The sequence below is a fragment of the Euleptes europaea genome, chromosome 15, assembly GCF_029931775.1.
Source record: "Euleptes europaea isolate rEulEur1 chromosome 15, rEulEur1.hap1, whole genome shotgun sequence".
NCBI lineage: Eukaryota > Metazoa > Chordata > Lepidosauria > Squamata > Sphaerodactylidae > Euleptes > Euleptes europaea.
The window spans coordinates 49842015-49986193 of NC_079326.1; the positions used below are offsets into that span (position 1 = coordinate 49842015).

Consider the following 144179-nt stretch of genomic DNA (forward strand, 5'->3'; position numbering starts at 1 on the left):
AGCTTTCCTTTCCCTCCATTCTTCCTTACCCTCTTTCCTTTGTAGGGTTGCCAAACGCCAGGTACTAGCTGGAGATCTCCTGCTATTATAACTGAACTCCAGCCAATAGAGATCAGTTCGCCTGGAGAAAATGGCTGCTTTGGCAATTGGACTCTATGGCATTGAAGTCCCTCCCCTTCCAAAACCCCATCCTCCCCAGGCTCTGGTCCAAATACCACCCACCGGTGGTGAAGAAGGACCTGGCAACCCTAGTCAGGATGGGCCATGCCTCGCCAGCCCAGCTCAGGACTGGAAGGGGTGGCTGCCTCAGCTGGTTTGCGAGCCAGATAAGAGCTCTCAAGAGGCCAGATCCAGCCTGCAATTGATCCCACCCAACAGAGGAGCGTGTTATTATACAGCCCGAGTTGGCAGCTGAAGAAGACCACCCCCCTAGTGGTCAAAACAGGGAATATCTGGCACCCTGTATTATATATACGTGATCTACTATTGCCACTCGTTCTACTTAGGAGTCAATATACTCCGAACAGCAGCAACAGAAGATACCTGCTATTTCCACTACCAAGTCTGGACATTATTGAGAGTATATCCATGTCTCCTTGGTGCAAGTTTGGCGAGATATTTGCATAAAGACTCTTTGAATGGAATTCAGACATTTGTAATTACAAGTTGTTTATGATTTATCCTGCATAATATTACACAGGCAATGATTATATAATTGTATGTTAACTATATGCCTAAATTGAACAAAGACATACTTTGCATTTATTGAATGCTTGTTTTTCTGCTATTTTGTATTTGCTAACTAACTGTATAGCAGGCTAACCTTTATTTACCTAAACCTCCAGGTGGTAGCTGGAGATCTCCTACCATTACAACTGATCTCGAAGTGACAGAGATCAATTCCCCTGGAGAAAATGGCCGCTTTGGCAATTGGAGTCTATGGCATTGAAGTCTCTCCCCTCTTCAAAGCCCGCCCTCCTCATTCTCCACCCCCCAAATCTCCAGGTATTTCCCAACCTGGAGCTGGCAACCCTACATGTAGAAGCTAGGCAAAAGCTATCAGATCATCTTCCAGGTCTAGATATTCTCCAGTGAAAATAAAGAGCTTGCTGTTCTGTTTTGTTAAATCAAGCACTCTAAATAAAAAGCATCCATATTTCAGCCTTACCAGATAATCTATTATCCCTTTCCTTGTAGAACCATCCACTTTAAAAGCTTACAGTTTAAAATGGATAGATTCCCAGAAAAGTCTAGTTATGCACACCTATTGGTTTCTTACGGGGCGTTGCTCGTTCATTCCTCCCTCGCCAATGCCCTGTCTCTTTCTCAAATTTCTCTACATGTACAGATTGCACATTTCTCTGCTGCCATCCTCTTCTCTAAACCACCCGTACAATTTGCTTGTCGAAGTTTCCATCAAACCTTGGGACGAAACTAGACATTATACATCACACATGTATCTCACTTCCCCGCGTTGATTTCATTTAACTCTTCTAGCTGTTCCTCTGCTCAAAATTGCAGGCTTTTTCTCCTGCGGGTGGAAAGATGCTGGTTTCTGCTACGCAAGCAGAAAAGCAGGGTTTAGGAAAGCGGTTTGAGCAGTAAAGACACTTTCCTCCATCATTCCTCTGCCACAATTCCTTTTGTTTAGAAAAAAAAAATAGACAGAAAGTAATGCGCAGGTGATTTACCATGCCTGGTTCTCCCTTACGGTTCATCAATACAGTTCATCATCAAGCACATGAAGGGCCGTCGTATAGAGGATGGTGCCGAGTTGTTTTCTGTTGCCCCAGAAGGTCGGACAAGAACCAACAGGTTGAAATTAAATCAAAAGAGTTTCCATCTAGACATTAGGAAGAATTTCCTAACAGTTAGAGCGGTTCCTCAGTGGAACAGGCTTCCTCGGGAGGTGGTAAGCACTCCTTCCCTGGAGGTTTTTAAGCATAGGCTAGATGGCCATCTGTCAGCAATGCTTATTCTATGACCTTAGGCAGATCATGAGAGGGAGGGCATCTTGGCCATCTTCTGGGCGTGGAGTAGGGTTCACTGGGGGTGTGGGGGGGAGGTAGTTGTGAATTTCCCGCATTGTGCAGGGGGTTGGACTAGATGACCCTGGTGGTCCCTTCCAACTCTATGATCCTATGTTTCTATTCTATGATATTTAGCTGTCTTACAAGCCTCCCTCCTCTGTTCCTATACTTCTTCATTATCTTTGATTACGAGTAATCTGCGCTGAAATTGCATGTTGATGCATTGTTCCAAAGAAAAATAAAACAACAAAAGCTGAAAGCTTTTTACTTACCAGTCTTATTTTTAATTTTTTGCAGTGTACTCCTAAACAGAGTTAAACCCTTGTAAACTCCTTGACTTTGATTTGCTTAGAAGGTGTAACTCTGTTTAAGGTTGCACAATTCAAATCTTACTTGGTCAGTTTTCACACAAGGTTTTTGTGTGTGGTGGTGGTGGTGGGGGGGAATTAAACATACAAGTTACTTTGTTTGCCTGTTGCTGTCTCCTGACTAGCACTCAGATGAGCGACCTCTTCATGTTCTTTAATTTCCCTTGAGATACAGATGAACCATTCAATAACATGCACACCAAAGGCTTCCTTTCTGAAAGATGGCAACTGTTTTCTTTCTTCTTTTCATCCATGCCTCTTTGCAAAATTCCCTTTGTTCATTCAGGAACTAGGAAATGTGAATAAGGAATTAAACTGGGAACGAACTGGGAACCAACTTCAGGGTCCTTTCTTGACAATTGTTCCCATAAAATTCTCTGTAGCTGGCTTTCCCATTCATCCCAGCTTCTCTCTAATTACATTTCTAAATGTGCTTGTTTCAAGAGTCTGGTCTTTTATTTCACACTCACCTGTTAATTTTCTACTTCCAGAGAAGATTAGCATTTCCTTAATTTTTTAAAAAATCCCTCCTTTGTCATTCTTTCTGTGGCACTGCCTTGGACCCAAACAGTAACTGAGCCATGGAAGAGGATACCATTGCCATGAATAGAGACCCCAGTGCGAACTTGTCTTCCACGCGGTGCTTTTTGTCGCTGTTTATGTTCCTAACTGATCTGGTTTTCCCCACACTTCCTCACCGCACCATCGGCCAATCGCTGCACTCCTGCATTTTGATCTTTTCCTGTTTCTTTGATTGATTTCTCAAACCACCTTTGCACCGAAGTTTTTATCAGGAACACGCTTTTCATAACGTTCTCCCCACCCCACCCTAGGGTTGCCAGGTCCCTCTTCGCCACCAACGGGAGGTTTTTGGGGCAGAGGCTGGGGAGGGCGGGGTTTGAGGAAGGGAGGGACTTCAATGCCATAGAGTCCAATGGCCAAAGCAGGCATTTTCTCCAGGGGAACTGATTTCTGTCGGCTGGAGATCGATTGTAATAGCAGGAGATCTCCAGCTAGTACCTGGCAGTCATTTTGTGGTTGGCTCCACCTCCTGCAACAGCCATTTTGTAGTTGTGCCCACCAACCCGTGGTTAATACCAAAGGCACCTGCAGGCTGAAAAGAGTTTGGGGACACCTGCTAGAAACATCACAACCCACTGGTTACTGGAAAAAGAAAGTAAAAGAACTGTGGATGCACCGACTAATTCTTCAGTTAGTTAATGCTTTCCATACCTTTTACTACAATCACTTTCAATTCCCCGTACCTTTCTTTCCCTTTAGACACCCACCCACCCACACCCACCCACAAATAAATCACAATCAATCTGTAATTTTAACCTGAAACTAGAGCTCTGTATTAAAGCTGCTCGTTTCCCATAGCTGTCCTGACATTCCCCTAGGGTTTTCAGGTCCCTCTTTGTCACCGGCATGAGGTTTTTGGGGTGGAGCCTGAGGAGGGAGGGGTTTAGGGAGGGGAGGGACTTCAATGCCATAGAGTCCAATTGCCAAAGCGGCCGTTTTCTCCAAGGGAGCTGATCTCTGTCAGCTGGAGATCAGTTGTAAAAGCAGGAATAATGCCATAGAGTCCACCCTCCAAAGCATCCCTTTCCTTCAGGGGAATTGATCTCTGCAGTCTGGAGATGAGCTGTAATTCCGAGAATGAGTTATTTTTAAAGGACCTGAGTGAGAGAGAATACAATTCCCTCGGAAGAGAATGCCTGATCTTATTCGTTCTTTGGAGAAGCATTTCCTCTGGAGCGGTGCTGGGCAAATCCTGATTGCTTTCATTAGCCTTGTGATGGAGGGAACATTACTAGGTGTGCCTCACAGGGCAGGAGTGGAAATTATTGCCATGGCTAAAGGAAGCGAGGCTGGGGGGATGTAGGGTTGCCAAGTTCCAGGTACTAGGTGGAGCCCACAAACAAAACAACTGCAGCAGCACTGCCTGCCTGTGTTCCAAAGCACCTAATATATTAGGCATGTTCCTCTGATCCTGGAGAGAATAGGTATGCATCATGACCAGTATCCATTTTGACTAGTAGCCATGAACATGTTCACCCCTCTCTTAAAGCCTTCCAAGTTGGCAGCCATCAGCACATCCTGTGGCAGAGAGTTCCAGAATTTAACCATGTTATTGGTTCTTGTAGGTTATCCGGGCCGTGTAACCGTGGTCTTGGTATTTTCTTTCCTGACGTTTCGCCAGCAGCTGTGGCCGGCATCTTCAGAGGAGTAACACTGAAGGACAGTGTCTCTCAGTGTCAAGTGTGTAGGAAGAGTAATATATAGTCAGAAAAGGGGTAGGGTTTGAGCTGAATCATTGTCCTGCAAAAAGTAACAAAGGTAATGTGCTAACCATTGTCCTGTAAGTATCAAGATAATGTAGTCTAGACAATAGCCATGCAGATTAGCTTTGGATTTCACACATTAACAGATCACTTCAGGATACAACGGTTCCATATTAACATACCACACCCTCATTAGCACATTATCTTGATACTTACAGGACAATGGTTAGCACATTACCTTTTATACTTTTTGCTGGACAATGATTCAGCTCAACCCAACCCCTTTCTGACTATATATTACTCTTCCTACACACTTGACACTGAGAGACACTGTCCTTCAGTGTTACTCCTCTGAAGATGCCGGCCACAGCTTCTGGCGAAACGTCAGGAAAGAAAATACCAAGACCACGGTTACACGGCCCGGATAACCTACAAGAACCAATGAACTCTTGACAGTGAAAGCCTTCGACAATATTTTTAACCATGTTAATTTAAAATGAGGACTGTGGATATGCTCAGGCAAAGTGGGAAATTAATTTATTTACTGAGATATGTACACGAGGCACTCCCCCACTTAGCTGTGCATTAAAAAAGATAGAACAAGATTTGTCTCTCTTTATTTCCTTCCTTACAGTAAATGTGTTTTCATGCAGTTGAGGGCATCAGCCACACAGGGGAACTATTGATCTGCATGTTTCCCTCTTAGCAGGCGCCTGAATTCATCTGCCGCTCCACGTAATATTTTTTTATTCTGGCCAACCAAGATAACACAACATATTGGTCCTAATAAAAACGTATTGCATAGATTTGTTTTCTTGTTCTGGATCTGGTGTGGGTCAACACCACAGTTAACAGATTTTTTCCCCATCTACCATTGCTAAGTGGAAGGCGAAGTAGAAGGTGAATGTTTGTATTAAAAAGCTTTGCTAAAAGAACCAGAAAAATATTGTTTAATCATCTCACTCTTTTCATTCATAAATGAAGATGAACTAACAGGTGACCATGACTGATGCTAAAAAAAAAATAATCTTTTTTTTAAGGCTTGTTTAAAGTCTTTGAATGTTCAAAGAGTGAGGAAACCCTAAATGGAAGTTGGAATATCAATCAATATCAATATCAACCTTTAATGGCATAGAAAGTACAGTTACAGTCATTAAAAATAGTTATATCCAGATAAAATACAGTTTGTATGTATAAATCAATCACGATAACAATCCTCATAGCAGCTAGAAGAAGAAGAGTCGTTTTTTATATGCCGACTTCCTCTACCACTTAAGGAAGAATCAAACCGGCTTACAATCCCTTCCCCTCCCCACAACAGACACCTTGTGGGGTTGGTGGGGCTGAGAGAGCTGTGACTAGCCCAAGGTCACCCAGCTGGCTTCCTGTGTAGGAGAGGGGAAACCAACCCGGTTCACCAGATTAGCCTCCGCCGCTCATGTGGAGGAGTGGGGAATCGAGCCCGGTTCTCCAGATCAGACTCCACTGCTCCACACCACCGCGGGATCGCCAGCCCAGATCAGGAGTAGGGGGGTGGCTGCTTCAGTTGGCTCGTGGGCCAGATAAGAGCTCTCAAGGGGGCAGATCCCGTTCTGAATCTTACTGAGGATCAGCTAGGATGACGTGTAGAGCAAAGTGGGTATTGTCAGCTAAGGCTTCCTGGCTTTCGGCCTCCGTCCATCCCCCCCCCCCCCCGGCATCTACATCTCAATGGAGACCTGCCCGGCTAATCGTTACTGAGTTACCAGGTCCCGCGGAACAATGCCTGGGAGCCCTGGCAATCACCTAGCTATTTCACACATTAGTTTCATGTATGGTTTTTCCTGTGAATAGTTACCGGCTGTTACCTTCTGTAATTGTTTCCTTATACCTAAACCATCAAGGCAACTCTGTCTCAACTCGGCCCTTTTGTATTGTGTCCTGAAACTAATCAATCCTATTGTATGAATCCTTTAAATGTACTGGTGTTTCCCCATGTCTGCATTCTAGCCTTATGTCTCAACGGACCCACTGAACTCGCTGGCTTTCTTAAATAAAACTTTTAAACTCGCGGTTATGTCTGGAGTAAAGTTCCTTATGAGAGAAGCGCAACGAGGTGCTGGAGTCTTACAGGTATTTACCTGCCATTAGAGTGAAAGTGTATTTAGTGAGAATGAGGCAGACATTCCTACTTCAGATTTTACTTCAGTCACGAACTCTATAAATGGTGCTACAGAAGCCATTTCATTACCTCAGCCCCCAACCACCTGCAATAGGGGGAAGAGAATCATAGAATCTTCCAATAGAACAACTGAAAGCTGCAAGGAATATTACTCGGAAAGCAAGCTGTAAACAATTACAAAATAAGATCTTAAATGAGGATTGGCCCTTAGTGTTTAAGGACGCAAATCGTAAATGTTCACCTCGCTTCTTCCAGATACCCTTCAACAAAACTTTCTCCTTGCCAGACTATTTCCGCTGGTTTGAAATGCATAAGTTCAGACGAGCTTTCCTATTGGCGAGATGTAATGCCCTAGACTCAGCCGAGACACAAGGGCGATACAATAAAATTACTGCAGAAGAACATAAATGCCCTCTTTGTCTGGATCAAATCGACTCCCTAGCCCACAATGTTTTAACATGTCCACAAAATAATATTGCACGAAGTAAATATAAATATAAACAGCTAAAGACACTTTCTGAGAAGCAGATACTGCATTATCTGTTGTCAAATAGATCGGTCAGTTACATGAGAGATGTGGCAACTTTTCTCTTTATAGTGTCAAGGAAAAAATAAATTTCATTTCCCCTTTTTATAGCGTGAAGTGGTTGGTGGATAGCCAGTGGCTGTTAAAACTAAGGAAAAAGGAATCATACTAGCCTACTTTGCAGGATGGCTGTGAAGAGAACTGAGACACTGATATAATGAGTATCCAACATTCTCAAGCACTATATACGTCTTACATTTTCTCCCACTTCTCAGCATGCAGTGGGATGCTGAACTCCAGAAGTCCTGTTTTGGATGGCTGTACACTGCAGGTTTCCGCTCCTTTTCTCATGGCCATCTTCTCTGTGTTGTAATACTAAATCATCACTGGCATCTGCATCCTCACGTATCCTAGACCACAAGCAAAATTCAAAATCTCTGTCATGAGACTGTGAAATAGGGACTTTTTTGATATTTACAAGCTCTAAAAACAATTTATGTACTCCCAAATCCTCTGTACTCCTTTTAAAAGGCATACACTTCTTTGCATCACTTGAAGACAAAAGATTTGGATGTACTAGGCTTGGGAGAAATGTGGTAGTAAAGTTACACAAGCCTGTATATTTTTCTGTTCTCTTGGCATTCTTTAATAGTTGAGGAGCTAGATTCTTCTGTCCCTGCATTCTGGTGATTCTCCTATGCTAGTATTATGTGACGTTTATGTTTCTTTAACTGTGTATTTTAAGACTTTTAAAATATATTAAAATACATTCCTGTAAATGAAGTGTTTAAAAACAATCCTTTTTTACTTCCTAAACTTGTGTGCTTGATTATTTTTGGGTTCCCTCACTGTAGCAAACTAGTCAAAAACAATATTTCCTTTGTAAATCAACCAAGTTTAGAATGATCTTTCTTCTAGTCTAGGTATTCTTGGGTATTATTACAAATTAAGTCTCTTTCCACTGAGAATGACTGAGTCTTTCATGTCATTCTTTTCTTTTTCATTTAGAAATCCACCTGCTTCTTTTTATGCACCAAAGGCTTTTAGTCAACATGATCTGATTAACTTTGTTTTAATCAGCAGTTACAGTGTTGCTCCTTCTTTGCGCATGTGCATCCACGCACACAAATGGGCATCTCCCCTTCAGATGTAGGAGTCACTTCCTCCAAGCTCCCATGGATATTGAACAAACTTACCGGAAGCTGTCTCTGAACCATTAGCACCAACTGAGAAATCATCAGCCTTTAATCTAACAAAGGTGTGATACACCAACATTCAAAACAATACTATTGCTGCTCACAGTAGGATCCCCTAAAGGAGCACAACCAGCCGAGAGCCATAATAACATCCCAAGTCACGAAAGAAACGAAGACAGTGGATAATTTTTTTAAGGTAACAAAAAAGGAAAACAGACAATGGAAAAACAGATCAATTAAAATATGATAAAAATTACAAGAGAAATATACTTCCGCTCAAAATGTCTACAGCAATTAAAGAAGTACCTGGAGGTTATGCAACAAAAATAAACCAGCACTAGACTAAGCCTCTCAACATGTATTGTATATCTTCAATTACAATGTGCTCAGGAGTTGGACTGCTATATTGTCAGCAAAAGAATTGATGAGTTACCTTTGCAACCCTGAAAAAATGCTAGTTGTTCAAGTTTATTGAAACAGAGGATCTGTATGGACATATTTCTTTTGTTTTATATTGTTGTAAGAGTAGGTTTTCTTATGTGTATAGTATGTTTATAGGTTGTATGTTGTAAGTGTTTGCACATTGTAATTGAAGATATACAATACATGTTGAGAGGTTTAGTCTAGCGCTGGTTTATTTTTGTTGCATAGCCTACATACAGCACTGGTGAATTATTCTTTTGAAGTACCTGGAGGTTGGCAACCCTACATATGAAACACTGTGGTTGAGTTGAGTAGACAAATCTAATAATTTATTTTTCATCTGTGACACCTCGCATCTATGGGGATGTCCCACAGTTCAGCTGAGGAACGTGTTCTTTGTATGCTGACGTTTCCAGACTGAATATTTCCACTGCAAAGATCTCAGGCTGCAATGCTAGAAAAGAGCAGGCCTGAGGCTTTGGACAGCTAATGTCAGCCGAAATAAACATTTTTGGGTTTGACGTACCACTGATTTGACAGTATAAAACAGCATGATAGTCTCTGGAGAGGCAACATATATGCATTCCTAAATAAATGTATTGTAGGTTTCATCAGTGGCAGCACGAGAAATTAATCATTCTGCCAAAACGTGACCACAATGAAAAGTCATAGCATACTAATACGTACAGAGTGACTGGCCAGGGTCACCCCGTGAGCTTCTATGGCAGAACGGGGAATTCGAACCTCAGTCTTTCAGACCCTTGTCCGACACCTTAACCACCACACCACCCTGGCTTTCTGTTTGAAGACTCAAAGCAATGTGATGAAATCAAAGGACATATCAGTTCACCGAAAGCCTGCTCTGAAACCAGCCTTCTCCGCTGAGAAGTGATAAGAACAGTTTTCTCATGCAAAACAAGCAGTCAGCAGTTACAAAAGCGTCTGATGGTTTCCAGAGTGCCATTTACCAGAAATATTTTATAGCATAGTTTTGCTTTCCATTCTTGCTGAAGTGCTTCTAAAATATCGTATGCCGAATGCGAAATAATTGTGGATTGGTTTTCATCTGTTTCCAAAATAACCTGCACGTTTTGCACGGCGTATTTCAGGAACCCCTAATCAGATGCTTTTTAAGCTTCTTATTTTTTAAAAATCCTCCAGTTGTCATTTATAGTACACTCCATTCCCAGAACTGGGAGAGGAGGGCAGGGAGCAATCCTTTGAAAGGAACATCTCTCAAACGCTGAGTCGCCCTGAGTTTGACTGATTCCAAGTTAACATTTATGTCGTAATTTTTGCTTGTGGCGTTAGAATAGGACTCCCATGATAAGCGGCATAGAGGCACTTGGGTTCCCACCAAAATTCAGCAACCCTGAACTCTGTCAGTTGACCGACAGTTAAACTGCCCAATTCCTTTTTTCCTTTTCAACATTCAAGGCCACTATTTGAAAGTGATTGGCTGAGGCTAGGGTTGGCAGGTCCCCCCTTGCCATTGGTGGGAGCTTTGGTGAAGGGCAGCCCATTTGCATGCGCGGTGCATGCCCGCAATAATGACCCTGCCAGGGTAAGCCTGGAAGTGACAGGGATGCTCTGGCACGTCCCTAAAAAACTCTATGGAAACCATAGAGTTTTTGGAGCAATGTGCTAGAGTGTCTGTGTCAAACCCAGAAGTGACAGGGACAATCTCGTATATTCCTCCAAAAACTATGGTTTACATAGAGGTTTTTTTTTTGAGGGACATGCTAATTTAGTGCCTAAATGAGAGTAAAGAAGGTACTAGGTGAGCTTCAAGGAGTGATGGCATTTCAGAGGCAAGGTGCCACCACTGAAAAAGCCTTGTCTTGCATTGCCCCCTGCCTCAGCTCGGCAGGGAGGGTTGCTGCCAGGTCACTCTTTGCCACCAGTGGGAGGTTTTTAAGGCGGAGCCTGAGGAGGGCGGGGTTGGGGGAGGGGAGGGACTTCTATGCCATAGAGTCCAATTGTCTAAGCGGCCATTTTCTCCAGGAGAACTGATCTCTATCGGCTGTAGTATCAGTTGTAATAGCAGGAGATCTCCAGCTAGTACCTGGAGGTTGGCAACCCTATCTGCAGGTGGGACCACAAAGTGCAGGGCTTGAGAAGAAGACCTTAACTGGTGATCTGGATAGCCTGGGAAGCAGTGGCCCCTTGTGGTGTTCACTAAATTGTTCGGCATCCTCACTAGCGCACACCAGTATGTTGTCTGTTCCTTGGGAAATCAGCGTCACTAATGAATTGCAAAGAAGAGGAGAAGCCATGCTGCCGTCTGCTTTTTACAACGTAGCATTTGGAAAATCCCTTGTAATGGCCTGTGGCTAGAACAGCAGAAGACTATCATATCATCCATTAAACCTAAATCTCCAGCAGTGCTCAAGCATCCTCTCAGCAATAGCCTAATAGGACTCCTGCCGTGTGACCTTTCTCGCCTGTGGAGCTGTTGCTATTGGCTCAGAGATGCATTGCCGTTAACTACCGCCATGACATTACTCTGGCATAATGCCAAGAAAGAGAAAAAGGACCAGAGTCCAGAGAATAGCAGCTTCTTCCATACCAAGTGGGGCAGATGGCTTCTTTTCAGGTGCAGGAAGGGCTCAGTTCCCAAGATTCACATGCAGCAGTACCTCCTCATCTGTAGTAGGCTGCTGAGTAGTAGTAATAATAGTGGGCCTGTAGTAGGTAGGGTTGCCAAGCTTTTTGGCTCCTGAGGACTTTCGTCCACCGAAGTCAGGAATGGGCTGTTGGTGTGTCCCAGTCTATGAGCAGTCTATGAGCAGTGTAGAGACTATAATTATATGGGCTTTTAATCACAAGTTTAAACACATATACAGAAGAGAACACTTGAGATACTGTATGTTTATTTATTTATAAATAAATTATTTTATTTATAATTCATTCTTTGAAAACAGAATGGTCGAGGGGGATGAGGACAAGCAAGTGTGAAGAGCATGGATGCTAGAGAAGGTGGTAGAGAAGAATTAGACTAGAGCTTGCCCTGACCTGGATGGCCTAGGCCAGCCTGATCTTGTCAGTTCTTGGTTTCTAAGCAGGGTCAGCCCTGGTTAGTACTTGGATGGGAGACCACCAAGGGAAGTCCAGGGCTGCTAAGCAGGGGCGGGCAATGGCAAATCACTTGCCTTGAAAACCCTATGGGGTTGCCATGAGTTGGTTGTGACTAGACAACGCTTTCCACCACCACCACCACCGGGGAAAGCTTGACTACCACAGCTTAGGGTGCTAGCAAGAGACGCCCTTAGGAACAAAAAAGTGAAAAAATATACTCCCTGTCTCTGTATTGCTGGCATGCCCAACTAGCACTGAGTCAAAATGAGGGTCCCTCAATCAAAATGTTCATGTCCCCAAAATGACATAATCACATAGCCAACTCTAATTGGGTAGATGCTATTGTAAGGCTGTCTGTTCTGAGTGAGAACAATTTTTCTTTTCCTGCTCTGAATGGTCATTATAGCCTCGTTCTACTGGCAGCAGGAAATCTGTACATTGCCTACATGATCACCAATTGGCTGGATTCTCCATTTGAAGGAGCCTATTTTGAGCTTTTTGTTTTGCTTTTCGTAAGAAAAAAGCACTGAAATTGCAGATCAGAGACAGAGGCAGCCACAAACAGCTCCAGTAAAGGAAACAAGGAGAGGTTACCTTTCTTTACCCATTTTCCATGATTGACTATTAGCTTACACATCTTTTTAAAAAAAAAAAACCAAAAAACAGCACAGACATTGGTTCTTGTAGGTTATCCGGGCTGTGTAACCGTGGTCTTGGTATTTTCTTTCCTGACGTTTCGCCAGTAGCTGTGGCAGGCATCTTCAGAGGAGTAACACTGAAGGACACCTTCAGTGTTACTCCTCTGAAGATGCCTGCCACAGCTGCTGGCGAAACATCAGGAAAGAAAATACCAAGACCACGGTTACACAGCCCGGATAACCTACAAGAACCAATGAACTCTGACCATGAAAGCCTTCGACAATATTTTAGCACAGACATTCTCTGAAACAAGAATGTCTCTCCGACCGTAAAGTATTCCATAGTGACTGGGTAACTTTACATAGCCAGCTGATGCAAATAGTAAAGCTTTTCCTGGATTATAACAGACTACTACATCAGGGGAAGGGTTTAGACTACATTTCTGTGTGCAGGGATTTTTTATTTAACAGGGTGCATTAAAACAAGGAATAATCACCCCCAAGCACAACTGCAGCCTGGCTTGGTAAAGTCTAGCATCTTCGTATTGTATTAACTGGCCCTAAGTACCATTTCATTATGGGAGTACTTTACAAAGGAAAATGCTGTTAGGGTACAATGTGTGGAATTATGTGGGCAGACAACAAAGAAGTCAAAAACACGATAGCTTTGTAGAATAAAGCTCATATTTACATTAATGCATTGCTTGCCCATTCATTTGGATCTAAAGTACAGCTTCCATTTGTTAGGAAATCTCTTTTTCCCCTTATATTAGACACTTCATCATATCAATTAGCATAGTATTCTTTTTTCTCTTTCGGTGCAGGAAGAAGAGCATCGTTCTTTGTTGTTTCCAATTACATTGGTGCAATTTTCACATAGGTGCCAGGGGTAAAATACGCTCTCTTTAGTACCTGTTTTTTTAAAAGGAAGGAAGGAAGGAAAGAAGGAAAGAAGGAAAGAAGAGAAGGAAAGAAGGAAAGAAGGAAAGAAGGAAAAAAAGAAAGAAAGAAATTACATTAAACTTGAGACTGCAGCAACAAGAAATACATGTTGCCATGTACGTACTGAGCATGCTGCCATATATGTTCGTAGATACATAGTCCCCTTCTGAGTTCCATACAGACATACAAAGATGATCTACTATGCTAATCTCTGCTGAACATACTACACTCACAGATCTTATTCAGATCCCGGATATCTTGCTATATTCCCATTCCAACCTGCATTAAACTTCTCCCTGCTAGACAAACCTTTCCAAAAATGTCTACACTCAAAATATGCTTCTGTTTATCTCTAACATGATAGAATCTATGAGCGCATGTTCCCCTGGTAATGCCTTTTTTTTTATCTAGGGGATAATGTCCGTTCCAATTCCAAATCCCAGTCTCCCCGTATTAGGGCTATGCATTCGGTAAAACCCAAACCGAGAAAAACCAGGAAAAGCCATTTTGGTAAATTTCGGGTTCGGGTTTTCTGAGTCCGCAAAACCGGGGAGGATGGCAAAGCCAAATTTGCAAAACCCAAAAAAGCCGGATAAATATCCTACATTGTATCTCTGTCGAGGAGCGGGGCCAACGGAGAGATATGGCTCGTTAATTCTGGTGATGGACAAAAATCAGGTATCGCCTAGAGGCAGCTGGTTGGCCCCTGTGTGAACAGACTGCTGGACTTGATGGGCCTTGGTCTGATCCAGCAGGGCTTTTCTTACGTTCTAAACTTTCCTTGCCTCTCTCTGTTCCCGCCCCCCCCCCATCTCTGTGCACATGCTAAATGGCCCATGGGGCAACCTCTGAAATACGATGGCTATTAGCAGTTGAGCAGCATTCCTTCAAGCATGGGTGAAATGTGCCATTGAGATAAGGTGGATAAACCACATAGAGAGCATTACTGTGATTTAGTAGAGTTCACTAAAATTACTCCTGGCTACTATTCCAGTACCCTGACCTGGATGGCCCAGACTAGCTCCATCTCGTCAGACCTTGGAAGCTAAGCAGGGTCAGCCCGAGTTAGTATTTGGATGGGAGACCACCAAGCAAGACCTGGGTCTCTATACACAGGCAGGCAATGGCGAAGCACCTCTGTTCCCATCTTACCAACTCTGGGGTCGCCACAAATCAGCAGCCACCTGACAGCACTTTCTACCACCCCCATGCCAACCAAGGTTAAAAGAGGACCTATTGATGCTCTTTGTGTTCCAGCAAGACATAAGAACCAAAGCTGCCTGTCAAGCTATACTTAAGAAATTAATGACTTTTCTAAGTTTACTCCCAAATTCTTCTGTAGCGTGTGATTGCTATGGTACTTACTGCCTTACTCAAAAGGAAAACTGTGATTAAAATGCTGTAAACAAGCAATCCAGAAGCTACCGCTGCTGCGATCCAAAGGTAAAGGTGGAGGTCTACACAGGGTGTCGGCTCTAAAATGAAAAACTTTTTTTAAACAAATGACCACAAGACGGAACACATTTTACACATTTTCCCTGATTTTCCAAGTAATGACAGCATCACGTTCTCAGCAGCAGCAGCAGAAAATATATTTTACAGTGCAATCCTGTTTAATCAGAAGTCAATCCCACCTCGTTCAACTGGCCTTACTCCCTAGTAAGTGTTCATCTTCAGGAAATTAAATAAAGGTAAGGGAGAATGTCTGAAGGTAGGATTAGGAAAATGGTATTGTATAACGGGACAGGTAATTGGCTTTTTTTTTTAAAAAAAATACATTTTACAATGTTTCATAACTTTACAACGTTTCATAAGGAAAAAGCTAAAACCAGTTGATAACTCCTAATGAGCCTGTTTGGGGGTTCTAGCAGGGGAGCGCAGCTAGGGTTGCCAGGTCCCCCCTCTCCATCTGCGGGAGGATTTTGGGGGCAGGGCAGAGCTGGGGCGATTGGATCACTGCGTCCTCTTTAGCACTCAAACCCCCCTGGAAGTGATGCAATCGCACCGCGCGCAGCTGCGCGTGCACACAATCCCTCTCCGAAGCAGCCCGGTGGATTGGCGGGCAAATGCCTGCCAAAACCACCCTCCTGGCAACTCTAAGTGCAGCTATTGTATACCCTTGACTGAAGACTGGTACACTCCTTCTAACTGGGATGGTCACCTCTGCCATCAAGCGTGCAGCTTCAGGAGGGATGCCCATGGAGCAGTGAAGGAAGCAGAGGTGGAATTGGCCATCACTAGGGTTTTCCAACCTCCAGATGGTGGCTGGAGATCTCCTGGGATTACAACTGGTCTCCAGCGGACAGAGATCAGTTCACCTGGAATGTGGACTGTATGGCATTATACCCCAAACCCCGCCCTCCTCAGGCTCTGTCCCCAAAATCTCTAGGTATTTCCCAACCCAGAGCTGGCAACCTTACCCCCCACAAAGGTTGGTGACCCATCTGAAACCAGCCTGGCACCTTTTGTAACTAGGGTTGCCAACTTCCAGGTACTAGCTGGAGATCTCCTGCTATTACAACTGATCTCCAGCCGATAGAGATCAGTTTACCTGGAGAAAATGGCCCCAAAAAGAGGGACCTGGCAACCCTATTTGTAATGCGTTTGAAACCAGTCTGACACCAAACAATGCTCACCAATGACATACAGCTGGGTCCCCTTTCCCATGACTGAGTAATAGGGTGGAGGATATATCCGCTCCATCTTGCAAAAATAAAGTCCGGCATCAGCTGGCCCCAGTCCCCAAAGAGTGAGATTAACTCTGCTGTGACTAGGATGGATGTGACAGTGGACGGGCTCCTTCCTGCTCGACGGCTCGTACTCGGTCGTGAAGGACGAGGCGCAGATCTGGACGGACTGATTGCCTGTCTGCTTATGTAAAGCTATTTGGAATTGCTTTGCATCCCCAGCATAGCTGTAATCGCAGATAAAGTGGGCGGCCTCTTGTCTTTTCACAATTAGGAAGGCTGGCTGAATCACTTCCATGACTGTAATGAAGAAACGCAGAACGTCAAGACATAAGAACATAAAAACATAAGAGCATAAGCAAAGCCACACTGTATCAAACCAAGGCTCATCACGTCCAGCAGTCTGTTCACACAGTGGCCAACCAGGTGCCTCTGGGAAGCTCACAAACAAGACGACTGCAGCGGCATTGTCCTGCCTGTGTTCCAAAGTCCCTAATATAACAGGCATGCTCCTCTGATACTGGAGAGAATAGGTATGCATTAGGACTAGTATCAATTTTGACTAGTAGCCATTGATAGCCCTTTCCACCATAATAACAAGGAAAGCCACGCTGGATCAGACCAAGGCCCATCAAGTCCAGCAGTCTGTTCACACAGTGGCCAACCAGGTGCCTCTAGGAAGCCCACAAACAAGACGACTGCAGCAGCAGCAGCATCCTGCCTGTGTTCCACTGTTCCACAGCACCTAATATAATAGGTGACAAATAAATGACAAATAAGCATCTTCAAGAGAAATTACTTAAACATAAGGGGGGAATGCAAGAATCTGCAGTGTCTTGAGGTTCTTAAAATAAAATGGGACATGCATTCAACGTGAGTGCATTAGATCCATCAGAAATCCTATGTTTCGTGCAGGGAAATTACTTTAATTTAATATTTTCTTTTATTTAGGGCACTTTCACACTTCCTGAATAATGCGCTTTCAATCCACTTTCAATGCACCGTAACAATTGTTTGCAAGTGGGTTTTGCCGCTTCACAGAGAAAAATCCAGCTGCAAAGTGCATTGAAAGAGGATTGAAAGTGCATTATTCAGGTTGTGTGAAAGCACCCTTATTGTATTTATCAGGTCACTAACTGTACTCCAGATGGTCAGTTAAATTAACTTTTTTTTAAAATGATAGCCAAAATTTTACATAAGACTAACTCACCCACATATGTGCAATTATTATCTGGACATCTACAGAAATGTGTGTATATTTTAGAAACTGGTTTGGAGAGATTTTTGCTGTGACAACTCTCAGCGAAGTTCTCAAATACAGCTGATTCTAAGATATTCACATCGTTTTCATATGAGCCCCAGTTGCCAATGTATTTCTTGCCTCTCTTCTTGGCCATCAATCTACACAGAAGGAAAATGCCAAGCCCTGCCATCAGACTCACCTTTGGTGATGGCCACAGTCGTGCTGGAGAAGACAATTACAATAAAAAGTAAAATCATCTCGATGACAGCTGCGGGATTGCTGGAGCTGCCCAAAGATCTCTGAATTCAACAAAGGGCAGATGCAAACCAGATTTCTCCTCAGAACTCCAGGGGAACAGGCAGCTGTTCTCAGGATACAGGTCTGTGGGATGCGCGAGTCCAGATCGGATGTGTACATGTGCGTGCAAGAGAAAGAGGGAGAGGTCTAAATAATACCAGAAACAATAATCAAGCTTTTGTTATGGTTTTATGAGAAAGGAAGTTGTGGGCAGGATCCAGGCGTGTGCAATTAACCCGAAAGAGCAGTGAGCAAAGCGAAGCATTCATTAAGTGAAGAAAAATTAGTCAATTTGAAACCTGTCTTCAGCTTTAAGTCTGCTGAATGGGAAAAGAGATATTGTCCGATAGCATAAATTCATTTTCATCAAGTCCCTTAGGCAAAGAGGTAGTAGGTATGTGTGAGAGAGGGGGCAGGTATTTTCTTGTCCTTTCAATTTAATTTTAGTCACACAGTTCTGTATTTTTTTAATATTCTGATTTTTTTTTTCCACCGCACCTATCAGTTCATGTGAACCCTTAACCACAAAATCTGAATAGTTCCACATGCTCACGTGTTTTCTGTGCAAAAAGGTAATGGTAAAGGATACCACAAGAACATTTTTTAAAAATTAAATACCTAAATGACAAAGCCACCTACCCGCTGACATAATTTGAATGCCTAAAACCACAGTCTTAGATGCACAGCTCACACAGGTTGGCAATTTTGTACACAATCTGAGGACCAAAAATGAAGTTAGTTTAGGCTGAAACCTTCAGTCCATCAAGGACTACTTTATTCCTGATGAATGTATCACTCGTACATGCCTTTACATTGGAAAGTACTATGCACATCAGTTTCAGCATTGGCGCAACCATGTGAGGGTGCTTCAAGCAGTATTCACCCATGTATGCCTATGGCTCCATGTATACATCATGAAGATGACTTCAGCAATTGGGAATTTTGTGCCTCCCAGATGCTCACCTAGGGCACTTGTGCATGGGAGTTTTACCTGGGGTTCAATGCTCGCTCGACCAACACTTTTCTGTTGCGAATCCAAAAAACACTATGCACCAAATTTGTTATGGCACCCGAACAGGCCCTAAGCAATCCTGGGACACCCCGCACGGTGTACAGGACTGGAGCTAGAGTGCAAAGGATGGAACAGTGCTGTGTAGCCAGAGACAAAAAACGGTCTCCTGGCATCCATCTTGTTTGTGCCAAGGCTGAAGCAAGCTGACAGGGCTAATCTAGCAAAGTTGTGCCATCCCCTCCGCTGAAAGGAATGTTGCTGCTTTCCATGAAGACAAAAGAAGACCAAGATAAGCCGTTTAAATTTCCATAGCCTCCCTGTAGTAGAACCCAAGCATCTTGCCATACCTTTTCACCCTATTCAGATGTACCCATAATCCATCCTGTTGCCAGCCAAGCCCTCTTGCTGACTCACCTTTCAGACCCCACCTTAATTCCCAAGTCTATCACTCGATGCTTGGACACTGAATCCCAAGTATCCCAGCCATCATCTTCTGATGGTCTTATTTCTTTGCACCCAAATAATCCTACCTTGAGCAATCAAGCCTTTGTCACTGGCAATGTTCAACCATTCCCAGACATTGCCAGGCAGACCCTCCAGTTACATTTAGGGGTATAAATATAGCCCCATTGGCCACAGTAAGTTTGCTGCCATTTCCCCTAGGTGGTCCCTTCCAACTCTATGATTCGATGGGTCAGTAATGACCCGGTGCTTGCACAGGGGACTACCTTTATCTTTTACCTTTAATCCATGCCTTAGTTACATCTAGACTGGACTATTGCAATGTGCTTTACTTGGGGCTATCCTTGAAAAGTGTTCAGAAGCTGCTTCTAGTGCAAAATGCTGCGGCTAGACTGCTGGTCGGGGACAGCTATAGGGAGCTTGTGTCCCCAATATGACAGCAATTACACTGGCTACCAATTTGCTCCCAAGTCCAATTTAAGGTGTACATTTTGTCCTTTAAAGACCTGCATGGCTTAGGACTGGAGTGTCTGAAGGACGGTCTTCTCCCGAGTGTACCACCCATCAAAGAAGCCCGTATGTAGGGCGCACAAGAGAGGGACTTTTTGGTGGCAGCCCCATGGCTATGGAACAATCTTCGGCAAGAAAGTGCACCTGGCCCCCTCACTTTTGACCTTCAGGGGGCAGTTAAAGACAATTTTAGTTAGGACTGATTTGACAGATATAGTTTTTATTTATTGGCACTCCTAACTGAAATTTTAAACTGTGGTCTTTTATGTATTTTTAAAATTATTGTTTTGTTTACATTGTAAGCTGCCTTGAGTGCCACCAGGTAGAAAGGCAGCTAATAAGTGTTTTGAATAAATACATAAATAAATAAACCAAATACCAATAGTAATCACACTATCAGTTTCAGGAGGGTAGCTGTGTTGGTCTGCAGTAGAAGAGCTAAGTTCGAGTCCAGTAGCATCCTAGTGACCAACAGGTTTTTGGGGGGATTAAGCTTTTGACGGTCATCTGACGAAAGGAGCTTTGACTCACGAATTCCTACACCCCTAAAAATCTCTAAGGTGCTACCAGACTCAAACTTAGCTCATAATAATGCCAGTGATCAAATAGCACAACACAGATAATATTTAAATGGCTTTTCGTAGTTTTAGGATAGCATCCTTACATCCCGTTTTCCAAGATTTCCGAGGGCAAGAAACTTCATTTGACTAGAAACTCCATTTTCTTAGGGGGAGAAGAAGAAGAAGAAGAAGAAGGAGAAGAAGAAGAAGAAGAAGAAGAAGAAGAAGAAGAAGAAGAAGAAGAAGAAGAAGAAGAAGAAGAAGAAGAAGAAGAAGAGTTGAAGAGTTGGTTTTTATATGCCAACTTTCTCTACCACTTAAGGAAGAATCAAACTGGCTTACAATCACCTTCCCCTCCTCACAGCAGACACCCTGTGAGGTAGAGGGGGCTGAGAGAGTGTGACTAGCCCAAGGTCACCCAGCTGGCTTCATGGGTAGGAGTGGGGAAACAAATCCAGTTCACCAGATTAGCCTCTGCCGCTCATGTGTGGGATGTGTAAAATTTTAATTAATTTAATTCTAGCATATTGGAAAAATGTTATTTTTCTATTATATTTGTAAGCTGTGGTTATTTATATAAGTCAGTAGAAAATAGTCCTGTCTAACTTAAACTGAACAAAGCAGGTGATTTTTCGTATCTGGTACAGAATATCACCAAATAACAGATGAGATCATATACATGTGACCACAAAATGAGATCAGAGTTAGGGTGGATTAGAGAGGAGGAGATATTCAAATCCTCTTAGAACAAAGAACTCTGAAAAAGTATAAATATGAGAACTAGGCGGAGTCTGTTAAGAGACTTTCACTTTTGAACCCGAAAAGGGCTGAAATGTCTTCCTCTTTTGCCTGGCAAAATAAAAAAAGCTTTTTTTTCTCCCTTTGCTTCTTAAACCTGGTGTCGTCTCTACTTTGTGATAATAAATCTGGTCACAGAGGAGAGTGTATATTTACATCCAACAGATTTATGGCACCCCAATGGGACATCTGGTTGTCAACTGCTCACAGATGACGGGTGTCGAAGTTTTGTAGGACAGGTGCACCCGGCGATTTCGCTGGTCCTCAAGCTTGGCAGACACAGCATCTGGGGGTGAGTGCAATTGCAGAGTCCCACTTTTAAACCGACCCAGGAGAAGCAACGGGCTGGAGGTAAGGAACCGCGGAAAGGAATTACGGGACCTTAATGGTGGGGCAGATCTTAGAGGTAAGCCCTTCTAAGAGGAGAAGGCAGAAGCAACGCCACCATGGATAAGGGGCTCAGTGGGACGCCACTGAGTTGGAATGGTAACGGGGGCTGTAACAGAGGGTTCAGCCAATGGTATTTTATTGTCAGTGTGAAAAGCAAGAGCAGGGATTGTGAAATCCTGTGCTGATCCGGAATTTTTCCAGTTGCCTCCAGGGCACTGGAAGAGGTAAATGCCTAGAAAAGGGAATGTAGCTTTGTCTTTTGTCTTGTCCAGCGTGATTTGTCCTCTCTTATATGTCCTCTCTTTCTGTGAAGTATTTTATAAAGGGTTATGTAATTATTTGACAAATGTTAACGTGTTTATTTTTTTATGGGGCCAGCCTGGGATACTGGACGGCGTCAGCCAAAAGGAATTTCCCTCCTCCCTTCAAACTGTGTTGCCAAAAGGAAATCAAATTGTTTGAGTAGTCTGGTTTTGTTGTGTGTGTTGTTGTTGTTTTCTGTTGAAAATCTGTTCTTTGCTGGGAGAAAAGTAATCTGGTTGTCTTCTTTCTGAAGAAGAGACTGAAAGAGAAAAAATCCCCCATGCCCCTCCTTTCTCCGCTTCAAAGTGTTTCTGTTCTTTCTCTCTCAGACTGGTCGTAAATCAAGGCAGCAATACTGTTTTGTTAACAGAAGATCCTTTCTTTCTCTGAAGTTTAAAATGTGAAACAAAATTTAAAAAAAATGGAATTTTAAGTTAACTCTGACTGAACCAGCCCTCTTGCTGAACGCAGGAGGAGGGGTCAAGTCAAAAGTGTTTGGAATTTGGAAAGCAGAGTCTTGTGAACTGTATAAAACTTTATAAGAAAAAAAACAGACTGGAAATGCTTACAAAGTGAAAAGGCAATGTGTATTAATATGAGGGAATAAGTAAGTTATGAGAAAGTTAAAGCATGTTTTGAGTGTGTTGTGAAGGGGCAAGTGTTGTGGCTTAAGAGGGCTGAGGAAAGGTGTTATGTATGGTTGGAAAAGACTTTAAGAGAGGAAAGCAAAAGGGTTTATAAAGAGAAAGGATAGTTATGGTTATTCAATGAAATAGATATTGGTGATGCTAGGTGCCTGTTTTCTCCAGGGACGGAGAAATCATGTTAATATATTAAGTGTTTTAAAACACAGTCAAATTAAAGCCAGGGTATTATTGAAGGCTTTCACGGTCAAAGTTCATTGGTTCTCATAGGTTATCAGGGCTGTGTAACCGTGGTCTTAAAATTTTCTTTCCTGACGTTTCGCCAGCGGCTGTGGCCGGCATCTTCAGAGGAGTAACACTGAAGGACAGTGTCTTTTTATTTTATGTTTTTCTGTTTTTATGTTGTTATAACATAAAAGTGGCATCATTAATTAAAAAAAAAAAGGTATATATATTATTTGTAAACGAATGCTGTAAGTGCAAGATGACAATGCAGGCCAGTTGAACATTTCACCCATACAGGTAACCTTTGACTGGGAGCGTAAATGCCAGTTAAAATTACCAGTAGTACAGCAGTTGCTGACAAATGGGAGACAACATCCCTATTCTGGCATTGCCAAAGCCAGGTAAAAAAGGAAAGAGAAGAGGATGGAGATTAGTTGAGGATTTAAAGGAAATTAATGAGATTGTTCAACATGGGCATCCAATGGTGTCAGATCCTCACACTTTCCTGTACACCCCATCAGAACACCATGTATGGTTTAGTGTGACAAATTTAAAAAATGCTTTTTTAGCATTCCACTGGATGCCAACTCTAAGAACCTGTTTCTCCTGAGGTAAAAGAATCCAGATAATCTCTGCAAAAACAAAAAAGCTGGTGTTAGAGGGAGCGATCTAATTGCTAAATTTCTTAAAACAGAAAGAATATAGGGTCTCAAAAAAAAAACTCCAAGTAGCCCAAAGGAAAGTAATTTATTTGGGACACAAAATAACACAGGGAAGACTATTTATCGCATGCCACTCCCTCAAACTAAAAAACAGCTAAGGTCCTTCTTGAAAATATTGAAATTTTGTCATGAGTAAATAAAAAAATATAGTAAACTAACCAGAGACTTTATAAAAATATGCCATGATGAGGAACCAAAAGTATTGTAGTGGGAACCTAAAAATGCACATAAGTAAAAAGAGCTGAAGCAAGCTTTGATGACAGCACCAGCTCTGGGTATCCCTGACCTGCAAAAAAAGGGTTGCATGGCGGGCGTCCTCACACAAACTTGTGGGCTAACTGAAAGACCTGTAGCTTATTTATCAAAACAGCTGGATCCAGTGGCACAAGAGTGGCCTCCATGCTTGAGGGCAGTAGCTGCAACTGCCCTAGCTGTGAAGGAAGCAAAGGAATTGACTATTGAACATCCAATCAAAGTGTTTTGCCCTCATGCAGTGACTATTTTGTTACAACGGAAAGGAGCCAAGTGGCTTACAAAAATCCTGCTAGTCTGCTGCCTGTAACAACTAACTGTCTACAAACTGTAAATATGTGCACCATGGCACGGGTAGATAAGCCTATCCACAACGCAGATCTCGAAATTTGGATTGATGGATCTTCTCAAGTGGTGAGTGGAAAAAGGCAGAGTGGATACAGCCTGGTAACTGAGTGCAAAGTGCTTGAAGCAAAGCCATTACCAGAGTCATTTTCAGCACAAGCAGCCAAATTATATGCATTGAACCAAGCCTTACTTAAAGCAGCAGGTAAGACTGTGAACATTTATACTGACAGCAAAGATGCTTTTGAAGTTGTACAAGCATATAAATACATCTAAAAAGAACAAAAAGTCCTGACAGCTAGTGGGGAGCTGTAAAGCATAGAAATTTAATTTTACAGGTTTTGGACAATATTTAGTTACAGGTGACAATAACATCAAACTGGACATACCAAGGAGGCCAAAGGAAATTGCAGAGCTGATGAAATGGCAAAAGTGACTACAGCAAAATCAACATCCTGTAATATGGTAATGACTTTAACCCCAGTTTTTACACTACCACCTACAGGGCCCTGCACTGAAGAAAAAAAGGAACTGGATGGCAAAAGTAAGGACTACAAAAACAAGAGGGGGGTGGTTGGAAAAAAAAAGCCTAAGGGTACACATCACACACATCCTCACACAATTACACTAAAATAGTCATCTGGGGAACAGGGTTAACAGAAATATTCTTGCAATCATATAATGGAAAGGACATTTATCAAAAAACAAAACACATAGCAAAAGCATGTAACATATCAAAGGGTATATGTAAACAGAGGGGGTTATTTGTTAGGGAAGTTATAAAACAGTTTAAAAAAATGAAAATAAAATATAGTTTTTACATGGCTTGGCTACCCCAGTTATCAGGGACAGTAAAAAAAAAAAAAAATGAATCAGACCCTAAAAAGAAATGTTAATTAAAATTTGTGTAAAAAAACTAATTTAAAATGGTCAGATGTATTGCCTATCACACTGACACGCATCCGTATATTAGCCCGGGGGCCACACAAGTTGTTGCCCTTTAAGGCTCTGTATGAATGTCTCTTTTAGCATTTTTAAAATCAGGAACACCCAATAAAAAGGTTGGAAACAGATATATGAAAAACTATACAAAAACTTTAAGTGCAGCTTTAAAGGAAACCCAAAAACTGGCTTGTGTTGTACAACCTCTCCCCCTAAACTCTGTTGTCCATTCTTTTTTAATAGGAGATTGAGTGTTTGTAAAATCTTAAAAGCATACTACTCTCCAGCTCAGGTAAACGGGTCCGTTCCAAATTCTTTTCACCACAAATGTCGCAGTGAAGGTAAATGAAAAGAAAGGCTGGGTCCATTAATCCAAATGCAAAAAAGTGCTACCACCGTGTAAGGCCGAAATCAGAAGGGCAGTAAATGACGTCGTGGCAGCCAAAGCCACTGCAACTGGAAAGAAAGCTCAAGTGCAAAAGGCTCAAAGTGGTTGGTCAAACCTGCAGGCGAACTTAATTTTTATTCAAAAATCAACAAGACTTATGATTAAAAACTTGAAAACCAAAGCACAATTGTTAGCTAAAGAACAAAAGTAGATGTTTGAAACTCTTTTAAAAAGCCATTTTAATGTATTATTTGGTCCTTTGGGTTAAGAAAAAGTGGCTAGGGAAACATTGTGTCTACATTATTGTTTTAAAATTGCAAGTTAATATAATAGAATGATCAAGATTCAAAATAATTTTAATTTTGATCATGAGGGGGGACTGTGGGATGTGTAAAATTTTAATTAATTTAATTCTAGCATATTGGAAAAATGTTATTTTTCTATTATATTTGTAAGCTGTGGTTATTTATATAAGTCAGTAGAAAATAGTCCTGTCTAACTTAAACTGAACAAAGCAGGTGATTTTTCGTATCTGGTACAAAATATCACCAAATAACAGATGAGATCATATACATGTGACCACAAAATGAGATCAGAGTTAGGGTGGATTAGAAAGGAGGAGATATTCAAATCCTCTTAAAACAAAGAACTCTGAAAAAGTATAAATATGAGAACTAGGCGGAGTCTGTTAAGAGACTTTCACTTTTGAACCCGAAAAGGGCTAAAATGTCTTCCTCTTTTGCCTGGCAAAATAAAAAAAGCTTTTTTTTCTCCCTTTGCTTCTTAAACCTGGTGTCGTCTCTACTTTATGATAATAAATCTGGTCACAGAGGAGAGTGTATATTTACATCCAACAATGTGGAGGAGTGGGGAATTAAACCCTGTTCTCCAGATCAGAGTCCACCACACCAAACCAGCACTCTTAACCACTACACCAAGCTGGCTGGAGAGGAAGAGCCCAGCATATCCATACTGTAGGGTTGCCAACCTTCATGTACTAGCTGCAGATCTCCTGCTATTACAACTGATCTCCAGCCAATAGAGATCAGTTCACTTGGAGAAAATGGCTGCTTTGGCAACTGGACTCTATGGCATCGAATTCCCTCCCCTCCCCAAACCCTGCCCTTCTCAGGCTCTACCCTAAAAACCTCCCGCCGGTGGCAAAGAAGGATCTGGTAACCCTACCATACCAGGACCTGTCTGATATGTGTTAGACGACTGGTCCATCTTGATTTACCATGCAGTCCTAAACAAGAGTTAGACTCTTCTAAGCCCATCGATTTCTATGGACTTAGAAGGGTTTCACTCTGCTTTGGATTGTACTGTCTGCTGTGGCAACTCCTCCAAACTCCAGTCTCTGTTTTCTAGCCCCACTATATGCAATCCTTTAAGCTGGAAATGGAGCCTGAAAGCTGAGTTATATATTCCATTGCTGAGCTAAAGACCTTGCCCAGGCAAAATATCTTTGACAGCCCCACTTAGGAATAGGATATCTTTAATAAAATCAAAGAACATGACTAAATATATATATTAGCACGAGGTATGTTGATAGAAGGTTATTGAGAGCCAGTGTGGCATAATGGTTAAGAGCGGCGGACTCTAATCTGGAGAACCAGGTTTGGTTCCCCACTCCTCCATCCTGCTGGGTGACCTTGGACTAGTCACAGCTCTCTCAGCCCCAACCTACCTCACAAGGTGTCTGTTGTAGGGGGGGGAGGGAAGGTGATTGTAAACCGCTTTGAAGGTAGAGAAAAGATAGAGAAAAGTGGGGTATAAAAACCAACTCTTCTTGGTTTTTGGAACTGAACAGTCATCACAAACGTGATCCAAGCATCCCCCTTAAACAACACAGAACATTTTACCAGAGGCGATTCAGGTGATTCTCCACCGCTGTACTTCTACAATAAACCACATTAATTTGTTCTGCATGCCTGATGAGCTGCCCTGGTTCATATCGCTATCACGCTTTTCTAGGAACGCTCCATTTTTTACAACAGTTTCTTTTCCTTCGTGATCTCCATCAGCAATAATCACCACTTCACCCTTTTCCTCAGAAATAATCGGCTCCTAAATATAGAGCTGCGTAATGACCTCCAAATCATACTGAAACTTCTCGACATGTGTGCATTGTTAGAATTACCGTCACTGCTTTCGCAAGGATTTATCTTTCGATTACCCCATCAGCATAAAGACTGATGAAGCAGCATCCTCTCTGAAAGAAAGAGAGCTGAATATTCAGGTCAAGCCTCAAAGAGACTTCAGCCTGTAGAGGCAGACAATGAGAGTTGCCAGCTTTAGGGTTGCCAACCTCCAGCTACTAGCTGGAGTTTTAAAAAAAATTAAAAAGCCTTTAAAAGGCTTTTTTTTTTAGTTTTCGTCACTGGGGAAATGGGTTAGGAGGTGCCGCAGCGGCGTATCCTCCCAGCCATTCCCCCATGCCGAAAGCTCAGGAATGCTATGTCAGAACATAAGATTCTACATATCTCATTATATTTTAAAATTTTGTGCACATGTCATTTAATGTTTTAGCATTTTGTGTACATGATATTCATTCAACCAGTGGAATAGTACTGCATTCATTATTGGGAACACATCTGCATATTTTTCTCTCCCCCCCCCCAATGGTTTTGTATCATCTAAAGTTTAAGGGAAAACCTCTGAAATCCAACATCAGCTATATTTATTTTTTCTAGGAGATCTCTGTTCTGCCTCACCAGAGTCCAGCTTGTGGCAGCTTAAAAAAGAAACCCCTTATTTAAAAGCCTGGATAAAAAAAGAAATGTTTTTGCCCTGCTGCCTAAACAAGAGCAGTGTAGGTGCCAGGCTAGCCTCAAGGGGGAGGGCATTCCACAGGTGAGATGCCACCACTGAAAGAGCCCTGTCTCTGGTTGCTACCTGCCTCACCTCTGAAGTTGGGGGCACAGAGAGCAGGGCTTGAGACAGGGATCTTAATTAGAAGGCTGGACAATATGTGAAGAGTAACCTGGCCCCACACCATTTAAGACTTTAAAGGTAAGAACCAGTACTTTGAATTATGCCCGGATAGGTATCCTATGATCTTCAGAAGCTTGATAAACCACTTTGTTAAACCCTCTCAGGTAGGATTGCCAGGTCCCTCTTCGCCACCAGTGGGATGTTTTTGAGGCGGAGCTTGAGGAGGGTGGGGTTTGGGGAGGGGAGGGACTTCAATGCCATAGAGTCCAATTGCCAAAGCAGCCATTTTCTCCAGGTGAACTGATCTCTGTTGGCTGGAGATCGATTGTAATAACAGGAGATCGCCAGGTGCCACCTGGAGGTTGGCAACCCTACTCTCAGAAGTTGGGAAAAGATGATATAGGTCTGTTAGGACCAGGCAGGCAATAATATACTTTTGGTGATGTACACTCACTCACCTTAGTGGGTGATGCAATCCAAGGCAGCAACTAGGAAATTAGACTTCAATCACTTATTTCAATCATCTGCAGGCTGAAGGGCAATGAATAAGAAAGAAACTAACCAGAATTGAGAAATGGAAAACTTGATTGAAATCATTCTGTTGGTGATTTAACTCATTTCCATGTCATTCTGTTCACCCGACCTAACCCCATAGAGGCAGAGGCCCAGCGCAATCAGCAGCTTTCACCCAGGGGACTACCCTCTGCAATACCCATGTATTGCATTGGCATGTACTGCCTTGGCACGGCTGTCAGCAGCAGCCATGAATAGAGCCCATAATGAAGAAGACGCAGTTGCCATTGGGTTGAGTCGATTTCAACAGTCCATTGAACTGTAGGAAATAAACAGGCTCATCCTACAGCACAGCGAAGGCTATTTTAAGACCGCTGAAGCTCAGCCAATGATGGTATTGTAAGGGAAGCAACTTCAAAACAAGCTCCCCTACACACAGACACACACACACACACACACACACACATATATACACACCACTAGGGTTGCCAACCTCCAGGTGGGACCTGGAGATCTCCAAACTATCAAGATCTGTATCCCCTGGAGAAAATGGCTGCTTTGGAGGGTGGACTCTATGGCATTATTCCCTGCTGAGGTCCCTCCCCTCTAGGGTTGCCAACCTCCTGGTGGTGGCTGGAGAACTCCCGCTTTTACAACTGATCTCCGGGCGACAAAGATCAGTTCCCCTGGAGAAACTGGCCGTATGGGCAATTGGACTCTATGGCATTGAAGTCCCTCCCATCCCCAAACCCCACCCTCCTCAGACTCCACCTCCAAAATCTCCAGGTATTTGCCACCCTGCACACCCCACAGCAAGGCTACTCTCGCTTCCATTAGATCTGCACAGTCACCACTGCTGGATCAAGGATAAAGACAACAGTGGTTTCTGGGAAATAACCCACATACGCAACCACAGCTTCATATTCCATGTCACAGGAGACAATTGCTTTGCATTGAATCCATCCCTATAAGAAATGGACAGGCCACAACAGACAGCCACCTGCCTGTGGTTAAAGGCAGGGATACAGCCAGCAGATGATATGAATCATGAGTTTACTGCAAGTCCCCTGATGGGGAATTGTGTCACTACAATACTGATCTGGGTCAGATCAAAAAATATCATTCCAGGATTAAGGGCAATGGTCCATTTAATCCTGCATCTGATTCACATGGTAGCCAACCACATGCACAAGAAGGATGGGGAAGCGAAGCCATTGCCAATACCCGCCCCTACAACTTGCATTCAATGGTATATTGTTAACCCTGAAGATGGAAGTTCCATTTATTCACTTTGGCCTGTAGCCCAATACATCCTTCCCTGTCTTTCTTACATGGCTTGTATCCTGGGATAGCCACATCCCACTGATTTCCTCCATCCCATCAGGTTTCTGAGATGCCCCCTACATCAATGTTCTCACTAAGCATTCCAGCTCTCATTATCTTAGCCCAGAGCCTTCAGACTGGCAAAGAAAAAGAAGAAGAAGAATAGTTGTTTTTTTATCCCGGTTTTCTCTAGCTTTAAGGAGTCTCAAACCAGCTTACAATCTCCTTCCCTTCCTCTCCCCACAACAGAGACCTTGTGAGATAGGAGAGGCTGAGAGAGCTCTAAGAGAACTGTGACTGTGGCTTCATGTGTAGGAGTGGGGAATCAAACCCGATTCTCCAGATTAGAGTCCACTGCTCTTAACCACTATGCCACGCTGGCTCCTTCACTTAGTTTTGTTCTCCAAGAGCCCGAGATATGTGCACGTCCCCTGATGGCCCCTTGGTCTCCTTTAAGGGCAGAGATTTCCTGATTCATCCTCACTGTCATGTTCAAGCCCATCCCCATATAGATTACTCCAAACGTTGAACTCATTGTCCTTTAGGGATGAGTGATCAGAAATGGATGTTCTCCAGTTCCTGTTGGCGTTCCTCCAGGAATTAGTTTTAAAAGCTGCTTGATGACCTTTTTCAATGCCAGAAGACTTGTCTCATTTTGGTTCACTTCCCCACCCCCCAAGCAGAGGAAAGTGAGGACAATTCTGCTAGCTTTCTGGCAGCAAGCTAGCACCTGCTGAGTTTCCTTTAAGCTGACTGTGTTTCTCTCCTCTTCCTGAAGGTATTTGGTCTGGATGGAACAGAAGCACGAACCCTTGGACATGAACCTAAAGGCTCTTGGCCTGTGACTTGCAGCCTTGGAACAGATAATCTGCTTGGTGGACTTCAACCAGCCCAGAGTATTCTTTGTTTATGATTTTATAACTTAGTACTTCCCCCCGTTTTTGTAAGCCACTTAGAGTCCCTCCTGGGAGTCGGAGAAATCAATCAATAAACATAGTGGAGCTCATCTCTTGTACATGATCAATTTGTCCCAAAATGTCCCCCAGTGCCTAACAAATCCAAACCCTTCCCCCCAGCCGCACCATCTCATCTAGGTACTGAGGCCCCTTGATCTACACCAGCGGAGCAGTCCCCGTGTGCGGGATGTCGCATCAACATTTTATCTTCATCATCATGCTTTTATCTCATTAGGCAGCTGGCCTTTGACCATCTTCATAAAGTAGTTGACGCAGCTGGCCTTTATGAAGGCTCCACGAACAAAGCAAACCTTCAAGAAGACTCCCCAGCTGCCTTGGCGTGCATCTGTGCAAAGGCCTGTAATACAGACAGCTTTGCTAGCCAAGCAGTTTGCGGTCTGTGCTTGCGAGGATTACTTACTCCTGGCTTCCAGTCCTCTCGTTGGCCTTTTATGCAGGGATGTTTTCCCGCTGTCACCCCCGTCGACTGCTTCAGGGCTTCCTTTTGATTATGCATGCCTTTTCCGCCCGCCAGAGGTCACCTCGCTCTCCCTGCATGTTTTGCCCGTGTTTTCCAGATGCTGTTTTAGCCAGAATCTGGAAAATGTGGGCGAAATGTGCAGGGAGAGCGAGGCGACCTCCAATGGGCAGAAAAGGCATGCATAATCAAAAGGAAGCCCCGAAGCAGTTGGCGGGGAGACCGCTGGGAAATGACCCTGCATAAAAGGCCATCGATACATCTATGTACTGCACTTGTTCAGATACAGAAAAAAATAATCCCTGACCTGGATGGCCCAGGCTAGCCTGATCTTGTCAGTTCTCAGAAGCTAAACAGGGTCAGCCCTGGTTAGTACTTGGATGGGATACCACCAAGGAAGTCCAGGGTTGCTATGCAGAGGCAAGCTATGACCAACCACCTCTGTTTGTCCCTTGCCTTGAAAATCCTACGGGGTTGCCCTAAGTTGGCTGGGCCTTGACAGCACTTTCCACTACAAGAAATCGATGGTACCTAAAGATTATATAATCGTAGAATCATGGAAGGGACTACCAGGGTCATCTAGTCCAACCGCCTGTACAATGCAGGATATTCACTACTCCATGCCCAGAAGATGGCCAAGATGCCCTCCCTCTTATGATCTGCCTAGTCATAGAATCTATATAAAGAGAAAAAATACCATTATACACCTGAATGTAAGGAATTATATAATTTTCCAAAAAGGTGATTTATAATTTTAAATATCAGCTTATAATTTCCAAAATACTTCTGTCAACACAAAACAAACTATACAAGGTTTTGCGATTTATCCTTGTATAGTTTGTTTTGTGTTGACAGAAGTGTTTTGGAAATTATAAGTTGATATTTAAAATTATAAATCACCTACCAGTATTTGGAAAATTATATAATTCATTACATTCAGGTGTATAGTGGTATTTTTTCTCTTTATATCTATGTGCTTTGGGTACCACTCCCCTATTGATATTTTGCATTAAAGTCATAGAATCAGCATTGCTGGCAGATGGCCATCTAGCCTCTGCTTAAAAACCTCCAGGGAAGGAGAGCTCACCACCTCCCAAGGAAGCCTGTTCTACCGAGGAACTGCTCTTAACTGTCAGAAAATTCTTCCTAATGCCTAGACAGAAACTCTTTTGGTTTAATTTCAATCCGTTGGTTCTGGTCCGACCTTCTGGGGCAAGAGAAAACAACTCAGCACCCTCCTCTATATGACAGCCCTTCAAGTACTCGGAAATGGTTATCATGTCCCCTCTCAGTCTTCTCTGCAGGCTAAACAGTGGCTGTTACCGCACTAGGTATTCCCAGCGATGTATTAAGAGTGTGAAAATGTTATAAAAAATACTGTTCGCACTTTCTATGTATTCCCACCGATGTATTAAGAGTTTGAAACTGTTATAAAAAATACTGTTCGCGCTTTGTTTGGCCCCTTTAGCTGTGAAGACGTCTTCCAACCATTTTTTAGCCGTGGCATCCAAAAACCCTTTTAAAGAGATGTTTTTATAACATTTCCAAACTCTTGATACATTGCTGGGAATACCTAGTGTGGTAACAGCCAGTGACTCTTGGGTGCTTTCACTGCAACCGATTAAACGTGGTTACCTCTTGTGGAACTTGCTTCCAAATAGAAAGAAATTCAAACGCATGCAAACCAGACAGCCCCAGTCTTTAAAGAAATACATAGACAATAGCAGCCAGGGAGGCTTACTGCTAGAATGACACCTTTTGAATTTATTTCGTTTTGGGTTTCTGTTAGTTTCTGTTGGCTTGTGTATATATTATGTCTATTGAACATATGATATTGAAGACTATGCATTCGATGAGGAAGCTGCTAAGCTGAGCAAACTGTGTCACTTCCAGAGGTAAATGAATGGAATCAGTCTTTAGGCTTTCCTGTCGAGTATCTCAGGGCTTTAACCTGTGGACTCAAAGCAATTCCAGTAGTGCTAAAGCATCGGGAGGATGCCACATGTACTTCCAGAGCCGAGCCATCAAGAGAGGGCCAATTTGGTGTGGCAGCAGAGCACATGTTTGCGCAGAGACTGCGAATTTAGAAACAATTTGCTAAAGCTGACCACTTGCCAGAACGGGAAGTCTGAATCTCACTTCCAGTGTATTTCAGTTGTCAAGCTCTGGAGATTGCTTCCAAAAAAAATTGATGCTTAATGGCATCAGCCACCTGTGACAGAACTATATGCACTGTTACATTTAAAGGCAACCTTTCCCTGTTGTTGCTTTTGATCACAAAACAGAGCCACCGTTACATTCAGCATCCCACATCTTACAGCTGCTATTCTTAGGGCTTTCTTTTCAAAATCCCCTCTTACCAAAAAAGGATATGCCTTGCAAATGAAATATGTAAGAGGCTATTTGGCTGTGCAAATATGTATATATTCAGGGCTTTTTGTTGTTTCTCTTCTAGTGCTCAGTAGTACCTTTGGTGGGAGAGCTGTCCCAAATCCTAAAGGGGGGGATTAATGGAAATAGGCACAACCTTATATATGAGGACAGGCACTTTAAAAAAAAGCAATGTATATATATATTTAGACCAAGATATATGAAGCATGACATCAGATTGTTTTAATTATTTCAAGCAATATTGTTTAGTTGAAGGCTAAGTAAAAAGAATTTAGCAGAAGGAAGAAGAAGAAGAAGAAGAAGAAGAGTTGGCTTTGATATCCCAATTTTCTCTACCTTTAAGGAATCTCAAACCAGCTTACAATCACCATTCCCTTCCTCTCCCCACAACAGACACCTTGTGAGTTAGGTGGGACTGAGAGAGTTCGGAGAGAACTGTAACTGGCTCAAGGTCACCCAGCTGGCTTCATATGGTGGAGTGGGGAAACCAACCCGGTTCCCTATATTAGAGTCCATTGCTCTTAACCACTATGCCATGCTGGCTCCTTCACTTAGTTTCGATCTCCAAGAGACCAAGATATGTGTGCTTCTCCTGATGGCCCCTTGGTCTCCTTAAAGGGCAGAGATTTCCTGATTCATCCTCACTGTCAAGTTCAGTTATGCGCTGCACGCAGATTTAATAAATCAAATATAGCTGCTTGCATTTCCACTTTTTGAAATGTAGCGCACAACCATCTCCAGCAGATGGGGCACATTGGCTGTCCAATAAATTTGCTCTAGCTGTCTGGGAAGGAAGAGTTAAGTGGTGCATAGCTATAATCCACAGAGTTGAAATCTTGCCTTTCCCTGATTTAACACAGGCTCTCGATATGCTGACGGGAATTTAAAAATGGATACAGCAGGGCTTCCCATCTAAAAATTTCACAGAACATTTTGAAATGCCGATGAATGACAACGTTCAGCTCCTTTGGTGTAGAGATGTCAGCTTCATTTTTTGCAGAGCCTCTTTGAACAAGCAAGGTTAAGCAAGGTTAAAGGACTAGCCCAGGGCCAGCATCAGCATACCCTCAGGTGGGGCAGGTGCTGAGGCCCAGGCTTGCCAACCTCCAGGTTGTAGCTGGAGATCTCCCACTATTACAACTGATTTCCGGCGATAATCAGTTCCCCTGTAGAAAATGGATGCTTTGTAGGGTTGCCAGGTCCCTCTTCACCACTGGTGGGAAGTTTTGGGGGCGGATCCTGAGGAGGGTGGGATTTGGGGAGGGGAGGGACTTCAGTGTCACAGAGTTCAGTTGTCAAAGCGGCCATTTTCTCCAGGTGAATTGATCTCTATCGGCTGGAGATCAGTTGTAATAGCAGGAGCTCTCCAGCTAGTACCTGGAGGTTGACAACCCTAACGTTTTGGCAATTTGACTCTATGGCATTGAAGTCCTTCCCCTCCCCAAACCCCGCCCTCCTCAGGCTTTTCCCCAAAAACTTCCCACCAGAGGCGAAGAGGGACCTGGCAACCCTAATTACAACTGATCTCCACGCAATATAAATCAGTTCCCCTGGAGAAAAGGGCCACTTTTGGCAATTGGACTCTATGGCATTGAAGTACCTCTCCTCTCCAAACCCCACCTTCCTCAGACTGCACCCCCAGAATCTCCAGGTATTTCCCAACCTGGAGCTGGCAACCCTAGTGAGTGAGTGGGAAGTGGCCCCCAGGAACTCTGCCCGCCCACCCAAAGTGTGGAACCAGCCCAGCTGCAGACAAGGGCGCTGTCAAAGCCAAAGATACCATAATGGTGCAGAGCTCCTGCTTCAAGGAATGCAAAGAGTTAGGATTACGTGACCTGAGTGAATCCCACAACGCTGATGAAACTGGCACCTTCTTCATACCCACAGTCATTCCCAACTAAAGAAGTATGAAGTATGAACATGTGAGAGTTTCATACACGTTATGAGTCCCGTTTTGCAAATGACTAATTTCAGTCACCACCACGAGATGCTATAAGCCGGCACGTTTTTATCTTGTAATTTAATATTCACCTAATAATATACTGAGGAATGTCAACGCCAACGTTTTCCTGACATCCGGGTTTTTTTATATACATCACTGAAGATATGTTTGAAAATGTTACCGCTTCGAGCGCATGTAGTCATTTCCATTTGATTTCCAGAATTTTAAAAGCCTGACAGGACAGGGTAAAGCCTTCAAACATCAATGGAAAATCAGAGAAAAACTTTATTTATACCATGCACAGTGACCTGCAATTATTGGAGTGGCTGGGGGCACTTGAGCACACAGCAACTAATTTGAGATAATGACAGGTTTGGTTTCATCCTGAGGAGAAACTGAACTCTTGAAAAGGGCATTGGTCGTGGAACGTGCCATTGAATCATAGCCGCCTTAGGATGACCCCCATAGGGTTTTCAAGGCAAGAGCTGAACAGAGGTGGTTTGCCATACCCTGCCTCTGCATGGCGACCCTGGCCTTCCGTGGTGGGCTCCAAACCAATTACTAACCAGGGCTGACCCTACTTAGCTTCTGAGATCTGGTGAGTTCAGGCCAGCCTGGGCCATCCAGGTCAGGGTGAAAAGGGCATTTGAGATTTATTAAAAATTCACCCAGGTACTTGGATTATTTCCCCCATATTTTGTCTTTGTTTTAACTGAATGTTATTATAAGCAGCCTTCACATCAGGTGAAACACCTTATAGACATACTGCCTAAATGGCCATTACAAAACTTCATGTATTTCCTTGGAGGGGCTCCAGAGATTCAAGAACAGAACAGCATGGAAGGCTTCCATCTCGATGCTCTACTGGATGAGTTTAGCCTAGACCATCACTTCTCACCTGTTTGCACTGAACTTCATTAGCCATGCTGTTGTTCACTTATCCAAGCTGGAGAGATGCTCTTGGGAGTGAGCGTGGTGTAGTGGTTAAGAGTGGTGGTTTGGAGCGATGGAGTCTGATCTGGAGAACCGGGTTTGATGCCCCACTCCTCCACATGAGCGGCGGATGCCAATCTGGTAAATTGGATTTGTTTCCCTACTCCTCCACACAAAGCCAGCTGAGATCTCCAGCTAGTACCTGGAGCTTGGCAACCCTAATTGTACCCCACTGAGGTCCCTGTCCTCCCAAGGCTCCATCCCCAAATCTCCAAGAGTTTTCCAGCCTATATCTGGCAATCCTACTCACCTGTGATGAGAAAGGTTAGAGTGTTGGGAGATGTTCTGTGCAAGTCCAGAAATGGCACACCTTGGCTCTTTGACAGGAAACAGGGAGCAGGTAGAACCTCAAGTGGATTTCTTTCTGTGCAGTTGCTTCAGTTTCATAGGATGTCAAAGGATTTATGATAACCACAGCAAGCAATGTCTGTAAAATACTAGTACTTTCAAGTGATTAAGCAGTGAATGCTGGGAATTAATATGCCCCACGAGACATCTTCTTCCTTCATGATTTGATATATTTGGATATTTGCGTGGTTCTGATTCTGTGTTAAGCATACACAACGTTGGCTGACAGACAGAGGTTAGAGCTGTATTGTGAATAAATACACGCATTATGATTTAACAGAGCAGATGTGCTACTATGGTTACCAGACAATTGGGATTTCTGTTCTAAACTATTCAGAGGACTGCATAGTGGGACCAATTTCAAAATATCTTTAGGTTTTTTTCTTGGGAAACTTACCCAATCAAGTACAATATTTCTTCAGTTTTAACAGGAAATAATGTTCTTTAAAATATCTTTATTGTTTTATGCTGGAATTTTAAACTTCACAGACTGTCTCCTGTAAGCTAAGCAGAGTCAGCTCTGGTTAGAACTTGGATGGGAGACCACCAAGGAAGTCAAGGGTTGTTACACAGAGGCAGGCAAAGGGAAACCACCTCTCCCTTTCTTGTAAGCCCCATCAGGTCATCATAAATTGGCTGCATAACTCAACAGCATCATATTATGAGTATTATTGTTATTATTTCCTCCACTCTAGCTTACAGTACTGTCTGGGATCAAACAAAAAGTTTGCCAGAAGTAGAATTGCCAGCCTCCAGGTAAGGCTTAAAGATCGCCTGCTATTACAATTGATCTCAAGGCAATAGAGATCAGTTCCCCTGGAGAAAATGGCTGCTTTGGATGGTGGACAGTATGGTGTTGTAGCCTGCTGAAGTCCCTCCCCTCCACAAACCACACCCTCCCCAGGCTCTGCCCCCCAAAACTCCAGGTATTTCCCCACCCAGAGCTGTCAACCCGAGCAGGCAGTGTCTGCTTCCATTCCCAGTAGGGTTGCCAGGTACCCCCTTGCCTAGGGTTGCCAACCTCCAGGTACTAGCTGGAGTAGGGTTGCCAGCTCCAGGATGGGAAATACCTGGAGATTTGGGGGTGGAGCCTGAGGAAGGCTGGGTTTGAGGAGGGGATGGACTTCAATGTCATAGAGTCCAATTGCCAAAGAAGCCATTTTCTCCAGGTGAACTGATCTCTATCAGCTGGAGATCAGTTGTAATAGCAGCAGATCTCCAGCTAGTACCTGGAAGTTAACCAACCAAAAGATCACCTATATATATATAGTACTGATATTTTTTGCTGATGCATACTTTACAGTATTGGTGATCTTTTTGGTTGGTTAACTTCATTGCTTAGGCTTGCTCAGTCTCATTGGAACTCAGAAGCTAAGCAGGATCAACCCTGGTTAGTCCTTGGATGGGAGGGTTGCTACACAGAGGCAGGCAATGGCAAACCACCTCTGCTTGTCTTTTCCTTGAAAACCCTATGCGGTCGCCATAAGTCGCCTGTGAGTTGACGGCACTTTACACACACATACTATAAGCCAGACAGCAAGGCACCAGAGTAACACAGAACATTACAGATGGTGAAATAAATTCTCGGTGTGGATGAATGATAAAAACTTTATTAAAATGAGACATTTCTTTTAGTTCAGGATTTGATTAGATAACATTTGAATGCACATTATTTATCACTACAAAATCTGTATTAGAATTTTTCTATAACCAAGTATGAGGGAACACACACGCACATCTGCAAAGTGCTGCTTCAGAAGGAGAGAAAGATCTCAACTCTTTCCCCTTCGGCAGTGTGTTTGCAACTGGAAACTATGTGTTTAAGGTGACTCATTAGATTGAGGTGTGACTTCAGCACCACAAGCACAAGTCAGAGAAGGGCGAGCAGTATTACACCAGAGTCTTACTCTTCTCCACACTCAGTGAGCAGAAATTATTTGAAACAATATTCAGCAGTTCGGAAGACGCACCTAGAACCTGATGGACTAATGATGAAAGGAAGGAAACATTTGTAGCCTCATTTGTAAAAGCAAATTACTCACAATTAGCCGCTTTTGTTCACTTCCCACATTCTACTCTGTTATGCTCGTTCCAACTGCAAGCAGACGCATAAATTTATCTGTTGCCAATTTGGCAAAGGGATAGTTAGATGCTGCCAGTGTCATTCAAACCAACTATTTGACAAACTGGAAATAAATATTCTAATGGTGTCAGACTCAGTGGTTCATTCCACATACATATTGTCAGTTCAGATCGAGATTACTACTTTTCTGTGCATGACAGACCTGCAAAAATGAATAAATACTATATTTTTGTTTGTTTGCTTTCCTCCCCATTTCATTCCTTTCTTTCTCCCCCTACTTCCTTTTCTCTTTCTTTCTTTCTTTCTTTCTCCTCATTTGTGCTAGCAAAATCAGAATATCTGACTTTACCAAGCAGATAATTCCATTACCAACGATATAACTGCAATCTTCTCTTATAGAAGGTTTGATAAGCAGAATCTCACTCTGTACAAGCTTTTCATTTACAACACAACTATAACATCTACCTACCAGGCATTAGGGGGTGAATTTCTAGGTTGGAATAAGGGTAGCCAACCTCCAGGTGGGGCCTGGAGATCTCCCAGAATTACAACTGCTCTCCAGAGGACAGAGATCAGTTTCCCTGAAGAGAATGGCTACTTTGGAAGGTGGAGTTCATGGCATTAAACCCACTGAGGTCCCTCCCCTTCACAAAACCCACCCTCCTGGCTCTACTTCCAAATCTCTATGAATTTCCCATCGTAGAGTTGGCAACCTGGATTGGTTTCCCCACTCTTCCACATGAAGCAAGCTGGGTGACCTTGGGCTAGTCACAGCTCTTGCAGAACTCTCTCAGGCCCACAGGATTTTCAAGAGAGCCAGCGTGGTGTGGGAGAGCCAGCATGGTGTAGTGGTTAAGAGTGGTGGATTAGACTGGTAAACTCTGATCTGGAGAACCAGGTTTGATTCCTCACTCCTCCACATGAGCGGTGGACTCTAATCTGGTGAACCGGGTTGGTTTCCCCACACATGAAGCCAGCTGGGTGACCTTGTGTCAGGTTCGTGCTGCCTACTGGATTACAGGCTCAAGACGTATGCAGGCCAGGGGCTGGCTTCCGTTCAAGGCCAGAGCCTGGCTTCTTCTCAAGGTCTGATTCTCATGCTCATTATTCCTGTGTACAGTTTCGGTTCCTCTGACTATCTCAGATGTATGATGTTATGGCTTCTCTCCCTGGGAATCACTATCTCGAAGTAACTTCACTGTTTTGCTTTCCCTGCCTAGAATGCTTTTAACCTGCACCTCGCATATCGAAAGTCATTAGCAGCCTCACCTGTGTGTGAGGCAGTCAGCTTCTTTTAATCTGTCTTTTTGCTCCTAATAAAGTAGCATTGCTTAGGATTACCTGCCTGGGCATGTGCTTTTGGGGGATGCTAGGGACAGACACCTGAGCCTGACATTAGGCTGCTAATCGGGGGGGGGGGGCAGGTGACTGTAAGCCGGTTTGATTCTGCCTTAAGTGGTAATTAAAGTCGGCATATAAAAAACAACTCTTCTTCTTCTTCACCTACCTCACAAGGTGTCTGTTGTGGGGAGAGGAAGGGAAGGAGACTGTGAGCCGGTTTGATTTTCCTTAAAAGGTAGAGGAAATCGGCATATAAAAACCAACTCTTCTTCTTCTTCCCCCACCCCTTGGAAGTGTGATCTCTCCACTGACCAAGGAAAAAGGCATAACAGATACAGCATAATGTGAGTTGGGGTCTCTCTCTCTCTCTCTCTCTCTCTCTCTCTCTCTCTCTCTCTCTGTGTGTGTGTGTGTGTGTGTGCGTGTGCGTGTGTGTGTTTCTTTCCTGGCTCTGCCACACTGGATCCTTGGACCAGTCTAAAATAGGTAGCTATGGAAACTGCTTTTGAAACAGACTAATTTCAAGGGCCTGGCTTTTAACTGCATAGACTGGAGAGTAGATGGATTAGGAGGCGGAAAGCTAGGCACAAAATTGAATTCTATTATTAGGTAGCCATTTTCACCGCTGCTTTTGGAATTAATTTACAGTGCATTTTATCTGTTTTCTACACTGTGTTTTCTTCGAGCTTTTCAGGCTCTGTTCTCTTTAATATCTATGCAGCAAGAAGCTCTGGGCTTCACTGCAGGTATCACCCGGTTTTCCTAATTCCCCAGGCCAAGTGTTTTTATTATTACCCTCAAAAAAACTTTATCTTGGATCCTGACTAAATTTTCCATCAGCACAACAGAGGTTTCCTGCTTTGAACACATGAAGCTGCTGTTACTAGGTGGGCAGCCTGACCTCCCGCCCTGGTCATGGCAACCACACCAGAGACTCACTATACTGCCTAAGCGGCAATGCCCGTCGCTTTGGCAAGAGTTCCTTTGCTTCGTGCAAGCTGTCCAGGACAAGAGACCGGGTCACCGCTAAACAAGCCAGAGGGAAGCTATGATCCTGATTGTCTCCTGATCCAAAGAGAAGACATGGAGCCGAGGTGAGAGCACCACGTAGCCTTCTCCTGCATTTTCCCCCTCCCAACAGTTCAATCAGCAAAACATCCGTTGCAATCTACATTAGCAGCTGGAGACGATTCCCACAGCTGCCACATCATGGAAAGCCGAGATTCGCACCTTCATGAGACATCGCCACAAATCTCCAAGAGATAAGAATCAGATTCCAGCCAGTCCCACGGATGTACAAATCACTAGTGTCAGGATAGCATATAATATTGCCACATCACAAGAAGTCTTTGATCCCCATTGTTTTGAGAAGGAGCCATCAGGGGTAATCTCTACCCCACCCCTGGAAGCCCCTCACCACCCCGCCCCCAGAGTAAGGTATAATTGAATCCCCCAAAAGTCCTTAGCTCTCTCTCTTCCTCTCTCTCTGATACTGACTGTCACTCGGCCAGAGTGAACAGCCATGCTGGAACATACAGGGGACTCCCCCTGCCTCCTTTTTATTCCTCTCTGCCATGGAACTCGGACATCTTTTGGATTTGGTAATGTATTACCCACCAACGACCTTAGAACCGTCTCTGTATATACCACCTTTTTCTTTCTTAGGAATTTCTGTATGTGTGTATGCATCATTGAACATTTGCTTATATAAACTCTCTTAATCCAAAAGCCATTTGCCTCTGTGTTTATTCAGGGGTTACTGAAAACAACTCTGGTATACATTGGGTGTGATTCCGCTATATAAATAAATATTCTGTGATTTCCAACTGCTGCTATAATTCCCCAAGTTAAGAGCAGTTTGGGTAACACTGCCTTATACTGAATCAGACCTTTGGTCCATCAAAGTCATAAGAACATAAGAAAGGTCATGCTGGACCAGACCAAGGTCCATCGAGTCCAGCAGTCTGTTCACACAGTGGCCCAACCAGGTGCCTCGAGGAAGCCCACAAACAAGACGACTGCAGCAGCACCGTCCTGCCTGTGTTCCACCGCACCTAATATAATGGGCATGCTCCTCGGATCCTGGAGAGAATAGGCATGCATCATGACTAGTATCCATTTTAACTAGTAGCCATGAATACCCCTTTCCTCCCTGTACATGGCCACTCCCCTCTTAAAGCCTTCTAAGTTGGCAGCCATCACCACATTAAAGCCTTCTAAGTTGGCAGCCATCATTCACAGTTTAACTATGCATTGGGTGAAAAAAATACTTCCTTTTATCTGTTTTGAATCTCTCACCCTCCAGCTTCAGCAAATGACCCTGTGTTCTAGTCAGTATTTTCTACTCAGACCAGCAGTGGCACTCTAGGGTCTCGGGCAGAGGTCTTTCACATCACCTACTTGCCTAGTCCTTTTAAATGGAGATGCCGGGGATTGAACCTGGGACCTTCTGCATGCCAAGTAGATGCTCTACCACTGAGCCACAGCCCCTCCCCTGTTCCCTCCTTCTGCTGCAGCCCACTAATCTCCACACAATCCTGCTCCTGGAGCATAGGGGTCCCAGAAGAATAACATGAAGGGGGTTTGCAGCGGGAAAGGAAAATTGATGGAAACTGCTAGTTGAGTCTGTATCCAACTCTTTGTTTCTGTTTGCGCCCTCTGGATTCTCAGTATTCCTTCCATGGTGCGTAGAGGGGCTTCTTCACTTTGTCAAAAAACCCTTACTTTAGTTATGTGGGTCAGTGTCCAGATTGTGTGACCTGGATGTAGAACCTCAGCCAGCAGCTCCTAATAATAAGCCGAGGAAGGAAGGTGTAGTGGTGTAGTGGTTAAGAGCTGTGGACTGGAGCAGTGGACTCTGATCTGGAGAACCGGAGTTGATTCCCCACTCCTTCACAAGAGCGGCGGATGCTAATCTGGTTAACTGGATTTGTTTCCCCGCTCCTACACATGAAGCCAGCTGGGTGACCTTGGGCAAGTCACAGCTGTCTCTGAACTCTCTCAGCCCCACCTACCTCACAAGATGTCTGTTGTGGGGAGGGGAAGGGTAGGTGATTGTAAGCCAGTTTGATTCTTCCTTAAGTTGTAGGGAAAGTCAGCATATAAAAACCAACTCTTCTTCTTCTTCTTTTGCAAACTTAAGGCTTGACTACTGTAATAATAAGATCTGCATTAGACTGCCCTTGAAGTTTCCTTGGAGTTCACAGCTGTTCAAAAACACAGCAGTCCTCTATTGGACGGGCTTGGGTCATCGAGAGTCCTTCGTTTGCTTTGGCTGTTTTTTGTGTCTTTTTAAGCCCTTCAGTCACAACCAAATCTGCTGGGCCTAAGCAATACATTCCTGACTTCAACCCTCAAGCTTATAGAAGCCGTCCCCCTCTCTGTCTTCTCTCCTCTTCCCTAAGACTGACTCTGAGGGCCTTTTCTTGTGTTTATTTTTAGTGTCTGTTACAAGATAGATGGATGAATTGATGTCTTGAGATGACACCGGATGTCAGTGGCGTGAGTTGACTCCCATGGAATGGAATGTGAATTATTTTCCCCCGGTTTCTCTCAACCTATACTAGCCAAGCCAAATTACAGGCATACTCAAGAAAGAGAAGCTCTTTCCTCTCTGCAACCAATTAACTGAAGTGTAAAAAAACCCAAAACCATTCCGTCCAGTGGGTCATTCAGAGATATTTGCTAGGAGCTGGAACAACGGGTCAACGTACTGGAACACAAGGATCTAATTCACTGGTTTCCTGTCTTCAGTGAATTCTGAATCGGGATGCATGAACCCCCACCGATTCAGTCCGCATCCTGTTCACTGGTTGCAAACATGGACCTGCTTTTCGATAGTTTGTTTATCTGTTGTCTGTGTTCAACAGGTTGCTTTGTTGTATCCCTTCCTAATCATGCAGAGCGGTGCTATTGGCTTTTTGCACACGTGAGTCCTCAGATCTCCAATGGCCAATTGGAAGTCCTGCTAGGCAAAGGCCCCACCTGGCCCTGCCCACTTTCTAAAAACACTTGGTGGGATGGGATCAAGGGATGTCAAGCCAACAGCTGTCAAGGCTGGGAGTTTCTGGGGCAGGGTGATGGATGTAAATGCGGTAGTCATAGTGGTGGTGGTAGTTTATTATGGTCTTAGACCAGCAGTAAAAGGGTGGAAATGACATCCAGCCTTGTATGACATCACATCTGCCCAAAAACTCTTATGTCACCAAGATGCTTACATCACATCCAGGTTTTCGGAGGATGTGACGTCACGTGTCATGTTCAGCCCTTTTATCCTGCCATTCAGAAGAGCAAGGGCGGGCAGGAGGGCCAAACCATTTGATGGCCAGTAAATTTCCACTAACAGAAGGGGGGAACAATTTTCACAGCTTCCTCCTTCCACTGCAGACCCCCCCCCCAATTCACTCCTCATATTGTCCTTGAGGATCCTCTGTCTCCCAGGAGTAGCACTTTGGGGACTATTTTGGGCCGCAGCAGACAAGGGAGGTCAGAAAGTTCAGTTCCATCAGCAGAAAAATTACCCAACACTTTCAGCACAAGGAATCATAATCCCTGTGTAGGCTTTATGTGACACAATTGAGTTTCTGTTCCACCGTTCACCAGAATACAGGTGTTTTAAGAGGTTCACTCTGGGGTCTCTGTTGGACTGACCAGGAACCTTCAGACGTTCGCCTGCTGGCTCTTTAGAATTTGTCTTCTTTGTCCATTTCATCTTTTTTTTCTGCCAAGTGTTTCTGCAAACACAGCACTGATAGAATCACGTGGAAGCACCCTGAACGACTCCTCTGACTAATTCACACACACACACACAGCAGATATGTCGTTTCCAGTAAATTAAATGTCTCGCTCCAAAACATGTTGGCACCTTTGAACTTAAAAATAAATAAAGATTTATATGAAGTATAGTTGTATTTACTCGCTCTTTGCAGTTGTGTACATTTAGGATTTTTCACTTCCTCTCTCCCTGCCACAGGGCGTGGTGATGGCTGCTAACTTGGAAGGCTTTAAGAGGGGAGTGGACATGTTCATGGAGGAGAGGGCTATCCATGGCTACTAGTCAAAATGGATACTAGTCATGATGCCCACCTATTCTCCCCAGGATCAGAGGAGCATGCCTATGATATTAGGTGCTTTGGAACACAGGCAGGATGGTGCTGCTGCAGTCGTCTTGTTTGGGGGCTTCCTAGAGGCACCTGGTTGGCCACTGTGCGAACAGACTGCTGGACTGAATGGGCCTTTGGTCTGATCCAGCATGGCCTTTCTTATGTTCTTAAAGATGTCATTATCTTTATGCCTACTCTGTGCATCAGATTTGTTCAGTTCATACGCTTGTGGCTTCTTTCTTTGTACTAAGCGGGTCTACATTATGGGCTACAACATGACCTGATATTTTGACCCGAGTCCTAGACTGTAATCGCTCCCGCTGGTTTAAATAGCAATCCGGCCTGTAAACGCCCACACACTGTAAGCGAAGCAGACAGAAACACCCGTGAGCTCGGTGCAAAGAGTCCGCCGGTTATGTAAACAGGAGCTGTGGTGGAAATGTCAGCTAGATACGAGCCGGGCAAACAGCTTTGTTTCCTATTGTTGTGGCTTTACCCAGTGAAGATGACATGCGGAGATTATTCGTGCAGCAGGTTCGGTCTCCAAAGTTATCTCCCACAATATCTCCAGTAGAAATGGAGGGAAACACGTGGGTGTTACCTGCAACAAGGTAACAAAGAAGCAAAATTGCTCGGATCATGATAATCAGGTAAAGCAAAATGTGGGGGGAGGGGAGAACCCAGAGGTTTGAATTCCTGTATGCTGCGTTTTCTTATCTACACTGGTTTGCATTTCTGAAGAAGTGAAGCACCTGCTTCGTATGTAGAGAGGCACAAGTTCGGTTCTGGTTTCCTCTAGGTACAAGATTACAGTAGGGTTGCCTACCTCCAGGTACTAACTGGAAATCTCCTGCTATTACAACTGATCTCTAGCCGATAGAGATCAGTTCACCTGGAGAAAATGGTCAATTTGGCAATTGGACTCTATGGCATTGAAGTCTTCCCCCCTCCCCAAACCCTGCCCTCCTCAGGCTCCACCCAAAAAACCTCCCACCAGTGGCAAAGAGGGACCTGGCAACCCTAGATCACAGACATCTAGAATTACCATTCTTCAGGTGGGGCCTAGAGTTGTTCTTCAAGCATTATTACTGATTCCCCAGACTACAGAGATTGGCTCTCCTGGAGGCAATGGAAGCTTTGGAGGGTGAACTCTATGGTAGACCATAGAGTCTAGGAGAAATGGAAGTCCTAGATTGATATCACATTGTGCTAAGCTTCCTACCTTCTGCAAGCTCCGCCTTCCCCAACTCTCCAGTAACTTCCCAAGCCTGTGTTGGCAAGCTTACAGGTATCAGGTGTCGGGGAGGGAAATCTGTTCTGAGATCCACTTTAAGAGGACACGTGTGGGGTGGGGGATCTGCCCAGCTGTGTTCACTCCTGATCTCAGAAATTCTTTTTTAACTGAGCCCAGTAGCATTTTAACAAAAAAAGTAGGGAATCACACCCAGGACTAGGGTTGCCAACCTCCAGGTACTAGCTGGAGATCTCTTGCTATTACAACTGATTCCCAGCCAATAGGGATCGGTTCACCTGGAGAAAATGGCCGCTTTGGTCATTGGACTCTATGGCATTGAAGTCCATCCCCTTGCCAAACCCTGCCCTCCTCAGGCTCCACCCCCAAAACCTCCTGCCAATGGCGAAGAGAGACCTGGCAACCCTACCCAGGACACAATCCTGTTAATTTTTTTTTGTCCACCATATTCACTTTATTGATAAAACAATGAATCTATAAATAGAATGAAGACATGAGCAGCCAAGGAGGAAACCCAGCGCTCCCTCCTCCTCCCCATTGGGGTATCTTGGGGCTTAATTGCCTTAATTTGGGGGGGGGGAACGCTGTGTATTTCCTTCAGCTGCTCTTGTCTTCATTTCTATTTATGTCACAAATGACATGACACTCCCCACCAGAAAACATTGCATTTAGGGCACTGGTTCCCAACCAGGGGTCCATGGACCCCCAGGGGTCCACGAGAACTAAATTAAGGTCCGCGAAACAAAGTTATAAACCCATAATAAATTAATATTTTCAATTAAAAGTTCTCTATTATAAAATATATATATTCAAATATAATTCTAAGTTTAATGTTTAACTAACAGTTATGATTAAAGTTTATTTTCAAATTCCCGGAATTTTTATTTTGAACCTTGGGGTCCCTGCACCGAACAAAAAAGTCCTAGTGGTCCCTGGTCAAAAAAAGGTTGGGAACCACTGATTCAGGGGAAAGTGCGAACAAGATAACATTAATCTATGAGAACAGAAAACAATGTTGCAAAGGGAGGCATGTGGACAAAATTCGCAGAATGCAGATCCAAGCCTCGCAGATCGACCATGTGGTATATCTGGGGTAAACGATGCATGTGGAAAAGGCCATAGAAGAGTATTTACGTCAGCCAGATTAAATGCAATACTTTCTCAGGTAATGGATGGTCGCTATAGGAAGCTTCCTTACTCGAATAGATTATGCTTGTGTCAGTCGGGGCGAATTGATACATTGCAGCATCGTCTTATGGAATGTGTATTTTACTCCGGTATAAGAGAATTATGGATTTTGCTGCTTCTCCAAGGGAGAACATGTATGCCTACTGGAGAGAAACGGAGAGTGCTCCTAGCAGGAGGAATACCTCCTCCTAGCAGGAGCACTAGGCCGCTTGGGAACACAAGACCACTTGAGCAGTTGCAAAGTTTTTTCCCCCCTCAGGTTATAGCAAGATATAATAAGATGAATAAATAAAGGAGTCTGAGTCCAGAGTCGGGCTATTAGGATTATTTTTAACTTTATCAACGTGATACTGCTCGAGGCTATTAGGTCGAATTAGTAGTTTCATTTAAGTATTTTTAGATGACTCTCTTCCCCCACTGTCTTCTTATCTGAAGAAAGTTGGATGCTTTATAGCTGAGGCTCTGTTGTAAGGGGACGTGATTTAAAATATAAGTCTTCTGAAACTACTGTCTGTGCTCCGATTTCCTCTTTGGTGGGCGCTTTTGTTTACCACTTTAAAAGCCTTTCGCCATAACTGCTTCAACCTCAATACTGTCTGTTGTCGGTTCATTGTCAAAAGTTGCCTACAATTGTCAAAAGTTGCAGCAATGTTGACAGTGGAAGGCTACCCTATCATCTCTCTCTCTCTCTCTCTCTCTCTCTCTCTCTCTCTCTCTCTCTCTCTCTCTCTCTCTCTCTCTCTCTCTCTGCTCACCCCAGAAACCACCTGTGAATTCCTCCTTCTCATACAGTTATTCAGCAGGATGCTCAGAAACGTGAGCAACGCTTACGCAAACCTTTGCGGCGTAGGAGAATTACCGTTATGACAGTCTCTGGGGCTCAGATCACGTCACAGCATCTTAACAACATAGGAAAGGCCCTGCTGGATCAGACCAAGGTCCATCAAGTCCAGCAGTCTGTTCACACAGTGGCCCAACCAGGGGCCTCTAGGAAGCCCACAAACAAGACAACTGCAGCAGCATTATCCTGCCTGTGTTCCACCACACCCAATATATTCGGCATGCTCCTCTGATCCTGGAGAGAATAGGTGTGCATCATGACTAGTATCCATTTTGACTAGTAGCCATGGATAGCCCTCTCCTCCATGAACATGTCCACTCCCCTCTTCAAGCCTTCCAAGTTGGCAGCCATCACCACAGCCTGGGGCAGGGAGTTCCACAATTTAACTATGCATTGTGTGAAGAAATACTTCCTTTTATCTGCTTTGAGTCTCTCGTCGTCCAGCTTCAGCAGAGGACCCCCCCCCCCCCGTTCTAGTATTATGAGAGAGGGAGAAAAGAAAAAAAAGATCTTTGGGGAAAGTAAAATGGGACTATTTATTGGTACCAGTACCATAAACACCTTTAATAGACACACCTCTGATTTTTCTTTATTAAGGACAAGTTTTACGAGCCTTTTACCCTTTTTTTATACCTATCTTTTGTGTCTCTTTGGGAACCCTTTAACTAGAAAGCAGAGGATGGGCAAAACGATACACCACGAATGGGCTCCGGTTTTGATTGCTTCGGGAAACCTTCCCCGAAATTTGGGCTCATGTTCACAAGAACAGATGATGCCATGCCAATCTCTTGCAAACTTCCACCCATTGGTATAAGCTGTACATCCAAGATGGTGTTGATGGTTATACATTCTTTGGCATCACCATTTTGGAAATGCAGGAATTTCACACAATACTCCAGTCATAGCTTGATCCAATACGGTGGGGACTGGGCCATTAGGAAAAATGGAATAATGCAATAATGCTCAACCGACTTAGGCTGCCCGTATCCCCTCCTGCCTGCCTCCTTAATAGGATTGCCCACCTCCAGATGGTGGGTGAGATCTCCTGCTATTACTAAGGTTGCCAACCTCCAGGTACTTGGTGGAGATCTCCTGCCATCACAACTGATCTCCAGCCGGTAGAGATCAGTTCACTGGGAGAAAACGGCCGCTTTGGCAATTGGACTCCACGGCATTGAAGTCCCTCCAAACCCCGCCCTCCTCAGGCTCCACCCCAAAAACCTCCCGCTGGTTGCGAAGAGGGACCTGGCAACCCTACGCTATGATCACTGACCTCCAGGCAACAGAGATCAGTTCACCTGGAGAAAATGGCTGCTTGGGCAATTGGGCTCTATGGCACTGAAGTTCCTCCCCTCTTCAAACCCCGCACTCCTCAGACTCCACCCCCAAAATTTCCAGGTATTTCTCAGCCCAGAGCCGGCAACCCTACTCCTTACTGTCCTCACAAAATAGGGATACCAACCTCCAGGTGGGGCCTGGAGGTCTCCTGTTATTACCACTGATCTTCAGACTGCAGAGAGCTCTTCCCCTGGAGAAAATGGCTGCTTTGGAGGAGGAACTCTATGGCATTATACCTGGCTGAGGCCATGCCCCTCCCCAAAACTCCACTATCCCCAGGCTCCACCCCTAAATCTCCAAGAATTTTTCCAACCCAGAGTTGGTAACACTAAGTAGAGGTGGCAACCAGTCACTCTTGGTCTTCTCTTAGTTTCATTCAGCTCTGGTAGCAAACAAGTCTCTCCCTGCAGAATTATAGGACTTTTCCCTTTCCACCCCAAGGTTGCCAACCTCCAGGTAGTAGCTGGAGATCTCCTGCTATTACAACTGATCTCCAGCCGATAGAGATCAGTTCCCCTGGAGAGAATGGCCGCTTTGGCCATTGGACTCTATGGCATTGAAGTCCCTCCCCTTCCCAAACCCCGCCCTCTTCAGGCCCCCAATAACCTCCCGCCAGTAGCGATGAGGGACCTGGCAACCCTAAGTACATATTACATTCAACAACTGAATTCACTGAAGAAGGTACCTTCTACAACTCTTCTTCTTCAACTTCTAACGTTCTTGCCCTCTAAAAATGTGCTGCTTAAAAAAACAACCAAAGGCAGCCCTTTTAGCTAACCAAGATGAAACAATTTATTTACTGATTGCCGTTCTGATTTTCAACATAACTGAAAGCAAGTAGCAGAGCTGAGCCTTATGCACCTAGGTTTTTCATACTCAGCTCAGGGGAAAAAGCACCCAGTATAGAAACAGAACAATTGTGTTTAAATTCTGTCGTTCGCTTTGCTACAGGCCTATGCTATCATCCAACTATCCAGATGGCCATGAAGTGAAAGGACTTGCCGCTCTTATCTCTCTCCCACAGAATTTGTTGGGAACTAGTGATAAAGCCGCGAAAAGTCCTGAATGCCTATGCTCTTGTGCCATAACATATTCCTATGCTCTTGTGCCATATCATATTCCCCCTCGAGCGCGCGGGTTCAATGAGGCGCAGAAGGAGCGGTGACTGGCGGAGGGGAGAAAAAGGCGCGAAAAGTCCAAGCGGGATAAGCGGCCCTCGGCTCTTTCCTGGCCCTTCGCTCTCATGAGGTGATTAATAGCCCTATATTGCAGTTCCCCTTCTTTCCCAGTGCCTTGGCCATAATCCCAACTAATGGAGTGTTGTGATGGGCCTTGGTCTGATCCAGCATGGCTTTTCTTATGTTCTTATCTTGGCCATCTTCTGGGCATGGAGTAGGGGTCACTGGGGGTGTTGGGGGGTAGGTAGTGGTTAATTTCCTGCATTGTGCAGGGGGGTTGGACTAGATGACCCTGGTGGTCCCTTCCAACTCTATGATTCTATGAAATTTGGCTTCAATCTGGCTTGGCTCATGTCCATATTTTAGTTAGGAAAAGCCCAATCACACCCTAATGTAATCAGGTAAAACCAGCCCAAAGCATAAAAGATAGTTTCAGAGGGTAGCCGCTACTGGTCTGCAGTAGCCTGGTTTGAGTCCACTAGCACTTTAGAGACGAACAAGATTTTCGGGGCGTGAGCTTTCAGGAGTCAAAGTGCTTTTTTACTCGGTGCCGTGCCAAGCCTTATGAACGCCCTCATGCAAACATAAACTTTGCTCCTTTTTAACAACAATAAAAATTAAAAATGACACCACAGTGTCACAGTGGTGCTAAATGCTCTTCTCACAACCTTTTCCCATAAATAAATAATAAAACAAAAAAACAAAAAAAATCCACGTAAAAGAATTTATGGCTTTATTATGCAAATGTGGCGGGGTCGCAGGTTACTTGGCAATTGTAAAAGGGGGTCACGACTCGAAAAAGGTTGGGAACCACTGCTCTAGCAGATAGAAGTCTTTTATTAATTCCACCATCCTTTTATTTATTATGCTTTATCCTTGTCAGAAATGCTCAACTGCAACAATTCTGTCACTATGCAGACACCCCATGTTTCGATTTTATGCCAATAAAGGAGATTGTTACTCTAGCAGATATTCATACAATCATAGAGTTGGAAGGGACACTGGGGTCATCTAGTCCAACCCCGTGCACAATGCAGGAAATTCCAAACTACCTCCCCCTGCACACCCCCAGTGGCTCCCCCTACATGCCCAGAAGATGGTCAAGATGCCCTCCCTCTCATGATCTGCCTAAGGTAATAGAATCAGCATTGCTGACAGATGGCCATCTAGCCTCTGCTTAAAAGCCTCCAGGGAAGGAGAGCTCACCGCCTCCCGAGGAAGCCTGTTCCACTGAGGAACCGCTCTAACTGTTAGAAATGTCCTACTGTCTAGACGGAATTATTCTTCATAACACTGGGCTGACGTTTTCCAAAGGCTGGATACTTCTGATCTTTTAATATAATGTTTTAAATTCTAAATTCAGCATTGCTATTTGATAAGAGAGAAGTTTTTCTTTTTAAAAAGAACCTCTGCTTGGCTAATTTGTGACTACAAGCAGCTCGAGTTTGGGCACAATTTTTACACTTTCCATTACTCTAACGAGAAATAATAAAACCAAAGTCATGATTTTTAAAGAGTCACCACGAAAGATCAGTAATTCAGATGAAATCCGTATGTGTTTTGCAAAGGATGTAGAGTCACGCAGCAAAATTCACAATCCAATGGCCAACCTTTCTCCTTTTCGACCATCCGTTTCATAGGTAATTTGTAGTTTTCATCCTTCGTTGACAAAAAAACTCCAAGTTGTAGATAATCATTGAACACAGTTATTCCAAGCTAAGGCGAGAACGTTCGTTCATTTGTCCCACGGTCAAGAATACATACACCATGTGTGCTACCAAATTGGTCCCGGGCAGCGCAATCCAGAGGGGGGCGTAGCTGTGCCAAGGTCAGGGGACAGCGCAGCCAAGCCACCTCCTACGCAGCTTGCTGCTCCGCTGCCAGCAACCCAACAGGGACGTTCCCCCCAACCCCGGTGGAAGCACTTCTATGGGCTGCACACCATGTTTTCATGGGCTGCACCCATGATGGGCTGCACCCACGTTTTCACCAGCATAAGTTCACGCCAGAAAGTGTGGGCTTTCCCGTGCCGAAAGGGCTCAGGGAGCTATCGCCAGCCACATCCCTGGGCATACCCCCTTTGGCACTGGTGCAAGCCCCTGCACCGGAGGTGTGCCAGTGTGCGTTGCTGTGCCAGCTCCCCTGCATGGTGCGGCCATGCTGCTCCCTGGCGTCAGCATAAGTGCCCAGCGCAACTGGCACGGTGTAAGGTCACCGGCGTAAGTGCCCTGGCGCAAGGGGCATTTATGCCAGCGCTGGGGTCATGCCGCCTCCTCAGCACTTTCGACCCCCCCTTGTGGATTGCACTGTAAGTCATCATCATGGTTCCCAAAAGCGATAAGTGGTATAAGTCCTTGCAGGGACACTGGGTTGACTGTTCCTCTTCTTTGGACTGTTAACTTGCCAGGAAATCATGTTGTGATAATCCTTTTGAGGGAGCCTCTTCTTCCTGTTTCTCACCTGCCAAGAACACACATGGGCTATTTATGCAGGAGTATTTAGCCTCACAATCCCTGCTGGACTGCTTCGAGGTGTCCTTTGCATTACTCATGATTTTACAACCTTTAGAAGTCACTTTGCTCCCGCCTCATTCTTTCCCCGCAGTTCTAGGATGCTGTTTTATAACAAATTTAAATTCTGCTTCGAGGCAAGAGCGAGGCAAATCCCCACCATTTCCATGCATAGTCCTAATTTCAGGGTTTCTCTCCCCATGCACATTCTGGCTTCTCCCTCCCACATATCTGTTCCTCCCATCCAACCCCTTCCCTCAAAGCGAAGCACAAAAGAGGGAGTGAAACTTTCATGAAATGTGCAGGGAAACACCAACCGAAGAGAGGCTGGAAGGCAGCTCCTGGCAGGGAGCTGTTGAAGAAAGGAGGGGAGGAATACCCAGCTCTGCAAAAGCACACATACAGACAGGGAGCAGTCCCTTTAAGAGCTGACCCACACCCTCCAAGTAAACTGCAACAAGGCTGGAATTTCAGGAGGAGGGACTCCGAAGCTCCGTGATTCACTGGCGGTGCACAATTCATTACAAGGAATTTCTTTGGAGGGGGGAGCCCTCATGCATATGATGCTTGAGAATTCGGATCAGAAAACTGTGCAGCAAACCAAACACAAAGTTCCCCTGCATAAATGACCATGAACACATGAAGCTGCCTTATACTGAATCAGACCCTTGGCCCATCAAAGTTGGTATTGTCTTGTTCTTGTTTGGAGGTTCTAGCAGGGGAGCTCAGCTATCATATACCATTGACCGAAGAACAGTACACTTCTTCTATCTGGGATGGTCGTCCTCTTCCACCGAGCACGCAGCTTCAGGAGGTACGCACATGGAGCGATGGGGGAGGTAGGGGGCACCCGCCTAGCCAGCCAGATCAGCCGAATCAACCCTGGTGATCAATGGGGTGGCAGATGTCGCAGCCAGATCGCCCTCACATCCATGGTATTGTCTACTTAGACTGACAGTGGCCCTCCAGGATCTTATGCAGAGGTCTCTCACGTCACCTACTTGCCTAGTCCCTTTAACTGGAGATGCCGGGGATTGAACCTGGGACTTTCTGCATGCCAAGCAGATCTTATACCACTGAGCTGTGGCCCTTTCCCCAAAGAGAAATTGATAGGAAAATATTACTTCTGCACAAGGAATGAATGAGCTGCTTAGCACATTATAAAAGATGAAGATAGTACCCTGTGCAAGCATCAGGTTGTTACTGACCCATGGGGTGGCATCACATCCCAACATTTACTAGGAAGACTATGTTTACTGTGGGGAGGGTTGCCATTGCTTTCCAGTGTGGTGTAGTGGTTAAGAGCAGGGGTTTGGAGTGGTGGACTCTGATCTGGAGAACCAGGTTTCATTCCCCACTCCTCCACACAAAGCCAGCTGGGTGACCTTGGGCTAGTCACAACTCTCTCAGCTCAGCCTACCTCACAGGGTGTCTGTTGTGAGGAGGGGAAGGGAAGGTGACTGTAAGCCGGTTTGATTCTGCCTTAAGTGGTAGAGAAAGTCGGCATATAAAAACCAACTCTTCTTCTTCCTCTTCCCCAGTCATCTACATTTTACCCCCTGCAAGCTGGGTACACATTTTACTGACCTCGGAAGGATAGAAGGCTGACTCAACCTTGAGCCAGCAACCTGAAACCGACTTCCGTCAAGATCGAACTCAGGTCACAAGCAGAGCTTTGACTGCAGTAAACAGACTTGCCTGTAGACATCCTGTTTCCATACGTCTAGGTACTGTGCAAAGGAGGGACCTCACCTAACTGTTACACCCCTGCATAGAAGCGTCAGCAAGGTACTGACATACTAGGAAACAAAGTGATTCTTACCCGACAGTAGACTAAAGCTCCTGTTACTGCCACGCTGTAACAAGCGATAATGGCAAGACCAGCTGCCATAGCACCAGAATATTCTGGCCGTTGTTCCCTCTGAAGTTCTGGGGAGAGAGGAAAGAAAACGAAGCTTCAGAGATGCCTGTACGCACCCGAGCCTTAATTTGTGCGTTACTATGAGCGCATCTGATGAACGAGGAAAGAAACAAATGACTAGAAGAGACCAGCTGTTTGGGAAACGGGGCTGATATTGGAGACAGGTCCCTGGCAAAGAAGGTATCTCTGTGACCGATGGAGCAGTTAAAAACTAATTTCATTAGCAGACAGGTAACATTTCCAGAAATTCTGAAGCTGGGTGGGGGGAACCTCCTTTCCCCCAGGTAGGTTGGCAACCCTAGTTGACACTGTGGACCTTAAAAGACAGAAATTGTTGTATAATGTAGCCTCCTCTAACTCAGTGGTTTGTTTTTTAATGCTGGGAAATCCAGAACAGAAAACTTGATTTTGGGGTGGGGGGAATATAACAAATACTTAACTAATAATTTTCCCCTGGGCCCTGAATTGTCCTGGCTTGTGTTTGAAGAGTTCATGTAGGCTAGGGTTGCCAGACTTCTGGCGGAGGCAGGAGATCCCCTGCTTTGGGCCCCCTCCCCCCAGAGTGACATCATCACATCGACAATGATGAGGGAGACGCTCTGATATATGGGCAAAAACTCTATGGTAGAAGCTGTTTTTATCATAGAGTTTTTGCCCATATATCAGAGCGGCTCCCTCGTCGTTGTCGATGTGATGATGTCACCTCCAGAAGTGACGTCATTGCAGTTACAAAAGTGAAACTAGTTTTCCTCCCATTGTCACATAAGGCCTGTGGGCACTAAGGCCTTCTGGGTTAATCAATTAAAAAGGGCATTCTCCTCTTCTAGATGCTAAGAGGACAGCAAAATAACAGACTTGTACACTACCTAGCAGAGGCGGGGCTTGGACACCCATCATTAAGGTTGTCAACCACCAGGTACTAGCTGGAGATCTTCTGCTATTACAACTAATCTCCAGAGAATAGAGATCAGTTCCCCTGGAGAAAATAGCCACTTTGGCACTAAGACTCTATAGCATTCAAGTCCCTCCCCTCCCTAAACCCTGCCCTCCTCAGGCTCCGCCCCCAAAACCTCCCGCTGGTAGCAAAGAGGGACCTGGCAACCCTAACTATCATGCTTGGTCCTCAGATCTGGGACTGTGCTCTCTGAGATCCCACACCATTCTGTGGGTGACATCTGAATTCTTCAAAGGCTTCACATCGCATTCCTCCCCCTTTGCTAACTCCACTATACTTTTACAACCTGACAGTCCCTTCCTTCCGAAGAGCCTTTAGGCTCACCCGTTTAAATGCTGCACCCTCAGCAGTATTAAATTGAAGAAATGGAAATCTACCTTACTCTGACAGACTTTGCCCATGCAATTCAAAGAAAATTGACACATTATCTCATAAGATGATGGAATGCCCCCTCAATGCCTCTCACCACCGAGATAAATGGATCACCCCCATACTGGCGAGAATTCCTGCCCCCATAACAAGAGACAAAATTGTCCCCTTTTTTGCTGATAGATAGAGACCCAAATATAACACTGGCCGTGGCCAAATATCTCTCCATCATATTTTTCCTCTAAGAAATAACTGCTCGGGACCTACGGGTCATAGGAGCAAAGAAGGAATGGAAAGGAAAGGATTCACATCTCTAAGCAGAAGCAGTGGCTTGACAATATGCATGAAAGTTTTTTGGTTTCGTGTGGGGGGGTACCTTCTTTCACATGGATGACGGTGCCATTGCCCTCGCTGTGGTGATACGGCGCTGGGTATATGACCTCAATTTTGCAGAGGTAAATATCCGTATGAGCGACACTCAAGTTGAACAAGTTGAACTTCACCGCTGTCGTGTTGGCCTCCGCACGGCAACTGATTTCGCTCTTGCTGTCGTTGTATTTCTGAAAGGTCTTATTCCAAGTAACGGAGCACACCTCCACATTTCTGGCTGTCCCTTTAAACATGGAAGCTTTGAATGTCTTCATCTCTGGGCTGTTACAGGTGTAGCTGCAGAGGACGGTAGCGCTTTTGTTCTCTGCCACGAGCAGCGAAGGCTGTACCACTGAAATGACCTTTTCTGGAAGGGAGAGGATAGAAGCAGGATGTGATAAGAAGAACGTAAGCAAAGCCACACTGGATCAGACCAAGGTCCATCAGGTCCAGCAGTCTGTTCACACAGTGGCCAACCAGGTGCCTCTAGGAAGCCACTAACAAGACGAGTGCAGCAGCACCATCCTGCCTGTGTTCCACAGCACCTGATATAATAGACATGCTCCTCTGATCCTAGAGATAATAGGTATGCGTCATGATTAGTATACATTTTTACTAGTACCCTTGAATAGTCCTCTCCTTTGTGAACATGTCCACTCCCCTCTTAAAGCCTTCCAAGTTGGCAGCCATCACCACATCCTGGGGCAGAGAGATCCACAATTTAACTATGCTTTGCACGAACAAATACTTCCTTTTATCTGTTTTGAATCTCTCACCCTCCAGCTTCAGCAGATGACCCCGCGTTCTAGTATTATGGGAGAGGGAGAAAAACTTCTCCCTGTCCACTCTCTCCAAACCATGCATAATTTTATAGACCTCTATCATGTCTCCCCTTAACCGCCTTCTTTCCAAGCTAAACAGCCCTAATCAGTCCTGGCTCTAGGAAACCAAAATTGGCTGGGGAAAGATGAAGATATTATGTATATCAGGAAGATAGTGTGCCTTTTTTTTAGTTGGGACTGTTTTGGGGTTGCCAACCTCCGGGTGGTGGCTGGAGATCTCCCGCTATTACAACTGATCTCCAGGCTACAGAGATCAGTTCCCCTGGAGAAAACGGGCTGAGAAGGAAGTTATAATGCGAGAGACTGCTGAATAAAATTACCTCACAAGGCAATGTTATGAAAGGCCTATATCAACATTATCTGTTATGAATTTGATAAGGATTAAAGAATATTAAATGAAGAAGTCATTTCATGAAACCAGCATAGAACATTGACTGAAGAAGTTATTTTCCTGTACCCAGGAACTTGTTAAATGAACACTACCTGTGGAATTTTCAACCTGTATTTGTGGGATAACAAGATTTTGAATATTAACTTGTCACTTGAATGTGTGTGACTTACCCACAATCTGTATTTGTTGAATTTTCTCTTAGTAGTCGTACTGAACACTACCTGTGGAATTTACAACCTGCATTTGTTAGAGAAATATTTTGAATAGTAACTTATTAATTGAAGGTGTTTGATTTATCCAAAATATGAATTTGTTAAATTTTCTGTTAGTATTTGTTTATTTTGGAACTTAACCTGGTGAATTAAGAACCTGTATTTTTTGGGGGGTTTGATTTAAAGAGATGGATGTCAGAAATCCACAATTGTAGTTAATGGTATTTTTTTATTTGAGGTACTACTATATGCTTTTGTACACCTGGAGAAAACGGCTACTTTGGCATCTGGACTCTATGACATTGAAGTCCCTCCCCTCTCCAAACCCCGCCCTCCTCAGAATTGTATCTGTATCTAGAGTGCAAAAAAATAATTAGGGTTGCCAGGTCCCTTAGCTCCATCAGCGGGAGCTTTTGGGGGGCATGGCTGGGGTGTGCAATGCAAGTGCGTGCCTGGCATGATGCACATGCACGCCCCGCACGCTGCGCCTATGCCCCGCACGCCCCGCACGCTGTGACTCTAGCAATCTCCACCGAAACTCTATGGTTTTCATAGCGTTTCGGCGGAGGTTGCTAGAGCATCTGCGTCCGGGTTTACCCGGAAGCGACATGGGCGCGGAGTGCAAGCCCATATGCACACATTGCCTGCCAACCCTCACCTGATCGGCGGGCAGCCGGGTGGATTGGCAGGATTTTGCCCACCACCAACGAGCACTTGGCAACCCTAGCAAAAATGGAGTTAATGAAAGCATCTTAAATAAGCATGTTAATTCCAAATGTACCCATTGGAGAATATTTAATAGTAAACTGGTACAGAAATGCAGGTCAGGGCTTTGGAATTACTAAGGAGTGCTTCCTCAGAGTAAAATGTTTTCTCTATTAAATGCATGAGAATCAGGCTTCAGTCGTAATTAGGGTTGCCAACTGTCAGGTAATGAAAACCAAATCAGACACCTCTATACACTTATCATAAGATGAGAAATTCAGTATAGGAATAGCTATGAGCAATGCCAACAATATTCTGGCTATATATTCACAGTACGTGGTAATATACCCACCAATGACATATATTCCCAACAAGCATATGTATTTATTCCTTTTCCATGTAAAATTTCTCCAAAGCACAAGTTCACAACAATTCCTATGTAAGGTAAGTATGGAATAAAGTCAATTGAAATGTCTTTAAAGATGTACTTCTTTTCTTTGCAGCAGTTGATTAATTGCAGGAGAAGACGATCGTTTCAAGGCACACAGCCCAATTCTTCCTCAGTTCTTCAAGATTATATTGCGTGCAATTATTCATCATCATCCATAGTCTCAGGTTTCAACCGAATAACCCATTTATGAATAAAATATACTATACTTCCCCAACAGAGGTAAGTAGAAGGATACCATCCATTACAGGTAAGGATCCTAGTGGCATTACTGGCATTACTGTCAGGTAATGGCAGAAGATCTCCCGCTAATTCAACTGATCTCCAGCCGATAGAGATCAGTTCACCTGGAGAATATGGTCGCTTTGGCAATTGGACTCTATGGCACTGAAGTCCCTCCCCAAACCCCACCCTCCTCAAGCTCCACCCCAAAAACATCCCGCTGATGGTGAAGAGGGACATGGAAACCCTAGTCGTAATGTATATTTACGGCCTGTTCTGTGGGTCTTAAAAGCTAAACCTGCCGTCCCCTCCGTCTCCTGCTCTTACCATGCATGCGGCTGGTTCACCGAAATTTGTAATCTAAACACAAAGTAACTTTTCTGGCACTTACCCTGCCTCCGAGTAGTATGTCTGCATTTATTTTTAGACCAGGAGTTCAGGAACTTGCTGCCTTGGCCAAAACCCGAAGCCGCCAAGTTAGCAAAATTGGAATTGAGCGCTACAGATGGGGGGAAAGGGCGACCTCCCTGCAATGTTTATGCCTGCCAGAAAAGGCGGATGGCCTCAAATTCTCTCCCCGGTCTGTTTCTCTTGAGCTGGTTCAGAAACAATAAAACAGCCACGGCATCTATGAGGTCTTGCAAGAATGAAGTTCTTCCTTGATGGAGTTAAAGCAGGCCTTTCCCATAAATTAAATTTAAGGGCTTCTGTCTAGGGTTGCCAACCTCCAGGTACTAGCTGGAGATCTCCTGTTATTATAACTGATCTCCAGCCGACAGAGATCAGTTCACCTGGAGAAAATGGCCGCTCATCATCCTGTATGACACTGTGGCCCACCGGTTCCTCTATGCCACAATGGCCTGACATGCAGGGGTGGAGGGAAGTGAGGTGGGAGGGAGGGAGTCAGCCTGCAGCGTATTCCTGGATTTCTAAATCACCTGAACCAAAACAAAGGGGATGTGCTTAATTATACAGTGGATCTTTTTCCCAGCCTCGTTCAAATGATCACCAAAGGTGATTGAGAACAATTAAAAACTTTTATACTCACTTTAAAAAAATTAAAAGTTATTCAAGGAGCTTGTAATTAATACACAGTTAGATTGGATTATATTTGCATAAACTCGTTTGTAAACTATCCTTTTTACGTGAGGAAGTAGTTTTGTTGCAATTAGGCAAAAACCTCTGAACTTAAAAATAATTGTGCTTATTCCACACCTGCATTTCTGAAATTACTCTTTGATACATAATAAACAATAGAGAGACAACAGGGCCGGCAGCCATGATGGTTGGTTACAAGGAAATCACTGGCTTTCTATTTGTTTCTTGGGACCTCCTGTCTGGAAATTCAGTAGCACGTGCCCCCAGCAAAGAAGTCTGTCTGTGCCCCCTGCTGAAGAACTTCAAGCAAGTATTTGACAGAACTGGGATTTGAACGTGGGCCCCACTTCAGCGGTGAATTTGCTGCACGACAAAGTCTCTCCTTTGGCCACAATGGTCATAAAATACTTAACATGATCATAGATTATCATCATTACTTTATGCAACCAATGCTTATTCCCTCTCTGGAGGTGCAGCCGTGTTTTTATGGTATCTCACACTGCACAGTTTTATCAAGTCACCGTGCCATTACCTGGCAGTTGACTCTCCTGGGAGTAAGCGCCACTGTATAGACTTGAGTAGGATTCTGAGTACACCTGCTCTGGGGTAGTCAAGAATTTTAACTCGGTTAGATAAAAGGAACAGAAGCAGATGAGCTCGTTAAAAATATATACTAATCAAGCATAAATTCACACAAAACCCTTAAACGGGAGAGAACGCAAGGAACCAAAATGAGTTCGTGTCAAAAACTCCAACCGTCATTTCCAAAAGCAATAGCTTTTAATAACATCAGCAGGGGAGAGCTCAATAAATGGGAATGGATCTTTTGTTTCTTTTCTCTCGTCAATATTTATATGATGCTGCCACTTAGAACCTAGCTGAGAAGGTAAATTCACACATAAGTGACTTGAGGAATTTAAGATCCCATAAAGATAATTTCTTCCATTCTAATGTGTCCCTAGAAACAATGTGAAGATTATGGCAGCGCAGCCTTCGTTTTCGAGAGGTGATCATCGGGGAAGGGAAGCTAGTTATGTGAGAGAATAAATCTGAATCTGAAAGATGTCCCAAAATCTAACAGTTCGTAAATAAATCATGGCTTGTATCACTGGATCCAGTGATGCGTGCGGGGAAAGGAATATTTAGCATAATTCCACTCGCGCAAGAATAGAGCAAGGACAGAGAGCGCTTGAATATTATGTTTGTGCTTGTGAAACGGGGGAATAGACAACAAGTAGTTCACATGATTTAGTTGGTTTTTGAACAGGATCAGAAAAAATAGTCTGTGCTCTGTCTTGTGCACACGGGAAAGGTAGTATGGATACAATCGCTTTCACTTAGTACACGCAAACATGATGGAAACTTTTAGTGCTTCTTCTTGCACAAGAACAATCACATGCAGGGAAACGTTCTGCAGGATCAATCCCAAATCTGTTGCTCAGAATCTGCTTTTAAAAAATTATTTATTTTTTGCCGTCAAGTCACAGCTGACTTATGGTGACTCCGTTGGGTTTTCAAGGCAAGAGACAAACAGAGGTGGTTTGCTGTTGCCTGCCTCCGCATCGCAACCCTGGTATTCCTTGGAGGGCTCCCATCCAAATACTTGCCAGGGCCTACCCTGCTTAGCTTCTCAGGTCTGATGAGATCAGGCTAGCCTGGGGTTATCCAGGTCAGGTTTTAATTTATACCCAATAAATAATGGGCATCATTATCTAGAAACTTCTCATCACACCTCACAAGTACTGTAACCCAGCAACGTACTCGATAATTTTCAGTTTCTCAAAACAGAACTTACTGCCAACATTAACACTTCCAGTGGAAACTCTATTAAGGCAATTTTTTTATACAACATTAACAAAGGGTGCTCAGTATAAACGACACAACGAGGATAGAAAAGTCCAGAACAGAATTATTATTAACAGAAGAAAAAGACAAGGACATTAGCTGTGTATTCCTAAAGTCCTTATATGCCCAAGGAGTCCATTCCTGTTGGTATGTGGAATACAGAGATCTAAAAGAATGGCCAAATGCATTTGAGATCTTCATGCTGCTAATTGCTTGAATAGCCCAGACTAGCCCAAGATCATCCGTATTTGGAAGCTAAGCAGAGTTGGCCATAGTTGGAGGGGAGGCCACCAAGAAAGGCCTGGGTTCCCATGCAGAGAAAGACAATGGCAAACCACCTCTGCTCCTTGAGGGACCACATCATGCATGTACATACTTACCCTTCTAGAGCAAAGCTTCTTAAACTGTGGGTCGCGACCCCATATGGGGGTTGCATAACTGAATGTGGGGGTTGCAAACAATTTGGCAGCAGTAAATGGTAACATTATATGTATACCAGAGAATTGTTTTGAAATAATGTTCGTTACGATTTATTATCAGTAAATGTTTGGTTTGTATACCTATTTTATATACCTATATACCTGAGGTCGCGTAAAAATTTCTCGGGCAAAAAGGGGTCGCAAGTGGAAAAAGTTTAAGAAGCCCTGTTCTAGAGGAAGGAAAGGATCAGGGCCATTCAGCCTAGTCAGTGCAGGGTTTAAAGATGAAATGAAAGAGTCGCACCCTCCCTGCAGTAAGTGGGAGATCAGCCAGAGGTTTCTGCTGGCTGGGACATTGCAGGGGCTTCTGGGTAGGATCTATTGTTCCAGGTGGGGGTGTATTGCCTAATAGTCTATTGGCAGAGTCTGACCAGCCCTTGGCCAGAGTCAGATCAACTTGTATATGATTCCCATCCAGGCTGGTTGGAGGCTAAGACTGGGTTTGTTTTAGCAATGAAACTGCTTTTTTTCTAACAGTTAAGGCGGTTCCTCAGTGGAACAGGCTTCCTCGGGAGGTGGTAAGCGCTCCTTCCCTGGAGGTTTTTAAGGTTAGATGGCCATCTGTCAGCAATGCCTTAGGCAGATCATGAGAAGGAGGGCATCTTGGCCATCTTCTGGGCATGGAGTAGGGGTCACTGGGGATGGGAGGGGAGGTAGTTTGGAATTTCCTGCATTGTGCAGGGGGTTGCACTAGATGACCCCTGGAGGTCCTTCCAACTCTATGATTCTATGATGTGCCTTCAGGTTATTCTTCAAACAGATGGAATGAACATGAATGACATCCAAGATGTCATATTCAGGGAGGGTGCATTTAATATATCCTGAGCTGGATGGTCCAGACTAGCCTGATCTTATCAGATCTCGGAAATTATGCAAAGTTGGCCCTGGTTAGTACTTGGATAGGAGACAACCAAGGAAGTCCAGGGTTGCTATGCAGAGAGAGGCAAAGGCAAACCACCTCTGTTTGTCTATCACCTTGAAAACCCTGTGGGGTCACCGTAAGTCAGCTGCAAGTTGATGGCACTTTACACACACACACACACACACACACACACACACACACACATTTAATTTATACCCAGGGTTCTATTTCATTTAGATCAAACTTGAATTCCTTTGCAAGCACCTTGGTCCTATGCATGGTTACTCCAGAGTAAATCCCACTCATGAACACATGAAACTGCCTTCTACTAAATCAGACCCTTGGTCCATCAAAGTCAGTATTGTCTACTCTGACTGGCAGCAGCTCTCCAGGGTCTCAGGCAGAGGTCTTTCACATCACCTACCCGCCTAGTCCCTTTAACTGGAGATGCTGGGGGTTGAACCTGCGACCTTCTGTATGCCAAGCAGATGCTCTACCACTGAGCCACCGCCCCTCCCCTCATTTCTACGGCACTTACAGTGCAATCCAAAAATGGGTCAATAGGTTTAGAAGGGTGTGACTCTGTTTAGGATTGCACTGCTATTTTTTAGTTGAACGACACTTTGAGAGATTTTTCTCCCCTCTGGGATGTCATTGAAAATAAATGGTTTACCTGTTTGACTGGTGAGCTGAATGGCGTTGAGTGCTGTAAGGATCCACAGTATCATGATGGAAATGGCGGTCTAGAAATCTTGACTTCTCTGAACAGAGCCAAAGACTGCCACAGGGTAAAAACAAGTCTACCTGTCAGATGAAGATTCAACCTCTTCCTTTCTTTCTCATCTTTTCCTCTCTGCGCGACACAAAACGCAGAAGCGTCAAAGTGCTGGGTTACAAACAGGAAGCTGAGCTTTTTTTTTTTTTTTTTTTTTGATGACTACTATTTTATCTTTGTTTATTCTCCTTTTACTACAGCTCTGTTGTACAGAGAACCCCGTCTCTGTTTCAAGATCAGATAGCTTAATCGCTTCTTAACGTGATCCCATTCTGGTCTTCACAGGGAGGAAATGCTGGATCTTAAAACTGCTTTGAGTGTGTGTTTGGAAGCCTGCTAGAAACACAGAAACATAGAGCTGGAAGGGATCTCAAGGGTCATCTAGTCCAACCCCCTGCACAACGCAGCAAATTCACAACTACCCCCTCACTCCCCCAGTGACCCCTGCTCTATGCCCAGAGGAAGGTAAAAAACCTCCAGGATCCCTGGCCAATCTGGCCTGGAGGAAAAATCCTTCCAGACCCCAAAGTGGTGACATGCATGCAAGAAAGGGCCACGTGAGCCGAGCACTGATTCATCCCTTCCTACCCTCCCTCTCATTATCTCAGTTCACAGAACAGCACACTGATTAGAGCCAGTGTGTTGTAGTGGTTAAGAGCGGTGGTTTAGAGCGGTGGAGTCCATGTTGTCCTGGTGTCCTGAGAGCTGAGCATTTATGCCCTAATCAACTAGCTAGCAGCCCCTTACAGACATTCGGGGTATAATGCCCTAATCAACTAGCTAGCAGCCCCTTACAGACAAACAAGATATTCGGGGTATAAGTCTTGTTGGCCTCTGACACTGGACTGGAATCTAGCTTTTCTACTGTGGACCAGCACAGCTACCCTTTTATTCCTGTGGCCATTTATGCCCAGGAGGTTTTGCCTTGGATTTGCTGCTCTCTAGATGCACATTTTCCCCATCCAAATTCTCAAAATTCAGCAATAAGCCCCCATGCAGAGGATGGGGGAAATGTGCATCTAGAGAGCGGCAAATCCAAGGCAAAACCTCCCGTGCATAAATGGCCATCAATGTCTGTTCTTCCAAACGGGAGAGCAGCTCAAAGCAGGGATGCCTCCAGGTGGGACCTGGGGATCCCCCAGAATTACAGCTCATCTTCACATTACAGAGATCAGTTCCCCGTGGAGAAAAATGGATGCTTTGGAGGGTGGACTCTATGGCATTGCACCCCACTGAGTTCCATATCCTCCCCAGGCTCCGTCCCCAAATATCCAGGAGTTTCCCAACCTGGAACCAGCAACGCCATCCCCCGCCAGTAGCCAGGAGGATCTGGCAACCCTAGCTCAGAGGGAGACTTTGTCTGGGACCGTTCAGGCGCACTGTTTCCGAGCTCTTCATTTTCATGGGTGCGTTGTGCATGAGCGAACTTCTTGGAGATTCGATGGCTTTGCCTTTTTTGCTGGACGTGGTCCACCGTCTTTCCTGTAACAGAAAGCCAGGAAACCTGATAAATCCATTACCCTCAGCCTGCTAAGTACAAAGTCTGTGGTTCGCCTTCGTTTCCTACACAAAAACAGACGTTTCCGCACGACGTCGGTAACCTTCCTCGGCCACCGGTTTCAGCAAGAGCCTGCCAGCCCACCAGAGGGCAGCCTTCCTCCTTTCTCTCACCAGGGGAATTGTGGAAACACCTGCTGGCTTCTTAGCCAACAGATAGCAGCAAAGCTAAAGGCTTTTGGTTAGGAAGACGACGCATTCATTCATTCATTCATTCATGTCCTCCCTCGGTCGCAGGGCCTCATGAATAGCCTCTCGGGCTGCGGTTTCCTGGCTGCCATCTAATTACGCAGGATCTAAAGCGCTCGCTCCGGCTCTCCCTAACAAAAAGTTCAAAGTTTTGCAAATCACAGGACAGGGGCTTCCAAAACCGTTCAATTAAACCAACCGTTTGGCATGCTTCTCGTTCTCTTGAGTGCTCCCTGGAGAATAATGGCCGTGTAGCCATTGCGTTCAGTGGAGGGTTGTTTGGATCGTAAAAGCGCTGAACATCCTCGGTGCGGAACGGAGCACAGAAACTAGACACACACACACAACTTTGGTGCAGAGATTTTGTAGCACTACTATGCCCTGACCTGGAGATCCTAGGCTAACCTGATCTCAACAGATCTCGGAGTCTCCCTTAAGTGGTAGAGAAAGTCGGCGTATAAAAACCAACTCTTCTTCTTCTTCTTCTTCTTCCTCTAAGCAGGGTTGGTCCTGGTTAGCATTTGGATGGGAGGCTACCTGGGAAGTTTAGAGTCGCAACACAGTGGCAGGCAGTGGTCTTACAGGGGTCTTGCCCCGAGAGCATATACAGCCAGTGCTCCGCCAACTGCACTGGCTCCAGCTGGAATGTCAGATCAGGTTCAAGGTGCTGGTTTTGACCTTTAAGGCCTTACACAGTCTGGTATCTTCGGGACCGCCTGTCCTGGTATATCCCCCGAAGATCTTTACGATCATCTGATAATAATAATACTGGTGGTCCCTGGCCCTAAGAGTGTGCGGCTGTCCTCAACGAGAGCCAGGGCCTTTTCGGCCCTGGCACCGGCCTGGTGGACTGCTCTGTCCAGTGACATCAGAGCCCTGCGGGATCTTAAGGAGTTCCACAGGGCCTGCAAGACAGAGCTATTCCACCAGGCCTACGGTTGAGGGCAGCCACGAGTATCATCTTGCTGGCCTCCCTACCCCCCCTCCTTTTATTTTATTTTAAGTCAACTGAGAGGGTAACCTGCCGTCTATCTCGGGCGGCATGGGTGGAATTGGGAGTTTTGAAGTTTTAAATTGGGATTTTACTCTTTTAAATTTAAATTTAAATTTAGAATGGATGGTTAATTTTATTATCAATTGTTATTGATGTATTTTAAACGAGGTTACCCGCTCTGAGCCTGGCCTTGGCCGGGGAGGGCTGGCTACAAATCGCTAAAATAACTAAAGAAATAAACCACCTCTGCCTTGAAAACCCTATGAGGTTGCCATAAATCGGCTGTAACTTGACGGCACTTTCCACCGCCGCGGCCACTGTGCTTAGGGTTGCCAACCTCCAGGTACTCCTGCTAATTCAACTGATCTCCAGCCGATAGAGATCAGTTCACCTGGAGAAAAAAGGCCACTTTGGCAATTGGACTCTATGGCATTGAAGTCCCTCCCCAAACCCCACCCTCCTCAAGCTCCGCCTCAAAAACCTCCCACCAGTGGTGAAGAGGGACCTGGCAACCCTAACTATGCTAGAACCTCATACCCTACAGCAATTGAGAGTCCAGGGTGGGGGGGAGGATCTTATGTCCTGGTTACACCCCCATCCTCATGCCAAGGAGTATGTTCTGCACACAAGAACAGTTCTGCACAGCTGAAGGTTCTCCTCGGCTTGCTGCATGCTGGATTCATTTACTCTGCCCCATGCTGGATTCTGAAGCTGGCTTCTTCGTAAACTAACCATAACTGTTTCCTTCTTTTTCTAAAAAAAAAAAAATGGAATGCATGTGCTCACAGTGGATCTGTTTGTACTTAGGATAGCAGAAATGCAACTCAGGCAGTTTCAACAAAAGAAAACATCTGAATAAGGGGTGGCGGAAGTGAACGTTGGCATTATCTGCATGCACGCACATGTGTGCTTGAGATGTGGTTTTCCGAGTTTCTCCAGGGAACCCTTTTCCCATCAAATTTATTTGCTGAGGAATTCCTGCCCATTACGGAGGATTCTGGGTCACGTTCCAAGACGCATACTTAGCTCATAATGAACTACTTTCAGGCCTGTTGAGTCTTATCTGATGCTGTGTTTGAGCTAGGGTTGCCAGGTCCCTTTTCGCCACCGGAGGGAGGTTTTGGGGGCGGAGCCTGAGGAAGGTGGGGTTTAGTGCCATAGAGTGCCATAGAGTTCCCCCCGCTGGTCCATCAAGCAGGATCAGAGGGGACAGGAGCATTGCCCAGAGATCCCACACCAGCTGTGAACAAATGGCATCCCTAATTGTAAAGTACATGCTCAGCTCAAACTCTAGGATTGCCAACCTCCAGGTGCTAGCTGGAGATCTCCTGCTATTACAACGGATCTCCAGCTTATAGAGATCAGGTCACCTGGAGAAAATGGCCGCTTGGACAATTGGACTCCGTGGCATTGAAGTCCCTCCCCTCCCCAAACCCCGTCCTCCTCAGGCTCTGCCCCCAAAACCTCCCGCCAGCAGCAAAGAGGGACCTGGCAATGTGGGAACAAGCATAGAGACAGAAATCCTAGTCACAAGCACCCTTTGTTTTCCATTTTGATTTGGGAAACCCATTGCTCTCTGCCTGATCTGCCTGCTGGGTGGGGTCAGCCCTGCTCCCAACCGGAAACAAAAAAAAGGTGTCAGCATGTGGCAGATGTGGCCAGTTATGATTGGTGGTGTGTGATGTGAATTAGGCAAGAGCGCTATTGATACTACACCTTGCTCCTTGACAACTTGGAAAGGGCCCCCTCAATTCCCTGTTGAGGTCATGTTCCAACATGGGGTTGGGTCACTAGGGTTGCCAAGTGCCTGGTGGTGGTGGGTAAAATCCCGCCGATCCACCGGATTGCCCGCTGGCCAGCTGATGGCCGGTGGGCACTCCGTGCACACACACGAGCACACGTGTCACTTTTGGGTAAACCCGAAAGTGACACGGACTCTCTGGCAATCTTGGATAAAACTCTATGGAAACCACTGAGTTTTAGCCAAGATTGCTAGAGTGTCTGCGTTGCTTCCGGGTAAACCCAAAAGTGAAGTAGGCGCATTGCACGGGGTTTGCACACGCATCACGCCAGGCGCGCATGCACATCCCACACCACTGCCCCAGAAAGCTCCTGCCAGTGGAGCTATGGGGCCTGGCAAGCCTATGGGTCATGCTGTCTGTATGGGGCACACACGGTCATGGAGAAAGCCTTGCGTGATCGAGTCTGTACGCTTGGGGAGCTAGCTGGGCAAGCTCTTCTGCAGTTATGGCTGCTCTTTTCCAGCTGCTGTGATCGCAGAGTTGGCTGATGACTCTCCACACACACAAAAAGTATGATGCTTAATGGTTGTTCAAAATATGCTAAACCTCTCTCCCCCACCCCAAGATAGCACCATCTTCAACCTCTAGTATTAAAAATGGGGATGTGCCTCAAAAAATGTATAGTAAAAATTTTAGTATGTGGAAACAATTCATTTTGTAAGATATTTATAGATGAATTGCTGAAATACTAAAATATAGAAGGTGCAATTTTCTAACTATTTATTCAGCCCATGACGAGTGGCTTCCATAGTCCTAGCCAAAACCAGCTGAGATCCAACTTCAACAATCTTCTGCTTGAAGGACACCCATTTTCTCGAATTTCCAAACCCAGCAGTATGTTTTTTTTGCCAAATACTATAGGGAACAGATGTTTCATTGTAGTTCTGTGAAGGAAAAGTACTGAGTCATAGCAAAACTTTTTTTCCCCTGAACTGGGATGTGAAAACACAAGTCTTTCAGACATTTGCACAAAGTAATCAGTCAGACCAATTCCAGTCTCTAATTATTATTTTTTTAAATCACCTGAATTGCTGGATAGCTATCTCTTCTATAGAGGAAAGGAGATCTATTTCTCATCTCCTTGGCTCAATTAATTGAAATACAAACGATCCCTAAATCAAGAGGACTCACTCAAATCAAGAACAAAAAAACTCAAGGGGGAAAAGTCTAATACTTCCCAAATATTACCAAAACCAGATGGGAAAGCCTCATTGTTTACTGCAAGTAATTAAAATGAAGCGAGCGTTAATTGGCTGTTTCCCTCAATCCAAAAATGTAAAAGCGCATTAGTATAATCCATTAGGAAGTGTTCCTATGTAAAGCTCCCCTGAAATTAATAGGAATTGCACAAAAGCACTACTAGCTCCAGAGCAGTGTGCTAAAAGGCAACCTAATTTTTTAAAAAATAAATAAATATATGAATGGTTTTATTTGCATTAACTATAGGCCATTACAAACATATCAAGGATACCACAAATACATAATACATAAATAAATACATAAATCAAAATTCCCATGGGTTTTATGCCTAAGAACTTGCTGGTTGCTTCTACTCTGAGGCTGTTTATGCTGGGTAACTAGCAGCATGTTCCAGGCTGAAGTGCCCTATGTTGTTGTTTTTAGTTCTTCATGCTGAATCGTCATTCCAGACGTCACTGTGAAACTGGCGCATACCTGCTTTGCATTTCTTAAGAGCCCCTTTGACACAACCTTTTTAATTTGCTCCGTTCCTGCCTTGAAACATCCACTCAAGGAAGCATGAAGAATCACAGCCACGGGATAGCTGTGATTGCTAATGGCTATGCAAACGAAGGAGAAGGCAAGTGGGGGGTGGAATTTGTTTGACTTTCTCCTCTCGCATCGGGACCGTGAATAGTCATTTTAAAAGTGGGATTTCAAAAAGGAGCTTTGAGCGAGCATCAAAATCGACCCTGCATAAATGGCCTGAGTGAACAATACTGTGAGTTGTAAAAAGTGAATGACTTTTCACAAATAATGTTCCTGTCAAGTTACCTGTTGGACGTGCTTATATCATTTCTCATTTTGATATTCCCTAATGATAGGGCTGGATCCAACCTGCTTTTCTGCTGGTGAAAGATGGAGGAGAGGGTCTCTTTTGGGCACCATAAAGTCTACGCTGGGGATCATGGAGCCTTAGAGTTGCCAGTCGCCCGGTTAGCGTTGCCAGGTCCCTCTTCGCCTACTGGCGGGAGGTCTTTTGGGGGGAGACTGAGGAGGGTGGGGTTTGGGGAGGGGAGGGACTTCAATGCCATAGAGCAGGGGTCGCAAAAGTGCGGCTCCCGAGCCGCAGGCGGCTCTTTGAGCCCTTGAGTGCGGCTCTTTCCATGTCCGGGCCCGGCTGAGTAGCGAAAGGGGCGGGGGGCGGGAGAGAGTCTGTGCAGGAGGCGCTTGGGTTACGTAGGAGCGACCACGTGCCGCTGCTGCTGGCGGGCCTGCTGTGGGGATTGGGGGTTTCTTAAGCAGCGGAGGGAGGAGCCGCCGTTTCGATATTTGCACGGTAAGCCCACCCGCTGCCTCTTGGCTTCTGCTGTTGGCTCCTCGAGTCCCTCTTCAGAAAGGCTCGAGAGAAATTCTCATTGCTTTGGACGTGCTTCGCCCAGACGAGGAAGCCCCGCGCAGCGCCTTTCTCGCTTGAGGCCGCCCGCAGCCCGGAGGGGAGGGGGAGGCAGAGAGCGAGCTGCCCCGGCGGCCGCCCCCTCCCCCCTCCCTGCCGCGCGGGCCTCTCTTTCGGTACGGCCGCTCTCGCCCCCAGGGCTGCAGAGCGGGCCCAAGGCCGTGCTCAGGCCGCCCCTGGGAGGGGGGAGGGGGCTGGCGCCGTGGGCTCGAGGGAGGGAGGGAGGGAGGGAGGAAGGGGCAGTTGGGGGACTCTCCTTTCTCTTCCCCCCCCCCCGTGGAAGCCGCCTGGGCGCGTGGCCCTGCCTGCCTGCCCCCCAGCTGGGGGGGGGGCTCCTCCATCCAAGCCACCTTGCCAGGGCACCCGCCTGCCTGCCCTGAATCTGGAGCCTGTCGGTCCCAGAATGGTGGGGGGGTGAGCACCTGCCCCTCCCTCTGGCCAGGAGGGAACTGGCATGTCCTTGGGGGGGGGGGAGGATGGATGGACTGTGCATCTCCCCCTTGTTTGTTTGCATGGAACACACACAGACCGGGGACCTGCTGGCCTCTTCCTCTGTGCCTGGGATCCCTGGACGTCTGGACCCTCGCTGGGTGATGGTGGTGGTGGGGAGAAAACAGTGGGCCTTTTTGTCTGGCAATTGTTAGTCCTCCCCTGGCCTATTACTACAGGTTTCCCCTCTTCCTGCTAATTTGTGCCCCTTCAAAAGGAACCGGGGGGGGGGGTTTACACTCTCCCCACAGCCATTCACCACCCCACTGTGCAGTAGGTGCTCTACTGGTTTCCACTTCTGCTAAATTTTAATTAAAGTTTATTAAGTTAATAAACAGTGTACCTACCTATATAGTTTGAGTTTAAAAAATTTGGCTCTCAAAAGAGATCTCAATCGTTGTACTGTTGATATTTGGCTCTCTTGACTAATGAGTTTGGCGACCCCTGCCATAGAGTCCAATTGCCAAAGCGGCCATTTCCTCCAGGTAAACTGATCTCTATCGGCTGCAGATCAGTTGTAATAGCAGGAGTTTTCCAGCCACCACCTGTAGGCTGGCAACCCTACGCCTGGTGGAGGCAGGGGATCCCCCACCCTGCCTATTGTTTCCCACCACTGCTCGTTGTGGCGGCCAGAGAAAAATATTTCAAAATGGCCGTTGGGCTGATGACTTGACATCACTTGTGGGGAAAACCCAGAAGTGAAGCCTCACCTCTCTAGGAACCTGTCAACTCTATGGAACCTGCACAGCCAAAAGCCATGTGTGATGGGAGCCGTAGTAAGGTGGAGAATACGATTTCCAGTCTCCAGGCGGTAGCTGGAGATCTCCCAGAATTGTAACTGGTCTCCAGGTTACAGAGATCAGTTCCCCTGGAAAAAATGGCTGCTTTGGAAGGTGGACTCTCTACGGCACTGTACCCCCACCAAGGTCCTTCTCCTTCTCAAACCCGGCCCTCTTCCCGCCTCCAAAATCTCCAGGTATTTCCCAAGCTAGAACTGGCAACCCTAGCACTGGAGAATGAGTTCAGAATGAGTGAAAAAAAATCTGGCTGGATCCAATTTATAAAATGGTTCTGTCTCATTCTTTTTAAATTTATGCTCTTTTTTCTTTTCCTGGATGAAGCAAGCGCTTGCTGAGAGACCCGCTATCAGTCAGGCATCCCTTATCTCTTCCTTAAGGGTATTTAAAAGTATGTGGATTCCAAACACGTTCAGCTTTCTCCTGGTTTGGGTGGAGCGAGGGACTTCAATGGGGTATAAGACAGAGTCCACCTTTCAGTCTGGCCATTTTCTCCAGGTGAAGTGATCTGTCACCTGGAGATCAGTTAGAATCATAGAATCATAGAGTTGGAAGGGACCACCAGGGTCATCTAGTCCAACCCAATGCACAATGCAGGAAATTCCAAACTACCTCCCCCTCACACCCCCAGTGACCCATACTCAATACCCAGAAGATGGCCAAGATGCCCTCCCTCTCATCATCTGCCTAAGGTCACAGAATCAGCATTGCTGACAGATGGCCATCTAGCCTCTTCTAGACGGAAACTCTTTTGATTTAATTTCAGCCTGTTGGTTCTGGTCTGACCTTCTGGGGCAACAGAAAACAACTCGGCACCATCCTCTATATGACAGCCCTTCAAGTACTTGAGGATGGTTTTCATATCCCTTCTCAGTCTTCTCCTCTTCAGGCTAAACATACCCAGCTCCTTCAACCTTTCCTCATAGGACTTGGTCTCCAGACCCCTCACCATCTTTGTTGCCCTCCTCTGGACATGTTCCAGCTTGTCTACATCTTTCTTTAATTGCGGTGCCCAAAACTGAACACAATACTCTAGGTGAGGTCTAACCAGAGCAGAGTAAAGCGATACCATACCAGTTGTAATAGTGGGAGATCTCCAGCCACCACCTGGAGGTTGGCAACCCTAAAGGAAAGTCTATCAATTATTAGCCATGATAGTTAAATGGAACTGCCACGTTCAAAGGCAGTATACCTAATGGTGATCAACAAGGGCAGGGGTGTTTCCCTCACACCCTGCTGGCGAGCTTCCCAAAGGTGTCTGCCAAGCCACTGTTGGAAACAGCAAGTTGGATTCAGTTGGCCTTTGGCCTGAATTAATAGGATTTGGATGAAGTTCTTAATTGTTTTGGAAGAAATCTTTATTTTAAGATGTGAATGCTCCTGTTTAATGATTGTTTTCCATATCATTAATGCTGAGTGTTGAAAGTACCATTGTCTTCTTTGTTCCTATGGAAACTGTGCTTAAAAAATACATTGTACAGAAAAGCAAATTATGCGCTGGAAGAAAACAGACTTCCGCAAAGCGAATTATGTGAGGGGAATTCGTTCTTTTTCTTCTTGCCCCAATGAGAAAACCCAGGTTTTCTTAAGAAGAGTACTTCCTGTACAAGAGAGGGGCATTTACAGAAGCACTCTGCATTTTTAATGTGATGATGCTTAGTCATTTAAAAAATGCTAAACTCAATAACAGTCAATGTTCAGGTAGGAGGAAATGACCTTGGTATCCTTTCAAGTTCAACTGATGAGTAATACCATGTTTCACAAACAGAAAACAGCCCTTTGGAAAGCAGCGTGCTTCAGAGTTACCGCTTTAACAGGGGGGCTGGGTTCGTACCGTAAATTTCCACTGACTGACCTTTTTTTCCAAAGTGTAGGGACATTTGCTCCATACTTCCTGGTCCAGGTCAGCTATCCTCACGAATGCTGAGCTTTCGATTAACTATTGCCACAAAAGAACTAGATTCAAATCCGGTACCACCTTAGAGACCAACAAGATTTCCAGTGTGCAAGCTTCCGCTAGTCAAAGTTTTGATGCTTGCAAGCTTATGCCCTCAAAATATTGTTGGCCTTTAAGGTGGTACCGGACTCCAATCTAGCTGTTCTACTGCACACCAGCATGGCTACTAGGGTTGCTAGGTCCCTCTTTGCAACCAGTGGGAGATTTTTGGGGCGGAGCCTGAGGAGGGTGGGGTTTGGGGAGGGGAAAGATTTCAATGCCATAGACTCCAATTGCCAAAGTGGCCATTTTCTCCAGCCGGACTGATGTCTATCGGCTGGAGATCAGCTGTAATAGCAGGAGATCTCCAGCTAGTACCTGGAGGTTGTTACGTATGCTGAAAAACGTTAGTTAGGGAGAATAAACAGCACCACAGCTCATATACTTAATAGTATGCAATACAATTTTTACAGTTTTTAGAATTTTACTAATAAACAACCAAATGCAGAGAGACAAGTTCTAGAACTAATTTAATGCAAAACAATATATATATGGCTTGAAGTAAATATCAGCCTAGAATAAATTAAGGACTCCAACAGAAAACTGGTTGAAATTCACCAAATAAATAACTGTCCAATAAAGCTGGTTAACATTCACCAACAATTCCTCCTGGCAACACAGTTGCTTTTCCAGTTCTTCAATCTAAATAATCAGGTTCCAAGGCTCCAAAATCAATCATAGAAGGTCCATATGAAATAAATATGAATGTGAAGAGTAACGAACAACAAAACGCCACTTCCGGAGTCTGTGTACGTTTCGCAAACTTGCTTCATCAGTTGTGCATTTGTTTGTTAAAGAACAATATTCCCACGGGTGCAAAGACCTCTGAAAGAAAAACGTTAAATGAAGGAAACAACAATCGCGGAAAGAGCTCAGCATTTATACTTAAAATACAAAGAAAAAAAGCATCAGTTCTAGCTTACCAATAAGCTGACCAGCGACCCTCACGGGTATCACACTTAACTCTGAAGGCTGGTAAAGCAGTGAATCTGCTTCTTAGTTTTAGAAGGTATTCTAGCCCTGCCAGCTGAGGAGAATCTTATACTTTACAAAAAGCTAGATAGGTCGAACTCATTGTTCAATCCTGAGGGGGACAACGTCTTAAAGAGATAGATGTACCTTAATTCTTGCTGGTGTAATATTTTCATAATATTCTCCTGGTAGTATCGTCTGGATCGATACTGCCATAGTGCAAAAAAACGAATGTCATTTTCAGAATGACCGAGTTTAAGATAATGTTCAGTGAGCGGAGCCTCCATTATCTTAGAGCGGATCCTCGTACGGTGTTCATTAATACGTATTTTTAATTGGCGTGACGTTGAGCCAATGTACATTTTTGAACACGGGCAAAGGACCGCGTAGACGACGTTTTTAGACAAGCAATTTGTAAAATTTTGGAGAGTAAACTTGAAATTATACTGTGAGGCACTCAGTTCTTTAATGGGAAGACTCAATGGGCATAAGGCGCATGCGCCACATCTAAAATGGCCCCGGATGTTAATTCTAGGTTTCTCCACTAGCCTATCTGTCCTAACTAGATAATTATGTAAAGACTTGGTTTTTCTTAGGCCAAATGTTGGTAAAGCTGTACAGCCCGGAACACCGTCCAAGATATGCCAATGACGGCGAACTATTCGTTGTATCTCATGCGTAAGATGGTTAAACTGTAAGGACGCAAAAATGCCAGTAGATCTCGGGTTTTCTTTTGCAGATGGCCGAAGTAATAATTCTCTCTGTTGGCTGTCAACTTTATCAATGGCCATAGAGATAGTGGCCTCATCATATCCTCTCTGCATAAGATTAGAACACAAGTCCTGTGCAGCTACACGAAAGTCGTGCGGGTCAGTCGAATTCCTTTTTAGCCTCAATAGTTGGCTGTAAGGTAAATTACGCCGCAAATGCAGCGGATGACAGGAAGTAAAGTGGAGGCCAGCTCCAACATCAGTTGGCTTCCTATATGGCTTTACGGCAATGGTATCTGAGTCGGTCCTAAAGACCATCAGATCTAAAAAAGAAATCGTCCGTGCGTGGTAGTTCCCCGTGAATTTGAGGTTAGGGTCCATTGAGTTCAGATGAAGCAGCAAAGTATTATAGGCTTCCACGGAGTCAATCACACAAAATAAATCATCAATAAACCTGAAGAAATATAATACATGATCCTGAAAGATCGAATCTTGGAACAAAAAATCCTTTTCAAAAGAAATCATGTAGGTATTTGTTCCAAGATTCGATCTTTCAGGATCATGTATTATATTTCTTCAGGTTCATTGATGATTTATTTTGTGTGATTGACTCCGTGGAAGCCTATAATACTTTGCTGCTTCATCTGAACTCAATGGACCCTAACCTCAAATTCACAGGGAACTACCACGCACGGACGATTTCTTTTTTAGATCTGATGGTCTTTAGGACCGACTCAGATACCATTGCCGTAAAGCCATATAGGAAGCCAACTGATGTTGGAGCTGGCCTCCACTTTACTTCCTGTCATCCGCTGCATTTGCGGCGTAATTTACCTTACAGCCAACTATTGAGGCTAAAAAGGAATTCGACTGACCCGCACGACTTTCGTGTAGCTGCACAGGACTTGTGTTCTAATCTTATGCAGAGAGGATATGATGAGGCCACTATCTCTATGGCCATTGATAAAGTTGACAGCCAACAGAGAGAATTATTACTTCGGCCATCTGCAAAAGAAAACCCGAGATCTACTGGCATTTTTGCGTCCTTACAGTTTAACCATCTTACGCATGAGATACAACGAATAGTTCGCCGTCATTGGCATATCTTGGACGGTGTTCCGGGCTGTACAGCTTTACCAACATTTGGCCTAAGAAAAACCAAGTCTTTACGTAATTATCTAGTTAGGACAGATAGGCTAGTGGAGAAACCTAGAATTAACATCCGGGGCCATTTTAGATGTGGCTCATGCGCCTTATGCCCATTGAGTCTTCCCATTAAAGAACTGAGTGCCTCACAGTATAATTTCAAGTTTACTCTCCAAAATTTTACAAATTGCTTGTCTAAAAACGTCGTCTACGCGGTCCTTTGCCCGTGTTCAAAAATGTACATTGGCTCAACGTCACGCCAATTAAAAATACGTATTAATGAACACCGTACGAGGATCCGCTCTAAGATAATGGAGGCTCCGCTCACTGAACATTATCTTAAACTCGGTCATTCTGAAAATGACATTCGTTTTTTTGCACTATGGCAGTATCGATCCAGACGATACTACCAGGAGAATATTATGAAAATATTACACCAGCAAGAATTAAGGTACATCTATCTCTTTAAGACGTTGTCCCCCTCAGGATTGAACAATGAGTTCGACCTATCTGGCTTTTTGTAAAGTATAAGATTCTCCTCAGCTGGCAGGGCTAGAATACCTTCTAAAACTAAGAAGCAGATTCACTGCTTTACCAGCCTTCAGAGTTAAGTGTGATACCCGTGAGGGTCGCTGGTCAGCTTATTGGTAAGCTAGAACTGATGCTTTTTTTCTTTGTATTTTAAGTATAAATGCTGAGCTCTTTCCGCGATTGTTGTTTCCTTCATTTAACGTTTTTCTTTCAGAGGTCTTTGCACCCGTGGGAATATTGTTCTTTAACAAACAAATGCACAACTGATGAAGCAAGTTTGCGAAACGTACACAGACTCCGGAAGTGGCGTTTTGTTGTTCGTTACTCTTCACATTCATATTTATTTCATATGGACCTTCTATGATTGATTTTGGAGCCTTGGAACCTGATTATTTAGATTGAAGAACTGGAAAAGCAACTGTGTTGCCAGGAGGAATTGTTGGTGAATGTTAACCAGCTTTATTGGACAGTTATTTATTTGGTGAATTTCAACCAGTTTTCTGTTGGACTCCTTAATTTATTCTAGGCTGATATTTACTTCAAGCCATATATATATTGTTTTGCATTAAATTAGTTCTAGAACTTGTCTCTCTGCATTTGGTTGTTTATTAGTAAAATTCTAAAAACTGTAAAAATTGTATTGCATACTATTAAGTATATGAGCTGTGGTGCTGTTTATTCTCCCTAAGTACCTGGAGGTTGGCAACCCTAATGGCTACCCACCTGAAACTATTGCCACAAAGTTATTGTTTCTGATATTATTGTATTCGATACCTGCCCATTCCCAAGCAAAGTCACCAAGAATGTGGGGGTAGGGTTGCCAACCTCCAGGTGGTTAAGTAAAGCCACAGCACCTAGCTCAAAGAAAACGTTTACTATAAGGTAAGTAATTCAAGGTACCGTCAAATCAAATATATGTACATATACAGACCAACCAAGGTAAGTAGAAAACATAAATGTACTAATGGCAGTATAAACCATGTCCTTTCCATCGAGAGGACGTCATTAAATTATAGTGCAGACAGGAAATGAGATTTGTATATCTCTTCAAAACTATGACGCCTGCAGGTCTCAATAATGAATTTGATTTGACATGCTTTCTGTAATGGGCTTTTTTCCAGTATTTAGCACTGTTCCTTTAAGACCATCCCCTTTCTATAATGACTTCCTTCTGGATTATGTAGCATTGCAAGAATTTAAACTATGGGACTTTCATAGCTCTTTACTAGCCACCAGCAAGATAGAAGAACCCATGAGGGTCGGCTAGTCATTGAGTGGTAAGCTACTGCACAATTTTATGGTCTTTGTCTGTAACGTATAGGGCAGCGATGTTTAATGGAGTCTAATTTTCAAGAGGTTTATATACCCACTATTATTTGTGTGAATAAGAATTTTTGCACTATAATGGTAGCATATTTATTTATTTAATTTCTTACAGAGGTCTCTGTACCCTAATATGATAAGCAATTTGCATGACAACAAGATTAAGTACAACTGATGAAGCAACTTTATTGCGAAACATACACAAATCCGGAAGTGTCGTTTTGTTTTTTATGAACTTCGATATACACTGCATCTTATGGACTCTTAATTTTGTTTCTTTGGACCTTTGTTCCTTCCTTTGGACTGTGCTTTCGTGCCCTGGTGGAGTAACCAGACAACACGTTGCTGAAAGAGATAAGAATAAGATTAGTACATTTATGTTTTCTACTTACCTTGGTTGGTCTGTATATGTACATATATTCGATTTGACTGTGCCTTGAATTACTTACCTTATAGTAAACGTTGTTTTCTTTGAGCTAGGTGCTGTGGCTTTACTAAACTAGTGTTTATTACAGCACACGTATCTATTGTTAAACTCCAGGTAATTGCTGGAGATCTCCTGCTATTACAACTGATCTCCAGGCAACAGAGATCAGTTCACCTGGAGGAAATGGCCGCTTTGGCCATTGGACTCTATGGCATTGTAGTCCCTCCCCTCTCCAGACCCCGCCTTTCTCAGGCTCCACACCCAAAATCTCTCATAATGTGACCAAAGTACAATAGTCTCAGTTGGGTCATTTCAGCTTCTAGTGAGCGTTCAGGAAACTAAGGGACCCAGGAGCTGGTCTCCCACTACTGCACAGCTAAACATTCAATGTCCCCTCAGGGAAGGGGAGGGGAGGGAAAGGAGTGAATTTGTACTCGTCACGATCATTCCCAGCCTAACTTCTTCTTCACTTAGGGTTGCCATCCTACAGGTAGTGGCAATCTCCTGCGATTACAACTGATCTCCAGCCAATAGGGATCAGTTCACCTGGAGAAAATGGCCACTTTGGCAATTGGACTCTATGGCACTGAGGTCCCTCCCCTCCCCAAACCCCACCCTCCTCAGGCTCCGCCCCCAAAATATCCAGGCATTTCCCAACCCGGAGTTGGCAACCCTATCTTCACAGGGTTGTTGTAAGGAGTGAGGACAATATGAGAGAGAACCATGTAAATATCACCTGGTAAATAAATCCCATTAAGGCTTCCCCCTCCTTCAGACAGTTGGAAACCCTTGGTGCAGTGCATAAATAAATGAAGATGGCTGCCCGCATAACGTCTGCTTTGGCCTCGAGTGACATCATTTGGTGTTTCTCCTTATATCTGCTCTGGGTCCTATCGATTCCTCGTAGCATTAGAAGTTCATTAGAAGAAGAAATTATCCCCACGGCTGTCTTGTGGTCTGCTTGGCTGAGAGAGAATACGGACTGCCATCTCTCAAGGAACCCATTTCTTTCTTTGAATGCATTAAACGCTACAGACTGAGAATAAGGATTCTGCTTCATGTGGATAACTTCCTTCTCCTCTCCTAAACGGAATCATCTTTCGGCACCATCTTTAGTATTTTAGTCACAAAAATGTACGAACTGTCTCGCTCCCTTGTGGAAAAAGAGCAGACTATCAATGAGAAAAATATTCCTATTTGATTTTCCACAGTTTCTCTCTTGGCTTCTGTTTCAGCTATTTGGGCTCTTTTTATAGGCGAGGTTCACCAGCTGAGGCAACAGGAGAGTTCAGGCAATAGAAGAGGAAAAAAAGTGCTGAACACACATCATCGGAGCTAAAAACTAGATGGCGATTACCAACGTCCTGTGTCGAATTATTTGAAAAACCATCTCCTTCCGTAGGTTCCTGTTAATCAATTACTGTCTTTGGGCGGCCACCTGTTGGCTATCAAATCGGGTTGCCAGGTCCCTCTTTGCTACCGGTGGGAGTTTTTTGGGGGCGGAGCCTGAAGAGAGCGGGGTTTGGGGAGGGGAGGGACTCAATTCCATAGAGTCCAATTGCCAAAGTGGCCATTTTCTCCAGGTGAACAAAAAAGGCATATGTATATATGACCATCCATAAGCCTCGCATACTTAACAGGGTGCATTTATTTATCCTCAGCATCATCATTACAATATTTGAGAATAAACTCTCTTTTTCAAAAAATTCAGCTTGTGAAATCACCGCGCTGCAAACTAAAATAACTTAAGACAACAAATTTCGCAGCAGAGGGCAGTCAAGCCAGAGTAAGAAAAATCCTAAACAAAGTTGCACTTTTTAAAGCCCATTGAAGCCAATGGGCTTAGAGGGGTAGAACCCTGTTCAGGATTGCGCTGTAAAAGTCCTGCTGAGCCACACTCATATGAGAGCAAACTCCATTCATTCATTCTCACGAGTAAAATCGGCTGTCTGTGCCTTATCATCAAACAATGCATTCTGACAACGACGGGCAAACAGTAGTAAGCAGGAATGATTATACACATTTAGTCTCTATAAATAATGGATGTTTTGAAACTTTGCACGCTCTGAAATTTCTGAAGGAAGAAATGTGTGGTTGTGGCTTTCAGCTGAGGGCTGAGATTCAAGAGATCGGGATTCTATTTCGGGCTGTGCCACAGGCCTCCTCTACACCCTGCACCCGTGGAAGAAACTCTCCGCAGTTCAATCCCTCCCCTCTTTTTTTTCAATGGGGATAACTGTCATCTCTCATGCCACTGCATTCACTAGTCCAACCTGCTAAAATGGGAGCTATGATCGAGGCATCACCCTTTGTTTAGGAGGCTCGTAAATAGCGGAAAGAAGAAAATTAGAGCAGAGAAGCAGTCCAGGGCTGTTTCTGGCCAATTCAAAGCTAAAATCACAAAGGTTTTGCAAGTCATTTGAGATCTTGAATGAAAGTTCTCTAGGAACAAAATGTACGTATTATTTCAGCCTCGGTACTAACTGGCATGGAAAAAACCACAGTTAGCCTCTGCAAGCAGTAATTCGCTTTTGAAATGCCATTTCAACTGGGGTTTGCCAGGTCCCTCTTCACTACCCGCAAGAGGTTTTTGGGGCAGAGCCCGAGGAGGGCAGGGTTTGGGGAGGGGAGGGATTCCAATGCCATAGAATCTAATTGCCAAAGCTAATTTTCTCCAGGCAAACTGATCTCTATCGGCTGGAGATCAGTTGTAATAGCAGGAGATCTCCAGCTTGTACCTGGAGGATGGCAACCCTAATGCTGGTCCTAGCATCATCTGAAATGCCTTTCATTCTCATGGACGAGGCAGGCTCCTTCTGAAAGCCTTTATTTGCTTCCTTTTCCCCAGAGAGATGTATTTATTTGAAATATACCCACATTTCTCCCAAACCAAAAAAACAAAACAAAACAAAAAAAACTCACCTTTCTTACAGAACTGCTGACTTCTGCAGGCTCACATTTTTCCAGAGATCCTGAATTGACTCCATTTGTTAACTGCAGAAAGTTGCATTAATCACTCTGAGATTAATTATTAGACAAGTTGGATAAAGATATAAACATGTGACCAGGTCTCTACAACTGGAAATTTTCTCAGTGCCGTTCTGTAACCGTCTTAGGAGGTTTAAAAGATATCGCACTGCAGCTAATACGAAGCATTACACACTTTCTGGCACTCTGGGAAACTACTGATAATTAGTACAAATATATACTCCCCTCAACCCACCACTATATATTTTATAACAATTAGCAGTCATGAAGTACACAGGACAGCTTGATATGATCAAAATAACCCCAAGCATTCCAGCTACTAGCCATTTCCTCTTCTACTCCCACATATTTTCCAAGTCAGAAGTCCAAGGAGTTTTCTTTTGGGGTGGGGGGGAGAAGCTAGACTAGTCTAGTTATCGACGGAGTCAGAGAAAGTCACTTACACCGAGGTCTTTGCAAAACAACAGAATTTCAGTTGGTCATGGGTAAGGCTTAGTTCTCATTGTTTGGGCTGTGTTACTTGAGACTGCTGCCGGTTACTAGAGTTCCCAACACTGCATGGGTCACCACGCACCATCTGAATCTGTAAACTATTAAACTGGGATTTAATAACGTTAGACTAGAATTGTGCTTTCAAGCGTTTGTGGTGCATTGCATATATTCTGTTGGAAGCCGCTCTGAGCCCGGCTTTGCCCGCAAAGGTGCGGGGTAGAAATCAAATAATAAATAAATGTTTTGCCCTGACCTGGATGGACCAGGCTAGCCGGATCTTGTCAGGTCTCAGAAGCTAAGTAAGGTCAGCCTGGTTAGTATTCGGATGCGAGATTACCAAGGAAGGTGATGGTTTCTAGGCAATGGCAAACCACTTCTGAACATCTCTTGCTTTGACAACCCTACAGGGTCGCCATAAGTTGGTTACGATTTGACAGCTAAAAAAAAAAAAGGAGTGTTATCTATGCCATTGTTAAATCCCCTGACAGCTTGAAAGAAGGCACCTTTAGAAGAGCATCGTGTGCAGCTTTTTTGAAAACGATGCAGCCGCCGGAGCATGCAGCGCGCCCATGTGACTGAGATGTTGCAACATTTCCTGTACCCAAGAGGGGCGGCAGAAAAATAGGGAAATGATGACATCACCCTCAGTCGCCATTTATACCCCCCCTCCCCAAATTGAACTCAGTGAACTGTCAGGGGAAGCACAATAATAATATAACTGGTTCTTGTAGGTTATCCGGGCTGTGTGACCGTGGTCTTGGTTTTTTCTTTCCTAACGTTTCGCCAGCAGCTGTGGCAGGCATCTTCAGAGGAGTAACGCTGAAGGACAGTGTCTCTCAGTGTCAAGTGTGTAGGAAGAGTAATATATAGTCAGAAAGGGGTTGGGTTTGAGCTGAATCATTGTCCTGCAAAAAGTATCAAAGGTAATGTGCTAATCATTGTCCTGTAAGTATCAAAGGTAATGTGCTAATGAGGGTGTGATATGTTAATATGGAACCATTGTATCCTGAAGTGATCTGTTAATGTGTGAAATCCAAAGCTAATCTGCATGGCTATTGTCTAGACTACAGTCCACAATAGCCATGAAGATTAGCTTTGGATTTCACACATTAACAGATCACTTCAGGATACAATGGTTCCATATTAACATACCACACCCTCATTAGCACATTATCTTGATACTTACAGGACAATGATTAGCACATTACCTTGGATACTTTTTGCAAAACAATGACTCAGCTCAAACCCAACCCCTTTCTGACTATATATTACTCTTCCTACACACTTGACACTGAGAGCCACTGTCCTTCAGTGTTACTCCTCTGAAGATGCCTGCCACAGCTGCTGGCGAAACGTCAGGAAAGAAAAGACCAAGACCACAGTCACACAGCCCGGATAGCCTACAAGAACCAATGAACTCTGACCGTGAAAGCCTTTGACAATAATATAACTGTTTGCGCTGAATGTTCGTTAGTTTTGGAGTTCCACAAGGAGCCGCAGGGCAGAGAGGAAAAGCAGTTTTGTCGTTCGGGCTGCATTCCTCGAGGAAATGGTGTCTGTCTGGTGTTAAGGGACACATGGTTCTATTTCGGTCACGAAAACTGGTGGAATTCACAGATGTTACCACATTAATTTCCTTGAACGCAAAGCCAGCTTCAACATCTTCTTCTCGTCTTTAAATATCGGCCGGCATGTACGGGATGCTGCTCATCGTCGGAGCTTGGTCGTTTCGATCTATTCGTTTCCGTAGCCTCGGATAAATTGTATCCCTGTAAAAATTTCGGTGCCACGAATTATAAGTCCTTGCGATAAAAAATATTCTGAAACGCTGAATGTCGTTTCTTCCTCTTTATGTTATGCGGTAAGCGCTGAGGTTGTAGTGATCGGGAGCCATTGTTTCTGAATTTCTTTCTGTTGCTATGACAACCCTCCCGTAGTTTCTCAGGCCTTCTGCAAACACGAGAGCTTTAAGGTAAACTGACTGCTGCATATGCTTGAGAGCCAGAGAGCGCCAGGCTGCAAAATGGTGCATGCCATAGTCAAATAAAGTTTTTAAAAACATAATGTAGTCAAACCAAGTTAAAAACGAGTGAAAGTAGCAAGGTCTTTCTTGTTTCCATTCTTGTAGTGAGCGGCGTAGCCAACCTCTTGGTGGGCCTGGAGATCTCCCGGAATTACAACTAATCTCCAGGCTACAGATATCAGTTCTCCTGGAGAGAAAAATGACAGCTTTAGAGGGTGGACTCTATGGCATCACATCCCTGCTATGCAGCCTCCTCAAACTCCACCCTACCCAAGCTCTGCTCCCAATTTCTCCAGGAATTTCCCGTCCTGGAGCTGGCAACCCTGGTACTAACTGATTGCATATTCATGCATAAGCTTCAAAGATATCAGTCCAGCGCCAGTATTTTTCAAGACTAAACTCTGTTAATAATATACAAGGTAAGAGCATTGAAAATCCACACAAATATAGATGTCACTGTGGCCTTTTCAGATGTTATGTCTGCTCATATGGGTAGGCCAGCTAGAAGCAGAGTTGGTCTTTATATGCCAACTTTCTCTACCACTTAAGGAAAAATCAAACCGCCTTACAATCACCTTCGCTTCCCCTCCCCACAACAGATACCCTGTGAGGTCAGTGGGGCTGAGAAAGTGTGACTAGCCCAAGGTCACCCAGCTGGCTTCGTGCGTAGGAGTGGGAAAACCAACCCAGTTCACTAGATTAGCCTCCATTGCTCATGTGGAGGAGTGGGGAATCAAACCCAGCTCTCCAGAGTCCACCGCTCTTAACCACCGCTCTTAACCACCACACCACACTGGCTGGGAGTGTGGTGCTCCTGATACATGTGGTTGCCATGTTGTCTGAACAGGGATACTGCATGTATTTTGCTTGTGTGCACAACTTCAGCACACACAAAGGGACTGCTGGGTTTTCCAGGGGTCTGGTTCCCCATGGATCTGGCAACCCTATTCCCCCCATACCCCGCTGGCAGCCAGGGGTGACCTGGCAACCCTATTTGGATATGAAAGTATGTGTGTGAGTGTTAAGCGCTGTCACGTCTCAGCCAACTTATGGCAACCCCAGCAAGGGGCTTGCAAGGCAAGTAAGAAGCAGAGGTGGTTTGCCATTGCCTTCCTCTGCAAGGTCCAGATATGAAAGTAAGTAAAAATTATAGGATGGATATGTCCCCCCCCCCCAAAGTTGGGGTTCTGCCCCTTTAAAAACTCTAATGCAGGGCATAATTCAACAGGTACGGGCTCTTTTTCTTGTCAGTGGGGCTTTGTGGCAGAAGCAGCCGCTCCCATGGAAAATCTGTCTTCCTCAGAGCTGGCCAGTCAAAGTAATTCCCTGATATCTAAAAACAAGGGCAGCACCAGGAAAAAAGAAAAACACACCAGGAAAAAAGCTTAAGGTGGTGCTAGACGGGACATTTTATTCTAAAAGAATCAAGATTGCAATGAGGCCAAAACATGTTGATAATCTTCAGGGTAGGGTTGCCAGCCTCCAGGTGGGGGCTGGAAATCTCTTGCTATTACAACTGCCCTCCAGCCGATAGAGATCAGTTCACCTGGAGACAATGGCCACTGTGGCTATTGGACTCTATGGCATTGAAGTCCCACCTCTCTCCAACCCCAGCCCTCCTCAGGCTTCACCCCCAAAACCTCCAGTTTGTTCCCAACCCAGAGCTGGCAACCCTGCTTCAGGGAAATGTGATCCAATACCCCATGTTTAAGAAGAAAATTCTTTCAGAAATCTATCTTATGAGGGATGTCTCTCTGATCTTTATCTGAGCAACTGTCTGTTGAAACTGCTGTCTGTTGTTCTCCTCAATTCCATCATTAGATCCTCTAAATTTTTCCATCCCCTCACTCTGTATAATTTATTATTATCGAAGCTTTTTCACAAGAAGACTTGTGTAGTGTATTAATTGATCATCAGGAGGAGAAAGGGGAATGGATTAGGGAAAAAAATGTGAAGGTGTCAACTACTTTGGCAGCCATCAGAGAGAGCTTTCGAGCGAAGTCGTTTCAATGACATACAAAGTTCATTTGAAAAGAAAGTTCCTTTTTAATTTAAATCAGGCCTCATTCATCCATATGTGATGGACTTGTCCAGTAGTTAAAAGTTTGTAGGGTGAGGTGTTGTTTTTTATGGGAATCAGTAAAATTACAAAAGTTGAACTAATTGCTGGCCCTGAGCTTATCTTGTCCAATATTTTGTGATAAATCACTAACATGTAGTGGGGCCGTTAACAACTGCTGTTTACGGGAAGGCATTTGCACCACCATAATTAGAAAATGAGTAGAAAAACAATTGGATAATCTTTTTCAAAGAACAGTTAACGAAGGGTGCCTTTGCACTCAAGGACACCTTTCCTGGGTTGCCAGGTCCCTCTTCACCACTGGCGGGAGGTTTTTGGAGCAGGGCCTGAGGAGGGCAGGGTCTGGGGAGGGGAGGGACTTCAATGCCATAGAGTCCAATTGCCAAAGCGGCCATTTTCTCCAGGGGAACTGATCTCTATCAGCTGGAGCTCAGCTGTAATAGCAGGAGATCTCCAGCTAGTACCTGGAGGTTGGAACCCTAGGGCAGAGCCAGGTAGGGCTGTTGCCCAGCAAGGCTTCTGATTGGCCACTGGCGATTTGATTGGCTGGGCAGAGTTGTAAAAAGTTGCTTTGGCAGCAGCTGCTATTGGGTCGAAAGATAAGCTGCGGCAGCCATTTTGTGGCTGGCTCTGCCTGCTGCGACAGCCATTTTGCGGCAGCCATTTTGTGGCTGAGCCCACCACACCGTGTCAGAATTTCGAAGGTGCCCACAGGCTCAAAAAGGTCGGGGACTCATGAGTTAACGAATCAGATAAAAATTCTTGATAGCCAAACAAATGCAGATTCATTTTGATTGCGTATATCTATAGGGTTGCCAGGTCCTCCCCTCTCCACTGGCAGGAGATTTTGGGGGCGGGGCTGAGGTGGAGATCCCGCACACATGGCCGCGTGTAACAGGATTACGTCACTTCCATGTTTACCCCCCGGAAGTGCCACATCGCAATGGGAACGATAGCGTTTTGGGGTTTTGAGTGCTAAGGCGTTCCATCGCAATGCAATGCTTGAAGTGACGTAATCATGTTGCGTGCAGCCGCGCACATGTGCGGTCGCCACTCCGAGGAGCCTGGTGGATTGAAAGGCAATTGCCCACCAATCCCAGCAACCTGGCAACCCTATATACCTAGGAGATCGGGGTGTAGCGCATCTTTTTCTTACTATCAAAAAATTGTAAGAGGACATAAGGTTTGCTGAGTTAACCTTATCCCTGCTTATAATAATCATCTGTAAAAGAAATATCAAATCATATCTGAACCCATGTTTTTAAAAGGCACAGTTTTCTTATGGGCCATTCATGACTGGTTTTGATAGTATGTTTATTCATGTGTTTATTTATTGTTGTTGCTTTCTTGGGAGGGTTGGGGGGGTTGCTGTACATGCAAACTTAAATTTACTCCTTTGCGTATATTCAGGGTGACGGCACATGCTTGTGAAATCGTTTCAATTAAAAAAAAATTAATGTCTAAAGAGGGCAACAACCGAGCCTGTTATCTGAAGCTGTCTCCTGATGTTTTTAGGATTTGATTTAATGGGCAGAGCTATACCGTTCCATAGCGTCAAGCAAGAAGAACGTTTGCTGGGAACATTTTCCCACCACCCCTATTGACTGGGTCGGCCTTTCTATCCTGTGTGTTTATAATTCTCTTTCTGCCTGATACACACACACACACACACACAAGATGGAAGGTAATATGATATAGCACTTACATTGGCAAAGTGGCTTTTTATGACTCCAGGCGTCCCAGCAGAGGTTGACAGAGGTTGATGTCATCAGGCTACATGGATTCTGGTTCTCCCAGATTCTGTAATTTGAACATAATGACTGGCTAGGGGTCGAGTGGGTGAGCGCTACAAGCAACTGTGTCATTTTTCACTCAGTAACATCTGTTCGCCGAGCTTGGTTATAAACCTGAACTTCAAATTGGTAGGTCTTGGTTTGCGCTCCTCCTATTTTTGAACCTACTGAGGGGGATGCTCTTGCGAAGAAGAGTCCTCGTTTCTGGCTGTCCCTTGAACCACCATCACCCTCGCACCAATATTTATTTTTATGCTGAATTAGGTTGGAATGTAAACTGTAGAAATGCAATCTCAGCACCACTTTCAGATGGACTCTTGAGAAGGTATGAGAAATATAACAAAGAACGCATATAAACTCTCTCCAATTTAACACACATGTAGCACCAGAGGGATGCCAAGAGCAAGAGATCAGACAGAGGGCTGGATCCAAACTAAATTTTCCGTCAGTAAAGTGGAGCTTTTCTCTCTCCTTCATCTCATTGCAGCCCACAGATTTCTGCAGAAAGCTGCTCTTAGGATATAGGGGGCCCCAAGGAATGAAATAAAGGTGAGGTGGGAAGGGAGAGTCAATGAAAATTGCCCCTTCCCTTCCGTTAGTGGAAAATTTAGTCTGGAAGGGCCGTAGCTCAGCGGTAGAGCATTTGCTGGCATGCAGAAGGTCCCAGGTTCAATCCCCGGCATCTCCCATTAAAGGGACTATGCAAGTAGGTGATGTGAAAGACCGTCTCTGCCTGAGACCCTGGAGAGCCGCTGCCGGTCTGAGTAGACAATACTGACTTTGATGGACCAAGGGTCTGATCCAGTATATGGCAGCTGTTAAGTCCACGTGGGGAGGACACACGAGGTCGAGACTGAGTTCCAACAACAAAGCTTTATTGTCGACAGAACTGAGAACTATGTAAAACGGCCCCACTTATATTCCCCCCTGGCCACTTGCAGCCACTCCCCCCCTGATCCGTGATGGGGGAATAACCCCCAGGTCACCAATGGCGCAACCTGGCTTAGGGCCAATGGGGCGCGCTGGCTTGAGCCAATAGCGCAAGCAGGGTTTAGGAGCCTTCGTCTGGGACTCAAGCTCCTAGATCTTCCCCTGCTTAACCACCTAACTATTTACATACACAACAGCAGCTTCATGCGTTCATGTGTTCTTCAGATTAAAAGTTTCAGGCAGGTTAAACCAGCTCGACATTTTTAGACCTTTTTGAACGATTTTGAACAAATGGTATCCCCACCTTCAGGGCCAACATTGATGGTGGCAAAAATTTATTCTGCTTTGATGGGCAAAACTAAATGGCAGCTAGATTTGTCTGTCACAGAAAACCACAAAACAATCATGCCTTAAAATTACTCTGATTTGTGACTGTTGTTGTGGGGGGGGGGGGTTTGCTTATTTTATTCCGACTTATGGCCATCCTATGAATTAATGACTTCTAAAATGTCCTATCATTAACAGCCTTGCTCAGGGCTTGAAAACTGAGAGCCGTGGCTTCTTTTATTGAGTCAACCCATCTCATGTTGGGTCTTTCTCTTTTCCTGCCGCCTTCAACTTTTCCTAGCACTATTGTCTTTTCCACTGAGTCTTTTCTTCTCATAATGTGACCAAAGTACAATAGCCTCAGTTTGGTGATTTTAGCTTCTAAGGAGAGTTCAGACTTGATTGGACCTGGAATCCACTTGTTTGTCTTTTTGGCAGTCCATGGTATCTGTAAGACTCCTCCAATACCCCATGTAGCTCCTTTGTACCCACTCAGAAAGACTCCCTGGAAAATTGCTACCAACCCGAGTATTAGGCAAGGTCTTCTTTTCTACTACTGGACACAAGGTCTCAATTCAATCAATCAATTAAGAGGGATCTCAGAGTACACAGATCCTTTTAATTGCTTGATTGAACTGGATACCTTGGTAGGCAAAGCACATAGGGTTGGATCCAACCAACTCTTTCACTAGGGTTACCAAGTCCCCCCTCTCTATCGGCAGGAGGTTCTAGGGGGCGGGGCTGGGGTGATCGCATGTGTGGCCAAGGGTGTCGCAATTGTGTCACTTCCGGGTTTACCCCCAGAAGCACCGCATCGCCGCAACCGCTTGGGTTTGAGTGCTAAAGCGGCCGCAGGTGGGATCCTCACCCGGAAGTGATGTGATTTTGTTGCATGCGGCCACACGTGGGATCCTCACTCCGGAGCAGACAGGTGGCTTGGCGGGCAATTGCCCGTTGAAACCACCCACCTGGCAACCCTATCTTTCACCCAGTCTTGCATAATTCCCCTCTCGACTATAGTCCCCATTCCACATGGCTTTTGTAAATGCAGGCCCCATGATTCTCAGCATAGCCTTTCTTAGAGGCTAAGAAGACCTGTCCTTCCTAGGGTTGCCAGGTCTCTCTTTGCCACCGTGGGGAGGTTTTTGGGGCGGAGCCTGATGAGGGCAGGGATTTGGGGAGGGACTTCAATGCCATAGAATCCAATTGCCAAAGCGGCCTTTTTCTCCAGGGGAACTGATCTCTATCAGCTGGAGATTAGTTGTAATAGCAGGAGATCTCCAGCTAGTTCCTGGAGGTTACTGGAAAGCTGACACAGATAAATTCAAATATCAAGGTGGCAAAAGACACACATTATATTATACACAACCACAACAACACCAACAATAACAACCCACAGTGCTCATATATTAACACTTTCTATAGATCACAATGCTCAGTCCCATAAGCTAATAAATATATCTTTTCCCAACTGGTGTGGGTAAGTATTCTTCTCCAGCAACAGGAAGATCCAAGGTTGAAGAGGAAGATGAAGGTAGAAGAGGAAGACGACCGTTTCAAACTTTCTTCAGTTCCCCTTCGTGGACCTATGTTCCATGTTGCTTATTGCATACAAAAAAGTCTTTCCACAACCTGCCCAGGATACCTCTGTTTTACTGCCTCTCCCAATATGCTAGGGTGGTTCATGAAAGGCCTTCTAAAGTCTCTTGGGCAACATACCAATTAATGCAGAGTCTCCTCCTGTCTTAAGAGACAGCTTGTCATGGACATGGGAAGCAAAAGGAGATTAAGAGGAATAAATGGGCTTTTGAATAAGGAGAGGAACAAGAAATTCCTAATCATTTCGACATCCTCCTACATTGGCCTTTAGTGTTTTTCAGTTCAAAACTAGGAACAGGATGCAACAAGTTGTCCATGTATTTACATCAGAGTGTTGTAGCAACCGTGATCTAAGAAAATGGACTACTTTGAACCATGATTAATCCTTTCTCCATTTCTGGGTCACATGATGTGACCAGTGGCTTCTTGATAAAAACAGTTCAAGACTAGAGTAAGTTAAATGCAATGTTAATGAGTGGACAGAATGGAGCAGGTGCAGAGGAGGGCGACGAGGATGATCAGGGGCCTGTAGACCAAGCCCTATGAGGAAAGGCTAAGGGGGTTGGGAATGTTTAGTCTGGAGAAGAGGAGGCTGAGTGGGGACATGATTGCTCTCTTTAAGTATTTGAAGGGCTGTCAGAGGAGGGCAGGGAGCTGTTCCTGTTGGCAGCAGAAGATAGGACTTGCAATAATGGGTTTAAATTACAGGCAGAAAAGTGTCGCACGCGGATATTAGGGGGGAATTTTTTACAGCAAGAGTTGTTCAACAGTGGAATCAGCTACCTAGGGAGGGGGTGAGCTCCCCCTCACCGGCAGTCTTTAAGCAGAGGCTGGACGAGCACTTGTCAGGGATGGTCTAGGCTGATCCTGCATTAAGCAGAGGGTTGGACTATATGGTCTGTGTGGCCCCTTCCAACTCTACGATTCTATGACTCTGTTCCTAGAAAAGCATTCCACTGGTCCACCTCAGCAGCCATTCATTGATCAACGGCAGCAGTAAGTAATCTCAGGGTCGTATCAGTTTTGTTCCGTCATCAGGTCCAGAGTTGTTGCTTTGAGCACAACACCAAACTATTAATTTTCCATGATCTAGTTTAGGACGAGGACACTAAACTTTGAGCAACATGACTATCATGTATGCTAATCAAAACCTGACTGGATGAGAGATCCAGATGATTCTGTTCAGGAACTCTCTACAGTTAGACCCACAAAGTCCTAAAAAGATTGAGCTTTAGGTATCATAGAGAAGGCCTCTTCTACCGTTATCATGGAAAGGCAGCATGGTATGGCCCAATAGTGTCAGATCTCGGAAGCTAAGCAGGTTTGGTACATGGAAAGGGAACTACCAAGGAAGACTCTGCAGAGGAAGGCAACATAAGAACCCCCGCCAACTGCTTCAGGGCTTCCTTTTGATTATGCATGCTTTTTCCGCCTGTCAGAGGTTGCCTTGCTCTCACCGCGAGTTTTGCCCATGTTTTCCAGATGCTGTTTTAGCCAGAATGTGGAATATTTGCTGGCAGCAACAGACCAGGAAAGAGATCTTGAGGTGGTAGTGGATCGCTCTATGAAAATGTCAACCCAGTGTGTGGCTGCCGTGAAAAAGGCAAATTCCATGCTGGCCATAATTAGACGAGGAATAGAAAATAAAACTGCTGCTATCATACTGCCCTTGTACAAATCTATGGAGAGACCACACTTGGAATACTGTGTACAGTTCTGGTCACCACACCTAAAAAAGGATATCGCAGAGCTTGAGAATGTGCAGAAAACAGCAACCAAAATGATCAGGGGACCAGAGCAGCTGCCCTTTGTGGAGCGATTAAAATGCTGAAGGCTGTTTAGCTTGGAAAGAAGGCGGTTAAGGGGAGACATGATAGAGGTCTATAAAATTATGCATGGTATGGAGAGAGTGAACAGAGAGAGGTTTTTCTCCCTCTCTCATAATACTAGAACACAGGGTCATCTGCTGAAGCTGGAGGGTGAAATATTCAAAACAGATAAAAGGAAGTATTTCTTCACACAAAGCGTAAATTGTGGAACTCCCTGGCCCAGGCTGTGGTGATGGCTGCCAACTTGGAAGGCTTTAAGAGGGGAGTGGACATGTTCATGGAGGAGAGGGGTATTCATGGCTATTAGTAAAAATGGATGCTAGTCATGATGCATGCCTATTCTCTCCACGATCAGAGGAGCATGCCTATTATATTAGGTGCTATGGAACACAGGCAGGACAATGCTGCTGCAGTTGTCTTGTTTGGGGGCTTCCTAGAAGCACCTGGTTGGCCACTGTGTGGACAGACTGCTGGACCTGATGGACCTTGGTCTGATCCAGCATGGCCTTAGGCCATGGCAAACTACCTCTGCTTCTCACTTGCCTTGAAAGCCTCATGCTGGGGTCGCCATAAGTTGGCTGTGATTTGATGGCACTTTACACACACACACACACACACACACACACAAGGTCCTCTGTGACTGGCTTAAGCAGAGCATCGTATGCAGTTACTGAGCACATGAAGGAAAGACACGAACACATGAAGCTGCCATAAAGGTCCATATTGGCTACTCAGGCTGGCAGCAGCTCTCCAGGGTCTCAGACAGAGTTCGAGTTCCCATTGGGACAAAAGCAGGGTATAAATATCTAAGTAAAATGAAATAAGAAAATAGATTTAGAAGCCACCAGAAACAGTCTCTGCAGGGTTGCCAGACCCAGTATGGCAACAAGCGGGAGACCAGGGGGCAGGGACACAGGGGCTGGCCGTCAGCAATGGTGTGACATCACTTCTAGGAAAACCTGGAAGTGAATCCACACATCTCTAGGAATCACCAGAAACTTTATGGGGAAAAACCATAGTTTTTAGTGATTCCTAGAGAGGACTGGCATCACAACTGGTTTTTTTTTTCCGGAAGTGATGTCATGCCATTGGCTTGACAGCCGTTTTTTTAAAGATTTTGCCACCACCAGTCTGTGCAGCAGCAGGAAATTAGAGGCAAGGGACAGATTATTCCCACACACACACACCCCAGGGGACTAGCAACCTCTTACACACACTTGACGTGCAACAGCTGGATGTGGGCATTCAATCAGGGGATTTGTGTGTGCATCATCGTGTGGTGTGTCCACATCAGAATACCGCAAGGGAATCAATGCACAGAGGTCCATTTCTGCACACAGGCATTCCTCCTTGGATTATCCTAAGCATGTATAACTCTGGAACCTGTCTTCTGAGACCTGTGCTAGTCTCCTAATTCTACAAAACTCTAATTCTATATATCTCCACCACTAAGGTCGTTTATCCATGGGTACTTTCACTCACATTTGCCCCCGGTCTGTTTCAGTTGTTCCTTGGGATTATGCATGGTTTTTCCATCCATTAGTGATGACCTTGCTGCCAGCCCTTGCAATGTCCGGGTCTTCCCATTCCTCTGTTAACCCGATTCTTCCCTCTCCCCTGAGCTCAGCCCGGGTGAAATCCCCATGCATAAGGCAAAGTGTGGGACACCCAAGCTTGGTTTCTCTCACAGCCAGTTACAAAGCAGCATGTAAAGAGACAGGGATTCGAATGCTTCCTGCTTCCTGAAAGGTCTATCTGAGCAGAAGAAAGGCCTTTTACAACCGAGGCTTGGATTTCTCCCCCCACCCTCTTCAGATTGCTCCGTTGTTTGTTTGTTTTGTTCTTAAAATGCATTTTTATGCAGCAATTGGATTTGGGGGGTGGGTTTCTCCCACAGTAAGCTCTAGAAAGTAAACCAATTACAAAGCAGCATTTCAAGGGGCAGGGACTCAAATACTTCTTGATTTGAGCTTGGAGACTGCTAATGCATAGATTCTCAACAGAAAAATGTGGGTCCAGTGAGCAATGAACCTCAGGTAAAACTTCCATGCATAAACAACCTAAGTAGACTTAACTCTCCTCCAATTGCTTATTCGACACTAAAGCCTCCGTGGCTCTGAGCAGTCCACATGATCTGCATCTGCAGCATGAAACGTTTCTGGCAAAACGCTATGCTGAGGGAAACTCACTTTTGCATGCGGTGTCCACATGCATGAATGGAATCTTCACCCTGGGCCAAGAAAGCAAAGCTTTAGTCACAGAGATGCTAACGGATACCTTTCCAGGGTCTGAGGAAATCTGACAAGTGCGTATATAACTCCACATTCTTGGCTTAAGCCGAGTTTCTAAATTTAATCTCGTCAGACTGCTTGCGATACTACAGCAGAAGAAGACTGGGCAGTGGTTTGGAGTGCCTACGCAAACATCACCCACAAACCTTGTTCTGTAGAATTTCAGGGTTTCTCAAGAAGAGGCGGCGTCGAGGCTGCAAGTATAATTTCCATATATATATTTTGCACTCCTCATGGTAATTGGAGTTCCAGTAATTTCCAAAGCAAAGTATTGAAATTTGATGAGAATGCAGCGACGGTGTTTCTCACTGGATGAAAGGGGGGGCGGGAAGCCCCCAACAGCCCATGTGAGAACAGGCTGCCTTCTTGAGGGTTACCAGGCTAAGAAAACTGGAAGCGTTCTGATATGAAGCGCTACATTACTCATTCTCGGAATATCTCTTTTATTCTTTGGCAGCTGCCTTGAAACTTCAGATTGGAAGGGGGGAATCCACCCAGGCTGTAGATATGTGAAGACAAGAAGGAAGTGCTTCCTTCTTCATTAGAAAGAGGTCAGGAAGGGCCAACCGGCTTCCCACTGAGATGGAGTGAATCACTAACAAACTCAGAATGACAAACCTATGAAGGTAGTGATTGTAGCTGCAGATAGAACATCTGGCATTCCAGCTGTGATTCCGCTATTTTGTTGTTGTTGTAGTTTCAGCATTATCTGATTAGCCAGGATTTGTCAGAACAGTTTTGGAGCCATGGGATAGAGTTCTGGCACTTACGACTCACCCCAAGTAAAAACTGGAATGCAGTCACAACACATCTTCTGCCACCATTCAGATGACTAATGGACTCTTGGGTTTATGCATGGGTACTTTCACTCACCTTCGCCCCCAGTCTGTCTTGGTTGTTCCTTGGAGTTATGCATGAGTTTCCCCTCCATTAGACATTACCTGGCTGCCAGCCCTCACAAATCCTGGAACTTCCTGTTCCTCTGTTAATCCGATTCTTCCCTCTCCCCTGAGCTCAGCCTGGGTGAAATCTTCATGCATAATGCAAAGTGCAGGACAACCAAGCTTGGTTTCTATCACAGAAAGTAGTACAGCCAATTACAAAGCATCCGTGTAAAGAGGCGGGGATTCAAATGCTTCCTACTTCCTGCCTCCTGGGACTCTTTCTGAGCAGAAGAAAGTCTTTTTAAAACTAGGTTTGGGTTTCTCCCCCTCCCCTTTCAGATTGCGCCGGTTTTGTTTTGTTTTTTTCTTAAAATGCTTTTTTTTTGGCAGTTGGGTTTGGGGGGGGATTTTCTCTCACAGCAAGCGCTACAAAGTAAGCCAATTACAAAGCGCCATTTAAAGGGGCGGGACTTGATTTGCTCTCTCTCTCTTTCTCTCTCTCTCTCTCTCTCTCTCTCTTCCCCCCCCAAAAAAAAAACCTGGGAGTTTTACTTGGGGTTCGAGGCTCTCTTGACCCACACTTTTCTGTTGCAAATCCTAAAAACGCTATTCATGTTGTTGTTTGCCCTTGAGAAAGTCCTGGGTTTTCCAGAGTACACAATTAGGAACACACTTCAAATAATTATTTCTGGCTTTGGTTAACCCCAGCCATCAATTGCAGTGAATGACATTCATAATGTGTCACCCTGTGAACGAAACGACTGGGAGCAGTCGTCTGGGACTCTGGGGCGAGATGCCATCACTATGCCAACTCTGTTTATCTTTCCAGCTGAGTCAGATGAGACAGCGGATGTCGGGTTGTGGTGAAGGGATGAGGGCGAATAAACAGAAACGCTGCCCATATAAGACTGGGATGCTGTCGGTCAGTGTTGATAATGGGGCCATTCAGGGTTTGCAGGGTCAGTCTGTTCCTTATACATACCAAGTTCCTGTTCGAGTCGTTCATTGAGAGGTCTCATACTATCTTACCACCCAGCTTCAACAGGGGATTTTTTTGTTGTTATTATACTATAAGCATATACATAGATGGAAAAGTAGATTTGCAGTATATATATGAAAAAAGTAGATTGATAATACATATTGAATTAGCCATCGGTGCTGCGCTATTTTTGCTCCAACATTACTTAAATTTGGCACAAGGTTTTCTTTGAATTCCTAACCTCCAGGTACTAGCTGGAGATCTCCAGCTATTACAACTGATCTCCAGCCAATAGAGATCAGATAACCTGGAGTAAACGGCCACTTTGGCCATTGGACTCTATGGCATTGAAGTCCCTCCCCTCTCCAAACCCCGCCCTCCTCAGGCTCCACCCCAAAAACCACCCACCAGTGGCGAAGAGGGACCTGACAACCCTAGGGTTGCCAACTCCAGCTTGGGAAATTCCTGGCAATTTGGGGGTGGAGCTTGCAAAGGGTGATGTTTTGGGAGGGGAGGGAGCTCAGTGAGGATGTGATGTCATAGGATCCTCCCTCTGAAGCCACCATTTTCTCTAGGAAAATGGGGGCTTTTCTGCATTCTCATGTTCCTCGCGACTAACTTCCTGTTTCTTCGGGGGGGGGGTTCAGTTCCGCATGTGTTTTGCTCCCTCTGGTGGTCGATTCAACATTACACAGCTTTAAAAAGAGCATTAAAAACGTCCGTGTAAATCTGCAGGAAGATACGCCTCATTTAAAGCTGTGTGATGTCGAATCGACTACTAGAGGGAGCAAAACACGTGTAGAACTGAGAAAAAAACCCTGAAGAAACGGGAAGTTAAATGCAAGCAACATGAGAATGTGTAAATGCTGCACCTGGAGGTGGGCACCCCTAGCTGGAATTTATATTTAACAAACTCTTGAAGATTTGTATTTCAAAAGTGGTGCACTTTTGGCAAAATGGAATGATTGGATTTTGCTCTGAGTTTGTGAGACTTAAATAGAAGAAGAGTTGGTTTTTATATGCTGACTTTCTCTACCACTTAAGGAAGACTCAAACCAGCTTCCAATCACCTTCCCTTCCCCTCCCCACAACAGACAACCTGTGGAGCTGAGAGAGTAACAGAGCTGTGATTAGCCCAAGGTCACCCAGCTGGCTTCATGTGTAGGAGTGGGGAAACCAACAATCCAGTTCACCAGATTAACATCCGCCGCTCATGTGGAGGAGTGGAGAATCAAACCCGGTTCTCCAGATCAGAGTCCACCGCTCCAAACCACCGCTCTTAACCACTACACCACGCTGGCTTTCACACCACACAGAAGTGAGTTCTGGGTGCTACTTACATTTTCAAGAAATGGGGAAAAAATCAGAGTGCGATTCTACAAGGTAAATTTAATTTTTTTTAAAAAAAAACCCTTCTACTGACGCTGTCTTTCTTGACAGCATGCCTTTATCTCAGGTGTCAGCTTAACAGTTGTGTGTGCCCGCACTTCTATTCCCTCGCCTCTTAAGTTAGAAGTCCTCCAAGTAGCGTAGCAACAGCTGCGTCACGTGGTTTTCCCCGCAACGCCACCTTATAAGCAGATGTGAACTGTGCTAGCTAATAAAGTCTGAGAAAGTGCCAGACAGAAAGAGAGAGAGAGAAGTCCACCCGTCTCTGCATTGCTGTGGAATAATTCATTAGTAAATGTTTCCTCACCTCCAGTGTCTCGCACAGGTAAATCCCAGCCCGCAAGCGAAGCGAATTCTAATTGCTTGGCTGCTTTATCGAAGACGTTGTCAATGTCAGTTACATTCTGCAGATTTTTAAAAATATAACCCCAACCTTTTCTCTCTTTTTTTTTCTTTTCACTCTGGCTTGTAGCTCAAAAATCTGTTTTCCTCCTTAAATGTGTTTGCAACCATTGGGTTGTCGTGGGCTCTGCTGTCGACAGAATTGATCCTGTAAATCTGATTGCTTACATGTAAGAAGATAGAATTGAATGGGTATTGGGACACTTGTGTTTAACATATAAAGCTTTTTTTTTAAAGTCTTTTAAACCATTTTAAAAAATAATCCTTAAAAATTATAGCAAAGTTATCAACTCAAGAACAAGACGCGTCTGGCTGTTGTAACCACAGACTCACTATTGTAAGCACTGCCTATTATAAGCATAGCCAGCATGATGTAGTGGTTAAGAGCGGTGGTTTGGAGCGGTAGACTCCAATCTGGAGAACCGGGTTTGATTCCCCACTCCTCCACATGTGCGGCGGAGTCTAATCTGGTGAACTGGATTTGTTTCCCCACTCCTACACATGAAGCCAGCTGGGTGACCTTGGGCTAGTCACAGCTCTCTCAGCCCCACCTACCTCACAGGGTGTCTGTTGTCGGGAGGGGAAGGGAAAGGTGATTGTAAGCCGCTTTGATTCTTCCTTAAGTGGTAGAGAAAGTCAGCATATAAAAACCAACTCTTCTTCTTCTCTCTCAACGATTTTGGGCTTCTCTCTCTCAAGCTTTTGAAGTGACTGGCTGTCTCATAGAGTCCAATGAACAGACAGCAAGGAGGAGGCTAAGTCAAAAACAAACAGTTCTTTATTTAGCTAAACACGGAGCTGGGTGAGAACCACAGATAAGGCACAGGGCTACTCACAAAGGAAGGTCAGCATCATTTATGCATTAGAATGGGGCAGGCCCATAGCTGCTTACAAGCAGATTGATACACAAAAGCACCAATACACGTTAGGTGTCTACTCTATGTTAATTAGCATAGCCTATAGATATTGCCCGAAGGCGTCACTTAGGAAAGTGCTTGATCTTGCTAGGAAATAGAAACTACATTCCTAAGGTTAGAGGTAATTCAAAGACAGCTTTCTCTCTACTGGTGAGAGGCAGTACCAGGCACAGAAAGTATGATTTGTTGGCTCAAAGCCTTTGGATGCCAACTTCCCTAAAGCTTCTATGTGTGTGCATATGAGTACATAGTGTTTTATACCAGCCCTTATATCTGGGCACTACACTTTGGGCTTGGATTCAGATTGTAGTGAGACCTAACTGTTAAGAGAGTAAGCTTTCCTAATGTTTAGCCTGAGGCCATTTGACCTCTCCAATACAACTTGACTCCACCATAGAAACTTAGCCGCAAGGCATGCCTCACAGAGGAAGGCAAGAGAGATTTCTTTCCTCCCTGCCCTCTAATGTGTCTTTTTACTCTGTGATTATTCCTCTGGAGCCTCTCTCTCTCTCTCTCTCGCTCTCTCTGGCCATCTCAGTTATTTTACATTTTACACTATTAGTGACTTTTGTTAACAAGCAATGAAATGGGCTCATGAACCAGATGTGCATGCCAAAAGCACAAATCTCTTCTCCCACAGTTCTATGGTCTTTCTAGCAAGTGGCATAACAAAACTCCTACAAATGGCTGCAGGAGAGTCTTGATTAGGGTTGCCCGCTCTGAGTTGGGAAATCCCTGGAGATTTAGGGGGTGGAGCCTGGGGATGGAGGAACTTGGGGAGGGGAGGGACCTCAGCAGGGTATAATGCCATAATGTTCATCTTCCAAAGCGGCCATTTTCTCCAGGGGAACCAATCTCTTTCACACCTGGAGATCAGTTGTACTCCCAGGAGATCTCTAGCCACCACCTGGAGGTTGGCAACCATTGTCTTGATGTAGCTCATGCTGGTCCATCCGATGGACCCCTGCTCAAACCACTCTGCCCCTTGATATCCCCCCTACCAGAAATTGCCTTCCAGAACACCTGTGTGATGTGGCTGCTATTTTGCGGTTCCTTCAGATCTTTCCTCAAAATCCACCCATTCCATGAAGTCATTGGCACAAACTCCCCCATAGTCCTTATCTTGGGTTGCCAACCTCCAGGCACTAGCTGAAGATTTGCTATTAAAATTGATCTCCAACCGATAGCGATCAGTTCACCTGGAGAAAATAGCTGCTTTGGCAACTGGACTCTATGGCATTGAAGTCCCTCCCCTCCCCAAACCCCGCCCTCCTCAGGCTCCGCCCCAAAAACCTCCCACTAGTTGTGAAGAGGGACCTGGCAACCCTACCCTTATCCCACATTGAACCAAAGCCAAAGCACCTCTCCCTGTTAGGGTTGCCAACTTCCAGGGCAGGAGATCTCCCAGAATTACAACTGATGTCCAGATAGGGTTGCCATGTAACCCCTAGCAACAGCAGGGGAGGGCTTACTGGCAGCAGAGAGAGGTTTAGAGGTTTGCGCCGGAAGTGGCGTCATCACATCGCTGGTGACGCAGGGGCGCTTTGGTACTTGGGCAAAAACTCTATGGTGGAAGTCATTTTCACCATGGAGTTTTTGCCCAAATATGAGAGCTTCTCACTAGCAGGTGACACAACGATGTCACTTCCGGTGTCTGCCAGAAGTGACATCACTGCATTGCCAGCAATGCCAGGCTAGGCCTCCTTTTGCTGCTGATAAGACCCCACCGCCAGCCAGCTGATCGGCAACAGGGGCAAGCCTGTCTCCAGACTGCCGAAATCAGCTCCCCTGAAGAAAATGGCTGCTTTGGAGGGTGTAGGGTTTTGGCCTCTTGGTGAGCTGGCACACCACCACCACAAGGCCTTGGGGGGGGCAGTCAGATGGCCGCTGGCATACCACGCCATCTACAAGACTGCCTTTGTTCAGAGGGTTTAAACAAAGGAAAGGCTTCTTCCTCCTTGTACTCTAGTTGCAACGTTGTACCATTCGCTGTACAAGCTGTTCTAGTCACTGAATCCTGCTGCTTTCTGCCTTGGTCAGCTCTGCCACTAACTGGAGTTCCTATAAAATAAAAGACAGCTCTCTAAGAAGAGAGGTCTGCTTGCATGACACTGACTGCCTCGCCTCGCTTCTTTCAATTCCCACATCTGGTGACCGCGACGTGATTCAAACCCACCCGCTCCACTGGACCCCGCTTACCACGACTGGAAAAGTCTTTGAGTGCACTCGCAGCTACGGCTCCCTGGCAGCTACGACTCCCTGGTAAGTATGGGTGAAACATTGTTTACAGAACAGGCAAAGCATGCTGAAAAACTTCGCCAATTGGTGAGACAGTGTGGCAGGCATTCAGTGTCAGTAACGGACCTCATGGATCTCCTTCGGGAGATTGATTGTCAGTGTCCCTGGTACCCCCAGGAAGGCACTTTCAAACCAGGAGACTGGGAAAAGATAGGAAGGGAATTGAAGGGTGAGCCCCGTGCACCAGTTCAATTTATTCTTGCCTGGCAAAAGGTTTATAGAGCTGTCTGCGCTGGGACGCCAGCGGACAACATGCTCTTGAAACCTGCTATGGAGGTGATACCGGCCCCCTATCCGGCTCTCCTCCCTGCAGCCTCATCTTTGGCTCCCTTATCTCCTTCTCCCGCTTGTCCACCGCCTCGATCAAAAGTGGCGTTGGCAGTCCAGGCGGCCCGCTGTAATGGGGACCTGGATCTTTCCGAAGAGTGGGAGGGGGAACCACCTGCGTAAATCTTTCTCTGCCATTAAATAAAGTCCCAATGAGTCATATGCAGGTTTTGTAGCTTACACATGCCATCTCACTGTTTTCACTGACAAAAGCCCAATCACTTTAGGAGTGGGTGCCGAGCCCCCGGTGGGGGAGCCTACCGAGGGGGCGGTGCTAACACTCCTAGCTCTATGTTGCACATACAGTTCAGCAACCCCTCCCTGGGGAGGTTGCCCTCATTTCCATGCGTGCTGAGGCTCCTCCTGGCACGTACCTGGCCCTACCTACCTGTGCAGCCCAGCAACAGGGGATCAATGTACCACCAGACAAGGTTGTGGTCCAGGACAATTTATTTGTTGTTTTGCAGTATTGGAGCGCTCTTCCTTTGGATTTAAAGGAAGGTGCTTCCTGTGCACGCCTTGTCCCGCTCCCGCTCTCGGAGGGGGACAAGGGGGATTTTTCTTCTGATTCCTTACAGATTGCCTTGGTCACTGAGAACATCTGGCATCAGAAACCAATTCGTGAGTATAAGGTTCAAGGTAAAAAGTTAAAAGGTCTTCTTGATACTGGTGCTAATGTTTCTGTAATCACCCCTCATGATTGAGACCCCTGTTGTCATCACACTTAAGGTCAATCTTTGGGGATGAGACCTTTTGTCTCAATAGGGGGCTACTTTAGTCACCAATGACTAAGCCTCGCGCCCTTGCTTTGTCATGGCTTTCAAAAGATTATGTGTGGATCGACCAATGGCCACTGCCTGGTGAAAAAGTGGAAGCTTTGCAATGCCTAGTTGCAGAGCAGCTACAACAGGGCCATCTGGTTCCTTCCACTAGTCCCTATAATACTCCAGTATTTGTCATCAAAAAGAAATCTGGCAAATGGCGTTTATTGCATGATTTGCGCGCCATCAATAAAATTATCGAACCTATGGGTGCCTTACAGTGTGGCTTGCCCAATCCAAACATGATCCCTCGTAATTGGGAAATGGCTGTCATTGACCTTGCAGATTGCTTCTTCACAATTCCGTTACAGCCTCAGGATCAAAAATATTTTGCCTTCACGGTCCCAACTTTGAACTGCCAACAACCCACTAAACGGTATCAATGGTGCGTCCTCCCCCAGGGGATGTTAAATTCTCCTACCCTGTGCCAACTTTTTGTGGCCCAGGCCCTCGACCCTTTTCGAAAACGGTTTCCCCATTGTCGAGTGTTGCATTATATGGATGATATCGCTATAGCCGCTCCGCAGTTACCCAGTAACTGGCAACAGGAGCTTGCAGCTGATCTTGCCATGTTTGGTCTTGTGATTGCCCCAGAAAAAATTCAGCTCTCAGCCCCTTTCAAGTATTTGGGTCACAAGGTCCTTTCTGCATATGCTGCCCCTTGCTTTCCAACATTAACACTGCCCCCTGTCATTACCTATGTTCAGCTGCAACAGTATTTGGGTAGCATAAACTGGATTCGTCCATATTACAAAATTACGACAGATGACATGGCGCTGCTTTTTTCGGCCTTAAAACAAGGCCGGAATCCTGCTGATCTCATCACCCTCTCTGCTGCCGAGCTTCAGGTGCTCCAGCTGTTGAGAGAGCGCATGACACAGCGATGGGTAGATAGACAACTGCCTGATTGTCCTCCACTTTTGGCTATCTGGAGGCCTCAGAGACAGTGCTGTGCCATTCTCTATCAGCAAAAGGAGAGTGAAGTGGCCATCGTGGAGTGGCTGTACCTTGCTCATGCGGCAGGTGCAACCATCTCTACGGTTTCTATGATGATTGCCCGCTTACTCACCAGGGGTCGTCTACGTTGTAAGGCTCTGTTTGGCTCTGAGCCGCATAGTGTTGTTGTTCCCTTTACTGCTCTCACCTGGGAGCAGACACTGGCCCAAGATGACCAGCTTCAGATGGCCATGGCAGGGTTTTATGGCCAGGTGCTGTTCCACTTGCCCCGAGATCCCAGAATCCAAATTCAAGCCCAGCTTCCTTTGCCGATGCGTAGCATCCTTTCCATTACCCCTGTCACTGGGATCACCCTTTTTACAGATGGCTCCCCCTCCCGGGGAGTTGTCACATGGCAAGATTCCACAGGCCAGTGGAACAGTCGTTTTACACCCCCCCAGCAGTCACCGCAACGTTCTGAGCTGGCGGCTGCTGTTCTTGCCATTGGTCTTTTTCCCCATGATGCAGTCAATCTCATTTCCGACAGTTTGTATGTGTGTAATGTTATTTCTCAGGTTGAAGGAAGCTACGTGTCTCCTTCCTGTGATGACAATCTACTAAGTCTGTTCATTGCTTTGCGTTCTCAATTAGCAAAGCGTACAGGGTTACTGTTTGTTGCTCATATTCACAGTCATCAGCCCTTTCCTGGCATTATCTCTGAAGGAAATGCACGGGCTGACTCCCTTGTTTCCTATGCTGTTCTCTCTCCCATTGAGAGTCATGCCATGCATCACCAAAACGCCAAAGCCTTGGCGAAACAATTTCATTTGCCCCTTGCAGAAGCCTCTGCCATCATTCAGCAGTGCTCTGGGCAGGCTTCTTTTCCTTCCACTGGTGTGAACCCTCGTGGTTTTGGGGCCAATCAATTGTGGCAAATGGATGTTACTCAGTTTCCTCCATTTGCTCCCTGGAAATATCTCCATGTGGTTGTGGATACCTATTCTGGCTACCTGTTTGCTTCTCCGCAAAAAGGCGAGAAAGTAAAGCATGTCTGCACCCATTTAATTCGTGCCTTTTCGGTTATGGGTGTTCCCTCTGCACTTAAAACGGACAATGGCCCTGCCTATTGTTCCTCCACATTCGCTGCCTTTTGTGACCGGTGGCAAGTGCGCCATACCTTTGGCATCCCGTATAATTCCATAGGCCAAGCCATCGTGGAACGTGCCAACGGCACTCTCAAGCGGATGCTTGAAAAACTAAAAACAAAAGGGGGAGTTGGCCTCTCCCTCTTGGACAAAGAGGGCCTATTAGCTCAGGCTCTCTTTACGCTCAACCATCTTAACCTTCTCTCTTTTAATTCTAAATTTGTTACTAGGACTCAGCGGCATTTCCAGGCCGACGAGCCGCTGCCACAGCCCCTGGTGCGCTACTGCCGTCTGCCCGACCCCCACTGGCATGGGCCGGTGCCTCTCATCACGTGGGGCCGGGGCTACGCTGCTGTCCAGACGCCTACCGGACCTCTGTGGGTGCCTGCACGGTGTGTTCGACCTGACCTTCATGGCGTGGCACCAGGGTCTCTCCAACCCGATTCCTCAATTCAACCTTCAGTTGATGGACTCTGAGCCTATGGCCGAGAGGAGTCATGGTCGTCGCAGACCAAACCCTCCAGTAACTTGGGGGGCCCTCAAAAGCTTGTCTGATCAAGCCCAACAGGAGTTGGCTAAGCAAAATTTGCCTGTAACCTCAGAGAACTTCTTAGCTGCTGTTTTTGCTCAGCTCACTGTGAACTCAATCATGATCCTATTGTGTTTTTGCCTCTTAGGTTCTGGGGTGCAGGGGGTCAAGCATGATTTCTCTGCACCAAATTTATGGGTTCGTCATGCTGCTTACATGTTTGCTTTCCATGGCAAAAATGTCTCTCTGATTTATGAACCTCCTCTATCTGCTTCTACTCTGTCCTTCTTGCCTACTCCCTTTAATTCTCCTGAATTGGTTCTTTCTGAATTACAACACTTGAACCACTCGACGCTGTTTGCGTCCATCACTGACTTTCACTGGAACAGTACTCCTTTTCACAAGTTTCGGTTTTAATCTGTACAATATGTGTTCTTTCTCTAAAAAAAAAACATTTTCAGCGCTGTGCTATGTATTACGCTTATCACCAGCTTAAAACTAAAAAGGGGGAGATGTAGGGTTTTGGCCTCTTGGTGAGTGGCACACCACCACCACAAGGCCTTGGGGGGGGCAGTCAGATGGCGGCTGGCATACCACGCCATCTACAAGACTGCCTTTGTTCAGAGGGTTTAAACAAAGGAAAGGCTTCTTCCTCCTTGTACTCTAGTTGCAACGTTGTACCATTCGCTGTACAAACTGTTCTAGTCACTGAATCCTGCTGCTTTCTGCCTTGGTCAGCTCTGCCACTAATTGGAGTTCCTATAAAATAAAAGACAGCTCTCTAAGAAGAGAGGTCTGCTTGCATGACACTGATTGCCTCACCTCGCTTCTTTCAATTCCCACAGGAGGGTAGACTCCATGGCATGGCATCCTGCTGTGGTCCCACCCCTCTCCAGCCCATGCCCTCCGCAGCCACATCTCCAGAGAGCCAGCGTGGTATAGTGGTTAAGAGCAGGGGTTTGGAGTGGTGGAGTTTGATCTGAAGAACCAGGTTTCATTCCCCACTCCTTTACATGAGCGGCGAAGGCTAATCTGGTGAACTGGATTTGTTTCCCCACTCCTACACATGAAGCCAGCTGGGTGACCTTGGGCTAGTCACAGCTCTCTCAGCCCCACCTACCTCACAGGGTGTCTGTTGTGGGGAGGGGAAGGGAAGGTGATTGTAAGCCGGTTTGATTCTCCCTTAAGTGGCAGAGAAAGCTGGCATATAAAAACCAACTCTTCTTCTTCAGAATTGCCTAACCCACAGTTGGTAACCCTATCTATCTATCTATCTATCTATCTATCTATCTATCTATCTATCTATCTATTTTTGTGATTTATAACCCACCCTCCCCGGCCAAAGCCAGGCTCAGAGTGGGTAACATCATATAATATACTTCAATATAATCAATAATGAAATTAACCAAAAAATCTAAATTTAAAACCATAAAATCCCAAATAAAACTTCAAAACTACAGAACTACAGATGACGACTAAGTATCCCTCATGTTTAGGGTTGCCAGGTCCCCCCTCTCCTCTGGCGGGAGGCTATTCTGCTGATATTGGGAATGTCCGTGTGTGTGTGCGCACGCATGCGCATTACTTCCGGTTTAGAACCGGAAGTGCAACCTCGCAAGGAGCCTTATACCTTTTCGTTTGAGTGGTAAAGCGGCCCTTTACCACTCAGACTAAGAGTCTGAGTGATATAAGACCCCTCATGAGGCAGCACTTCCAGTTGTAAACCGGAAGTGACGTGCGCGCAGTATGTACGCACATGCACGTTTGCCCCCCGACCCTCAGGTGGTCGGTGGGCAGAGGGGTAAATTGCCAGGGGGTTGCCCACCACCAACGGGCACCTGGCAACCCTACTGCCGGAGAGAGGCGGCAGGTTACCCCTCAGTTAACATAAAATAATATAAAAGGAGGAGAATAGGGAGGCCAGCAAGATGACATTTGCAGCCGTCCTCAGCCATAGGCCTGGCGGAAGAGCTCTGTCTTGCTGGCCCTGCGGAACTCTTTAAGAGTTCCGCAGGGCCCTGATGTGCTTGTTTATCCCTTCTTCCATTTCCCTCTCCTATCCCGTTTTCTTCCCATGTGATGAACTTCGGATTGCAGGCTCTTTGGGGCAGAGACGTACTTTCGGGTATGCTAAAGCATTATGCAATTGGACAGTGCTAAATAAAAAACATTTGTAGGGGAAAGGGATAACTGTCTGAACTGCCCTTAAGGCGAAGGTTAAGAAGCACAAAAGCTGCTGGTTATTTCTTTCTTTTTTTCTCTCCACAAGAATGTAAGTAAGACCGGCCGTGCGTGCTGAGACGTCTGTTACCAAACAGCTTGTGATCAGCGTTTCTGTCGTGAGAAAATGAAGCTTTAATAGGATTTTGTTATTAGTGTGTTTGTCGGATCCAAGCAGTTATTTTAGTTTCTTCAGTACTGCAGTCCTGAGGCGTATTTATTAGAAATGTTATCCCCCAACAATGGACTTCAATCCATGGTTCAGGAGACTCAAGCGAGTCGCAGTCTCTCACCTGAAGGGTTGTTAGGCCCTAAACAGCTATTTTGTCATGGCTCTTTGGAAGAACTTAATGCTACTGCAGGAAAGAAGGTGAGATGGTGTTGCCTGATCCCATCAGATGTCAGAAACTAAGCAGGGTCAGTTACGGTTGCCAGGTGCCTGTTGGTGGTGGGCAAACCCCCGGTAATGTGCCCCTCTGCCCGCTGACCAGCTGAGGGCCGGTGGGCAATTGTGCACGCGCATGCCGCCTTGCGAGGAGCCTTAGACCACTCAAACTCTTAGTTTGAACTCTTAGACCACTCAAACTCTTAGTCGCTGCTGCCCTTTACCACTCAAACTAAGGCTCCTTGCGAGGCGGCACTTCCGGCTGTAAAGACAAGATCTGCAAAGAAACCTCCCGCCGAAGGTGAGTGGGGACCTGGCAACCCTAGGGTCAGTGTTTGGATGGGGGACCACCAAGGAAGACTCCGCAGAGGAAGGCAATGGCAAACCACCTCTGCTTCTCACTTGCCTTGAAAGCCCCTTGCTGAGGTCACCATAAGCTGCAACTTGATGACACTAGAAGAAATCCCTCCCCAAACCCCGCCCTCCTCAGGCTCCACCCCAAAAACCTCCCGCTGGTGGCGAAGAGGGACCCTAATCCCTCCCCCACTTTTATGGCTACTTTTTAAAAATTAAAAATATGTCGTAAGATCATATAATTTCCCACATGATTACGGCACTGAGCCCTGTATGCTCGTTGAAGATGGAGCTCTACGCTACCGTTCCCCCCTCCCCTGGCTCACTAGATCTAGGGAGGCGAGATAAATTTAAAAGCTTTGTGAGGACATAAAATGTGAACATTCTGAAGCGTGAATTGGCCCTATAATAATAAAGTGGATTTTATTTGTTGGTTGGTTTTGGTGTCTGGCACTCTTTTCTGACTTCTACCTTTTGTGATCAACAATGCTGCTGTTTTCTTTAGGAAAAAGAACCTACTAAAATGGGACTTTTCATGACCTACTTTCGGTGTGATAACAGTCTCCCAGTCGTTGCTCTCAAAATACTATGCTTCCAAATACTTATGGCTGCATTTACTACACAAGCTCAAGGGTGGATGCTGTAGGTCACGCGTTGTCTCTGCGTCTTGACAACAGAGGTTTCTATGGGATGCATTGGAGTGGTGTTTCTCTCCCCATGTGATTGATGTGGCAGAAAAATGCCAAGCACAGAAAGGCTTGTTTTTATACTGTTGCTCTTTGAATGTTCTTTTGCACATTTGAACACTTGGAAAGATGTGCAAACAGGCCGCCAAGTGGAAACGTCGAAAGCTCTTGACAAGAAAGGGAGACTGTCAGCTCTTTCCTTGAAAGCTTACCTTTTCGCCTCCGTGTAGGTGAAACCAGAGGGGGATACTTAGAAGGTACAGAGATCAGTTCACCTGGAGAAAATGGCCACTTTGGAAGGTGGACTGTATGGCTCCCTAAACTCCCTACACCACTCCCTAAACCCCTCCCTAAACCCCGCTTTCCTCAGGCTCCATCCCAACCCAGAGCTGACAACCCTATCCACACATGTCTTGTAGGATACTTAGGGTTGCCAACCTCCAAGTACTAGCTGGCAATCTCCGGCTATTACAACTGATCTCCAGCCGATAGAAATCAGTTCACCTGGAGAAAATGGCCGCTTTGAAGTTCCTTTCCTCCCTGAACCCTGCCCTCCTCAGGCTCCGGCCCAAAATCATCTCACCTATGGCAAAGAGAGACCTGGTAACCGTAACACACACGCATCCTGACCTACCTCATAGGGTTGTTGTGAGGTTAAAACAGGAGAAGGGAGAACCGTGTATGCTGCCCTGTGCTCCTTGTACTACGTAAATTAATTAATTAAGAGGGGAACCACTGAAAAAGAAAATAATCCTTTTGCCCTCTCTCACAATTTTAAAAGATTAAAGAAGGGCATTGGCCCTTTTCAAAACATTTTGTTTGTTTGTTTTAAAACATTTATAAACCAAACTTTTCCCCCAGATAACTGCGACCGGATGTGGGTTAACGTCCATATAAACTGTTCAAAACATAATTGGTAAAAATAGCATAATTAAAACAGCTGTCGGACAACTATGAGAGATTTGCTTAGGGCTGTTTAGCTTGGAAAGAAGGTGGTTAAGGGGAGACATGATAGAGGTCTATAAAATTATGCATGGTATGGAGAAAGTGGACAGGGAGAAGCTTTTCTCCCTCTCTCATAATACTAGAACGTGGGGTCATCTGCTGAAGCTGGAGGGTGAGAGATTCAAAACAGATAAAAGGAAGTATTTGTGGGACTCCGTGCCCCAGGAATTGTGGGACTCCGTGCCCCAGGATGTGGTGATGGCTGCCAACTTGGAAGGCTTTAAGAGTAAAGTTGCCAGTCTCCGGGTAATAGCTGGAGATCTCCTGCTATTACAACTGATCTCCAGCCAATAGAGATCAGTTCACCTGGAGAAAATGGCCGCTTTGGCAATTGGACTCTATGGTATTGATGTCCCTCCCCAAACCCCGCCCTCCTCAGGCTCCGCCCCAAAAACCTCCCGCCGGGGGGCGAAAAGGGACCTGGCAACCCTATTTAACAGAGGAGTGGGCAAGTTCATGGAGGAGAGGGCTATCTATGGCTACTAGTCAAAATGAATACTAGTCATGACGCATACCTATTCTCCCCAGGATCAGAGGAGCATGCCCATTATATTAGGTGCTGTGGAACACAAGCAAGATGGTGCTGCTGCACTCGTCTTGTTAGTGGCTTCCTAGAGGCACCTGGTTGGCCACTGTGTGAACAGACTGCTGGACCTGATGGACCTTGGTCTGATCCAGTGTGGCTTTGCTTACGTGTGCTTCTTATCACATCCTGCTTCTATCCTCTCCCTTCCAGAAAAGGTCATTTCAGTGGTACAGCCTTCGCTGCTGGTGGCAGAGAACAAAAGCGCTACCGTCCTCTGCAGCTCCACCTGTAACAGCCCAGAGATGAAGACATTCAAAGCTTCCATGTTTAAAGGGACAGCCAGAAATGTGGAGGTATGCTCCGTTACTTGGAATAAGACCTCTCAGAAATACAACGACGTCAAGAGCGAAATCAGTTGCCGTGCGGAGGCCAACACGACAGCGGTGAAGTTCAACTTGTTCAACTTGAGTGTCGCTCATACGGATATTTACCTCTGCAAAATTGAGGTCGTATACCCAGCGCCGTATCACCACAGCGAGGGCAATGGCACCGTCATCCATGTGAAAGAAGGTAACCCTCCCCCCACGAAACCAAAAAACTTTCATGCATATTATCAAGCCACTGCTTCTGCTTAGAGATGTGAATCCTTTCCTTTCCATTCCTTCTTTGCTCCTACGACCCTAGGTCCCGAGCAGTTATTTCTTAGGTGCTATATTAGGTGCTGTGGAACACAAGCAGGATGGTGCTGCTGCAGTAGTCTTGTTTGGGGGCTTCCCAGAGGCACCCGGCTGGCCGCTGTGTGAACAGACTGCTGGACTTGATGGGCCTGGGTCTGATCCAGCAGGGCCTTTCTTATGTTCTTATGAAATGGGAGGGGCAGGGGGAATGGATTGCTATGGTCCCAACTTGGCCATGGTCCCAAGGCATGGTATTGTACATGTTGAGATGAGACTCAGTAATAGTTCTGCAGGTATGCCAAAGCCAGCATCTGCATATCTGATGGCTCTGGGCACTAAAACTGACACATAGCATACCTGCCTGACAGAAAACGAGGGCGAGAACAAAGAGATGCTTCAGTTCTTCAAAAAGCCGGTTGCATTTGACGCACGCAGGAGAAAAGGGGTCTTTGTGGCCTTGAAACAGGATGTTTGGGGTGTCATTGCTAGAGGGCAGGAGTTGGAAGGCTGACACAGGAAGATGTGACTTGCTGCTTCCTGTTCCAACTTGGATCAGGATGCACACAGCTGCCTTGATGTGGACCCATGAATCAGGCCATGCTGCTTTCTTCACAATTAGACTGCTGTTGTCTATTCTGAATAAGGTTGCCAACCTCCAGGTACTAGCTGGAGATCTCCTGCTATTACAACTGATCTCCAGCCAACAGAGATAATTTCACCTGGCGAAAATGCCCGCTTTGGCAATTGCCCGCTTTGGCAAACCCTGCCCTCTCCAGCTCCGCCCCAAAAACCTCCCGCCGGTGGCAAAGAGGGACTTGGCAAACCTAATTCTGAAGATCCCTCAGGTGAAGTACTGAGTTACAATAGATGATGGGTCATTGCTCACTCTCTCTTTCCCTTGTTTTAATTACATGGAGGCTACTCTTGTCATGCTCAAAAGCCACGCGTGGCTCCTGAGTAGGTTTATCCACCTCGAGGGTAGGGTTGCCTGGTCTCTCTTCGCCACTGGCAGGAGGTTTTGGGGGCAGAGCCTGAGGAGGGCAGGGTTTGAGGAGGGGAGAGACTTCAATGCCATAGCGTCCAATTGCCAAATCGGCCATTTTCTCCAGGTGAACTGATCTCTATCGGCTTGAGATCACTTGTAATAGCAGGAGATCTCCAGCTAGTACCTGGAGGTTGGCAACCCTACTTGAGGGGGATTTGGATATCTCCTGGGATTAAAACTGATCACCAGACTACAGAGATCAGTTCCCCTAGAGAAAAGGTTGCTTTGGAGGGTGGGATCTATGGTATTATACCCTGCTGAGGGCCAGGACTGCCAGAACCCCCCATCCCCAGCTCCTGCTGCCATTTGGAGAAGGGGCCGGGGGTGGGGATTGTAAATGTCCATCAGGCCAACAGCGTGACATCACTAACAGGTACAAACTGGAAGTGACATCAGTCATATCTGGAATCACTTATGGTTTTACCATAGAAATGCCTGCAATTCCTAGAGAGGTGTGATGTCACTTCTGGGTTTTTCAGGAAGTGACGTCATGCCATCAGTGATGGCTGCTCCTATGACCCCACTGTCTGATTTCCCACCAGTTGCTGTGCCTGGCAACCCTACTGAAGTCCCTCCCCAGGTTCCACTCCAAAATCTCCAAGAATTCCCCAAAACAGAGTTGGCAACCCTACTCCTGAGCCACAGTTTGGGTCTTTTTAAAATATAGCATTTATTAAATATAACATTAACAAATAATAACAAGCATTTATAAGCAGATCCGTTTAAAAATATATATAAATTTTTAAATAAGTTAATTCCATATCATCAGCTATAGCATAATAAAGAATACATATGGGAATTTAGAGTTCCAGTACATTAAAAAGGTAGACCATTTCCGTTCTCTCTGTTGGGGAGGGGCCAAGGCTCAGTGGTAGAACCTCTGCTTTGCATGCAGAAGGTCCCAGGTTCAATCCCCGGCATCTCCAGTTAAAGGGACTAGCCAGGTATGTGATGTGAAAGACCCCTTCCTGAGACCCTGGAGAGCTGCTGCCAGTCTGAGTACACAATACTGACTTTGATGGCCCAAGGGTCGGATTCAGTAGAAGGCAGCTTCATGGGTTCATGTGTGTTCTCTTCTCCCGTTCACCAGGCCAGCAGCAATGGGGGAAGACGTGGGGGAAGACGTGGTGGAAAATAAAGCAGCATAAATCTGAAGCGGGCTGCATACTTGTGGCTGAACTTTTCTATCAGACATCTGTCAGATAAGTTGGCAGTATTAAAAGCTTATTTATTTTCTTTTTCCAGGCTTTTTATAAGTTCCCAGAGCTCTTAAATCACAGGCCAGCGCTCCCTCCCTTGCCTTTCAACTGAAAAATAAATCCCGTATTTGCGAAACTATTTGTTTCAGTCCCTTAGACAATATTAGTTACGCAGAGTTTCTCCCTAAGACTTGTAGAATGATTGCATCACCATGCTTGTTTGGGCTTTGCAAACCTTTCCCAAACCTTGTGCAAGAGAAACACGCAGTGAGATAAATGTGTAACAGTAAATAGAGTATTATATCTGCTGAGAACGGATGGTATTCACCAGGATATTGCCAGAGAGAAATTTGGAGCCAGATTAAATTTATGGCTACAGGAGTAACAAACCGTTGAATGAACTTTTTTTTCTCTAGACTTTAATTTAAATTAAATCTCCTTACATAAATAGCAGTTAAGGTTGCCAGCTCTTGGTTGGGAAATACCTAGAGATTTTGGGGGTGGGGCCTGAGGAGGGTGGGGTTTGGAGAGGGGAGGGACTTCAATGCCATAGAGTCCAATTGCAAAAGCAGTCATTTTCTCCAGGTGAACTGATCTCTGTTGCCTGGAGTTCAGTTATAATAGCCGGGGATCTCCAGCTAGTACCTGGAGGTTGGCAACCCTAATAGCAGTGATTGACGATTCTGTTTAGTTGATCAGGCATCCACCTTCTACTGGATTGTTTTTTTAAAAAAAAATCATTTGGAAAACCCCTTTACAGGAACCCTCTAAGAGTGCTGAAGAAAGGGCAGGAATCCAAGGCAAATGGGATTCTAGTCTTAAACCAACAGAAATGGCAATAATCAAATCGCAATCTAAAAATGAGTGTTAGGAAAACTGCTGCTTTACTCTGGTTTGGGATCATTGTGCCAATGCTTGGCTTCAGATCTGCCTCTTGATTTTTATTGGTTCTTCTGGGAGGGGAAAGTTGGTATTAGTTGTTTGAAGAGTAAGTAAAAAAATTACATCTCAATCTGATCCCATTCACAGTCATTAGACGTCAGTTCCCCGTTTGGCAGGTCCCTTGACAAAAATTTCCACGCTGGAAGGACACCAAACCCCAAAAGTACCCATTACCCCACACTGACGAAGTCTCCAAAGAAAACATATCTAATGGAGTTACTATGAGAGCAGAAGCGAAGTGGAAAAATACCCGATGGTCACTTAACGTTTGTACAAACCACTGTGCCATTGAACCCTTTGGGAGAAGGGGAGGGTTGCATTCCAAAAAGGAGACAGAACAAGTACAAGTAGTAGTAGTAGAAGAAGAAGTAGAAGAGCTACTTTTTTAATGCCAAATTTCTCTACCACTTAAGGAAGAATCAAAGCAGCTTACAATCTCCTTCCCTCCCCCCCCCCCAACAGGCACCCTGTGAAGTAGCTGGGGCTGAGAGAGCTCTAAGAGAATTGTGACTAGCCTAAGGTCACCCAGCTGGCTTCATATGGAGGAGTGGGGAAACCAACCCGGTTCACCAGATTAGAGTCCGCAGCTCATGTGGAGGAGTGGGGAGTCAAACCCGGTTCTCCAGATAAGAGGCCACCATTCCAAACCACCACTCTTAACCACTTTACTGGTTACTGGTTACAGTTACTGGTGTGGTGAGCTATGGATGAATGCAAATGCAGAGTTATCAAATATCAAGGAAATAATTTCCCAAAGTAAGTAGGGTTGCCAGGTCCCTCTTCACCACCGGCAGGAGGTTTTTGGGGTGGAGCCTGAGGAGGGCAGGGTTTGGGGAGGGGAGGGACTTCAATGCCGTAGAGTCCAATTGCCAAAGCGGCCATTTTCTCCAGGTAAACTATCTATCGGCTGGAGATCAGTTGTAATAGCAGGAGATCTCCAGATAGTACCTGGAGGTTGGCAACCCTAATGTAAGCTACTTTGAGGAGAGAAAGCAGGGTATAAATGAAGTAAAGTAATAAAGATAGTTCAGCTGGCAGTAGCCATTAGAAGCAGGAGGAGAGAAGTGGGTGTCCTGAAGATTATCTTCATACATTCAAATAAAAAAGGATAAAAAGTAAGTGGAGTCATTCAGTGTCATGGTATGATATACGATGCTTGGGGAAGGAAGCCTTCTGTCTAACGATTGACCCAGGAAGTACAATTGCCAACTTTTAGAAAGGTCCCTTTAGCCGTTCCTTTAATATCAGTTTGATCTGCAGCATATACCAGGTGATATTGTTTACCCCTATGCCTTGAAAGGTTTCAACTAATCATTTCCACAATCTCTATTAAGGGAACAGGATAGTGTTAACTACCTCCAGGTACTAGCTGGAGATCTCCTGCTGTTACAACTGATCTCCAGCCGACAGAGATCAGTTCAGCTGGAGAAAATGACCGCTTTGGCAATTGGACTCTATGAAGTCCCTCCCCTCCCTAAACCCCGCCCTTCTCAGGCTCTGCTAGGGTTGGCAGCTCCGGGTTGGGAAATACTTGGAAATTTTGGGTGCGGAGCCTGAGGAAGGCGGGGTTTGGGAGGGGAGGGACTTCAATGCCAATAGAGTCTAATAGCCAAAGCGGCTATTTTCTCCAGGTGGACTGATCTCTATCGGCTGGAGATAGGGCTGCCAACTGCCAGGTAGTAGCAAAAGATCTCCTGCTAATTCAACTGATCTTCAGCCAATAGAGATCAGACTGCCTGGAGAAAAATGGCCGCTTTGGCAATTGGACTCTATGGCACTGAAGTCCCTCCCCTTCCCAAACCCCGCCCTCCTCAGGCTCCGCACCAAAAATCTGCCGGTGGCGAAGAGGGACCTGGCAACCCTAACACAAGTTCTCCAGCTAGTACCTGGCCAGCTGGCAGCCCTATTAGGATGGCAAGGGTTTACCCTGGGAACCCAGAGAGGAAACCAATCCACAGCTATCCAATGCATTCTGTTGGCGATGCAGCAAGTCCCCCTGCCAAAGAGACAAGCCGCTCTTTGGAACGAACAGCTGCTTGTTTCTCCAGCAGTGGGGAGTGCTGCCATGAAAAGAGCAGGCACAACATTTGAAATAAATGTTCTTCTTGCTCCACACACAGGTCCCTTCTTTCCCATCATAGCTGTCGTATATTCCAGGCTGCTTCCTAAATCAGCTACTCTTTGCCAATGCTGGTTTGGCCCAGAGTTATTAGTTTCGAAACTCTGGCTTGAAATCCAAACTCAGGACTGAATCGCGACTGTAGAAAAATGAGATGGTATCTTTCAGCTTCCATTCCCTCAACTGTAGGGTTGCCAACCTCCAGGTACTAGCTGGAGATCTCCTGCTATTAAAACTGATCTCCAGCCGATAGAGATCAGTTCACCTGGAGAAAATGGTCGCTTTGGCAATTGGACTCTATGGCATTGAAGTCCCTCCCCAAACTCCACCCTCCTCAAGCTCCACCCCAAAAACATCCCGCTGATGGTGAAGAGGGACATGGAAACCCTACCCATCTGAAAATGGGAAGCAAAACAGAATACACTGGGCGCAGGCCGATAAAGAGCAACCACCTGCCCTTAACATAAGAGGTAGGGCGGGCTGTAAATCTAAGCCAAATAAATAAACTGCATTTTAACAGCCGACATCACGCTTGGAGATGACTCACTTTCTTCATGAGAACGATCAAAGAGAAGTACAAATGAAACTTTAATTAGTTCCATGTTGTTTCCTGCTGGGCCGAGACGTTTTTCCCTCCCCTCTCAAAAGCCGAGTTTTGAAGCATTCGTTTTGCATTCCAGAATACATGATTGTTCATATTAGTGCCAAAACAAACTAATAACTAATGCTAAAAACCTGGGGGGTGGGGGAGGTGTTAAATTACTTTGGTAATAAGACCCTTTGCTTCCCCCACCCACCCACCCACTCACTCCATCATTATTCCCATTGCACCCCCTGAAAGCAAAGTGTTGTACAAAAGCTTCGCTACACACGTTGCCGCTTTAATAAACGGTGCGTCTGCCAGAACGACACGGGTGAATCACATGATGCGATGCTAGAAGGGGTGACTCAGTGCCGTAATAACTAGACTGAGGCTGATTGTGGCTGGATTCATTAAGAACAAACCACCCGTCGTTGACAGATTTCAGATGACAAAGCTCTGTGTGTGTGGACGGGGTGGAGCTGGAATGGGACCTGGAGGGTGGCCAACCTTCAGGTGGGGCCCGGGGATCTCCCAGAATTACAACTCATCTCCAGATTGCAGCGTTCAATTCCCCTGGAGGAAATAGATGCTTTAGAGCAGTGCTTCCCAAAGTGGACAGTACCACCCCCTGGGAGGCGGTGGGATTACCTAGGGGGGCACTAAGAGGCAAGGGGGCAACAGGGGGCGTTAGAGGTGGGCCCCTTCAACTGTGTTGTTCACTCATTTACGATAGATCAAGCTATGGGACCATGCTGGCAAATTTGGTGGAAACGCATCAGAATTTCCCCCCAGACTTTGAAGAGCTGGTACCATCAGTCTTGTTGAATAAATTTTGGCTAAAAAGTTTTAATTTGATTTTGAATAGATATGCAATTAATTGTCACTGTTTTTAAATTTTATTGTTATTATCTTGTTTAGCACATCATGCATAGGATAGGGTAGGGGGTGCTAGGGTTGAGTTTGTGGAACCAAGGGCCCCCAAAAAGTTTGGGAACCACTGCTTTGGAGGGTGGACTCTATGGCATTGTACCCTGCTGAGGCCCCTCCCACTACTTTCCCCCAGGCTCCACCCCCAAACATCCAGGAATTTCTCAACCCAGAGATGGCAACCCTAATAATCAAGGGAGGGGCTGTGGCTCAGTGGTAGAGCATCTGCTTGGCATGCAAGAGGTCCCAGGTTCAATCCCTGGCATCTCCAGTTAAAGGGACTTGGCAAGTAGGTGATGTGAAAGACCTCTGCCTGAGACCTTGGAGAGCCGCTGCCGGTCTGAGTAGACAGTACTGACTTTGATGAACCAAGGGTCAGATTCAGTATAAGGCAACTTCATGTGTTCAAGGTATGTTAGGTCACTTGGTCAAAGTCTGGCTCTGTGTACCTGCGCTTGACATAGGGTTGCCAACCTCCAGGTATTAGCTGGAGATCTCCTGCTATTACAGCTGCTCTCCAGCCGAAAGAGATCAGTTCCCCTGGAGAAAATGGCCGCTTTGAAAGAGACATGAGCTCTCGAGGGAAACAAGCACTGAGGTATACAAGCAAAACCATACTGTCTTTATTATCTCTCTTTCCAGTTAGCTCAGTCAAAATAGGAGCTTCGTGGCAATTGCCTGACATTAGCGTAACAACATGATGAAGTCGATGGGCTTAGAATTAGGTCACTATGTTTAGGATTTCACTGTTAGTAGGGGTAAATAAAATGAGAAGTGCAAAAAAACACACACCCAAGAACACAATAAAATAAGTAGAAGTAGAAACTAGGGTTGCCAACCTCCAGGTATTAGCTGGAGATCTCCTGCTATTACAGCTGCTCTCCAGCCGAAAGAGATCAGTTCCCCTGGAGAAAATGGCCGCTTTGGCAATTGAACTCCATGGCGTTGAAGTCCCTCCCCTCCCCAAACCCTGACCTTCTCAGGGTCCACCCCAAAAACCTGCTGTCGGTGGCAAAGAGGGATCTGACAACCATACAAAAAGGCCAGTGCTGGGTAGTGTTGCCAGGTCCCCCCCAGCTCTTGTAGGGGGATAGGTAGGGTTGGCAACTTCCAGGTACTAGCTGGAGATCTCCTGCTATTACAACCAATCTCCAGTCAATAGAGATCAGTTCACCTGGAGAAAATGGCTGCTTTGGCATTGAATTCCCTCCCTTCCCCAAACCCTGACCTCCTCAGGCTTCGCCCCAAAAACCTCCCGCCGGTGGCAAAGAGGGATCCCTATCCTAGGGATGTGGGAGGTAAATTTGCCAGATCCAGGCTGGGAAACTCCTGGAAATTTGGGGATTGAGCCTGGGGAGGAGAGGGGCCTCAGTAGTGTACAATGCCATAGAGTCCACCCTCCAAAGCATCAATTTTCTCCTGAGGAACTGATCTCTGAAGTCTGGAGATGTAATTCTGGGGGATCCCCAGGTCCAACCTGGAGGTTGGCATCCCTAGTGCAGGGATACCTTTAAAAAATACAGAGCTTTCTCACCAAAGGATGCCATTTCAAGGCTGAAGTTGCTGAGACCTGGCCTCATAAGCTGCTTGGATGGGAAACTGCCAAGAAACTCTACCTAAGCTGTTCTCAGCTCTTTGGAAGAAGAACTGGTTATGATTGTAATACTCCATAAATAAATTATATGCATACATCCACATTCCTTTCTGATACTGGATTTAATTATCTCTCGAGTCATGCTAAGAGAACAGGGGGGGGATGGAAGAGGCTTTCTGTAAAGAAAAAACATCAACTGGGGTTAGAAACTTCCATAGGCACAGGTACAAAAGTGAATGCAAAATTATAAACCAGCAAGATCACTTTGGTGGACTTTGATCATTTATGCATGGGTACTTGGACTAACGTTCACCCCCTGACTGACTGGGTTGTTCCTTGGAGTTCTGCATGAGTTTTCCGTCCATTAGAAATGACCTCGATGCCAGCCCTCGCAATGTCTGGGTCTTCCCATTCCTCTGTTAACCCAACTTCTCTCTCTCTTGAGCTCAGCCCGGCTGAAATCTCTGTGCAGAAGGCAAAGCACTGGACACAGAAGCTGGGTTTCTCTCACAGCTAATTACAAAGCAGCATGTAAAGAGGCGGGGATCCAAATGGCTTTTTAAAACCAAGGCTTGGATTTCTCAACCCCCCTTTCTTTCAGATTGCTCCGTTTTTCGTTTTTCGTTCTTAAAATGCTTTTTTTAATGCCACAATTGGGTTTGGGGGGGGGGTTCTCTCACAGTGAGCACTGCAAAGTAAGGCAATTACAAAGCAGCATTTAAAGGGGCGGGGACTTGATTTGAGCTTGGAGACTGCTGGTACAGAGATTCCCAACAGGAAAGTGTGGGTCCAGCCAGCAACAAACCTCAGGTAAAACTCCCATGCATAAACGACCTTTGTTTTAAAATCCTGTTCTGCCTGGTATCCCTTCTAGGTGATATTTTATCGTACTAGTTAATAGGAATGAGTACAACGTAAAACCTCCCCCCCCCCCATCTGAGGTATGCAAAGAGCTTTCCGCACCATGGTGAATTGAGCTCTGCAGTTGCCATTTGTGACAGGAGCTCATTATACACGCAAGGAAAACGGCAGACAGCAATCCCGGCGGCTTTTTTGTCAAGAGAATCGGGAAGATAAGAATGAAAAAGAATTATCTGGTAGCTAAACGTGGGATGTCTTCTGCCTGAGACAATGCAGGTCGCATTTGGGGGGGATCGTAGGATTTTTTTCTTTTTAGTGTTTGGTCCTACTGGTGCCAACTCTCCGCTACTTAGGGTTGCCTGGCAACCAGTGGGAGGGTTGGGGTCGGGGACATGGGGGGGTGACGCCAACCGCGTTGCTGTGTCACTTTGACAGAGAAAGTGCTCGACGCGCCTCATGTGGCAAGGCATTCTTTAAATTACGGAGAGGAGCATATAGGCCTAACAGATCTATTTTCTAAATGAATAAAGAATAGAGGACAGGTGAAGCATCCAAAGAAAGAAAGAAAAAAGAACCTCCAAAAGAAGGCATTGTGCAATTTTAACTGGCACGCAGGCGTGTATTGGGAGATACAGTTCTTCAAATATGTGGGTTCCTTCCAAGTCAGGAAGGTCATAGGTTAAAACCAGCACCTTGATTTGAACTGTGGAACAAACTGTTGTCAAAACAGTGTCGGTGGTGAAAAGTGCTGTCAAGTCGCAGCCAGCTTGTGGCGACCACGTAGGGCAGGGGTCCCCAATACGGTTGCCAACCTCCAGGTGCTATCTGGAGATCTCCTGCTATTACAACCGATCTCCAGCTGATAGAGATCAGGTCCCCTGGAGAAAATGGCCGCTTTGGTAATCGGACTCTATGGCATTGAAGTCGCTCCTAGGGTTGCCAACTGCCAGGTAGTAGCAGGAGATCTCCTGCTAATTCAACTGATCTCCAGCCGATAGAGATCAGATCACCTGGAGGAAAATGGCTGCTTTAGCAATTGAACTCTATGGCATTGAAGTCCCTCCCCTCCCCAAACTCTGCCCTCCTCAGGCTCCGCCCCAAAAATCTCCCGCCGGTGGCGAAGAGGGACCTGGCAACCCTAGTCCCTCCCCTCCCCAAACCCCACCCTCCTCAGGCTCTGCCCCAAAAACCTCCCACCGGCGGCAACCCTAGTACCCAATGTGGTGCCCATGGGTGCCATGTTGCCCGTTGACACCTTTTCTGGTGCCCGCCAAGTGTTTTTAGGAAGTGGGTGAGGCCAGGTAGGGCTTTTGTCCAGCAGGGCTTCTGATTGACTATTGGAGATCTGATAGGTTGGGCAGATTTTTTACAAAATGTTGCTTGGGCAGCAACTGCCACCATAGCACAAGGATTTGCATTGTGTTACTGAAGTTAAGCAGTGGCGATCATTTTGGGGCTGGCTCCGCCTCCTGCAGCGGCCATTTTGCGGCAATCATTTTTTTGCTGGGCCTACCATGCCATGTCAGAATTCGAAATGTGCCTGCAGGCTCGAAAATGTTGGGGACCCCGATGTAGGGTTTTCTAGGTAAAAGACCTTCATAGCCTTTCTGAGCCTGGACCTGACCACGAAATAGAGCTGGTTACAAATTAAATAAAATTCATAGCTGGTTTGCCATTGCCTGCCTCTGCATAGCAACCTTGGCCTTCCTGGTTGGTCTCCCATCCAAGTACTAACCAGGGCTGACCCTACTTAAGTTCTGAGATCTGACCAGGCTAGCCTAGGCCATCCAGTTCAGGGCCACTAAAAACTGTTTTATATGAGAATAACGTTCCTTGCCAAATAAAAGCTGGCTAGCCTGATCTCATCAGAGCTCAGAAGCTAAGGAGGGTCAGCTCTGGTTAGTATTTGGATGGGAGACCACCAAGGAATACCAGGGTTGCTGTGCAGAGGCAGGCACTGGCAAACCACCTCTGTTAGTCTCTTGCCATGAAAGCCCCAAAAAGGGGTCGCCATAAGTCGGCTGCGACTTGACGGCACTTTACACACACACAAACACACACAATTCTGGACCAGTTGAAGTTTCCAGGCAATCTTCAAGGGCAACCCCACACACACACACACACACAAATGCATTTTTTGTCTTAAAGCCCAGTTATACCTTTAAAGTCTATCTCAGCATAAAAGACGCATCTTCGTTTCTTGCATCATCCCAAGGATGAAGGAGAGCACAGCTTTGCAGAGGCTGTGTTGAAAATCAGAACTTCCTCAGCCTCAGATCGTAACACGCAACATAAAGCATTAAACTAGCCGGCATTAATAACACACAGTGTAGGGTGCTGGGGGAGAATCTAATTGTCCGTTTTGGTATTGTGATCATGTCACCCTGCTCTGCTTGTGCGGCGTTTCAGCTGTGTTGCTAGAGAACAGGAGAGGATGTTGCCTGCCAGCCAGCCTCTTCGAGCTATAAATAATGAGAATTGGGAAGAAAAGATATGCCAGGGCTTTTAACTCCATTGACATAAATCGGAATAAGATAGCTTGTTAGGAAGAGCGTAGACACACACACACACACTTCTGAAACAGGAACTGACTGTCTTACATTGTCAGTTTATAAGCCATTAAAAAAAGGTAAAGGTCCCCTGTGCGAGCACCGGATCATTCCTGATCCCATTGGGTGACGTCACATCCCAATGTTTACTAGGCAGACATGTAATGTGTAATATAGGAAAGATGTAGGGGAGCAGGATGGCAAACCAAGGCAACTTTTGAAAGTATTTCCTTTTCTGCAAATTCCTTGGTGGCGTAATCCCTTGATAATAACAATTTTATTACGGCCTTGCCAGAAAAATACATATGGTTAGTTCAATGGGCAAATATACTCATCGTAATCCCTTGAAGCTGAAGATCATTTTCACTTTGGGGCTACCAATGCATTTATTAAAAATTATTGATGCATTTGAAATATTGATATGCCTGCCTTTCTCCTGAGCATCTCAGGACCTGAGGCAGGGAATAATTATATACAACATTATTTGACAAAACAAACATTAAAGCAGCAAATATAAAATACGGTAATAAAAATTTTGCGTAAGTCCTCAGGAACCTACTTGAAGAAGAGTTGGTTTTTATACCCCGCTTTTCTCTACCTCTAAGGAGTTTCAAAGCGGCTTACAACCACCTTCCCTTCCTCTCCCCACAACAGACACCTTGTGAGGTAGGTGAGGCTGTGAGAGTTCTGAGAGAACTGTGTCTGGCCCAAGGTCACCTAGAGGGTTTCATGTGGAGGAGAGGGGAATCAAACCTGGCTCTCAGAGCAGAAAGGATCATTGTGAATTTCCAATTACGTGGTTGCTTTTTCAAGCCACAGAGACGTACCACATGAATCTTTCAGCAACCTAGACAGCTATATTGGTTGCAAGATACATTCTAGCTGTACCTGAAGAAGTGAGCCGTGGCTCACGAAAGCTCATAACCTGCCAGAAATTTTGTTAGTCTTTAAGGTGCTACTAGACTCTTGCTCTCTTCTACTGTTATTTGGTCCAGATCCAGAAAAGTGACTTGAATGCAAAAATATGTATCCATGCACAAATCACCCCTTAATGGATCAAGTTGAGCATCTGTGACTATCTAGCTTGTGCAGCTAATAGATGAATAGTGGAATCTCATTACAGGTCATCGCAATTGGGAGAGAAAGTCGGCATATAAAAACCAACTCTTCTTCTTCTTTCATCAGTATCAGACAAAGGGAGCTTTGACTCTGGAAAGCTCATATCTTGTGGCAGAATAACAGTAAGTATTAGTTTGTCTAGAAACGGCTGTGTAATTTACAAACGTCTTTCTTCTTATTTTATGACTTTCCTCCTTCCGTTTATCTTGCTGGTGATATCCAATCTTTTATGGTTTCCAGTGATGACAATGTAAGGTTGCCCACCCCTGTGAGTCATATAGAACACAGAAAATGCACACGCGGCATCTCAGATTTCTACCATCACCTCTCTAGTTAGGAGGAGAGAGAAAAAAATTAAATCTTTCAACAACCTAGACAGCTATATTGGTTGAAAGAGACATGAGCTCTCGAGGGAAACAAGCACTGAGGTATACAAGCAAAACCATACTGTCTTTATTATCTCTCTTTCCAGTCAAAATAGGAGCTTCGTGGCAATTGCCTGACATTAGCGTAACAACATGATGAAGTCGATGGGCTTAGAATGAGGTCACTATGTTTAGGATTTCACTGTTAGTAGGGGTAAATAAAATGAGAAGTGCAAAAAAACACACACCCAAGAACACAATAAAATAAGTAGAAGTAGAAAACTAGGGTTGCCAACCTCCAGGTCCTAGCTGGAGATCTCCTGCTATTACAACTGATCTCCAGCAAATAGAGATACGTTCCCCTGGATAAAATGGCCGCTTTGGCAATTGGACTCTATGGCATTGAAATCCCTTCCCTCCCCAAACCCCACCCTCCTCAGCCTCCGCCCCAAAACCCTCCTGCCGATGGCAAAGAGGGACCTGGCAACCCTATCTCTATGGGCATTTGGGTTTTTAAAAAACTGTTGTGAGAATAGACTCTCCCTATTTTCATCTGCGAAATTTTGGTAAAGATGAACCTAGATGACAGACTTGGCCCCACTGAAATGTCTATTCCAATTTCCAGTTTATATGGCTAGTGTTTTACTGTGATTCTGATGAGTGTGGCAACATGAACACTAATATATTGAATTGTCTGACCGTATTGAATGTCCCCAGCACTAAGAATATTTCAAGATGGTGCCAAGAGTCTTAGTCATCTCTACTGAGCCTTAGCTAAGAGTGACAGGAATTTGGGGGTGTTTCTAGGGAGGGTAAGACCCCAAGATTCAAAACATGACACATGAATGAGCTCATCTCTAGAATTATAATATTGTGGACAAACAGCTAAATTTTTGTGTGGAAAGTTATCAAATATATTTAACAAGGGTAAATAATATTTCTGTGGAGAAAAGCGTGGTGTAGTGGTTAAGATCGGTGGTTTGGAGCGGTGGAGCCTGATCTGGAGAACCGGGTTTGATTCCCCATTCCTCCACATGAGCGGCGGAGGCTAATCTGGTGAACTAGATTTGTTTCCCCGCTCCTGCACACAAAGCCAGCTGGGTGACCTTGGGCAAGTCACAGCTCTGTTAGAGCTCTCTCAGCCTCACCCACCTCTCTGGGGGTCTGTTGTGGGGAGGAGAAGGGCAGGTGATTGTAAGCCGGTTTGATTCTGCCTTAAGTGGTTGAGAAAGTCGGCATATAAAAACCAACTCTTCTTCTTCTTCTTAATATTAAGAAAATATAAAGTTACAAGTGGCAGATCCACAAGTACTTAGGGGGCATTTTATTTTCCCCTGTATCACCCTCCCCACACGACCTCCTCTTTCACCTGGCTTAGTCATAGCCTCTCCTCTTTTCTTGCTTCCTTCTCTCCTTCCCACCCAACAACCAATCCGTATTCGTACAGACACACTCAAACACACGCTCCACTCTTCAGGTTTCCCTTTCCTTCTCAGGAAAATCCAGCCACACAGTGCAAATTACGCAACAGCAAGTCACCCAGGCCAGTCATCTGGTGGGCCTGGGTGAGTCACATGGCTGTGAGTTGTTCGATGGCTGCCACTGGACCTGGCAAAGCTGCAGGGCAGTGATTTCCTTGGCTGAGTCACCTGCAGCCACCGGCGGGACTGGCTGAGACCCTCCCTCCCTCAGGAGATTTGTCAGGTGAGACGACAAGCTCCTTTCCAGAGTTGTTTTGGCCTCGCAGTCCGCCCTTGTTCCCCCCGTACACCTTTGATTTACAGAAACCAGAGCGAAGAAGAAGAGTTGGTTTTTATATGCCGACTTTCTCTCTACCACTTAAGGAAGAATCCAACTGGCTTACAATCACCTTCCCTTCCCCTCCCCACAACGGACACTTTGTGAGGTAGGTGGGGCTGAGAGAGCTCTAAGAGAGCTGTGACTAGCCCATGGTCACCCAGCTGGCTTCATGTGTCAGAGTGAGGAAACCAATCCAGTTCACCAGATTAGCCTCCACCGCTCATGGGGAGGAGCGGGGAATCAAACCCGGTTCTCCAGATCAGAGTCCATTGCTCCAAACCACCGCTCTTAACCACTACACCACAGTGGCTCAGTAATATTGTTACACTGACCTCCAAAATGACCACTGAAATGTAAGAATGTAGTTTTGCAAGAGATCGGTGGGATGTTGTTATTATTTGGGGGGATTTTTAATCCCTCGGTGTATGGTTTTTTTTGTTTTTAGTTTTTTTTGTTAGATTTCACATTTTTCTGCAAACCTGGAGCTTCCCTCAAGATTGTAGAGAAATCCTCCCTGCCTGTCCTTGGCTCCATTGTGTGGATTTGATGATCCATGCTCTCTGGCCCAGCTCAGAATTAGATATATGATGAGGCAAATATGAGGTGATTTTATATTTGTAGAGGAGGTGCACGAGACTCTGGACAGCCTGCCAAGCAGATGCCCTACATACAGTTGTCATGGGAGTGGTTTCTCTCTCTGAGGTTTTCCGTAAGTCTCAGATTTATAGAGAACAAAAAGGATTCAAAATGCATCACTTCGGATTGGTCAGTTTTACAACTGGTCAGAGAGCCTATCATTTGATCGCTTTCATCCGTCTTTAGTTTAGAGCCAGTGATATGAAGGGCTGGATCATAAATGAACTTTAATTGGCCGAAAGGTCTGGCAAGAGAGAATAAAAGGTCACCCTCAGCCTAGTGGGAGTCTGCCAGAAGGATTTGGGCAGGGTGCGTGAAGATTCAGCGGTTGCCGGTGGAGGCAACAAAAAAAGGCAAAGGAGAGTGTTAAGTCCGCGCGGGGAGGACACACGAGGTCGGGACGGGGTTCAAACAGCAACCGCGTTTGTTGTGAACAGGAACAGAACTGGAGAACATAGTGCAAACGGCCCTGCTTATGTGCTCCCTTGGCCGCCCTCGGCCACTCCCCCCCCGATCCGTGATAGCGGGGGAAACAACCCCGAGTTACCAGTGGCGCGTGCCGGTTTGGGCCAATGGCGCATGCAGGACTTAGGATCCTTCGTCCAGGACTCAAGCTCCTAAGTTCCCCCTGCATATCGCCTAACTATATACATACATAACAGAGAGGACAGCAGAGGAAGAGCTGTCTGAAGGAAGAAGCCGGTGATATGGCAGAGGTGAACTGAGAGGAAGATAAAGGCCTGCTAGAAACCAAGCTATCTGGGTATAAATAAAAGTGTGTTTTACCTCAGAGTAAACGGCAGCAGCAGAAAACAAGGTCATATATAGAAATAAATAAGACCCCATCCTCTTCATAGTGGCAGTATTCCTGAGGGGCAGGACAGGTAAAAGTAATATACCCTACGTTCCCCCGCTAGTTGACACAAACACTTAGAATCATGGGGCAAAAACGCATGGTCGCTTTAGCCTCCTTTAATCCCTGTTTCAGCCAGGATTCAGCCAGGATCCAATGCATGCGTTTTCACCAAACGAGTTCGATCCTGGCTGAAACAGGGAATAAAGGAGGCTAAAGCGACCATGCGTTTTCGCCCATGGATCATATAGTTGGAAGGGACCACCAGAGTCATCAGTCCAACCCCCTGCACAATACAGGAAATTCCAAACTACCTCCCCCACACACCCCCAGGGACCCCTACTCCATGGCCAGAAGATGGCCAAGATGCCCTCCCTCTCATGATCTGCCTAAGGCAGGGGTCTCAAAACTGCGGCTCCAGAGCCGCATGTGGCTCTTTGGCCCGTTGAGTGCGGCTCTCCGAACTTGGTTCGGAGCCCCTACTCTTGCGCCCGCTCGCTCCGGCAGCTGGACTGCGGAGCCGGCGCACCTGAGAGAGAGAGAGCGGGCGAGCGGGTGCGCTGTCTCTCCCCCCCCCCCCGCCGTGGAGAATGGCCGGGTCCCCCTTTCCCTTGCCCTCAATGGTTGGGAGGCTAAAGCCTCCCCTCCCCTCCCCTCTAGCTGTGTGATTGCTGGGTGGGCAGCTCAGTGGTTCCTGCCCCCCCCCCCGCCTATCAGCTGTTGGGCAAGGCGGGCTTCCTTTGGTAGACCTGGCCTCCGGCTGAGTCCCATTGGGAGGCCATGTCTACCCACTGGCTTTCTTGGCGGTAGACCTGGACTCTGAGGAGGGGAAAAGTCCCCGTTCAGAGGCCAGGTCTACCAATTGGCTTCTAAGGGCCTCCGGAGGCCAGGTCTACTGCCAAGAAAGCCAATGGGTAGACCTGGCCTCCCAATGGGACTCAGCCGGAGGCCAGGTCTACCAATAGGCTTTTATGGCGGTAGACCAGGCCTCCAGACGAGGACTCCGGACGGGGAGGGGGAAATGGCAGGGACTTACAATTAAATTTTTATCAATAAATAAGATCACTATTAAGTATGATATCAAGTTTTATTCAGTGTACCTATAGTTTAATTAAGACTTAAAACTTTAATTAAAGTTTATTAAGTTAATAAACAGTGTACCTACCTATATAGTTTAAATTTAAGAAATTTGGTTCTCAAAAGAAATCTCAATCGCTGTACTGTTGATATTTGGCTCTTGTGACTAATGAGTTTGCCGACCCCTGGCCTAAGGTCATAGAATCAGCATTGCTAACAGATGGCCATCTAACCTCTGCTTAAAAACCTGCAGTGAAGGAGAGCTCACCACCTTAAAACCAATCACTTAAAACCATACTAACATGGCTACCCATCGTGATCTTTCCTTGCTTGTACTTCAACCCCTCTTCCCAGCCAGGATCCAGAAGTAAATCGCACCTAGAGAAAAGAGAGTGGAGTTAAGATAGCTTTCTAAAACCAAAAGCTAAGTGTTGTCAGAGAGGGCGGGGGGTTGGCAGGGCTCCAGTCTTCCTGTAATCTGAATCCTCTTCCCACCTGTAATTTAGCACCCCTTCCCACCTGCAATTTCTGTGCTTTAAATTGAGTTCAATGTATGTGCTGAAATTCATGTCATTCCAAAACCATAGACACAAAAGCAAATTCACAGAAGAAATCAATGTATACATAGGCATTACAATCAGATCCATAATAGAATTGCTGTCCTTACTGCAAATGAGGAGGTGTTGGGGAGCATTAATAATAGATCTGGAGATGTAAGTCCTGATATAGTGGTAGCTCTGGAGAATCTGCCATGTCTACAAGACTTATGAGGCGAGTTAGACTCTGTGACCAAGGATGCCGGTGGGTTGCTTGTGGTGGTATAGCATGCCTGAATGTGTGTGTCAGTAAAGTGCCATCAAGTCACGACATATGGTGACCCCAGCAAGAGGCTTTCAAGGCAACTGATTAAGCAGAGGTGGTTTGCCATTGTCTTGCTCTGCAGGGCCTTACTTGGCCAACCTCCAGGTGTTAGCTGGAGATCTCCTGCTACTACAACTGATCTCCAGCCGACATAGATCGGTTCACCTGGAGAAAATGTCTGCTTTGGCAATTGGACTCTATGGCATTGAAGTCCCTATGGCATTGAAGTCCCTCCCCTCCCCAAACCCAGCCCTCCTCAGGATCCGCCCCAAACATCTCCAGGTATTTCCCAACCTGGGAGCTGGCAACCCTATAGCACAAGGATCACCAACCTTTCTGAGCCTGTAGGCACCTAAGGGGCGAAAACGCATGGTCGCTTTATCCTCCTTTAATCCCTGTTTCAGCCAGGATTCAGCCAGGATCGAACACATGCGTTTCGCCTAATGTGCATTTGATCCTGGCTAAAACAGAGATTAAAGGAGGATAAAGCAACCATGCGTTTTCGCCCTTGGAATTCTCATGCGGGCTGGTGAATACAGCTACAAAATTGCTGCCGCAGGAGAAGGAGAAGAAGAAGAAGAGTTGGTTTTTATATGCTAATCTTCTCTACCTTTTAAGGAGAATCAAACCATCTTATAATCTCCTTCCCTTCCTCTCTCCACAACAGACACCCTGTGAGGTAGGTGAGGCTGAGAGATCTCTAAGAGAACTATGAATAGCCCAAGGTCAGCCAGCAGGCTTCATGTGGAGGAGTGGGGAATCGAACCCGGTTCACCGGATTAGAGTCCGTCGCTCATATGGAGGAGTGGGGAATCAAACCCAAATCTCCAGAATAGAGTCCACCGCTCCTAACCACTACACCACGCTGGCTCTCAAGAAGGTGGAGCCAAGTACAAAATGGCTGCTGCAGGGGCAGAGCCACATACACATAGGAAGACCAAGTGCAAGAAGACCAAGCTGCATCCGTCAAGAGCATGGGGGTGACTCTGGCTGCCTCCTTTACAATGGAGGCACAGGTCACCAATATAGCCAGGGCGGCATTTTACCAATTCTGCCAGATTAGGCTGCTGGTGCCCAACCTCTCTCACCCCAACCTAGTCACAGTGATCCATGCAATGGTCACCTCCAGGCGAGACTATTGTATAATGCCGTAGAGTCCACCTTGCAAAGCAGCCATTTTCTCCAGGGGAACTGATCGCTATCACCCGGAGATCAGTTGTAATAGCGGGAGAGCTCCAGCCACCACCTGGAGGTTGACAACCCTACTGTGCTAGATCCCTTGGCCTTGATATAATTTCAGCACATAGGCAACTTATTATTCAGTCAGTCGTAAAAAGCAGTGTGGTGCAGACACAAGTTTGCCACCTACAGGAAAAGTAACACCACAGCTGATTCTTGTTGCCCCTCTGTGATCATTAGGGTTGCAAGTTCTGGGTTGGGAATTACCAGAAGGTTTTTGGGGTGGAGTCTGATGAGGGCGGGGTTTGGAGAGAGGAGGGACTTCAATGCCATAGAGTCCAGTGGCCAAAGCGGCCATTTTTTCCAGGGGAACTGATCTCTATCGCCTAGTGGGAGATCTCCAGCTACTACTTGGAGGTTGGCAACCCTATCTGGAGATCAGTTGTCATAGCGGGAGATCTCCAGCCACCCATCTGGAGGTTGGCAACCCTAGTGATCATGGAACTAGCTCCCTTTGGCAGCTTCAGTTCTTTCTGTCTTCTATTTTTGTACAATTGCACAATATGTTGCCTGTTTCACAACACTGGTAGACTTTGGTCTCACCACAGGAGGAAAGGGGGGAAAACACAGAAGTACCATCACGTTGCGTACTGCAGTTTGGAAGCCGTATTATACGTTTTTTCCCTCTAATTAGCCTGAGAGTATGTGGTAAGAATGATTAATGCCAGCCACAGAAAACATTTCCTTTTTTTAAATGCTTTCAATAAATAAACACTGATTTTTTTTAAAAAAAAAGAGAGAGAATGTACCGAACAGGCATCCCAAGCCTTTGACAGAAGATCTTAATATTCATCGTAGCAGGTCTCTAGGACGGTCAAAGAAACAAATTCTGTTGCATTCCAAAGTGTTGAACTCCCATCCTGAGTAGTGAAGGTCTACTCAGAATCCTGATCAGGTCCGTTCAATGGGGCTTACTCTCAGGAAAATGTCATTAGGATTGCACTGTAATTTTATTTACTTCTTGCCCATAAGGTTTGAGTAGACATGGGGTGTGTGCGTGTGTGTAAAGGGCCATCAAGTCGCACTTATGGTGACCCCTTATGGGGTTTTCAAGGCAAGAAACTAGCAATGGTGGTTTGCAGTTGCCTTCCTCTGCATAGCAACCTGGGTACTCCTTGATGGTCTCCCATCGAAATACTAATCAGGGCTGACCCTAGGGTTGCCAGGTCCAGGTTGGGAAATACCTGGAGATTTGTGGGGTAGGGTTGCCAGCCTCCAGGTACTAGCTGGAGATCTCCTGCTATTACAGCTGATCTCGAGCCGATAGAGACTCCATGGCACTGAAGTCCCTCCCTCACCAAACCCCGCCCTCCTCAAGCTCCGCCCCAAAACTTCCTGCTGGTGGTGAAGCGGGACCTGGCAACCCTATTTGGGGGTGGAGCCTGAGAAGAGCGGGGTTTGGAGAGAGGAGGGACTTAATGCCATAGAGTTCAATTGCCCAAGCGGCCATTTTCTCCAGGGGAACTGATCTCTATCAGCTGGAGATCACAATAGCGGGAGATCTCCAGCCACCACCTGGAGGTTGGCAACCCTAGCTGACCCTCCTTATCTTCTGAGATCTGACGAGACTGGGCTAGCCTGGGTCATCCAGGTCAGGGCTGTGGACTAGTTAAATATTGTCATATAAAGATTATATGTTTTCAACGCAAGCAGCCTGAATAGTCCAGATTAGCCTGAGCTTGTCAGAGCTTGGAAACTAGGGAGGGTCAGCCATGGGTAGTACTGGGAAGGGAGACCACCAAGTTCAGGGTCGCTATGCAGGGTCGCTATGCAGAAGCAAGCCATGGCAAACCGCCCCTGTTTGTTTCTTGTCTTATGGGTCGCCATAAGTCAGCTGCAACTTGACAGCACTTAATTATTAGTAGTATCATTTTCAAAACACTGTGCCCCAGCAACAAAAATACCTTAAACATCAAAACATGGGTGATACATTTTCTAAGGGCGAAAACGCACGGTCGCTTTAGCCTCCTTTATTCCCTGTTTCAGCCAGGATTCAGCCAGGATCGAATGCACATTCAGCGAAACACATGCATTCGATCCTGGCTGAATCCTGGCTGAAACAGGGAATAAAGGAGGCTAAAGCGACCTTGCATTTTCGCCCGAAGAGAAACAAGGGAGCAAACCTAGGCAGGTCTCCTCAGAAGTAAGACTGGTTTTATCCAGCGGGGCTTACTTCCCAGGAAAGTGCTCTTAGGGTTGTATCTCAAATTAGTAGACCCATGGAAGCCCCAAAATATTGTCCTGGAGGTTAGGCAGGGTTGCCAGCTCTGGGTTGGGAAACACCTGGAGATTTGTGGGGTGAAGCTTGGGGAGAACGGGGTTTCTGGAGGGGCGGGACCTCAGCAGGTTGTAATGATTCATCCTCCAAAGCAGGTTGTAATGATTCATCCTCCAAAGCAGCCAATTTCTGCAACCAGGGGAACTGATGGTTGTCTAGAGACCAATCGTAATAGCAGGAGATCTCCAGGTGCCACCAGGAGGCTGGCAACCCTAGAGTTAGGGGTTTCTCATAGGAACAGTGCTGGACATGCTGTGGGCATCTGTACTGGGAGAGGGGAAACTGGCAAAAATCTTCCCTCTGCCGGTGGAAGTGCCTTCCCACCCACACTAGGGTTGCCAGGTCCTTCTTCACTACCGGCGGGAGGTTTTTGGGGCAGAGCCTAAAGAGGGTGGGGTTTGGGGAGGGGAGGGATCTTCAATGCCATAGAGTCCAATTGGCAAAGCGGCCATTTTCTCCAGGTGAACTGATCTCTGTCGGCTGGAGATCAGTCGTAATGGCAGGAGATCTCCAGCTACCGGTACTACCCGGAGGTTCAATAAACACAATGTGTACTGATATGAGGCATGCAATCCTAAAGGAAATAATACTCAGTACACAGCCACTGAAAATTACAAATATATTCACTACTGTGATTACAACATAAACATCAATGTTGTAATTGAATTCCTGATTCAATGTTCCCTGATTCCAGGATCACCGTGAATTGAATTTATAACCAAAGACAGATTAATTGAATGTGAAAAGTTGGTAACTTGTATACACATTGATGTTTATGTTGTAATCACAGTAGTGAATATATTTGTAATTTTCAGTGGCTGTGTCCTGAGTATTATTTCCTTTAGGATTACTACCCGGAGGTTGGCAACCCTAAGCCACACAAAAAGATGTCTGAATCCAACTTCATGAAATTAGATTCCGGGGGGAGGCTGTGGGAAATTATTATAAGCCTCCTATAACATTTAGGGTTGCCACCTCTGGGTTTGGAAATTCCTGGAGATTAGGGGGTGAAACCTGAGGAGAGTGGGGTTTGTGAAGGGGAGGGACTTCAGCTGGGTGTAATGCCATAGAGACCAACTCCCGAAGCAGCCATTTTCTCCAGGAGAACTGATCTCTGCCTTCTGAAGACCAGTTGTAATTCCAGGAGATCTCCCGCCGCCAGCTGGAGGCTGTTGGCTTTAACGCTGGACTCTTGCCCTTTTCTACTACTGCAGACAGACTAACACGGCTACCCACTGTGAATGATCAAATACAGTTTTCTGTATTCTAAATACGTGTGCTGTTAATATTCCTCCACATAGCTTTTGGCTGTTTTAACTCTGCTGATTTACAAAGTGAGTGCAGGGATATTGCCCCACGTAAGTGAGTGCAGGGATATTGCTCCACGTAAGGGACTGGATTAATTTCCATTTCCCCCCCTGCAGAGGCTGGACACCCTATGAATGCTAGGTGAGGGTCCTAAAAACTCAAAAACAATTTACTGATCAGTTGTTTCTCTTTGGCTTTTGTCGTGGAACAGCAGGATCAGCTTACGGCTGCATTAAAAAAAAAATCCCCAATGAAATTCACACAGAAAGAAAGCAAAGCTACAGCGGCTATTAGAAAGCAAATCGTTAACAATAGCCGGACACCTAGTAAAGAGTTCAGCGGGTGTTTCTTTGTTCCGTCGGCACATGTCCCATTCTCTGAAAAACAGAGCGTGCTCGGAGCCTTAGCAGACTTTCCATGTACTTTCCTGATAAATGTTTTTGGCTCCCTGCAGTTCTCCATAATTTAAAATAGCATTTGCAGAAGTGTCGCAAGTGTTCCGCTCCAACCAGTAGTTCTTTCAAAAGCAACTGGTTTTTCCAGACCTCAGTGCAGACAGCCAGATTCTGTGGAGAGGACGCTGCCCTGATTCCTACAACAAGCAAGATGGCACTATAGGGGCTCCTCGGCTCAAGAATATGGACTTGTACTCCTGTTCCCAACTGGAGATGCCTGCAGTTGTAGCAACTGGCCGTTAGGAATCATAGAATCATAGAGCTGGAAGGGACCGCCAGGGTCATCTAGTCATACCCCCATCAAAATGCAGGAAATTCACAACTACCTCCCCCCCACACCCCCAGTGACCCCCTACTCCATGCCCAGAAGATGCCCAAGGTGCCCTCCCTCTCATCATCTGCTTAAGGTCATAGAATCAGCATTGCTGACAGATGGCCATCTAGCCTCTTCTTAAAAAACCTCCAGGGAAGGAGAGCTCACCACCTCCCGAGGAAGCCTGTTCCATTGAGGAACAGCTCTGTTAGAACATTTTTCCTAATGTCTAGACCAGTGGTGGTGAACCTATGGCCCATGTGCCAGAGGGGGCACTCAGAGCCCTCTCTGTGGGCACCCATGCTGTCGCCCCAGCACAGAGTTCGCCTGGCTGCTCCCCTCCCCCTCTCCACGCGCGCCTGAGGGCATTTCTCACATCACCCGCCCCTCTGTCCAGCAGCCCAGTGGGAGTGCTTCCTCCCTCCCCTGTCACATGCGGCAGGGCGGCTCACATGCCGGGTGGCTCACATGCGGCATGTGGGTGCGGCGCGGAAGGCAGCCTGTTGAGTCTGTGGCAAAGGTGATTCCCATGGTGGAATTGGAGAGGAGCTAGGTTGGAGGGGAGCATAGCTCACAGCGTGGCATAGCTGGAGGGGAGCAGAGCACTCGGGCCACAGCGCGGGCTTTGTGGCGCCTCCCACCTTTCAGTGAAATCCCCTACTAAAACAGGAACATCCACTTACCCAGCATGTAATTAACCTGTGGAACTCCTTGCCACAGGATGTGGTGATGGCATCTAGCCTAGATGCCTTTAAGAGGGGATTGGACAAATTTCTGGAGGAAAAGTCCATCGCAGGTTACTAGCCCTGATGGGTATGTGCTACCTCCTTATTATACATTAATTGTTCAAAAGCATGCCAAATGCAAACTTTTACCTTTCAATAAAAAGTTGTTTGTATCATTGAAAGCTCTGTTATTGTGTTTTTCTTTTAAGACAAAAGATGTTAATGTATGAGTTGTTTTTTCTAAACTAAAACCTCAGTATTCAGGTTAAATTGCCGTATTGGCACTTTGCGATAAATAAGTGGGTTTTGGGTTGCAGTTTGGCCACTCGGTCTGTAAAAAGGTTCGCCATCACTGGTCTAGACAGAAACTCTTTTGCTTTAATTTCAACCCATTGGTTCTGGTCTGACCTTCTGGGGCAACTGAAAACAACTCGGCACCATCCTCTATATGACAGCCCTTGAAGTACTTGAAGATGGTTATCATATCCCCTCTCAGTCTTCAAGAGAATGTATTTGTGTGTGTTAAGGGCCGTCAAGTCACTTCTGACTTATGGCAGCCCTAAGAATGAGAGCCATTATGAGAGCCAGTGTGGTGTAGTGGTTAAGAGCAGTGGACGCTAATCTGGAGGAAAGGGTTCGATTCTGGACATTTCTTGCCTTGAAAACCCTAGGGGGTCGCCATAAGTCAGCTGTGACTTGACAGCACTTTCCACCACAACACATGAACATCCAAAACATCCTATCATTAACAGGCTAGCTCAGGTCTGGCAAAGTCAGTGTTAAGTCTGCGTGGGGAACACACGAGTCGGAGATGGAGTTCCAACAGCAACCGCTTTATTGTGAGAACAAGAACTGAACTAACTACTGTGACCGGACCCCTGCTTATATGCCCGTCTGGCCGCCTGCGGCCACTCCCCCCCAAGTCCATGATGGGGGGGGGGGAATGCCAGTGCCTATGGGAACATACTGTTCAGGAGCCTTGGGGAACTCCAAGCTCCACAAGGGACTTGTGTCCCTTGATTCAATTACACCTACAGACATGCATACATAACAGTCAGGGCTGTGGCTACCTTGATTGAATCAATCCATCTCATGTTGGGTCTTCCTCTTTTCCTGCTGCCTCCAACTTTTCCTAGCATTATTGTCTTTTCGAGTGAGTCTTGTCTTCTCATAACACAACTACAGTACGATAATCTGTCAGCCTCAGTTTAGTCATTTTAGTTTCTTGGGAGATATCAGTCTTGATTTGATCTAGAACCCACATTAGTCTTCTTGGCGGTCCACGGTATGTGTAAACTCTCATCCCACACCATATTTCAAATGAATTAACCTGAATCAACTTTTTTTGATTCAACGTTATTTATTTAGGTAGATCCTCTTTAGGTAGGTCTCATAGAAACCTCTGTTTGTGATGGGCACAACCATCACAGCCTGGTTAAAGGTCTCCTCCCACAGCCCAAAGAGGCTGATAAGGAAACTCTTCATCTAACTTCAATTCATCATAGTGTCTAGACTAATTAGGTATTAGTTTCCTTCCCTGAAATCAGATTTCCAAGCAGCCACATTTGGGCAGAAAGATTACTTGGAGGGAGTGACAGAGTTCCATCTTTAATCTTTGCATTCCGCATAAGGGGAGGAGGGAGGGAAATTATGAATATAACTGTTACCCAGTTAGTGCCTGTCACAAACTAAAATTTATTCCTGGTGCCTGAATGCAGCTGTAGAAGATATTTATCCCATCTTTCTGCTCTGAAGACAGCGCACAGGATGAAGAAGAAGACGAGTAGGTTTTTATACCCCAATTTTCTTTACCTTTTAAGGAGTCTCAAAGCAGTTTACAATCAGCTTCCTTCCCCCCCCCCACCCAAACAGGCACCTTGTGAGGTAGGTGGGACTGAGAAAGTTTGGAGAGAACTGTGACTAGCCCAAGGTCACCAAGCAGGTTCACCAGATCGGAGTGTGCCGCTCTTAACCACTACCCCACACTGGCTCTCTTGCAGTAGACAACTTAAAACTAAGCCAGCATACAATTATTACAATACCATTTTTTAAATAGCAAACTAGATGAAATATAAAAACAAGTGATGAGTTGCAGAGGGAAAAAGAACAAATAAACTTTTTAAAATACAAAGAGCAGCCAATAAATAAACTCAGCCGTCAACAATAAAACCAACAGTGTTGATTGAAGAACGGGATACATTTTTTAAAAAATGAAAGCATCTAGATGCCCCCTGGAGTAAGATGGTTTTGACATATCTCCAGAATATCGAAGCGAGGGAGAAAGAGGACAAGCCTCCTGTGCAAGGGGGTCACAAATGACAAGGCCCTGTGTCCATGTGATCATCACACAAAGCAGGGTACCAGTAGCCAAGCTAGGGTTGCCAGGTCCCTCTTCGCCACCGGAGCTGTGACTAGCCCAAGGTCACCCAGCAGGCTTCATGTGTAGGAGCAGGGAAACCAACCCGGTTCTCCACATTAGCGTCCGCCGATCATATGGAGGAGTGGGGAATCAAATCCGGTTCTCCAGATAAAAGTCCACTGCTCCAAGCCACCGCTCTTAACTGCTACACCTCGAAGCATAAAGGTGGTAGTTTGCCTTTTTTGCCGGAGGGAATGAATTTGCTAACCTCCAGCCCTTCAACAATTAGGGAGAAAACTAGCAGTTGTTTCACCAGCTGTGACCATGCCTGGACAGGGCTTGACCTAACCACAGTCATCCATCCTTTGGTGACATTCAGATTGGATTACCGTAATGTTCTATATGTGGAATTGCTTTGAAAATGCATCCAGAAACATCAACTAGTTTAAAACATGGTTGCCAGGATTCTTGTGGGAGGCCTCTTGAGACCATGTGACATTAGGTTATATTCACTGCAGTTGTCTCCAACAGGGTTGCCAACCTCCAGGTGGAGGCTGGAGATTCACGCAGAATAACAACTGATCTCTAGAAGACAGAGGTCAGCTCCCCTGGAGAAAATGCCACTTTGGAGGGTGGCATCTATTAGCATTATATCCTGCTGGGGTCCCTCCACAGGCTTCACCCCCAAAGCTCCAGGAAGTTCCCAACCTGTTGTTGGCAACCCTAGCCTAGATTTAATTAAAAGTGCCAGTATTGACCCTTAAACACACCATAGAGTATTTGAAGGGCTGCCTCTGGTGATATTTGCCACCCCAGCATTTGAGCTTGACTTACGGTTGCCAATCTCCAGGTACTAGCTGGAGATCTCCTGCTATTACAACTGATCTCCTGCCGACAGAGATCAGTTCACCTGGAGAAAACAGCCGCTTTGGCAATTGGACTCTATGGCATTGAAGTCCCTCCCCTCCCCAAACCCTGCCCTCCTCAGGCTCCGCCACAAAAACCTCCCACCGGTGGCGAAGAGGGACCTGGCAACCCTATACATGTTTCGGTTGCGTGGCTCGGGAGGAGCTGTATTATCCTTCCCTTTTTCTAGTACTTTCACTATACAATCTGGGTATAGTGCAGGCAGAAAGAACTGCTGAGTGTTTGCTGTTTAAAAATGGGGCAGCTCAACCCACATGGGGAACATAATATCTGAGACCTTGAGTCACTCAATGGAAGTTGCAAAAGCATACCGTCAGGCTGAAATCAACAGCTGGCTGCATGGCTCTTTCCACGCAAGCTAGAATAGACATGCCGGACAATTTTAAAGAAGAATCATGTGGCAAAAGGTCCAACCCAAGAATGAGAGCCATCAATGACGAATGTGCTTTCGCCCTGCCAGCCAAATATGACTAATTAGATCTGCTCTACCACTTGAAGAACATCAGGCATAATTAATGGATTGTTAATGCAGTGTCCTGGTTATATCACACCCAAGGAGTTCAGGGCCTCATATATGGAGGTTGGCCCTTTTTTATTCTTATAACTACTCTGGAGAGCCAGTGTGGTGTAGTGGTTAAGAGCGGTGGTTTGGAATGGTGGACTTTAATCTGGAGAACCGAGTTTGATTCCTTATTCCTCCACATGAGGAATCTGGTGAACCAGATTGGTTTCCCCCACTCTGACACATTAAGCCAGCTGGGTGACCTTGGGCTAGTCACAGCTCTCTTAGAGCTCTCTTGGCCTCGCCTACCTCACAGGGTGTCTGTAGTGGAGAGGGGAAGGGAAAGTGATTGTAAGCCGGTTTGATTCTTCCTTAAGTGGTAGAGAAAGGCAGCATATAAAAACCAACTCTTCTTCTCCTTCTCCTCTATGGCATCTGGAGATTTTGGGAGTGGAATCTGAGAAGGGCGAGGTTTGGGGAGGTGAGGGACTTCAATGCCATAGTGTCCAATTGCCAAAGCTGCCATTTTCTCCAGGGGAACTGATCTCTGTCGGCTGGAGATCAGTTGTAATAGTGGGAGATCTCCAGCTACCACCTGGAGGTTGGCCACCCTATTCAACAATTAGATGGGGACAGAATCTTGTGTAACTGACATTAGATCAAAAGGGGGGAATCCAGGCTGGAGGGCTGGATTGGCCCTGAGTCTCCATCCTGTGGCTCATGAGGTCATTGATTGGCACCACAAAGTGAAACTTCCCAAGTTCCTTTTTTAAAAATAACCTGATGTTATGTTCCTTCTTTTGCACTGTGCCATGCAGAGAGAAAGCCATGGTCTTGATTATTTTCGCTTGGTAATTTGCCAGAGATACCACAGTAGAAATGGACAGATTGGAAGTGCAGGGGGTGTGAACATTGATCAGTATTTATTATTTTATTAGTTGAAGACATGCATGGAGGAAAGTGAAGGGTGACGGACTGGGAGGGGCTTTCAGTGGACTGGTGGAGAACAGCTACTGTTGTTGACAGAGAAAACAAACTGATAAGACATGAGAAAAGGAAACGATCACGTTGTATGCTAGGTCCAGTAGAAATTAAGGAAGCAAGGCTCATGCAGAGAGCCATGGGTAGGGTTGCCAGTCTCCAGGTGGTGGCTGGAGATCTCCTGCTATTACAACTGATTTCCAGGTGATAGAAATCAGTTCCGCTGCAGAAAATGGCTGCTTTGGCAATTGGACTCTATGGCATTGAAGTCCCTCCCCTCTCCAAACTCCGTCCTCCTCAGACTCCCCCCCCAAAATCTCCAGGTATTTCCCAACCCAGAACTGGCAGCCCTAACTATGGGGAGTTCTTCTTCCAAAAAGTAACAAAAAGGTGAAGTGGAAGGCAGAGCGGGTAAACTGCTGGGGACTCTCAAAACTGAGGATTCCACAATTAGGGTTGCCAGCACCTAGGGCTGCCAACCTCCAGGTACTAGCTCCTGCTATTACAACTGATCTCCAGCCAATGGAAATC

The 144179-nt window shown here is 45.6% G+C and overlaps 2 protein-coding genes across 2 annotated transcripts; both read right to left on the bottom strand.

The window, feature by feature from the left end:
• Nucleotides 1-6914: 6914 nt before the first annotated feature.
• CTLA4 (cytotoxic T-lymphocyte associated protein 4) lies at nt 6915-17834 on the bottom strand. Its single transcript, XM_056861212.1, has 4 exons — nt 17777-17834; nt 16284-16634; nt 15013-15122; nt 6915-6929 (listed from the first exon to the last, which is right to left on the bottom strand). The coding sequence occupies exons 1-4, from the start codon at nt 17832-17834 to the stop codon at nt 6915-6917; spliced, it is 534 nt and encodes a 177-aa protein (XP_056717190.1).
• A 36113-nt stretch (nt 17835-53947) lies between these two features.
• CD28 (CD28 molecule) lies at nt 53948-106047 on the bottom strand. The gene is made up of 7 exons (XM_056861213.1): nt 105990-106047; nt 104487-104560; nt 67012-67113; nt 65530-65599; nt 57760-58119; nt 55961-56067; nt 53948-54088 (listed from the first exon to the last, which is right to left on the bottom strand). The coding sequence occupies exons 1-7, from the start codon at nt 106045-106047 to the stop codon at nt 53948-53950; spliced, it is 912 nt and encodes a 303-aa protein (XP_056717191.1).
• Nucleotides 106048-144179: the final 38132 nt, after the last annotated feature.

Bases quoted from the DNA above. Each gene is read 5' to 3' on its own strand.
- CD28 (XM_056861213.1), bottom strand. From the start codon at position 106,047: ATGGGGAAACCGTTTTCGAAAAGGGTCGAGGGCCTGGGCCACAAAAAG. The intron at 67,114-104,486 runs GTCCGTTACTGA...TTTCTGTTACAG, and splicing joins TCCCGAAGGAGATCCATGAG to GAAAGACGGTGGACCACGTC. The intron at 65,600-67,011 runs GTGCGCCTGAAC...CAAGATTTCTAG, and splicing joins AAATGAAGAGCTCGGAAACA to ACCGCCATTTCCATCATGAT.
- CTLA4 (XM_056861212.1), bottom strand. From the start codon at position 17,834: ATGATTTTACTTTTTATTGTAATTGTCTTCTCCAGCACGACTGTGGCC. The intron at 16,635-17,776 runs GTGAGTCTGATG...TCTTCATTACAG, and splicing joins GACTGTGGCCATCACCAAAG to TCATGGAAGTGATTCAGCCA. The intron at 15,123-16,283 runs GTGAGCATTGTT...TTTTCATTTTAG, and splicing joins GACCCAGCTGTATGTCATTG to AGCCGACACCCTGTGTAGAC.